The sequence below is a fragment of the Danio aesculapii genome, chromosome 3 (genome assembly GCF_903798145.1).
Source record: "Danio aesculapii chromosome 3, fDanAes4.1, whole genome shotgun sequence".
Classification (NCBI taxonomy): domain Eukaryota; kingdom Metazoa; phylum Chordata; class Actinopteri; order Cypriniformes; family Danionidae; genus Danio; species Danio aesculapii.
In genome coordinates, this window is record NC_079437.1 from 61,990,964 (window position 1) to 62,099,237 (window position 108,274).

The 108,274-nt window shown below is 37.2% G+C and overlaps 1 protein-coding gene across 1 annotated transcript; it reads left to right on the plus strand.

Moving 5' to 3' along the window:
* Window positions 1–5,508: 5,508 nt before the first annotated feature.
* Window positions 5,509–99,483, plus strand: LOC130221807 (retinoic acid-induced protein 1). Its single transcript, XM_056454403.1, is given in 6 exon segments — window positions 5,509–5,605; window positions 86,169–90,974; window positions 90,977–91,887; window positions 92,066–92,159; window positions 93,226–93,275; window positions 98,038–99,483. Coding segments are annotated over 5 exon segments (5,853 nt in total). The 5' UTR covers window positions 5,509–5,605; window positions 86,169–86,185; the 3' UTR covers window positions 98,047–99,483.
* Window positions 99,484–108,274: the final 8,791 nt, after the last annotated feature.

Sequence of the window (108,274 nt, forward strand, 5' to 3'; positions counted from 1 at the left end):
TGATGAATTGAACAGGATATTTTTAAATTCTAAATAAAATATCATAACTTATTAAATATTAGATAGATAATATTTAACATTATCTAGTGATTATTACAGTTATTTTATTGCTTATTTTTGAATTCTGTCATCAAAAAGAAAGAAAGTCAGTGATTGTGTGAATAAGTGTGTTATTGTAGATGGGAAATGCGCATGTAAAATATCAGTCTTGCGTCTTCAAGGTCGCACAGCGGCGCATGATGTCTGGAGAGAAATAAAATCCCAAATCAATGGCTTTACCCCGCCAGCCGCTGACGGTAAACGTGAAGAGAAATACTGTCTGAAATGCTGCAATCCAGCCCTTCAATATACGACCGGCGTGTTTAATGGGGTTTTGTTGCATTTATGATGTGGATGAAGCTGAAATGAAGGTTGTTCTGGATTCCTGATTTGAAGACAGAATAAAGAGCTGGACTTGCAATTACAGGCAGAAAGCTTTTCAGTGTGCTCAGTGCCTTATTTTTATTCATGGCACAATCTCTGACCCACACACACACACACACACACACACACTCTTTTTATCTTGTCAGTGAGGACACACACGCACACGCAGACGATCATAGTCACTGGCACAAGCCTATATGCGGTCAGTTTAGTCTCAAAAATAACACGTTTGCAAAGTAAAAGTCCCACATGCACAGTACAGTTCACATTCACAAAATATAATTCGTAAATTCAGAACACAATTGCAGAATTCAAAAGTAAAACGCTTTAAAAATTGTGTAAATTAAGTGGATTAGTGTATTTACGAATTGTGTTTGAATTGACGAATTGGATTTGCATAATTAATAATTGGATTTGCATATTTATTAGTTGTGTTTGAATTTATGAACTAGATTAGCATATTTACTCATTGGATTTGCATATTTACTAATTGTTTAGAGTTTATCATTTGAATTTGTGTATTTACGAATTGTGTGTTGTGTTTTATGAATTGGATTTGCGTATTTATCAATTGCGTTTTGAATTTAGGAATTGGATTTGTGGATTTATGAATTGTGTTTTGAATTGACAAATTAAATTAGCATATTTGTGAATTGTTTTGAATTTACACAATTGGATTTGTGTATTTATGAGTTGTATTTGCATGTTTAATCATTGTTTTGCCTTTATGAATTGGATTTGAATATTTTCTAATTTGATTTAGATATTTATAAATTGTGTTTGAATTTACGAATTGGATTTACATATTTATGAATTGTGTTTGAATTTATTCATTGAATTTGCATATTTACAAATTGAATTTGCATATTTATAAATTGTGTTTGACTTTAAGAATTGGATTTGCATATTTACTATTTGTTTTGATTTTATCAATTAGTTTTATGTATTTATAAATTTACGAATTAAATTTGCATATTTATGAATTGTTTTGAGTTTACTAATAGGATTTACGTATATACAAGTTGTGTTTTGCATTTTATGAATTGGATTTGCTCATAAATTGCATTTTGAATTTAGGAATTTGATTGTTTCATTTATGAATTGTGTTTTGAATTGACATAAAATTAGCATATATTACAAATTGGATTTCCAAATTTATGAATTGTGTTTGAATTTATTAATTGGATTTGCATATTAGTTGATTTGCATATTTTTAAATTGTGTTTGAATTTATTAATTGGATTTGCATACTAATTCTTTTGAATTTATCATTTGGATTTATGAATTGTTTTGAATTTATGAATTAAATTTGCATATTTATAAATTGTTTTGAATTTACACAATTGGATTTGTGTATTCATGAGTTGTTTTGAATTGACGAATTGATTTTGCATATTTATTAATAGTTTTGCATTTACGAGTTGGTATTGCGTATTTACAAATTGGATTTGTACATTTATGAATTGTGTTGGTTTGAGCCTCGGCTGGATCAGTTGGCATTTCTGTGTGGAGTTTGCATGTTCTCCCTGTGTTGGCGTGGGTTTCCTCCGGCTGCTCCGGTTTCCCTCACAAGTCCAAAGACATGCGGTACAGGTGAATTGGGTAAGCTAAAATTGTCCGTAGTGTATGTGTGTGAATAAGTGTATATGGATGTTTCCCATTGATGGGTTGCAGTTGGAAGGGCATCCGATGCGTAAAGCATGTGCTGGATAAGTTGGCGGTTCATTCCGCTGTGGTGACCCCTGATTAATAAAGGGACTAAGCCAAAAAGAAAATTAATGATTGAATGAATTGTGTTTGAATTGACGAATTGAATTTGCATGTTTACTAATTGTGCTTGAATTTAACATTTGGATTTGAGTATTTATGTATTGTGTTGTGAATTGACACATTAAATTAGCATATTTATGATTTATTTTGAAATTACAAATTGGATTTGTGTATTTATGAATTATATTTTGAATTCAGAAATTAGATTTGCATATTTATGAATTGTGTTTTGAGTTTACAAATTGTATATGCATATTTACGAATTGGATTTGTATATTTAAGAATTGTTTCGAATTTACCAATTGGATTTGCATATTTATGAATTGTGTTTTGTATTTAATTAATTTTATTAGTGTGTTTATGAGAATAAGAATTGTATATTGAAATGTGAATTTTGCATGTATGAATTTTATTTTTGAACCATATTATTTTTGAGACTGATCTGACTCCACACGGGCCTCTGCATCATTAAATCTGTCCAGCCTCCGTGTTTCTCTCCAGAGGAAAAAACAAGTCTCTTGTGCGTCTTTAGAGCATCAAATGGGTCTCAGATGTCTGTCCTAAAATGCCTTATTAGTAAAAATAGACCCAAATGACATGTATTTGTTTAGACTACAGAGATACACTCTTAGATATAAATGTGTGAGAGCTGGTACATTCATAAACAGTACACAATTGAACCTAAAGGCTCTGTATTGGTACATATTACAACAGCAACAACAACATTTATTAATAAAACACATTTAAACACAATGATAAGTGATCCAGAATGCCGTACAATGTACAAACAGATCTAGGCAACTACAAACACACAGTACAAAACAGCTAAAGAGTAAAGTCTATGCTTTTATTATACTAACTATATATGTTGGACTCTTATTTTGAAAACAGGACAGGACAAAGAGCTCTGTTTAAATATATATATTTTCTAAATTAATGTGTATATTGTGAAATCTGCTGTGCATGTTTGTAATAAGGCAGCACACACACATGTAGACTGCTGAATATAAGTGTTTGATTCACATTTATGCATGGTGTCATATCACTCAGCTCTTACTGTCATTTCTCTTAAACAAACAGATGCCAATAAACACATCCGTTTACTCACAGGTGGATATTAATTGCTGCTTGTGTTATTATGTTAAAAGCAGTGTTATTATCAGATTACCTTATAAGAAACATATAATCACGCTGAAGTGCTTGTGTTGACATTTAAAACTGCAAAATAATTCTTGTTTACTTATTTTGCTACTGCTAATCGGATGCAGGTGATGTGGGGGAGGGGCATTCTCACTCTATAGATCATTTTATTGGGCAAAAATAAACAGCTTAAGCCTTGTTTGCCCACAATGTTTCCTAGTGACATTACAACGACGATCATTTTTCCGTTAGTTGTAAGTTTATCTAAGCTTTTATTATACTTACTATATATATGCGGGACTCTTATTTTGAAAATGGGACTTGCTTTAAGGAGTAGTAAAGCAGTAGTTTTGTGAAGCAAGCCACAATGCATGATCACAAAGCATCATGTTTACAGCTCATCAGAACGCAAAATGCTGGATATACAGATTATAAAATGATTTCCTGACTATAGCTCAATTGATTGGGCAAAAACTTTGCATATGCATGAGTGCAGGATGAGTCATCAGGGTTTGTTGTAGATTTAAATGATTAAATTGCCTTAAACTCACTTCACAGTGGTCTCCGGTTGTCTTCATGCAATCTCGATGCTGTCTTGGAAAAATATATATGTATATAAAAGGTCTCAGTTGTGATTTTGTATGATTGATTATCCTATGGCATCCAATTGGATGCAGGTGATGTGGGGGAGGGGCTTTCTCACACTACAGCTCATTTGATTGGGCAAAAAAAATATCTTAAGCCAGGTTTGGCCACAATGTTTGCTAGTGAGATTACAACAATGATCCTTTTCCCTTAATATTAAGTATATCTAAGCTTTTATTATAAATATGAGACTCTTATTTTGAAAATGGGATAAGCTTTAGTACCTTATAAGCCACATAAAATTACTTTTTGGGTGCTTTTTTGCTTGTGTTGACATTTGAAACTGTAAAAACCATCTTGTTTACTTGATTTTTATGCATGTGACACGTGGGGGAGGGGCATTCTCACACTATAGCTCATTTCATTGGGCAAAAAATAATGCATATGCATGAGTGCAGGATGAGTCATCAGGGCCAGTTGTAGATTTAAAATATGAAATAGCCTAAAAGTCTCTTCACACTGGGGTCTCCATTTATCTTCAATGCACTCTCTGTGCTGTCTAGGAAAGAAAAGTAATCGTTGAAATATTCAAAAGGTCTCATTTGTGGTTTTCTTTCTTTCCTATCACATCTAATTGGATGCAGGTGATGTGGGGGAGGGGCCTTCTCACAATATAGCTCATTTTATTGGACAAAAAAACAGCTCAAGCTGTGTTTGGCCTCAGTGTTTCTTAGTGAGATTACAACAATAATCGTTTCCCTTAACTTTAAGTGTGTCTATCATATTTGTGGGACTCTTATTTTGAAAACGGGACAGGCTTTAGCAACATAAAATTACTTTAAAGCACCTCTTTTTTAATTGTGTTGATATTTGAAACTGCTAAAACCGTCTTGTTTACTTGTTTTGCTATTTTTATGCAGGTGACAGGTGGGGGAGGGGCATCCTCACACTATAGCTCATTTGATTGGGCAAAGAAATTGCATATGCATGAGTGCAGGATGAGTCATCGGGGCCTGTTTAGATTTAAAATATGAAATAGTTTAGGGAAAAAATTATTGAAATATTCAAAAGGTCTCATTTGTGATTTTTTTCTATCCTATGGCTCTCTCTTTTCATCAAAAAAAGTGAACTCTTTTAACTCGCGCCTCGTCGATCCGCACCACACACACACACACACACACACACACTGCGCTCTGATGAGAGATTGCTAACCTGTGAGACAGCCTTTGAAGCTGACATATCTCACATATCTCCCCTCCATCTCTCTCTCTCTCTCTCTCTCTCTCTCTCTCTGTCTCTCTCTCTTTCTCTCTCTTCCAGCTTGAGCAGGTGGTCTCCAATCGACTCCCCCCTCCGCAAAAATCAGCATTCGCACACATATGCATTGGGGTCTGCAAACCCACCCTGAGCTAATTCCATTATACATTCAGTCTGGAAGTAAGACAGGACTGCCCTCTAATTGCTTTCTTATCCCCCTGAGCCCCCTTTTTCTCCTCCAAACAGCACCTCAGCCCCCGCCCCGATGCGAACATGGCAGCAAAGGGAAGGAGGAAAGTGAAATAGAGAGAGAGAGAGCGAGAGAGAGAGAGACGTGTCTGCCTGCCTACCACTGACCGGGAATATCTGCCATTTTCCGCGTTGCAGGAGGCTCCAGAGCACCGGGATCCAGGCACAGGCACCGCCGCAGGTACAGGCGCATGTTTCTCCGCATTTAAGGGGCTTAATGTCGGTGCGCACGCGGGGATGGATGGATGGATAGATGGATGGATGAATGCAGGGACTCTAGAGCAGCATGCACGGGGACAGGGGGGCGTGTTGGATAACAGGCTGCCCATGTGTATATTATTTTACCCTTGCACCCAGAGCCTGATCTGAAATCAGTTCGCGTGCTTTTCCCCCTAATATTGCGATGTAAATTAAAGCGCTGATCTCAGATCTGTAGCAACAGATACGTTCTGCTTTTACTAAAGTCGCGTGCTTTACTTTCTGTTTAGCATGAGCTCATACCGTTTAAAAGAAAATAGAAGACGTTCCAAATGGAGAACGTTCGAAAAATGATGTCATAGAAGCCTTTCAAAGGGCAGTTCCAAAATAGAAGCCTTTTTTGAAAATTGTATTCGTTTATTTAAAGGTTCGATCGATATCAAATGTGGTTATTTATTTATTTATTTATTTATTTATTTATTATAATTACTATTCATTCAAAGAGAATATTTTACCTTTGATAAATATTAAGGTCGCTCGTGGGTACGCAGATATAAATATTTGCGCTATATTTGGATTGAAAACAAGACGAAACTTGCGTGTTTGTATCATGCTGTATTATTCATATGCGCAGTGTGTGTGTGTGTGTGTGTGTGTGTGTGTGTGGATGAAAGCGTGTTTATGTGACGTTACACGAGGGAAAACGTTGTGATTCGGAGACACATTCCAGAAAGCCTCGCTCCGCCACAGCTGTATATATAAATGCCAAATCTCAGAGATGATGCCGTTCTCTTGTGTTTCTGAATTAAGCGCGCGGTATGCATATGATTCTTGTTATGATCTCGATTTTAGTCCCATCGCTCGGTCTGCTTGTCAAATATGTGCTGTGTGTGGATGTCATGCAGAATCGCGCGTTTGCCAGACTCGCCATGCGTACTGTGTTTATGTTGGAGACGCATTATGCACATGCGGTGTGTGTGTGCGCGCGCGTGTGTTGCGTCTTATGTGGCTACATGTTATACAATGATGATGAATTTGTGAATGAAATATTTTGGAATGCATCAAGCTGGTAGGTTTGTTTACATGCATTTGGAGGGAATGCATCGTGTTTATTGTGTACGTGTGAGTGTGTGTGTGTTATTTTGCATGCAGCTTGCCCTTGATCATGAAACACAGGGTAAGACAGAGCTCTAACCTATTAAACGCTGCACTGAGACTGCAGTGTCACAGCTGACTGATATTGATGCTCTGGACAGCCCTCTCCGCAAGAATCCATTTAGAGACGTGTGTGTGTGTGCGTGCGTGCGAGTGCGTGTGCGCGTGTGTGCGTGTGTGTGTGTGTGTGTGTGTGTGTGTGTGTGTGTGTGAATGTGTGCGTGTGCGCAGAGGGAGTGTGACTGACAGGCAGATCTCTCTCTCTCTCTCTCTCTCTCTCTCTCTCTCTCTCTCTCTCTCTCTCTCTCTCTCTCTCTCTCTCTCTCTCTCTCTGTGTGTGTGTGTGTGTGTGTGTGTGTGTGCTGGCATGTGTGAGACGGACAGATACGGATTGGTGAGGGGAGAATGAAGGCGGGGGAGAAAAAAAAAGGAGGGATGTGATGAATATGTGAGTGAATTAGAGGGAAGGAAAGAGGAATGAAGATGATACCAACATCTGCAATACGATAGTAGACCCATCTAACAGAAGAAGATGAATATAATATGTATAAATATATATATATATATATATATATATAGAGAGAGAGAGAGAGAGAGAGAGAGAGAGTGTGTGTATATGCAATGGTATTTCCAAGGTTAAGAGCAACACTCTGTATGTAAAACAAAACAAGACATCAGCAGACCTGATCAAGTGTCTCACACACACACACACACACACACACACACACACACACACACACTAGCAGGGGCCGAGCAATATGAGTTGTATTATGGTAAAACATTTTTCATTCATTCATTCGTTTTCTTTTTGGCTTAGTCCCTTTATTAATCCGGGGTCGCCACAGCGGAATGAACCGCCAACTTATCCAGCACATGTTTTACGCAGCCCTTCCAGTTGCAACCCATCACTGGGAAAATGTCAACATTTCTCTTAAGATTAATATTTATTTAACTAATATCAGACTAAATCAGCTGCAAATGCTGCCTAGGGTACAATTGTAAATAAAAACAGGCATATTGTTTGTATTATGTTGATTTATTGTATTCTTTAGGATGTGTTGGCCAAATTGTGCATTGATTATAAATATATAAATTCAGCAATACTCACTAAGATTCTGTTTCTGATTTAATAACTAAATAATAAAAGTGTTATGGCATTTAATAAAAAGAGAAAATCTCACTCAAAAAAAGAAAGAAAACCTGCATTAAACAATTAATCAGTCAATAAGTATTTTTTTATTAATTCTTTATATTTATTTTTATTAAATGTGTCTGTTTATGTTGTGTTAAGCATGTATGTGTAATGTGTACTTGTTAAACATTAAATTAAAAAAAACAATTTGTAAATAAAGCTGCATAAATATGTTAATAAATACATCTTATTTAAATCAAATGTGACTAAATCTTTCTTTGGTGCCATATATGTAAATATATCAGTCATTCATTTTCTTTTCGGCTTAGTCCCTTTATTAATCTGAGGTCGCCACAGTAGAATGAACCGCCAACTTATCCATATATTTTACACAGCGAATGCCCTTCCAGTCCAGCTGCAACCCATCACTGGGAAACATCCACACACACTCATTCACACATACACACACTACAGACAATTTAGCTTAACCAATTCACCTGTACCACATGGGGAAACTCACGCGAACACGAGGAGAACATGCAAACTTCACACAGAAATGCCAACTGACTAAGCCGAGGCTCAAACCAGTAACCTTCTTACTGTGAGGCGAACATGCTAGCCACTGCGCCACCATGTGTATATATATATATGTTTTAAAAGTAATACATATAACAAATAAAGGCCATAAAACTAAGTTTATCTTTTGATTTGCCTCATCAAATTGTAAATCAAAGGTCAGATTATAATAAATTAATGACAAATAACAAGCCTGCCTATAAACTCCAAAACTAAAACTAGCTTTATAATGGCTCTGAAATCTGATTGGCCAAGCCAAAGCTCCTTTAGAATCAGTATACCGATTCACATCAACTGAATGCCTAAAGTGACAGCTTGTGTGGTTACAAGGACAACTTGAAATTTAAAAAAGTACATTACGGAGGTGCCTAATTTCGTTATTTGGAAATGAATTGGATCATTGTTAGATGGACATTGCTAACAAAAATAGAGGAAGATTGACGAATTGACAAAAGCAGGCCAGAAACAAGACATGCACTGATAGCCCCGCCCTAAAGGACTGATAGCTCCACCCTAAATAATTGGTAGCCCTGCCTTAAATGATTGATAGTCCCACCCTAAAGCACTAATAGCTCTGCCCTAAAGCACTGATAGTCCCGCCCTAAAGCTCTAATAGCTCCGCCCTAAAGCACTGATAGTCCCGCCCTAAAGCTCTAATAGCTCCGCCCTAAAGCACTGACAGTCCTATCCTAAAGCACTAATAGCTCTGCCCTAAAGCACTGATAGTCCCGCCCTAAAACACTAGTAGCTCCACCTTAAAGCACTGATAGTCCCGCCCTAAAACACTGATAGTTCCGCCCTAAAACACTAGTAGCTCCACCCTAAGGCACTGATAGTTCCGCCTTAAAGCACTGATAGCTCTGCCCTAAAGGACTGAAAGCTCTGACCTAATTGATTGATAACCCCACCCTAAAAGACTGACAGATTGCACCTCCTCCTTAACACTGATAATGCCACCCTAAAGGTCTAATAGACCCACCCTAAATGACTGATAGCCCTGCCCTAAAGCACTGATAGTTCCAAACTAAAGGACTCATAGCTCCACCCCTAAATCACTGATAGGCCTGCCTTAAAAACTAATAGCTCCACCCTAAAGCACTGACGGCCCCTTCCTAAAAGTCTGATAGCTCCGCCCTAAATAATTGGTAGCCCTGCCTTAAATGATTGATAGTCCCGCCCTAAAGCACTGATAGCTTTGCCCTTAAGCACTGATAGTCCCGCCCTAAAGCTCTAATAGCTCCGCCCTAAAGCACTGATAGTCCCGCCTTAAAGCACTGATAGCTCTGCCCTAAAGGACTGAAAGCTCTGACCTAATTGATTATTAGCCCCGCCCTAAAACACTGACAGATCGCCCCCTCCTTAACACTGATAATGCCGCCCTAAAGGTCTAATAGACCCACCCTAAATGACTGATAGTCCTGCCCTAAAGCACTGATAGTTCCACCCTAAAGGACTCATAGCTCCACCCCTTAATCACTGCTAGCCCTGCCCTAAATACTAATAGCTCCACCCTAAAGCACGGCCCCTTCCTAAAAGTCTGAGAGTTCCACCCTAAATGACTGATAGTCCCGCCCTAAAGGACTAATAACTCCACCCTAAATCCATTCCATGTGACCATTCCAAGTAACTACTATTAGCATGTACAAATAAGAACAGTACGTTATGATTTCATGCCCTCTCCATAACAGCACCATCATCTTGACTTGCGTATAGCGCACGTCACACACTTTCTATTTTTGCATATTTTCTCACACACATGTAAATAGCACAACGCTCTCCTCCATTCACATTATAACCACATCTGACACCTTTCCCCCATCACACCACCTTATGTATATACCCTCAGCATTATATTATATTTTGTCAGCGACTACAAGGGAATGTAGCGTACGGGCTGATGCAATCCACTGAAACTGTCACGCACCTGAGGGTCAGGAGAACAACCATGAAAACACAAGCAGAAACCATCAGAATGCACTGCAAAAATGCTTTTCTTAGAGTATTTTGTCTTGTTTCTAGTCCAAATATCTAAAAATTATTAAATCAAGAAGCATTTTACCCACAAATAGTCTTGTTTTCAGACATATTGAGTCAAAATTAAGTGAGATTTCCCTTAAAACAAGCAGAAAAACAAAACTTGAATCTTGATTTAGGAATATTTGCACTAGAAACAAGACAGAAACCAACACATTTTTTGGTGATTGGAATTAAATAAGATGGAGGAAGGGGGAAAAATAGACATGCATCTGAGGTGAAGATAGAGAAAATGAAGCCCCTCCCCCATTGGCTGTGTTGTAGGTGCGAGAATCTCGAACAAAAATCCGGCACGGCTCAAGAACAGATCCATAAGGTCAGGACAGGGCGAGAGGAGGAATTATTTATCTCCAGATGCTGCTGTCTCTGCGGCACTGCGCTCAGCACTCCTGCTCCCACAGAAATGAATGAACGGAGGAAAGAAATAAACAACCGACTGGACGGGCAGAGGGGTCAGATGTGGAGATCCACAGCATGCGGACGTCTCGCGAATGCACTTGATTCAGACGCATTAATGCACAACTGCAAAATAGCCCGTTTAACTCTTTAACCGCCATTGGGGAGATAATGCAGTAATTAAGAGAATATAATTAAAATATGGTAGGAATGTAAAAGAAACGTAAAATAAACTTATGGTAAATTACTGTATTACTATAACACGTCCGTTAAAATATTACTCGTCAATTAAGAATATAGTTTAAAAATATGGCAGGAATGAAAAAGAAATATAAAAAGAAATGTACGGTAAATTACTGTATTACTGTAACTCGTCACTTAAGAGAATATAATTACAAATATGGCAGAAATGTAAAAGAAACGTAAAAAAACACATGTACGGTAAATTACTGTAACTTGTCAATTAAGAGAATAGAGTTTAAAAATATGGCAGGAATGTAAAAGAAACGTAAAAAGAAATAAACAGTAAATTACTGTATTACTGTAACTCATCAATTAAGAGATAACTCGTCAATTAAGAGAATGTAATAAAAAATATGATAGGAATGTAAAAGAAACGTAAAAGGAAATGTACGGTAAATTACTGTATAACTATAACTCGTCCGTTAAAATATAACTCGTCAATTAAGAATAGAATTTAAAAATATGGTAGGAATGTAAAAGAAACGTAAAAAGAAATGTACGGTAAATTACTGTAAATTAAGAGATAAGTCAATTAAGAGAATATAATTACAAATATGTCAGAAATGTAAAAGAAACGTAAAAAAACACATGTACGGTAAATTACTGTAACTTGTCAATTAAGAGAATAGAGTTTAAAAATATGGCAGGAATGTAAAAGAAACGTAAAAAGAAATAAACAGTAAATTACTGTATTACTGTAACTCATCAATTAAGAGATAACTCGTCAATTAAGAGAATGTAATAAAAAATATGATAGGAATGTAAAAGAAACGTAAAAAGAAATGTACTGTAAATTACTGTATTACTGTAACCCGTCAATTAAGAGATAACAAGTCAATTAAAAGAATATAATAAAAAATATGGTAGAAATGTAAAAGAAATGTAAAAGGAAATGTACGGTAAATTACTGTATTACTGTAACTCATCAATTAAGAGTTAAGTCAATTAAGAGAATATATATAAAATATGGTAGGAATGTAAAAGAAACGTAAAAAGAAATTTACTGTAAATTACTGTATTACTATAACTCATCCGTTAAAATATAACTCGTCAATTAAGAATATAGTTTAAAAATATGGTAGGAATGTAAAAGAAACGTAAAAAATTGAACGGTAAATTTCTGTAACTTGTCAATGAAGAAAATATACTTTAAAAATATGGCAGGAATGTAAAAGAAACGTAACTTAAATTTACGGTAAATTACTGTATTACTGTATCTCGACGATTAAAAGACTATGTTTTCACGATATTGATGTGTTTTTACGGCCTGCTGTGTTTTAGGTACACAGAAAAATACATAAAAATTACAGAAATAAAACGGCAGCTGTGCTTATTAGAATTTAACTGTTAAAAATATTGCAGGAAGTGGAGGAGATAACTTAATTAAGAGACAATGCTTTCACACGTTTTCACGAGTTCATATTGACGAGTTTTATGGCAATTCATATTTTAGGTACACTGTAAAACAAACATAAAATTTACAATAAACTAATGACAACTGAGACAATTAAGAGAGAAAAATTAAAAATGCGGTAGGGATGTTAAATTGAGGCAATAACTCATCAAATAAGAGACAAGGCTTTGTTTTTACAGCAATTTGTATTTTAGGTACACTGTAAAAAAATACACAACATTTATAGCAAACAAATGAAAACAATAAGGAGAATATAGTTTAAAAATATGGTAGAAATGTAAAAGAAACGTAAAAAGAAATGTACGGTATATTACTGTATTACTGTAACTCGTCAATTAGGAGATAACAAGTCAATTAAGAGAATATAATAAAAAAATATGGTAGGAATGTAAAAGAAACGTAAAAAGAAATGTACGGTAAATTACTGTATTACTGTAACTCGTCAATTAAGAGATAACAAGTCAATTAAGAGAATATAATTAAAAATATTGTAGAAATGCAAAAGAAATGTAAAAAAAAAATTCCGGTATATTACTGTATTACTGTAACTCGTCAATTAAGAGATAAGTCAATAACGAGAATATAATTTTAAAATATTGTAGGAAAGTAAAAGGAACACAAAAATTGAGTAAATTACTGTATTTTGTCAATCAAGAGATAAATTGTCAATTAAGAGACAACGCTTTCACAATATTGACCAGTTTTTACAGTAATTCATAGGTTCACTGTAAAAAAATATGTCAAGTTTACAGTAAACAAATTTAATTGTTTAATCTTTCCACCGGCTTGCTTATGTTTTTATCTTGCCTTACCTCAGCAAACTGATCTACCCCATACAATACATACATGTGTGTGTGGACAGTTTGTATGTATATGTGGGGGGTCGGCACTGGTATTATATACCAGTAAAACTATAAAACAATCAAACTGTATTCTTTTTTTATTGAAGAATTATCCCTTAATTGACGATTATATACAATATTCATTCATTTTCTTTTCGACTTAGTCCATTTATTAATCTGGGGTCATCACAGCGGAATGAACCGCCAATTATATTTAATATACAATACATTTTGAAAGTGCACTACTATTAAAAATGCTATTGTCATCATTTTGTCAGAAATGTTATATTTTTTAAACCTACCTGCATTCACCAGTGGTGATAAAGCAAGAACACATGAAGACAGAATAAAGCGCTTACTTTAGTTAGAAATGAAAGCAGAGGCTTGCTTCTTTATTGAGAGATATATATATATGATATAAGCGCATATATTCCTAGCAGAAAACTTTCCGAGGGCCATCATATTTAGGTGAAAATCATCCAAAGAAAGTGTCTTAATAACATAATGCATTTTTGTCAAGCGAATCACAAGCGGATGATGCTAATCAACGGTGCAATGTGTAGGATTGAGGAATCCATTTTGGTTTCGTGCTAAATAAATTCCCTCTCTCTGTAGTATCAGTGTGTGTTAAAGTGTGCATGTGTGTGTTTATGTAAGCCGAATGCGTGTTTTTAATGGGCTCACAGCCTGTTGTTTGTGTGTGTGTTTATGCCGCTGATTTCCACGTGTGTCTGCATACACATCTGCGTGCATTCAGGAGTGTGTGTGTGTGTGTGTGTGACGCATGGCGTTGGTGGTTGAAATGGTTTGGATGTCATCCAGCTCAGCGGAAGGTCATCTAGCGTTTCTCCAAATAGATCCAGCCTTCATTTCCACTCCAGAGCCGCTGTATTTACCAGTCCAGTGGCCCAGAACGCCAGTCCACACACACATGCGCACACAAACACTGCTCACACACCTTCACACTGCAAATAATGCTTTTCTTACATAGTTTTTGTCTTGTTTTTAGTCCAACTGTCTAAAAACACGTAAATCAAGAAGCATTTTCTAGACAAGCAACACATATTGCTTCATTACTGCTTCATATGGATTTATTAATCATTCTTACTGCTCAATCAACGCAAACTATCATCGTTTATTAAAGACACAAACCCCAGCCGCACCTTCAGCACACCTCCTAATTCCTGCAGCACCAGTGTCATAAGTGGTGGATCTGTGGTGGATCTAGATATTCTTCAAGACACTAGTATTCAGCTTAAAGTCACATTTAAAGGCTTGACTAGGTTAATTAGGGTGAAGTCAGGGTAATTTAGGGCAGCGGGCGTCACGGTGACACAGTGGGTAGCACTATCATCTCACAGCAAGAAGGTTGCTGGTTTGAGCCTCAGCTTGGTCAGTGTGTGTTTCTGTGTGGAGTTTGCATGTTCTCCCAGTGTTGGCGTGAGTTTCCTCCGGCTGCTCGGGTATCCCCCACAGTCCAAACACATGCGCTATAGGGGAATTGGGTAAATTAAATTGTCCTTAGTGTATGAGTGTGTACGCAAGAGTGTGTGGGTGTTTCCCAGTGTTGGGTTGCAGCTGGAGGGGCATCCGCTGTGTAAAACATATGCTGGAATGGTTGGCGGTTCATTCCGCTGTGGCGACTTTAATAAAGGGACTAAGCCAAAAAGAAAATGAATGAATGGATATATATATATATATATGGTAAAGCAGAAAGCTGCAGGTTGAAGCCCCCACAGAGTCGCACCCAAAAGCATTTGCATGTGATTTATTTGCGTCCCAATTCTGACTGTATGTGATCCTCCATACCACGTCCCCTCAGGAGAGAGCAGCTGCACAGGCACATTTACCACCAAGCATCAGCACATATCTCTGCCTACTAGAGACAAACACTATCAAGGCCACTTAACAGGTAGCTGCACGGTGGCTGCAAGGGGGATTGTGTGGAATTTGAACGAAATGCTTTTTTTATGTAGAGTTTTTGTCTCGTTTCTAGTACAAATATCTACAAATATATCAAGGAGTATTTTCTAGACATGCAAAAACATTCTTGTTTTCGTGATTCTCTCACCGCATTGGCTGATTAAGGAAAGTTAGGGGAAATTTAGGCAGATTTAAGGAAAAAACTCACTTAATTTCTACTCATTATTTCTGAAAACAAGACAAAATGCTTCTTGATTTTAGAATGTTGCGATATTTGGACAGTAAACAAGACATAAATATCTAAGTAAAGCATTTTTGCAGTGTGAGAGCAGGGTGTGCTTTTTTTTAACCACAATCTTATTTTTAGCACCAACAAATCGTATGTTTTTTTGTTGTTGTTGTTTGTTTTAAGAATAAAATATGCGAGATTAAATTGTGTAAATTTATGATTGTACCATTGTTTGAATATCATTTATCTTTTCCTTAGTTAGCGAAGCTTAAAGTTCAGTATTTAACCTGCACATTCAGCACATACTATCAGAGACATCACGTAAGACCAGCCTTGTGTTTTTAAGACTTTATTCCAGTTGTGATCATTCGTTATGTGTAAATTGTATTAAATAATGCTCATTAATCGCACTTATACCTGTTCCGTAGTGATAAAATACACTCTGTTCTGTTTTCCTGAATTAAACTGTATTATTTTGAGAAGCAACAAGAGCTAATTTGGCATTGTATCTACTGTCAAGTCTGAATTTGAATAATAATTGTAGACGTGTGTCTGTGATCCTGAATTAATTCATACAATAACCCTATATATGTATATGTATATATATATATATATATATATATATATATATATATATATATATATATATATATATTATTATTATTATTATTATTATTATTATTATTATTATATATATATATATATATATGACAGAATATATGATGCTAAATCTTTAATCTTTAAGACCTTTTCACAAAAAGATATTTAGACTAAACACAGTGCTTGGAATAAGTGTTTAAAACATGAAAACGATACAATATTTGATTCTTGTCCAGAAAATGCTTCTTGATTTAAGAGTTTTTTGATATTTAGACTAGAAACAAGACGTAAACTCTAAGTAGGAAAAGCATTTGTTGCAGTGTATATCATTTAGTATTATTTTGAGGATGTTTGCATTTGTTTTACTCAAAAGCGACACACTAGATCTGCACCGTGATGAATCGGACATCTCAGAACCTGCAATGGAAGGATATTTACAGTTAAATTCTGCACTTATTATCTGATCTGTTCATGCCAAGGGATGATGCGTCAATGCCAAAATGAATTGCGGTGCTATTTTTCCCCCTGCTCTCTATGCTGACGTGTTTTCAACATGGCAACCACACTGTTTCCATCTACAGCACCGTCACAACACCAAAAATACACAATTAAAAGCTTCACAAGTGCTTTACTGCAGGCGTAAAAACAACATGAGGATGAGAGAAAAATATCAAGCTGATGGTGGATTTTCCATGGTAACCCAGCTTCAGCGTAACTACCATATCAGTGATCAAAACATTTCACTGATTTTACTTACTCATTTTTCAGTGCACTTAAACAGATAACACAACTGAATCACATGTGAAGTACCTGTTCACTTCTTTTATATGGATATGTTATTTAATATTCAGTAATCAATGTTGAAACGTAATAAGCGCCAACATGGGTTCAATTTATCCGCTATTTAAAATGCTTAGTCATGTTTACAGTGAATTAATCATGCTGGCAACATGTTTATCATGTGTTAAACATGGCTTTAATGTCATAACTATGTTAAAACATGCTAAACATGTTAGAGAAGTGCTGCAAACATGCCACATCAAGCACTCAACATGGTAGCAATATGCTAACATCATGTTAAATGATTATAAAAACATGTAGCAACAGCTAAACAGCATTAGCAATGTGTTTGTGTACCAAAAAACATGCTAATTCATTTTAACAGTTTTATTCGTGCCAGCAACAGTATGTGTCAAATATGGTTATGCGATAATTGTTAAAATATGCTAAACATGCCAGATCAAGCAATAAGCCTGGTTGAAACATCCTAATTTGTGCTAACATCATGTTAAATCGTTGAAATAAACATGTAGCAAAAGCTAAAATGCATTAGCCATGTATTCATGTAAAAAATTTAAGTCATGTTAACTGTGTTAATTCATGCTAGCAACATGTTTATCATGTGATAAACATGGCTTTAATGTCATAACTATGTTAAAACATGCTAAGCATGTTAGAGAAGTGCTGCAAACATGCCAGATCAAGCACTAAACATGGTAGCAATATGCTAATTCATGCTAACATCATGTTAAATAACTGTAAAACATGTAGCAACAGCTAAACTGCATTAGCCATGTGTTTATGTACAAAAACATGCTAATTCATGTTAACAGTGTTTATTCATGCCAGCAACAGTATCATGTGTTAAATATGGTTATTCGATAATTGTTAAAATATGCTAAACATGCCAGATCAAACAGTAAGATGAAACATGTTAATGTATGCTAACATCATGTTAAATCATTATAAAAACATGCAGCAAAAGCTAAAATGCATTAGCCATGTGTTCATGTAAAAAAATCGAAGTCATGGTAACTGTGCTAATTCATGCTAGCAACACGTTCATCATGTGTTTAATGTAATAATTATGTTAAAACATGCAAACATTCATTAACTTAACATGGTAGCAATATGCTAATTCATTCTAACATCATGTTTTAAACATGCAGAAACAACTAAAATGCATTAGCCATGTGGTTTTGGTTGTTTAGTTTAGTTGGTTTTTGTTGTGTTAAGCAGTTAGCAGTGTTAGGTCATGCTAGAGACATGTTTACTGTGTATTAAATATTATTATAATGTGATAACCATGTAAAAATGCTAAGCAAAATGTGTTAACATGTTTTAAACATGCCAGTTCAAGTGTTAAACATGGTTGCAATATGGTAATTCATACTAATAACATATTCAAATATATTTAAAACATATTACCCAACTAGTTATTGGTTCCAACTTGTTAACCATGTTCTATAACACATTAGTAACATGGCACCAACATGCTAATTTAGGCTACTAGCATGTTAAAACATGTTAGCATGTTAGTATAGTATCTGAAAGCATTGCATAGTTCAAAAATCTATCTAAATAATACAAAAATCCTTTTGCTTTTTTCAATAAGAAGCGTTTAGTCCTTGAACATGTTAATAAAGTAAAATTGTTGTTGTTGTTGTTGTTGTTGTTGTTGTTGTTTGCATCATGCTGGATTTCAGAGACGATTTTGATTGTTTTTATCTAGACATATCCATGACTTTTTTTCTGTAGACAATGCAAAACTAATATTGCTGAAGGGGGCTAATAATATTGACCTTAAAATGGCTTAAAAACAAATAAAAACTGCTTTTATTCTAGCTGAAATAAAACAAATAAGACTTTCTCCAGAAGAACAAATATTAGAGGAAATACTGTGAGAAATTCCTCAATCTGTTCAACATCATTTGGGAAATATTTGAAAAACAAAACAAAAAAAAATCACAGGATCGAGGGTAAATAATGTTGACTACTATTGAACTGTAGTTATGAAGGATAGTTTGCACGGCACTTTTAAACTTTTGCGTGTGTGAATGCGGTGGCCAGCAGGACACAATGCCCTCAGCTCTTCACCACTGGCAAAGACAATAGGCTCCAATGATAATGACGCAGGCCTGATGCTGGCACACGCTACAGCAAAACACAGCAGAGAGAGAGAGAGAGACAGAGAGAGCACTGCAGATGAAGAGTCGCCCAACCCACCTCCTGCTCATCTGTGGCAAGCCATTTTAACATTTACTTAAAAAAAAAAAAGCATAGCGTGGAAAGGAAAGGAGGGGAAGCCGTGTTTCAACTCTAAAAACATAGCAACAGCAAAAAATAAGCACTAAACATGGTTGCAACATGCTAACATCGTGTTAAACCATTGTAGAAAAATGTAGCAATAGCTAAAGTACATTAGCCATGTGTTCATGTACAAAACATGTTAATTCTTGTAACAGTGTTTATTCATGGCAACAACATGTTTATCATGTGCTAAACATGGCCATGTGATTACTGTCTGTTAAAGCATGCTAAACAAGTTACCAGATCAAACAAAGGTGATTGCTACATGCTAATTCATGCAGGCATTCTGTTGGACCCTTCTGAAAATGTGTGGCAGTAGCTAAAATGTATTAACCATGTGATCATCAGTGTTAATTCATGCTAGCAACATTTTTTATTATGCATTAAACATAGTACATCATTGTAAAAACATGTAGCAAAAGCTAAAATGCGTTAGCCATCTGTTCATGTAACAAAACATGCTAATTAATTAATGCTAGCAACATGTTTATCATGTGTTAAATATGGTAATGTGATAATAACTGTATGTTAAAACATGCGATGCAAGTCACAAGATCAAGCACTAAACATGGTTGCAACATGCTAATTCATGCAAACACCATGTTAAGTACTTGTAAAAACATGTAGCAACAGCTAAAACGCATTAGCCATGTATTCATGTGACACAAACTTGCTAAACAGTGTTAATTCATGCTAGCGGCATGTTTATCGTGCGTTTAATATGGTTATAATGTAATATCTAAGTTAAAACATATCAAACATGTTAGAAAAATGTAGCAAACATGTCAGATCAAGCACTAAACATGGATGCAACATGCTAAAATCATGTTAAATCATTGTAAAAACATGTATCAACAGCTGAAATGCATTATCCATGTATTCATGTGACACAAACTTGTTAATTCATGTTAACAGTGTTAATTCATGCTAGCAACATGTTTATCATGTGTTTAATATGGTTAAAATGTAATAACTATGTTAAAACATGCTAAACATGTTAGATAAATGTTGTGAACATGCCAGTTCAAGAACTAAACGTGAATGCAACATGCTAATTCTAATATTAATTCATTGTAAAAACACGTAGCAACAGCTAAACTGCATTAGCCATGTGTTCGTGTAACAAAAACATGCTAATTCATGTTAACACTGATAATTCATGTGTGTTAAACAGGTTTATAACGTATTAAAACATGCTAAGCATGTTATTAAAATCCTGTAAACACCAGTTCAAAAACGAAACATGGTAATTCATGCTAAAATTATGTTAAATCGTTGTAGCAGCAGCTAAAATGCATTAGCCACATGTTCATGTACCAAAAAACATGCTAATTCATGCTAACATCATGTTAATTCATTGTAAAAACACATAGCAACAGTTAAACTGCATTAGCCATGTGTTCATGTAACAAAAACATGCTAATTTATGTTAACAGTGATAATTTATGTGTGTTAAACATGGTCATAACATATTAAAACATGCTAAACATGTTAATAAAATCCTGTAAACGCCAGTTCAAAAACTAAACATGCTAATTCATACTAAAATCATGTTAAATCATTGTAGCATCAGCTAAAATGCATTAGCCACGTGTTCGTGTACCAAAGAACATGCTAATTTATGCTAAATACCAGTGTATAACAAATACATATTAACGTAAATACACTAATAAATAAGTACTAGTATAATTAATACTTATGTCGACCTAATGTCTAATAACTACAGAACTAGCTTTTAATTAAATCTACAATATAATTAGGCCTATTAGCGCCATGATAATAGGTATGTGTGAGTTTTATAGATTAAATGCTAACACAGCTTGCCATACTCTGCGTGACTGACGCACGCGTCTGCGGCTCCGTCTGTGTGTGTGTGTGTGTGTATTTGTGTGCGTAATTATGAGCGTGTGTAGGCTGTAGTGTCTGCATCGCCTGGGAAGGCCCATCAGAGCGGACGGCACAAAAGCTGGAGTGACAGAAACACACCCCTCCTCCAGAGAAACACACACACGCACACACACAGGCCACACCGCAGACTGATGCACACTACTTCCATTATTAATGTCAGTCATACTCCGGACACACTTCAGTTTTAGTCTGTCTGGACTCTCACACACACAGACAGAGAGAGAGAGAGAGAGACAGACATGCAAACAGAGCTATTCATTCTCTCTGGACTGTAAACACACGTGTCCTGCTACAGGCAATCATGTTTGAGCACTGCACTGCACAGACACACACACACACACACTGTCCCTGTGCCTTCCTAAAGAGAAGCTGGATGTGCTCCAATATTGCACCGATCAAACTATTCACACTACTTATGCAGCATACGCAGATATGTTGTGCAGGAATAGAGTTTGGGATTCGAAATATGCAAATATCACCTACTATACTAGCATACTGTGAACTGCATACTAACATACTACTCACACTATTCCTGAAGCATGCATATTGTATCTTATAACCAAAATAACCTGCTGTTTGTGTAAGGTTTTTTTCCAGAATCGCATGCTACAAAATATGTAGTATGCAGCAGAGTATGTATACTATTCTTACATATTGTGAATTGTATACTAACACACTACTCAGACTATTCCTGAAGCATGCATATTTACCTCATAACCAAAAAGACATGCTGTTGTTGTCTGTCTTTTTTTAGAATTGCATACTACAAAATATGTAGTAAGCAGCAAAGTACACATACTATACTAACATGCTGCTCATACTATTCCTGCAATATGCATATTGAACCTCATAACCAAAACGACCTGTTTTTGTCAGGGTTTTTTTTTCAGAATCACATACTATAAAATATGTAGTATGCAGCAGAGTACACAAACTATACTAACATGGTGTGAATGTTTACTAACATACTACTCACACTATTCCTGAAGACTGCATTTTGTACTAAAATAATCTGCTGTTTTTGTCTGTTTGTTTTCAGAATTGCATACTACAAAATATTGAATAGACATACTATACAAACATATTGTGAATTGCATACTAACATACTGTTTATGCTATGTCTGAAGTATGCATATTGCACCTCATAATCAAAATAACTTGATGTTTTTTTTCAGGGTTTTTTTTCCAGAATCACATACTTCAAAATATGTAGTATGCAGCAGAGTACACTACTATACTAACATATTGTGAATTGCATACTAACATACTACTCAGACAATTCCTGCAAAATGCATGTTAGACCCCATAACCAAAACGACCTGTTTTTGTCAGGGGGTTTTTTCAGAATCACATACTACAAAATATGTAGTATGCCGTAAAGTACGCATACCATACTAACACAGTGTGAATGCTTACTAACATACTACTCACACTATTCCTTGTACCAAAATGTTCTGCTGTTTTTGTCTGTTTGTTTTCAGAATTGCATACTACAAAATATTGAATACACATACTATACTAACATACTGTGAATTGCATACTAACATACTACTCACACTATTCCTGAAGCATGCATATTGCACCTCATAACCAAAATAACCTTGTTTTTTTCAGGGGTTTTTTTTCGAAATTGCATGCTATAAAATATGTAGTATGCAGCAGAGTACACATGCTATACTAACATACTGTGAATGTTTACTAACATACTACTCACGCTATACCTGAAGTATGCATTTTGCACCTCATAACCAAAATGGCCAGTTGTTTTTGTCAGGGTTTTTTTTTTTCTTTTTCCAGAATTGCATGCTATAAAATATGTAGTATGCAGCAGAGTACACATACTATACTAACATACTGTGAATGTTTACTAACATACTACTCACATTATTCCTGAAGCATATTGCATCTCATAACCAAAATAAATTAATGTTTTTGTCAGGGTTTTTTTCCAGAATCACATACTACAAAATATGTAGTATACAGCAGAGTACATATACTATAGTAACATATTGTGAATTGCATACTAACATTCTACTCACACTATTCCTGCAAAATGCATGTTACACCTCATAACCAAAATGACCTGTTTTTGTCAGGGTTTTTTTCAGAATCACATACTACAAAATATGCAGTATGCCATGGAGTATGCATACTACACTAACATAGTGTGAATGCTTACTAAGATACTACTCACACTATTTCTTTGTACCAAAATGTTCTGCTGTTTTTGTCTGTTTGTTTTCAGAATTGCATACTACAAAATATTAAATACACATACTATACTAACATACTGTGAATTGCATACTAACATGCTACTCACACTATTTCTGCAGTATGCATGTTGTACCCAATGGGAGTTTGTGTGCATGGAACACTAAAATGACCTTCTGTTTTTTGTCAGGTATTATTTTTTAAGAAATGCATGCTATCAGGACACCACTATGAAGTATGGAAATTGAATGTTTTTCTACTAAAAAGTCTAGTATACAACAGAGTACACTGCATAATATTTAATATAATGTCCTAACATTCTACTTACACTATTTTTGTATTGTGCTGCTCCTATTTTTGTAATGTGAATGCCATACTAACATACGGTGAATCGCATACTAACATACTACTCACACTATTTCTGTAGTATGCATGTTGTATCAAATGGGAGTTAGTGTGCATGGAATACCAAAATGATCTGTTTTTGTCAGATATTATTTTTCAGAATTGCATACTAACATAATATTACTAAGTCCAGTATGCAGTATGTATATTGTATATGAATTGAGCTAGTATGGGTGGGATTTAAAAATAAACAGTCCCCTCATACAAATATCTAGTGTACAATAGAGCACACTAAAGTTTCTTTAAATTATATCTTAAGATACTACATTTCTTACAATACTACTATTTCTAATGTGAATGTCATACTAGCATACTACTAACATTGTGATGTTAATACCATACTAACATACTGTGAACTGCATACTAACACACTACTCACGCTATGTCTGCTGCATGCCGTGTGTGTCTTTTGTATGCATGGAATAAAAATATGACCTTGTGTATTTATCAGGAGTTTAAGTGGAATACAGCTTAGTACACAGTCGCTATTTTTCAGTAATTGCATACTAACAAAATTCTGCTGTTATTTCTGCAGTCGTATGTTCTGCATGATGCATGGGATACAAAAATACAAGCTACTACTTTTCCCTAAAAATATCTAGTATACAGTAGAGCATACAATTAATGTTTAAAATAATAACATACTACTAACACAAATTTTGCAGTATGTAGTATGGATACAAGAAGGGAATTTGTATACATTTAATACAAGCTAACTTACTATATTTGCCAGATTTTGTAGAATTAAGAGAGCGCACTATGGCTAGCTAACATACTAACATGCTACTCAAACTAATATGTGTGTATTTATACATATATATATATATATAGTGCATGAGAAGAATTTTAAAATTGGAGAAACTAAATATACTTCCTTATTTGATCAAATGTGTAGTATGCAGTAGTGCACACTGCTGCTATCTTTGTGATGTAAATACCATACTAACATACTGTGAACTGCATACTAACATAATACTCAAACAATATCTGAAGCATGTAATATATATAATGCGCCCGATGGCAGTGTATGTGTACTAAAATACTAACATACTAAAATATTAAAAAGATACTAATTTGTATGCAGCATGCATTTATTGTGCATGAAGGAAACTTGTATGCATGGGATACTAAAACAAGCATACTAACTACTACTCACACTACTTGTATGTGTATATTGTGCATGTAAAGTGTTTGGAAATTTACAAAACTCAAATGTCCAAGTATACAACAGTGCACTTACTATACTAACTTACTGGGAAATGCATACTAGCATACTACTCACGCCACTTACATGCAGTATGTATATTGTACCTGATGGGAAGTGCATCAATGACCAAAAATGACTACAACAGTTGTCATGAATGTGTGTAGTAGACAACAGAGCACATTGTGAATGTTTTCAGAATTGCATACTAAAAATAAAACTACTAAGTATGCAGTGTGTATATATTGTGCATGGAGGTACTTGAATGCTTAGGATAACAAAAAAGCTTCCTACTTTTTTCTCTAGTATACAACAGAACAAGCTGCATAAATTATTACAATAGTATACTAACTAATAGTGTACTAGGCACTCTATTTCTGCAGTATGTAGTATGTCAATTGTGCACAAGGTAGTTTGTATACAAGGAATAGCAAAATAACTTACTAAATTTGCCTAAATGTGTACTATAGATTAAAAAAGAGCACACTACATGTATTGTGAGAATAGCATACTAACTACTACTCACACTACTTGTGTAGTATGTGTATATTGTGCATTAAAAGGGTTTGGAAATTGGAAAACCCAAATATCCAAGTATACAAAAGTGCACATCCTATACTAACATACTGTGAATTGCATACTAACACACTACTCACGCAATTTATGAAGCATGCAGTATGTATAATACACCTGATGGAAATGTGCATCAATTACCAAAAATTACCACAACATTTGTCAGGAATCTGTGTAGTACACAACAGAGCACATTGTCAAGAATTGCATACTAAAATTAAACTACTAAGCATGCAGTATGTATATATTGTGTGTTGGAAAAAATGTAATGCTTGAGATAACCAAACAAGATTCTCTCTCTACAACAGAGCAAACTGCATACATTATTAGAATAGTATACTAACTAATTGTGTACTATTCACTCTATTTCTGGAGCATGCAGTATGTCAATTGCGCACAAAGTTTAGTTTGTATACAAGGATTAGCAAAATAACATACTAAATTTCCCTAAATGTGTATAAATGTGAAATTTTAAAAAAGAGCACGCTACATCTGTTGTGAGAATAGCATACTAACTACTACTCACACTATTTGTGCAGTATATGTATATTGTGCATGAAATTGGTTTGGAAATTGTAAAACCCAAATGTTCTTGTATGCAGCAGCGCATCTTATCGATGGGAATAGTATACTAACATACTGTGAATTGCATACTAACATACTACTCACACCTTTAATGAAGCATGCAGTATGTATAAGAGTGTGCCTCAAATACCAAAAATAACCACAACAGTTATCAGGAAGCTGTGTAGTACACAACAGAGAAGATTGTCAATATTTCCAGAATCACATACTAAAAGGATACTACTAAGTATGGTGTATGTATATTTGCTCCATGGGATACCAAAACAGGCTTATTTTATGATGAGAATACTAAACTAACACACTGTGCAAACTAACAAACTACTCACACGTTCTACAAAGTATGCAGTATGTATGTTGTACCGTATGGGATTGTGCATGAAATATCATAAAGTAACTACACCGATGTAGTACACAACAGAGCACATTGTCCATATTTTCAGAATTGCATACTAAAATAAAACTACTAAGTATGTAGTATGTATAAATTGTGCATGAAGGGAACTTAAATGCATGGCATACCAAAACCAGCTTCTAACTTACTACTCACACTATTTCCACTGTTGCATACTAACATACAGTAATACTAACAAGCATGCAGAATGTACTGCATATATAGTGCATGAAGGGAACTGTGCATGAGATACTAAAACAGACTACTACTTTTTTCCAAAATGTATTCTATACTAACAGAGCACACTGCATTATTTATTAGAATAGTATACTTACACAACAGTGTTATCATATATATATATGTTTGAATAAGAAAATATCATACTATTTTCACTGTTTCTGCAGTATGAAAACAGTTTGTGATGCTAACACTGTACTAACATGCTGTGAATTGCATACTAACATACTATTCACATTGTTCTTGCAGCATGCAGTATATATAGTGTGCATGAAAAACATACTAACATACTATAAATATAACAGAATATTTTGGATAAAGTGAGTACTACTAGATACTGTATTAAGTATAGAAGTTGTATATTTGTTCCCTAAAAAATCTAGTACACAAGAGAGCACACTGCAAAATGTTTAAAATAGTGTCCTTACTTACTACTTACACTATTTTTGCATTGTGCAAAAAAAAACACACAGCTGCTATATTTGTATTGTGAATACCATACAAACATACTGTGAATTGCATACTAACATACTACTCACACTATTACTATAGTATGCATGTTGTACCAAATAGGAGTTAGTGTGCATGGGCACTAAAATAACCTTTTTTTAGACAGGTATTATTTTTATAAGTGCATACTAACATAATAATACTAAATATGTATGTAGTGCATTTAAATTCTGCATGAGTTTATTTTCTTTCGGAATTGCATACTAGCATACTATAAATATTTTTTGCATGGAGTATGCATGGAATACTAATAAAAACCTTATACATTTGTCAAAATATGTTACATTACAGATCACACAATGTAAAGATGCTTAGAATACCATGCTAGCATACTTCTAACACTGTTTCTGTAGTATGCAGTGTACATTTAGAATGGTGGAAACTTAATACTTAACTTGACTTAATACTAATTTACTAAATTATTTTTGTAGTATACAATTGAGCACACTACAGCTATAGTAGGCAGTATACAGTGTGACTATTGTGCATGAAATGGAGTGTGTACTGCAAATATCAAGTACAATAGGTAGTATACAACATTGTTTGTGATGTAGAATGGGTAGTATACAACATTGCACACTACATGAAAACATTGCAGTCCACATAAATGTTTAGAATCACATTACATGTTATTTAAATTATTAGTATGCAGTATGTATAGTTTACAAACCAAGTTTGTATAGATTCAATGAAACTAAGTAAACTTTGATTAGACTGTGCAAAGTTAAAGGGGTTAGATTACTATATCAGGGTACTACTTGCATTATTTCTTGCATACTGTGCATGCAGTTTGAATGCATTGAATACTAACATCACTTATACTAACATACTAACTAATACTAACCTACATTTGCCAGAAGATCTAGTATAAAAAATAGCACATTACATAAATCTTTAGAGTAGCTTGCTAGCATACTAACACTACTATTTCAGCAGTATGTTTACTGCGAACAAAGTGAGTTAGTATGCATGCAATACATAACAAAACATACTAACATGCTTCTGCAGTCTGCAGTATGTATAGTGTGAATGAAGTATTCATATAAGACAGAACAGAACATTTTGACTATACTCAATTGCATACTAACATATTCATACTATTTCTGCAGACTGCATCAAGTTTAATGTGCATGAAGTGAACTAGTATGCATCCTTATATTGTTGCTGATAAGTTTTGCTAACATACTAACTCATACTAATGTGATTTCTAAAGTATGCAAAGACTGATTTAAATTCATCAAATATTGAATGTTATCACGTTGTGCACACTGTGACTATTCTTGGAAGTTGCATACTAATATAAGACACCAATTATTACGCAGTATATACTTAAATGGAGATTGAATTTGTGAAAAATATGAGATATTTAAAAAAAACACACACTGTGATTATTTAGAATTGCATACTAGCATACTACTCAGGCCATAGCTGATGTTTGCAGTAGGAATATTGTGCATGAATAGTTTTAATAAGTACAATGTGACAGTTGCCTACTACATTTGTCAAATATTTGTGTAGTATACAACAGATTTAAATTGCATACTAAATTGCATACTAACATACTACTAAATGTGATGTTTGCAGTATGAATATAAAGTATGAATAGTTTCAATACTTCAAATGCAACAATTTCCAACTATATTTGCCAAATATTTGTGTAGTATACAACAGATTTAAATTGCATACTAAATTGCATACTAACATACTACTAAATGTGATGTTTGCAGTATGAATATTGAGTATAAATAGGTTTCATACATGAAACGCAAAAAATGCCTACTACATTTGCCAAATATTTGTGTAGTATACAACAGATTTAAATTGCATACTAAATTGCATACTAACATACTACTGTCTGTGATGTTTGCAGTATGAATATAAAGTATGAATAGTTTCAATACTTCAAATGCAACAATTTCCAACTATATTTGCCAAATATTTGTGTAGTATACAACAGATTTAAATTGCATACTAAATTGCATACTAACATACTACTAAATGTAACGTTTGCAGTATGAATATTGAGTATGAATAGGTTTAATACATGAAACGCAAAAAAAGCCTACTACATTTGCCACATGTTTGTATAGCACACAACAGATTTAAATTGCATACTAAATGGCATACTAACATAAGGCTCCAATAATATCTGCAGTGTGTTTGTTGTGTGTGGAATACCCTAATCCCCTCCTACACGTACACTACAGCACACTGTGCACACTAATTTTATAATTGCCCACTAGCACACTACACATACTGTGTGTGACTTGCATATGAATGGAGTTTAAACGAGTGTGACTATTCTTGTCTGTGTTTGCATACTAACATCTGATTCAAGTATTTCTCATTTGTGTGCATGGAATACTTAAACATTCAATTAATATGGAGCCACACACATTCATTTTATTTTGTAAACGTGGTATTTTTGACACCGATCTGACTCCATATTATTAAATATGACAGGTATCCGTGTAGTATACAGTACTGAATACTAAGCTAACGACTGCATACTAAGATGCTATATTCATGCATCAAATCTAAGATGGCAGACTTCTCAGTTAATTAAAGACGCAACAGAAACAGCATACAGCTATTAGACATTTGAAAGCCTACTATGAATAACAGCAGTACACTAGTGTTCGATTCTAGACACAACCATAGACGAGCAAGAACAGCGGCAGACGGGCATGTTGGAGGTAGAGACAGTGATTAATCGCAGCATCTATCGCTGTCTCATGCACACACACACACACATGCACGCACACACACACACACACTTTTGTTCATACACTGGGCAATTTAAAGAGATGCACACACATGCACACGCAGACAGACAAATACACACACACACTCATAGAGAAGCTTGTTTACTTGTGAACATGCACATAAACATCTTCATTTTAAGCACGCACACACACATTCATACACTGGGCAATTTCAAGAGATGCACACATGCATGCACACACACACACAGACAGCGGACAGATAGATTTGGCCTCAACAACATGAAAGCATGGATCCATCCTGCCTTGTATCAGCGGTTCAGGCTGCTGGTGGTGGTGTAATGGTGTGGGGGAGATTTTCTTTGGGTCCATTAGTACCAATTGAGCATGGTGTCAACACCACAGCCTACCTGAGTATTGTTGCTGACCATGTCCATCCCTTTATGAGCACAGTGTCTCCATCTTCTGATGGCTACTTCCAGCAGGATAACACACCATGTCATAAAGCGTGTATCATCTCAGACTGGTTTCTTGAACATGACAATGAGTTTACTGTACTCAAATGGCCTCCACAGTCACCAGAGCTCAATCCAATAGAGCACCTTTGGGATGTGGTGGAACAGGAGATTGGCATCATGGATGTGCAGCCGACAAATCTGCAGCAACTGTGTGATGCTATCATGTCAATATGGAGCAAAATCTCTGAGGAATATTTCCAGTAGCTTGTTGAATCTCTGACACCAACGATTGAGGCGGTTCTGAAGGCAAAAGGGGGTCCAACCCGGTACTAGTCAGGTGTACCTAATAAAGTGGCCGGTGAGTGTACTGAGTGTGTGTGTGTGTGTGTGTGTGCTTTGTGTTGCATCGTTTTATTTCTGCTCTTCACTGAGCTTCAGCGCGGTCAACGTGAGCTCGCCAGCCTCCGAGCAATTTAACACAACCAAGGAGAATCTGTCAGATGTGTGTGTGTGTGTGTGTGTGTGTGTGTGTGTGTGTGTGTGTGTGTGTGTGTGTGTGTGTGTGTGTGTGTGTGTGTGTGTGTGACCGACAAACACACGCGCACACAGTATTCCAGCAGAAAACAGCACCTCTGCTTTTCCTCCACGTCTGTCTCTTTTCCATCTTCTCTTTCACCCTCTGCTTCTCCTTTTGTTTCCGTCTCCCTCTTTTCCCTCCTTCATCTCATTTTCCCCCTGTTTCTGTCTATTTTTGCAATAACAATTTCTCTCACGTTCTCGTCTCTCGCTCTCTCCATCACCCTGTGTGTGGCAAGCCGCTTTAACACAAAATGTTCCCGCTCTAAGAGGCGGTTCACGTAGAATGCAACGCTTTCTGCTCTTCTGTTGTATTTTAAAGGGCTCTTATTATGCAAAATCAACGTTTGTAAGCCGTTTGAGTGTAGTATAGTGTGTCCACAGTCATACTGCAGTGATAGAAACACACGTCTCTTTTTCAAAAGTTTCCCGATGTCAAAATAGGATCCAAATCCCAGTGATAGTGAGACCTGCAGCAACGCGATGTAGGACTGCCGTTTTCCCCGCCCACCGAATTGATTGACTGGAGTGTATTATGGTGTCTCCACAGTAACACATATAATCATGTGCACAGGACAGGATTTGCAAAGAAACTGGGATTAAAAGATCTGTTCAGCTCTCTGTGATCAGCCGCAGCTGGAGAATGAGCTTCACACATCTAACACATAAAGAAAAGCTTGTGAAATCGCTGTAATTCACAATCGCTGGAATCAGCACATCTGCATAGACTGATTTCATACGGCCGCCGTTTTAAAAGCGAATTGTTGTGTACCTGGCTGTTCAACTTAATTTGTTTGTTTAAATTCAACCCAAATTAATTATTTACAACCACTTAACCTAAAAAAATTAGCAAATCCAAAGAATCATCTGTGAATTATTTTCTTTAGTGTAGCTACTGACCAGTCTCAACCCTGCTTAGCTTCAGTGAGTAACCGCTCTTGGGCATGGTAACAGCATTTGTGTTTTGACTCATCATTTCAGAAAGACTTGAATAAACTCCACCACAAATTCACCACATAACCTTAATGTGGTATATTTTGACTGATAAACTGCTTCATCTGTGTCTGTCACTGACTGCTGTTTATCTGACATAGTGCAGGAGAAACACACACTCATGTGGGAACAGTGGGCGGGGAGAACCAGCTCATTTGCATTTAAAGGCACATGGAATAAAAATAGCTACAAATTCCTCTCACCCCAAATTCCAATCCAGGCTCATTATGGATACGTACCCCTGTATACATTTCTGGAGAGCAGCAAATATGTCCCAGGAGGTGTGTTTTTTGCAGTTTGTGTTTTCGCGAATGCACCAGAGACCCCTATTTACGCTTTTTCAGATCTCAAATTTTCCTTGAGAGTGTTATTTGCTCCTGCTGTTCTCGCATAAATCCACTAGAGGTCGATCTCGACTGACTGACCGACTGATGTACCGAAACCCCTACCCACCCCCTTCCCTAAACTCATCTGACAGTGTTTTCAAAAGCAATCTAATGAAAGAAAAGCCCTCGTGGCTGCCTGATTTCTACCACATTTTCAGATCTTACCACATTCTTACACTGTTATTTACTTAATTATTTTACTTTTTGGCTTTTGTTTTTGGCTTACCTGCTTTCTGGGACTGTTCTTTGCCAGACCTAAACCCTGTTGTCACGGTCAACTTCGCTCTGCATCTCAAATCCCTCGACAAACACAACAAGCCACTGGACAATCTGGTAACTGCGGAAAAGCCGCCCATATGGAGATAAGCGGTCAGTTGGTAGCACGAAAATGAACGGCAACATACCACCTCGTAATGTTCGTTTTAAAGACGAAATGCAGCCATACGTACCTCTGGCTACATAATTCGCGATCTCCAGAAATGTATATAAGGCTACGTTTTCAGAATGAGCCTGTGTTTGCCAAATTCACAAAGTACACATTGTATAATAAATGATCTGATGGCTATTTTGAGCTGAAACTTTGCAGATGCATTCTGGAGACACCAAAGACTCACACTTGATGGATGTGTGTGAGTTGCATTTGCATCTTGCATCTTTTAAAGCACATATTTAAGTGTTTTTTTAGTCTCTGTGTGAACTTTAGAAGCACACGGTGACATTGACATTGTTTGTTTGGCACTTTATTTTAAAGACACAGTGAGTTTCTGGTTGTTTTAAATCACAATTCATGCCATTAACAAACCATTAACTAAGACTTTTATCTCAATAAACTACTAATTAGATGCTTATTAATATAAGGTAGTAGATGGGTTTAGGTATGGGTAGGATTAGGGATGCAGAATAAGATTTTTATAGCTAATAACATACAGATAATATCTTAATAATAGGCAGATAATTAGCCAGTAGTAAATAGCATGAATTGTGACAAACTAATGTGTTTAAATCCAATAATGATGAGTAACTTTGGGAACATTTTAGGCTAAAGTGGCTTTCCATATGTGTCTGTCTTCTTCTTCTCTCTGATTCATTCCTGTCCTCCTCCTGCTCCTGTCACCATCTCTCTGCTCTAAATGTGGCTCTGAAACCCTATCAGGCCATCATTTATTCTGGGTTATGCAGAGAAACATACGCTGGTCTCAGATCAGAGCTGGAGGACGGGAACAGAGAACCACTGCAGCTCCAAACAGCAAAAACACTGATGCTTTCTGCAAAAACAAAACTAACACAGTAGATTTATGTGACTAGACAGTATAGTATAGTATAGTATAGTATAGTATAGTATAGTATAGTATAGTATAGTATAGTATAGTATAGTATAGTAAAGCATAGTATAATGCAGTATAATGTAGTGTAGTATCACTATAGTATTATTAAAGAACAGTATAGTATAGTATAGTATAGTATAGTATAGTATAGTATAGTATAGTATAGTATAGTATAGTATAGTATAGTATAATGCAGTATAATGTAGTGTAGTATCACTATAGTATTATTAAAGAACAGCATAGTATAGTATAGTATAGTATAGTATAGTATAGTATAGTATAGTATAGTATAGTATAGTGCTGTATAATGTAGTGTAGTATCACCATAGTATTATTAAAGAACAGCGTAGTATAGTATAGTATAGTATAGTATAATGCTGTATAATGCGGTGTAGTATCACTATAGTATTATTAAAGAACAGCGTAGTATAGTATAGTATAGTATAGTATAGTATAGTATAGTATAGTATAGTATAGTATAGTATAGTATAGTATAGTATAATGCTGTATAATGCGGTGTAGTATCACTATAGTATTATTAAAGAACAGCGTAGTATAGTATAGTATAGTATAGTATAGTATAGTATAGTATAGTATAGTATAGTATAGTATAGTATAGTATAGTATAGTATAGTATAGTAAAGCATAGTATAGTATAGTATAGTATAGTATAGTATAGTATAGTATAGTATAATGCTGTATAATGCGGTGTAGTATCACTATAGTATTATTAAAGAACAGCGTAGTATAGTATAGTATAGTATAGTATAGTATAGTATAGTATAGTATAGTATAGTATAGTATAATGCTGTATAATGCGGTGTAGTATCACTATAGTATTATTAAAGAACAGCGTAGTATAGTATAGTATAGTATAGTATAGTATAGTATAGTATAGTATAGTATAGTATAGTATAATGTAGCATAGTATTACTATAGTATTGGTATAGTATAGTATAGTATAATATAGTATAGTATAGTGCTGTATAATGTAGTCTAGTATCACCATAGTATTATTAAAGAACAGCGTAGTATAGTATAGTATAGTATAATGTAGCATAGTATTACAATATAGTATTGGTATAGTATAGTATAGTATAGTATAGTATAGTATAGTATAGTATAGTATAGTATAGTATAGTAAAATGCTGTATAATGTGGTGTAGTATCACTATAGTATTATTAAAGAACAGCGTAGTATAGTATAGTATAGTATAGTATAGTATAGTATAGTATAGTATAGTATAGTATAGTATAGTATAATGTAGCATAGTATTACTATAGTATTAGTATAGTATAGTATAGTATAGTATAGTATAGTATAGTATAGTATAGTATAGTATAGTATAGTATAGTATAATGCTGTATAATGTGGTGTAGTATCACTATAGTATTATTAAAGAACAGCGTAGTATAGTATAGTATAGTATAGTATAATGTAGCATAGTATTACTATAGTATTGGTATAGTATAGTATAGTATAGTATAGTATAGTATAATGCTGTATAATGTGGTGTAGTATCACTATAGTATTATTAAAGAACATATAGTGTAGTATTTTTTTCTTTTTATATTATATCATTTATTTAGATTTAAAAAATGATAACAACTTTATTTAAAATATAAGATAAATATGAAATGTACATTATTTCACGGATCTGGCATGTTACCAGAGGAGGGAGAGGTGTCGGTCGAAAGTGAAGGGGGGGGGGTATGATGTGGGGGTGGGGGGATATAAATTGAAAAGCGGTGAGGGGGGGTGTCGCGGATGAAATTTAAGGTCGGGGGGAGGAGGCAAATGGCGGAAGAAAAAGCCGTGTGAGGAGGGGGATCGGTAAAATGAGGTGCCGGATCAAATTTCAGAGGTGCCAGATCCGGCTTGTTCCGGTACAAATTAAGCCCTGTGTATATATATATATATATATATATTTATGTTTGTATATATATATATATATATATTTATGTTTGTCATTTTTGTTTAATGTAACAGTAACCCTGAACAAGAACCAGAATAACCGTCCGATATTGAAATGTGCTTTGTATTGTAGATGAGCAGGTAGAAATACAGCAGAGGATGGGGTACCTGGTGGCTTCATTATGCTAACAAAAAACCCTTTAAGAATGTGTGTGTGCGTGTGCGTGTGTGCGTGTGTGTGTGTGTGTGTGTGCGTGCGTGCGTGCGTGCGTGCGTGCGTGCGTGCGTGCGTGCGTGCGTGTGTGTGTGTGTGTGTGTAAAAGAGAGAGACGGCTCAATCTCAATGCTCTCATTAGGATTTGAGGATTTTGCGCTTCATTATTCTCTGACTTTGTCTTTAATTATGTCATTTAAGAGCAGCGGTGTCTGACATTAGCATGCGGCTCCACACACTGCTCTCTCTCAGGCTCATCAGCCGCTCAAACAGCACAAAACAAAGGATGGAGTCATTTTCAGGTCTCACTCTGTCCTTCAGCGGCTGCGGCTCATGGCCATTAGCCTTCTGTCCTCTTCTTTTTCATATCAGACATTCACAGATACAACACACCAACACTTTTACGCAGCGGAGGACACATTTTAACAAATTAGCACATTTAAAGCATACTAAAGTCAATCTGCACATTTTTAAAGCATACTAAAGACAATTACCACTTTTTAAAGCATACTACAGTCCATTTAGACTTTTTTAAGGCATACTAAAGTCAGTTTAGACTTTTTAAGGCATACTAAAGTCAGTTTAGATTTTTTAAGACATACTAAAGTCAGTTTAGACTTTTTAGGGCATACTAAAGTCAGTTTAGATTTTTTTTAAGCATACTAAAGTCAGTTTAGACTTTTTAGGACATACTAAAGTCAGTTTAGACTTTTTAAGGCATACTAAAGTCAGTTTAGATTTTTTAAGACATACTAAAGTCAGTTTAGACTTTTTAGGGCATACTAAAGTCAGTTTAGACTTTTTTAAGCATACTAAAGTCAGTTTAGACTTTTTAGGACATACTAAAGTCAGTTTAGACTTTTTAAGGCATACTAAAGTCAGTTTAGACTTTTTAAGGCATACTAAAGTCAGTTTAGATTTTTTAAGGCATACTAAAGTCAGTTTAGACTTTTTAAGGCATACTAAAGTCAGTTTAGATTTTTTAAGACATACTAAAGTCAGTTTAGACTTTTTAAGGCATACTAAAGTCAGTTTAGACTTTTTAAGGCATACTAAAGTCAGTTTAGATTTTTTAAGGCATACTAAAGTCAGTTTAGACTTTTTAAGGCATACTAAAGTCAGTTTAGACTTTTTAAGGCATACTAAAGTCAGTTTAGATTTTTTAAGACATACTAAAGTCAGTTTAGACTTTTTAAGGCATACTAAAGTCAGTTTAGACTTTTTAAGACATACTAAAGTCAGTTTAGACTTTTTAAGGCATACTAAAGTCAGTTTAGATTTTTTTATGGCATACTAAAGTCAGTTTAGACTTTTACGAGATACTAAAGTCGATTTAGACTTTGTAAGGGATAGTAAAGAAAATGTTGACTTTTTAAGGCATTTATACTCTTTAGAGCATACTAAAGTTGATTTAGACTTTTTAAGCTATACTAAAGTCAGTTTAGACTTTTTAAGCTATACTAAAGTCAGTTTAGACTTTTTAAGACATACTAAAGTCAGTTTAGACTTTTTAAGGCATACTAAAGTCAGTTTAGACTTTAAGCTATACTAAAGTCAGTTTAGACTTTTTAAGGCATACTAAAGTCAGTTTAGACTTTTTAAGGCATACTAAAGTCAGTTTAGACTTTTTAAGGCATACTAAAGTCAGTTTAGACTTTTTAAGACATACTAAAGTCAGTTTAGACTTTTTAAGACATACTAAAGTCAGTTTAGACTTTTTAAGGCATACTAAAGTCAGTTTAGACTTTTTAAGGCAATTTTAAGGCAGTTTTAAGATAAAGTCAATTTAGACCTTTTACGACATACTAAAGTCGATTTAGACTTTGTAAGGGATAGTAAAGAAAATGTTGACTTTTTAAGGCATTTATACTCTTTAGAGCATACTAAAGTGATTTTATACTTTTTAAGGCATACTAAAGGGTTCTTCTTTTCTGCAAGAGTGTCAACGTGTGCATCGATTTTTATCTAATTTCTGCTTTTCCACCAGCGTATAGCAGCATGTGTGTTTGTGTAATGTAACCTCTCTGAGTGTTGAGGCAGGTCAGAAACAGATTTAGTATTCAGGAGGAGATCCAGTGCGTCAGTGGAGATGACAGTGTGATGGCGCTGATATCAGGCTTATTAGAGCGAGTGTTTGTGTTTAAACTTCTCCTCCTCTGCTGGAGCAAAAGCTAATTACTGCAGCCCTACTGCACTGCACACACACACAGAGAGAGAGAGAGAGAGAGAGAGAGAGAGAGAGAGAGAGAGATACTTACCAATATAATGCAAAAATTAAACCAAATATGAAAAATAATAATCTGTCAATGTGGTAAACGTGGTAAAATTAAGAACTCAATTAATTTTGGCATATTAAAGTATGTATCGCTTTTGCTATTTTAAGGAACAGAAAAACAGTTGGTGCCCCAGGCTCATAGTCTAAAAGTGTTGTGCTTATTCTCTTAATGAGTTATGGGTGTGTTTTTTGGGCTTAATGTGCTTTAAACCAATCAGAGTCTCATCTCCCATTCCCTTTAAGATCTAGTTGGGGTTGTATCATGTGACATGTGTCATAACAAGTTAATCGCTACAAAAAAAAACTAGAAGCTTCACTAACAAGGAAACTTGCACATGTACGAGGTTATACACAATCTACAGAGCCAGCCAGATTCACCAAAGCCCCCTGAGTTGATGAAGGCATGGGAAGAGGTAGCCGATTTATATTTTTAAAACCTTTTACATTTGAATTCTTTAATTTTTCAAATGGTATTGAAAGATATTGCTGTGCTGCTGCCCACCCCTTGTGTGTAAAAGCAATGTGTATGCTCACGTCTTTAACGGAGGACGCTGGACAAGGGAGTTTTCACTTTATACTTTTTAGGGCATACTAAAGTCAATTTAGACTTTTTAAAGCATACTAAACTGAATTTAGACTTTTTAGGGCATATTAAAGTGATTTTATACTTTTTAGGGGACACTAAAGTCAATTTATACTTATTAGGGCATACTAAATAGAATTTATACTTTTTAGGGCATACTAAAGACAATTTATACTTTTTTAGGGCATACTAAAGTCAAGGTAGACTTTTTAGGGCATACTAAAGTCAATTTAGACTTTTTAGGGCATACTAAAGTCAAGTTAGACTTTTTAGGGCATACTAAAATCAACTGACACTTTTTAGGGCATACTAAAGTCAATTTAGACTTTTTAGGGCATACTAAACTGAATTTAGACTTTTTAGGGCATACTAAAGTCAAGTTAGACTTTTTAGGGCATACTAAAGTCAATTTAGACTTTTTAGGGCATACTAAAGTCAGTTTAGACTTTTTAAGGCATACTAAAGTAAATTTAGACTTTTTAGGGCATACTACAGTGAATTTATACTTTTTAGGGCATACTAAAGTCAAGTTAGACTTTTTAGGGCATACTAAAATCAACTGACACTTTTTAGGGCATACTAAAGTCAATTTAGACTTTTTAGGGCATACTAAACTGAATTTAGACTTTTTAGGGCATACTAAAGTTAAGTTAGACTTTTTAGGGCATACTAAAGTCAGTTTATACTTTTTAGGGCATACTAAAATCAACTGACACTTTTTAGGGCATACTAAAGTAAATTTATACTTTTTAGGGCATACTAAAGTCAAGTTAGACTTTTTAGGGCATACTAAAATCAACTGACACTTTTTAGGGCATACTAAAGTTAAGTTAGACTTTTTAGGGCATACTAAACTGAATCTAGACTTTTTAGGGCATACTAAAGTAAATTTATACTTTTTAGGGCATACTAAAGTCAAGTTAGACTTTTTAGGGCATACTAAAGTGAATTTATACTTTTTAGGGCATACTAAAAGTCATGTTATACTTTTTAGGGCATACTAAAGTCAATTTATACTTTTTAGGGCATACTAAAAGTCATGTTATACTTTTTAGGGCATACTAAAGTCAATTTAGATTTTTTAGGGCATACTAAAGTTAGTTTAGACTTTTTAAGGTGTGTACACTTTTTAGGGTATACTTAAGTGAATTTAGACTTTTAGGGCATACTTAAGGAAACTGAGATATTTTAGGGCATACTAAAGTCAACTGAGAATTTTTAGGCCATACCTAAGTCAACTAACACTTTTTAGGGCATACTTAAGTATATTTTGAATATTTAGGGCATACTAAAGTCAACTGACACTTTTTAGGGCATACTAAAGTCAACTAACACTTTTTAGGGCATACTAAAGTCAACTAACACTTTTTAGGGCATACTAAAGTATATATTTATACTTTTTAAGACAAAAAATCTTAGTGAAAAAAGCCTATTTTGCAGTGTGTGAACGGAGTAAAAATAGTAGATTACATAAAATGCCAGTCAGTAAATACAATAATACATTAATTATATGTCAAAGACAACAGAAGTGATTTAGAAATTACATTTAAAGATACACAGTCCCACTGAGCATCCTTGTATGTGTAATAAGCAACATGTTTGCTCATTTGGGATTCCCCTGAGGGAACAAGTGAAGGAAAGTTTGTGAGTGCGTGTCTAGAAGTGTAGTGGAACGCAGCCTAGATAGGAATAAATCTTTCTAGTGCACATGTGTGGAGTGCTTGTGTGCTGCTTTCATTTAGCACAGAGCTGGAATTGGCATGCATAGCGCTGAAGCTGCATCGAATGTGCAAATCTCAAAGTAGCACCTGCAAAATCTGGCTACCTGTGCAGACTCGGTTGCACAAATGCTAGCTAATAACGCTAACCTGATGCTTAGATTATTAATGAGGCTAGCCTTGCCAGGGGGCGCGCAGAGGAGACTGAGAATATATCCTCAGTCATAAGAGTGATGTGCAGCTTATTGACTTCTGCTTTATTGCTTTTCAGCGCTCCTTCAGATATTACAGACAGAGAGACAGACAGAGAGAGAGAGAGATTTTGATTTTACAAACACTTTTATAACATAAATTGGAGAAGTTGTAAGAGGGGTGACACAGTGGCGCAGTGGGTAGCACAGTCGCCTCACAGCAAGAAGGTCACTGGTTCAAGCCCCAGCTGGGTCAGTTGGCATCCCTGTGTTCGTATGGGTTTCCTCCGGGTGCTCCAGTTTCCCACATAGTCCAAAGGCATGCAGTACAGGTGTCTGAATGTGCATGGGTGTTTCCTAGTACTGGAAGCATCTGCTGTGTAAAACATGTGCTGGATAAGTTGGCGGTTCATTCCACTGTGGTGACTCCTGATGAATAAAGGGACTAAGCCAAAGGAAAAACAGGATGACTATGCTAATTAGTACTAATTATTTATTTTGCCAATTTGAAAACAATCATAGACTAAACAGAAATAAATGGATTGACTCAGTAGCAGTAACTGTACTTCAGCTGATGTGATGAGAATATCTTTAATATTGAAATACAATAATCAACATTGCATGAATAAACAAAATTACGAAATACTGTGAGAAATTCCTGAATCTGTTCAACATTATTTGGGAAATATCTGATATTCAAAGGAGGGTGAATAATTCTGACTTTAACTGTATATAGAGAGAGAAGGAGAGAGAGAGAAACACACAGACACACACAGGGAAGATGTGTCCGTGTGCTGTGTATGGATGCATTGATAAGGATTATGAGATCAGCAGAACTGGTGCTGAATCTCCAATCACATCTTCTTTTTTCTTCCTGTTTTTTCCTCCAACCTCGTTTGTCCTTGTGCATGTCATAAAACATCCCTTTCATCATGCTCAAACTTTGGTAACACTTATTAACTCCTGGCTTGTTACTGTTACTAACTGATCATTAGCACTTATAAAGTACCATCTTATTCTAGACTGAAAAAAATCATTTAAAGATGATTCCTTGAATTTACTAAATTTTTTGAAGTTAAGCGGTAGGAAACAATTTATTCGGGCTGAATTTAAACAAACGGATTAAGTTGAACATTACTCAATTTAATTTGTTTAAATTCAACCAAATTAAATTGTTTGCAACAGTTTTGCAGACATCATTTTTTTCAGTGTACATCCTTTATCCTACCTAATACCTAAACCCAACTTTCACCAAGCTAACTCTTAATAAGCAGCTAATTAGTGGTTTATTAAGCTAGTGGTGAAAGTTAATGGTTTGTGAATACCCTGAACTGAGGTGTTACCAAATTTTGCTGAGCGATCTATACTGTTAGATGAATACGGGTTTAGTAGAATAAGATCATGCTTACTTTGCGTGTACTGTCTCTTTAAGAGTGATGTGTGTGGACCACTTGTAAAATTATGCCTGAGGTCATGCTTGAGATCAAAAATGTGAGCTATCCCTTTAAACACACGTTTCTTAAAGGGACAGTTCACTCAAAAATGAAACTTCTGTCATCATATACTCACTCTTTATACTCTATACTCTTTCTTAAGAGTAAATCGTGAGCAAATTGTTGTTTTTGGGTGAGATATGCCTTTAAATATCTCAAAAACACTTTTGTCAGCAGCTTTATCAGCAAACACGTGAAGGGACACATAATATGAGGAAGAGGAAACTATTCATTTGTTTATTTATTCATTTATTCATTCATTTTTTTGTGTGTACTGTCTCTTTAAGACAGTGCTTATTGTGGTCCGCTTGTAAAATTATGCCTGAGGTATTTATGAATGATTTCAACATTTTCTTTTTAGTTTATAAGCGCTGTAATTTATGCTTGAGACGGTCACACCATAGGACAGTTCGAGATTTAGTTTAAAATAGTGCGCTATCCCTTTAAACGCATGTTTCTTAAAGCGACACTTCACATTTTTATGTCTTATGGCGTGACCTACTTAAAGGGACAGTTCACCCATAAATTAAACTTCTGTCATCATTTACCCACTCTTTATACTCTTTTTGAAGAGTAAATCCTGATTAAAGTGTTGTTTTTGGGTGGAATATCCCTTTAAATATCTGCAAACACTTTTTTCAGAAACTTTACAGCAGCTTTAACAGCAAAAACAGGTAGGGAAGCACAATACGAGGGAGAGGAAACTATTTATTTATTTATTCGTTTATTCATTAATTTTTTTGTGTACTGTCTCTTTAAGACAGTGCTGATTGTGGTCCGCTTGTAAAATTATGCCTGAGGTATTTATGAATGATTTCAGCATTGTCTCTTTAGTTTATGAGCGCTGTAATTTATGCTTGAGACAGTCACACTATAGGACAGTTCGAGATTTGGTTAAAAAAAGTGCGCTATCCCTTTAAACGCATGTTTCTTAAAGTGACACTTCACATTTTTGAGCCAAATCTCAAAAACTGTCCTATAATTCTATCATATACTCTTTATACTCTATATTTTTATTATTTATTTATTTATTTATTCATTGATTTTTTGTGTGTGTACTGTCTCTTTAAGACAGTGATGATTGTGGTCCGCTTGTAAAATTATTCCTGAGGTATTTATGAATGATTTCAGCATTTTCTTTTTAGTTTATAAGCGCTGTAATTTATGCTTGAGACAGTCACACTATAGGACAGTTTGGAGATTTAGTTTTAAATAGTGCGCTATCCCTTTAAACGCATGTTTCTTAAAGCGACACTTCACATGTTTGAGCCAAATCTCAAAAACCGTCCTATGGTGTGACATACTTAAAGGGACAGTTCACCCAAAAATTAAACTTCTGTCATCATTTACCCACTCTTTATACTCTTTTTGAAGAGTAAATCCTGATTAAAGTGTTGTTTTTGGGTGGAATATCCCTTTAAATATCTGCAAACACATTTTTCAGAAACTTTACAGCAGCTTTAACAGCAAAAACAAGAAGGGAAGCACCATACGAAGGAGAGGAATTTATTTATTCATTATTTTTTTTGTGTACTGTCTCTTTAAGACAGTGATGATTGTGGTCCGCTTGTAAAATTATGCCTGAGGTATTTATGAATGATTTCAGCATTGTCTCTTTAGTTTATAAGCGCTGTCATTTATGCTTGAGACAGTAAATAAGAGTAAATAGTGAACAAATAAATATATTAATGTATTTGTATGCTTTAGAAGAGTCAGAAATGTACATACAAGGGAAGGGAAGTACAATATAAAGGAGAGTAAATTATTATTATTATTATTTTTTTCCATGTTTGTGTGTACTGTCTCTTTAAGGCAGTGATGTTTGTGCTGTATCTCCCTCTCCGTCCTCTCCTCTGGCTTTCCTTGAGCTCCGAGTGCTCTCTAATGTCTTCATGTCCATTATAAGGCAGGTCTGTGTGTGCACCAGATCAAAACCGCCTCCATTTCCCAGCCGAAAACAGCAGAGAATTAGCGCTAGTTTGCTGCTGATGGACGTATTAAAGCCGCCGTTTACTGCCACACCCTCAGTCTGTGTCTTACGGGCTCGATCTGTGCCTTTTGTATCCTGAAGAAATAATATCCAGTTGATGGTTTTCAATCATGTGTGGAGACCTGCAGGGCGAATGAGCCGTAATGGAGGAGATCTCTATAGAAACGCTGCAAAAACCGCTCACATTTCAATCAGTTTCAAGCTATTAATGTTGGTATCAGCTGAATAAAACAGAGATATGATCATGAACCGTACGTTGTGGGCACTTGTGATGCATATTCTGCGGTATTTCATTCATTTAAAACGCTCATAGGTCTGTCAGAGCTGTAATTCAGTGATGTTTACATTTATCTTGTGGTATTTCCTCAGAGATTCAGTCATTATTGATGGTGCTATAGGTAGTAAGTGTCTGCTTTTATAGTTGTTTTTGCTTAGATTAATACTTGCTGGTTGGGGAAATCGTATTCCTTCGCTTCCGCTGTTTATGCTTTGACTTTGTATTTCAGTTTATACCAGGGGTCTCAAACTCCCGGCCCGTCCTCCTCCTCCCTCCGGCCCACGTCAAAAATATAGCAAGATTCAGCCCACCAAAACATGTTGTTTCTGGACCACTATCATTGTTGTGGCGTCTAGCCACTTGTGGTTATGACCCGCCACCTTGTCGACATTTAAAGTCCTGCATTCAGATTAGCTTTACTTTCATTTTCTCTCAGTGTGCGGTCGAGACATGCGTTTTAATTCTGTGGCTGATGTAAACGTTAACGTATACGTCCGCAAGTGCTCTACTTTTGTAAATATTCAAGGGTCGTTTCATTCTTATCCAACACAGGCTCATTCTGAAAACGTAGCCCTATATACGTTTCTGGAGATCGTGAATTATGTAGCCAGAGGTACGTATGGCTGCATTTCAATTTTTAAACGAATGCTACGAACGCTACGCCATTCCTTTTCGCGCTTACCATCTGACCGCTTACTTCCATATGGACGGCTTTCCTGCTGTAACCAGTTTGTCCCGTTAGCTCGCCATGTACGTCGGCGGATTTGAGACGCAAAGAGGAGCTGACCACGATGATGGGGTTCGAGTGTGGTGAAGAACGGTTCCAGAAAGCAGGTAAGACAAAAAATAAAAGGGAACAAATCTAATAAAGAAGTAAATAACAGGGTGAGGATGTGGTGAAATCTGAAAACGTGGTAAAAATTAGACGAGGGCTTTTCTGAAATCATTTTGAAACGTGTTGGTTGAGTTTAGGGAAGTGGGCGGATCAATCAATAAAATTGGTTGGGTTTAGGGAAGGAGGAGGGTGGGTCAGTCGATCGGTTAGTCAGTCAGTCGACAGCAGCCTCTGGTGGGTTTTCGTGAGAACAGCAGGCACGAATGGCACTCGTGAGAGAAATCTGAGATCTCAAAAAGCGTACACAGCGCCCTCTGGTGGATTTTCGAAAAACAAAAACTGCAGAAAAACGCACCCCCGGGATGTATTTCGCGGCTTCCAGAAAATGTATACAGGGGTGCGTTTTCAGAATGAGCCTGGGTTGTTGTTATCAGTTTGTGTTTTGTTGTACAGACTCTTCTTCATGGCTTACATGTAAGCTGGTGGTCAAACAAATATGATCAATTTGCTAATATTTATGTTAATGTTAATGTTTTAGCATGTTTTCTTCTATTGATATGTGTTCTTTTACTTGTTTTCTCTTAAAGCACTTTGTGACTCAATGTCTGGGAAAGGTGCTATATAAATAAACCTTTACTCACTTATTTGATTCACATAGTCTCATTTAATAGATTTTCCTCAAATGCTTATTAAGATTTGCAGTAAAACTATGGACATTAGTAAAATGCTAGTTGAATTGAACTTTTATTTGAGTAAATGTGAATATGTTCATGCTTTCTCCCTCTTTGTTGTAGTTTTACAAAATAAAAATAAAGATTTATTAAAATAAATCATGTGAACAAAGAATTTAGGTAAGCTCTTCATATATCACCCTTAATATAAGCTAAAATATCAGACTGATAAGAGATGGCCGCAATTTTATTGGACTCGCAATGATTGGAAACAGAATGAAGAGATATAGTGTTATAGTCCAACTGCATTACTTATTATACAATGATTAGAGAGATCCTCTTCGAGACAGGACATTCTGTGTGAAATGTGCACAAACTGTATACTAAAATGAAAGAGAAACACAAGTTTATTAATTTATTAATATTTAGAATTGAACTTGCTCAGAAAACAGTTGCTGTCAAACATTGTTTACTTCCCTGTGAAGAGACTGATCGAACAGGCCTGTTGATGGAAGGTTTTCCAAGAAATGTCAGGATCCCTTGTACAAGTATTTTGTAAAATACAGACTACAGTATTTTATTTTGGGACACGTTGTGGCTGCTGTATTTTTTTGTTGTTTATTTTGACACATGTTAAAGAGAGGTATTTGGTATTTTATTTTCAAATGCATTTCAATGCATGACACATATACACACAGAGAGAGACACACACACACACATATATATATATATATAATTTTAATGTTAATTTAATATTGTATAATTTAAAGTGTGGGGTGACGCAGTGGCGCAGTAGGTAGTGCTGTCGCCTCACAGCAAGAAGGTCACTGGTTCGAGCCTCGGTCGGGTCAGTTGGTGTTTCTGTGTGGAGTTTGCATGTTATCCCTTCGTTCGTGTGGGTTTCCTCTGGGTGCTCCGGTTTCCCCCACAGTTCAAACACATGCGCTATAGGGGAATTGGGTAGGCTAAACTGTCCGTAGTGTATGTGTGTGTGAATAAGTGTGTATGTGTTTCCCAGTGATGGGTTGCGGCTGGAAGGGCATCCGCTACATAAAACAAATGCTGGATGAGTTGGCGGTTCATTCCACTGTGGCGACCCCGGATTAGTAAAGGGACTAAGCCGAAAAGAAAATGAATGAATGAATGAATTTAAAGTATGTTGATTGGTTGATGTACAAATAAAGATTTTCTTGATCGTTTTGTATTGAAATATATGGAGGGAGAAATATATTTTCAAACATTTATCGATTTTTTATTATTTATTAATATTTATTCATTATATTTTTTTATATAATTTAAGGCTGCACGGTGGCATGTTCTCCCAGTGTTGCTGTGGGTTTCCTCCGGGTGCTCCGGTTTCCCCCACAGTCCAAACACATGCAGTACAGGTGAATTGGGAAGGCTAAATTGTCCAGTGTATGAGCGTGAATGTGTGTGTATGGGTGTTTCCCAGGGATGGGTTGCAGCTGGAAGGGCATCCACTGTGTGAAACATATGCTGGAATAGTTGGCGGTTCATTCCGCTGTGGTGACCCCTGAATAATAAAGGGACTAAGTCGAAAAAAAAATTAATGAATGAATGAATATATAATTTATATATAAAACATACTTAGTTTTATAAATTGTCTATATATTTTTATTATTACAGTATGATTTGTGCATTGTAATATACTGTGTATATATTTTTTATTTATTTATTTATTTTACTGCATGGTAAAGTTGAGAAGGCAGCATGTTTATGGAATAACCCTTAGTGAGTTTTATTTGCTGCATCAATTTGATCAAATGACGACATGTGTTTTGCTGCTGATGTTGTTCTCCTGCTTTCCCTCTGATAAATCAGTGACATTGGCCTTGAAACCTCTTATTGTCTTGCCTCTAGGACAGGCAGCGCAAAATGAGCTCGCCGGTTGCCATGGTAACCTCCCTGGAGACGGAGCGCGCTTGTTTATCTCTGGCCAGTGTGTGTGTGTGTGTGTGTGTGCGCGCGTGTGCTCCAGCTAGAGGGAGCGATTAAACAACACACACATCTCGCTGCCGCTGCTGAGAAAAAAACGCGTCAATTTTCTAAGCGCATCAACCTGCGTTCATTCTGTGAACATCAAAATAAGCTGCATTAAAGGGCCAGTTCACTCAAAAATGACAACTGACTCACTGTTTACTCTCTTTCAGGTGCTTTTAAACCACTACCCTGCACTAAAATGTCCTGTTTCTAGTCCAAACATCTGAAAAAATGAAATCAAGAGGCATTTTTAAATCTAGACAAGCATGAAATATTGTGTTTTCAGACTCAAAATTAAGAGACTTTTTCCTTAAAACAAGCTAAATTATCTGACAATGGATAAGCAGAATAATCTTATGTCAGAAGAAGGAACTCGGTTATTTACTTGACCCATTGGGGGATCATTTTACTTGTTTTAAGGAAGAAGTCTCTAAATTTTGACTCATCATTTCTGAAAAAAACACAATACTTTAATAAAGGAAGAAAAGCATCTTTTTTGCATTGGACACTACCTGAAAAACGTCTTGTAGCCTATTTAAGTTTTAGAATTTTTAGAGTTTGAAAAAAATCACAAAGAAGATATTTTGAAGAATGTTGGAAACACTTCAATTTGTTTTTTCATACTACAGAAGTCAATGGTTACCAGTTTTTAGCATTCATCAAAATATCTTTTTATTAGTTTCTTTCTTCCCTTAAACACAAAGGAAGATAATTTGAAGAATGTTGAAAACTGGTAACCATTGATTTCCTTTTGGAGTTTTTTCCTGCTAAGGAAGTCAATGGTTACCAAAAGAGCACATGTCACTCCGCTACTCACCTGTTTGCACTGGCTGCCAGTTGCTGCTCACATCAAATTCAAAGCTCTGATGTTTGCTTACAAAGCGACCTCTGGCTTTGCTCCTTCGTATCTGCTCTCACTTCTGCAGATATATGTGCCCTCCAGAAACTTGCGTTCTGTGAATGAACGTCGCCTCGTGGTTCCATCCCTAAAAGGGAAGAAATCACTTTCCCGAACTCTCGCATTCAATCTGCCCAGTTGGTGGAATGAACTCCCTAACTACATCAGAACAGACTTTACACACCTGAAACTTGCCTACAGCACTTGTTCACTGCTGCTCTTATAGTTGTGTAAATTGCTCCTCATTTGTAAGTCGCTCTGGATAAAAGCATCTGATAAATGACTAAATGTAAATGTAAATGTAAATTTTCAGCTTTCTTTTTAAAATATCTTTTTATTAGTTCATTTCTTCCCTTAAACACAAAGGAAGATAATTTGAAGAATGTTGGAAACTGGTAACCATTGATTTCCTTTTGGCGTTTTTTTCTGCAAAGGAAGTCAATGGTTACCAATTTTCAGCTTTCTTTAAAATATCTTTTTATTAGTTTCTTTCTTCTGTTAAACACACAGAAAGAAGGTACTTTGAAGAATGCTGAAAACCATTGACTTCCATAGTAGGACAAACCAAATACAATGGAAATCAGTGGTTACAGGTTTTCAACATTCTTCAAAATATCTTTTTTTTTTTTGTATTTAACAGAAGAAAGGTTTGAAACAAGTAAACCATGACAGAATCTTCATTTTTTAAAGGTGAACTACCCCTTTAAAGATAACCAGGGCCACAGGCTGAAAATTAAGGCATAATTAAAGAAATAATGAGCCAAAATGAAGTGTTTTTCCTGATAATAATCAAAATAATCTGACAATGAGGTAAGCAGAATAATCGTATGTCAAAAAACGAGATTATTTTACTCACCCCATGCATTGACAGATTATTGTACTAGTTTTAAGGTAAATATTAAAAACAAGACAATATTTCCTGCTTGTCTAGAAAATGCTTCTTGATTTAAGTAAAAAATCAAACAAATGAACGAAAAATCACAAAAAAGAAGATATTTTGAGAAATGCTGAAAACCTCTAACTATTTTAGCAAAACAAACTCAATGGAAGTCAATGGTTACAGGTTTTTAACATTCCTCAAAATATCTCCTTTTGTGTTTAACAGAAGAAAGACTCCCAGAACAGGTAAAGTGCGAGTAAATGATGCTAATTTTCCTGTTTTGTGTGAACTGCCCCTTTAAAGATAACCAGGGCGACAGGGCTGTCAACACCGCGCATGATTCAGCTAGCGCATGCGCATGCAAACGCTGACGTACGTAGCCAAAAATAAGCGTGGTATAAAAGCAGGATCTGAGATGACCGCAGTCACAGCTCCTGTCTGCAGCAGATATACATGTCAGATGTCAGAGACTGTAAGAAACAGGCTTGAATAACCACAAACCCCAGACCTTTCTGAAGATCTTCAGCCTCCAAAGACACGCAGAGTTTTTCTTATCGCGTAGAGATAATCACGAGGAGATGAAAGAATTTCATTTTGCCACAGATGGGAAGGAAAATGCCTTTGATATGAATGTTTTATGTATGAGCTCTCCTGCTGTTTAGCCTGGATTTCTTTCGGTGCTGGAAAATCAGAATGCGTTGTATATAATAGCTGGGAAGTGTATGGAGCCAAATCAGTCTCAAAAATAATGCATTTACAAGATAAAAGTCATACGTGCACAGCACAATTCATAAATAAAAACACAGATTGTAAATTCAAAACACAATCTATAAATACACAAAGTCAATTCGAAAATTAAAAATACACAAACACTATTCGAAAAAATGAAAACACAATTCATAAAAACACAAATATAATAAATATGGGCAAATATTTATGCTTTTTACTAGTGAACTCAACAAATTGTGTTTTGAATTTATGAATCTGATTTTGTAAATGTGAACTGTGCTGTGCATGAATGACTTTTATTTTGTAAATGTGAATTGTGCTGTGCATGAATGACTTTTATTTTGTAAATGTGAGCTGTGCTGTGGATGCATGACTTTTATTTTGTAAATGGGAACTGTGCTGTGCATGATTGACTTTTATTTTGTAAATGTAAACTGTGCTGTGCATGAATGACTTTTATTTTGTAAATGTAAACCGTGCTGTGCATTATTGACTTTTATTTTGTAAATGTGAACTGTGCTGTGCATGAATGACTTTTATTTTGTAAATGTGTTATTTCTGAGACAGATCTGACTCCATAGGAAAGCAGCACATCACAGACCTAAAGCAGTGTAAAGAAATGCCCTTCTGTTTCCTTCTGTCCCCGTTTTATTTCTTCACAGAAGTACCTGTGAGGTTAGCATCAGAGTGACCCTCCTAAAAATAACCGTCTTTCTGCACGGCAGGTCCTCCCATAGGAACAATAGAGCTGTCCTAATTCATACACACCTCTGTACACACACACACACACACACACACGCACACACACACTCCACATGAGGGACACAGCAAAATAATCTTGTTTTAGCTTTGAAGCCTGTGCTTGTGAAGTCCCGCCTCCTAGTGCAGTAGCCAATCGTTGATCGATATAGACTGTCGATTCTCTGGGGGAGGGGCTTAGGCTAGATGTGTGTTTTTAGGACAGTTTCTGCAGCTTCTGATTTCATGATGACAGTAAATAATATTAGACTAGATATTCTTCAAGACACTAGTATTCAGCTTAAAGTGTCATTTAAAGGCTTAACTAGGGTAATTAGGGTAAAGTTAGGGTAATTAGGCAAGTCATTGTATAACAGTGGTTTATTCTGGAGACAATCCAACACTAATATTGCTGAAGGGGCTAATAATATTGACCATAAAATGGCTTTAAAACTATTAAAAACTGCTTTTATTCTAGCTGAAATAAAACAAATAAGACTTTCTCCAGAAGAACAAATATTAGAGGAAATACTGTGAAAAATTCCTTGCTCCCTATTCAAACAGAATGGCCAAAGGTGTTTCAAAGATGGCTGCAGAGTGAAATGACTTGTCTTAAAGGGGTAAAGTCATGATCGGATATGCCAGCACAATCTCACGGCAATTCGTAACTTTTTGATTTAGTGGCTGATTCGTATGAATTCGTGCAATCTAATTCGTACAATTTAGTACGATTTGCTCATCCCCCAATGACGGTTGGGTTTAGGGGTGGGGTTAGGTGCCACGCCTCCTTTTTAAAATCGTATAATTTCGTACGACTGAACTCGTACGAATTCGTACGAATTAGCCACTAAACTGACAAAATGTAAAATACTTAAGTGTTCTCGTGAGATCAGGCTGGATATGCGGCCGGTCGGAGGTGCGACATGCGCATTAATAAAGCAGCATTTTTTTATGGCACTGTATAACAATAATTAACATTTTTACAGTACTGTGATGGTCGTGTTCAGGGTTAGGGTGGGGGTAGACGTTAATAAAATACAATACATGGGAAATTTTATAAATAATAGAAATAATTCCGTCCGCAAACATATCCGATCTAGCAACAACTGTCTTTGGTATAAATCTGCCTGGTTTATTTCAGTCTCTAATAAATATATTAAAGGCTATATTTCTATGACACTGTATTACACTACTAACTAGCCTGTCTTACGCCCAACACCACTAAACTTTATTTTCACCCGGGTCACGGCACCAATTTAAGAACCTCCAGTTCTACTTCTACTACTCTGAGAATATCCTGAAGGCTTTAGCCTCTAGTGTCAGTCAGTAATGCCTCCAACCCAGGCTCATTCTGAAAACGTTCCTCTACAGACAATTCTGGAGACCACGAAATATGTCCCGGCGGCACGTTTTTCTGCAGTTTGGGTTTTCGCGAATCCACTAGAGGCTACTGGGTATGCTTTCTGAGATCTCAAATTTCTCTCACGTCTCATTCGCACCTGCTGTTCTCGCCTAAAACCACCAGAGGCCGCTGTCGACTGACTGATGATTCGATCGACTGACCCACCCTCCTCCTTCCCTAAACCCAACCAATTTTATTGAAAGACCCGCCCACCTACTTCCCTAAACCAAACCAGCACATTTCAAAAGCAATCCGGAAACAGAAAAAACCCTCGTCTGATGTTTTTTTACCACATTTTCACCCTGTTATTTACTTATTTTATTTTTTCCCTACCTGCTTTCTGGAACTGTTCTTCACCGGACTCGAACCCCATCGTCGTGATCAACTCCTCTCTCCGTCTCAAGTCCACTGACGTACATGGTGAGCTAATGGGACAAACTGGTTGCAGGTGGAATGCCATTCATAACCCCGTAGCGTTCATTTTAAAAATGAAATGCAGCCATACGTACCTCTTGCTGCATAATTCGTGGTCTCCAGAAACGTCTGTAGGGCTGCGTTTTCAGAATGAGCCTGTGTTGAATGCATCTCTTGGGGCCAGGGGAGTAAGGGTTAACTTTAATTAAACACCTCCTAATAGTTGGCCTTCATTTCAACCTCCATCCGTGTCATGGCACCAACTTTACTCCTTCAGTTATACATGCATATCACCCAGAGTACACTGGGAAAAACACTTTTCTTAGCATTTTATAGTCAAGCAGAAAATATTGTCTTGTTTTCAGAAATAATGAAAAAATTAAGTGAGTTAATATGAATAATGTGAATGAGATAATCTGCCAATGGGGTAAACAAAATTATCTTGTTTTTCCTATTGACATGAGAGTTTTGTTTACCCTATTAGCAGATTATTCTGCCTGTTTTAAAGAAAAACTCACTTACTTTTGACTCATTATTTCTGAAAACAACACAATATATTTTGCTTGCATAGAAAATGCTGTTTGATTTAAGAATTGTTCGATTTTTGGACTAGAAACAAGACCAAAAAAAACCTGTGCTACAAGAATACTCTAGCACAGGGGTGGGCAAACTCGGTCCTGGGGGGCCGGTGTCCTGCCCAGTTTAGCTCCAGCTCTGATTAAACACACGTGCTTATAGATAATTAGTGATCTTGGAGACATTGATTAGCATGTTCAGGTGTGTTTGATTAGAGTTGAAGCTAAACTGTGCAGGACACCGGCCCTCCAGGACCGAGTTTGCCCACCCCTGCTCTAGCAGCATGTGTGTATGATGAGTTTCAGAAAAAAGACATTTCTGTAATAAGCAGGGGCGCCCCCAAGGGGTGGCAAGGGGGGCCACCCCAATATGATTTTGCTGATATTATTAATTGAAATGTACTTGGGTAAATTCACTATTCTCTAAATTCAATAAACAAATAAATAAATAAATAAATAAATAAATAAATAAATAAATAAATAAATGAATAAATTAATAGATAATTAAATAAATAAATACATAAATAAATACATAAATAAATAAATGAATAAATAAATAAATAAATAAATACGTACGTAAATAAATAAATAAATAAATAAATAAATAAATACATGAATAAATACATAAACAAATAAATAAATAAATAAATAAATAAATAAATACATAAATAAATACATAAATAAATAAATAAATAAATAAATAAATAAATAAATAAATACATAAATAAATAAATAAATAAATAAATAAATAAATAAATAAATAAATACATACATGAATAAATACATCCATAAATAAATACATAAATAAATAAATAAATAAATAAATAAATAAATAAATAAATAAATAAATAAATACACATAAGACTGTATTTTTTTGCTTGTCTAGAAAATTCTTCTTGATTTAAGACTTTTCAGATATTCAGACTCAAAACAAGCATTTTCTTACAGTGCACCCTACATTTAACTATCATGGTACACGGTAAAAAATATCTGTTAATGAACGCTTTCTGTATTTTGTGATTCACAAGTGTTTATTTGTGGTGGTGAATTGCATTATGGGATGTCGATCTCTGCTCTGTCCACTTTTAATATTGAAAATTCAACTCTGCAGTTTAACAAAGTGACTTTTACTGACATTTCAGTCATCTTAAATATAATATCTAGTGAAATAAGTGTGTAAAATAGCAGAAAATGTGCTGCAGTTTATTACAAGGTGTGTGTAGTGTAATATACAACACCAACTCAGACGATACAGCACTGTAAACTACTACACGATCATAAAATTAAAAACATTTAGAAGCTGAAATAACTAATAAATAAAAACAGGATTCACAATATACAGAAAACTGCTAATTTAATGATAGTTTTACAATGTAGTTATCAGCCCAGTGGCCACATCAATGAACAGAAATGATGCCAGTAACAGACCATTTAATAGTGTCCAGCACACTGGTCAGCGTGGCATCTCCACGCCAGGTGGGCAATTCACTGCAGACGCCACATGATGTATCAGCCCAGCTAAAGTGGGCAAATCTGGCAGCATCTCCAGCCTCGGAGCACAGGCGGTGTGGTCGCGGAGCCAGAGACGCATCAGTATTACACGCTTCCTTGGTTCATCCCCACGGACGCGGGCCACTAATTGCACAAACTGTGCCAGCGCAGATGAGAAGTGATTTGGCGCTGATGGGACGGGCTAACACAGACAGGCTGGAGGTAAAGGAAGAAACTCAATGAGCTTGAGGGCAGAGGGAGAGAGACAGCAACCCACCAGCACTGAAAATATGATTTCCTAGCAACAGTTTTTGACTTGTTTCTAGTCCAAATATCTAAAAATTCTTAAATCAAGAGGCATTTTCTAGACAAGCGAATAATATTGTCTTGTTTTCAGAAATAAGTTCAAACTAAGTGAGTTTTTCTTTAAAACAAGCAATTGGGCTGAGCAAAATAATCTTGTTTTCGCTTTGAGAATAGGAATATTTTGCGTACCCCATTGTTAGAGTGGCCCCTACTGTATTAATGGTCTTGGCACTGGAGTGCACAACATCAGGTGTTTTTTTGGGGGGGTGGTAGAGTATTTGTCTCGTTTCTAAATGTTTTCAATATTTTGTTCATCCATTTTTGTTTCCACTTTTTGTTGCCTGGCAACCACTGTATTAATGGTCTTGGTGCTGGAGTGCATGACGTCGGGTGCTGTTTCTGCACACAGCTGACAGAATTTCTGTAAGTAGTAGGTCATCCTGTTTTGTGAATACTGCGAATTTCTACAAACTATTAATTTAACCTTTCATTAATATATATTTAGGCAAGTAGGCAACATTGAAGGCAGAATGGACAGGTGGAGCTATTAGTCATTCAGGACGGGGCTATCAGTCATTTAGGGAGGAGCTATTAGTCCGTTAGAGTGGAGCTATCAATCATTTAGGGTGGGGTAAACCGCCACCCACCAACCATGTGCCTTACACTGCAAAAAAAATTATAGTATGTGTCTTGTTTCTAGTCCAAATATCTCAAGATTCTTAAATCAAGAAGCATTTTCTAGACAAGCAGAAAAAATGATCTTGTTTTCAGAAATATTTTTTAATTAAGTGAGTTTTTCTTTAAAACAAGTAAATGGGGTACGCTAAATATCTTTGTTTTTGCTTTGAGAATAAGAATATTTTGCTTACGCCATTTTTATTACCAGGCAATCACTGTGTCAATGGTCTTGGTGCCGGAGCGCATGACATCAGGTGCTTTTTTCCAGGTGTTTTTGTCTTGAAATTCTTAAATCAAGAAGCATTTTTTAGACAAAAAAAACATATTGTATTGTTTTCAGAAATAAGTTAAAATTAAGTGTTTTTTTCTGTAAAACAAAGCTAAATAATTAGCGAAAGGGATACGCTTAATATCTTTGTTTTTTCTTTGAGAATAATTTTGTTACTAGAAAAACTCTGCATTAGTGGTCTTGGTACTGGAGCGCATGACATCAGGAGCTTTTTCTGTGCACAGATGACATAATCTCTTTGTAAGTAGTAGGTTCTTCAAACTACAAACTATTAACTTAACACTTCATCAGGATATATTTTAGACAAGTAGGCAAAATTGAAGGCAGGATGGATAGGGTGGAGCTATAAGTCATTTAGGATGGGTCTGTCAGTCATTTAGGGTGGAGCTATGAATACTTTTAGGGTGGAGCTATCAGTCGTTTAGGGCAGGTCTATCAGTCGTTTAGGGTGGAGCTATCAGTCTTTTAGGTCGGGGCTATCAGTCATTTAGTGTGGAGCTATGAGTACTTTAGGGTGGAGCTATCAGTCGTTTAGGGTGGAGCTATCAGTCATTTAGTGTGGAGCTAAGAGTACTTTAGGGTGGAGCTATCAGTCGTTTAGGGTGGAGCTATCAGTCATTTAGTGTGGAGCTATGAGTACTTTAGGGTGGAGCTATCAGTCATTTAGGGTGGAGCTATCAGTCGTTTAGGGTGGAGCTAGCAGTCATTTAGGGTGAAGCTATCAGTCATTTAGGGTGGAGCTATCAGTCATTTTGGAGGGCTATAACTAATTTAGGGTGGAGCTATCAGTTATTATGGGTGGAGCTATCAGTTATTATGGGTGGAGCTATCAGTCATTTAGGGTGGGGCTATCAGTCATTAAGTTGAAGCTATCAGTCATTTAGGGTGGAGCTATCAGTCATTTAGGGTGGGGCTATCAGTCATTAAGTTGGAGCTATCAGTCATTTAGGGTGGAGCTATCAGAGCATGTCTAATTTCTAGCCTGCTTTCATCCATTGGTGAGTTTTCCTCCATTTAGTTAGCAACACCCACCTTACAACAATTCAATCAATTCGCAAAGGACAAAATCATGCATCAACCCAACATTCTGTTCAGGACCATTTCAATCTAATGCATATCATGACATGAGAAAAAAGAAGAATCTCATCTTCCACTCCATGTCCACTTTAATTTGTAAATACTAAACCAGAAGAAAGAATGATAATGGATCAAGCGGGTTTGAGGGGGCAGTGGACAGATCGGCGGGTGAAACTGGGAGAAGTGAGATTATTTAAGATTAAACAACACTGCATGCACCTCTCCGTGTGTAATTGTCGAAGAGGAGAGAACGTTGGACGTTACGGTAGACAGGGGAGCCTTGCAGCAAATGAAGCCCGAACTTTGTGTTGCAGACTAGCTATAGCAGGGGCATTAACAGCACTGGCACAGTGCTGCTGAGATTCCTGAGTACTTGCATTAGTGCCAATGAATATGTAAATAAGATAATTCAGCAGGGGTGGCTCACTGGTCAACACTGTGGCCTCACAGCAAGAAGGCAGCGTTTCTGTGTGGAGTTTGCATGTTCTCCCCGTGTTGGCATGGGTTTCCTCCAGGTGCTCCGGTTTCCCCCACAGTCCAAACACATACGCTATAGGGGAATTGATCAACTAAATAGGCTGTAGTGTATGAATGTGTATGGGTGTTTCCCAGTACTGGGTTGCAGCTGGAAGGGCATTCACTTGGTGAAACATATACTGGAATAGCGACCTCTAAAATGGAGACTAAGCTGAAGGAAAATGATTGAATGATTTAAAGATTATCACTGTTGATTTAACCCTTGTGTATTATTCAAACTGACTCCCCTTTGGTTATGTTGGGGGCTGTTTTTGCCCTCATTGACTTCCATTATAATCACATTTTTAGATTGCAGAGCCATGACAGCATATAATCATGCATGCTTGATTGTTGCTGGTTTTCTCTGTTGTTTTCAGTGTGAAGGCTCCGTCGAGTAACTACTAATGATTGTGTTTGTGATCAAAACTGACCGGAACTACCTGCGCATTAAACGATTTTAGTGCACACCTTCCACCTTCCAATCAGAATCAAGAATTCCAACAGCCCAACAGCCCAAAGCATTTTGACATGATTTCAGCGCTGATACCCATTTGTTTTCATGCAGACCAACCAGTGTGCATGTCTGAGCTGGGGGAGGGGACGTATTCCTGCTGCATTACCCCAAAAAAAAGCCTTTTCTTACTTCATTTTTGTCTTGTTTCTAGTCCAAAAATCTAAAAACTCTTAAATCAAGAAGCATTTTCTCGACAAGCACAACATATAGCCTTGTTTTACTTAATAATGAGCCATAATTAGTTTTTCTTTTAAAATCATCTGCCAATGGGGTAAGAAACATAATGTTGTCAAAAGGAAAATAAGATTATTCTGCTGACCCCACTGGCGGATTATTTAGCTTGTTTTAAGGAAAAACTCACCTCATTTTGGCTCATTATTAATTAAAACAAGACAATATGTCTACAAGTTTGGCAATATTTGAAATTGTCTGGAAAATTGCATCTTGATTTAAGATTATTTGTATTTTTTTAATATATTTGGACTAGAAACAAGACACAAAATCTAAATTAAAAAACATTTGTTTTCTGAAATCGCCCCCTATACCCTTAATAGTGCACTAATTTTATGGAGCAGCCATTTCTAGTGAATCCATAATGGACGATATAAAGTGCACTCAATCAATCCCACAATGCACATGCACTATTTCCTTTTGCTTGTCTATAAAATGATTTAGAAACAAGACAAAAAATCTAAGGAAGGCATTTATTGCAGTGTGTAGGTGTAGTGGCCGCGTCTGTAGGGGAGAAGCTGCAGCTTCAGAGCGAATCAATGCGTTTGAACTGAGGGATTGCATTGGAGAGCCACCACACACACACACACACACACACACACGCATGCTGTCAGCCCGGCGCTCCCTCTCTCCCTTCACTGTCACCACCTTTCTTTCATGCAGACAGAAGCGAGAAAGAGAGAATTTTAATGGAGGTCTCATCCGAGGTGTTCAGCTGTGGTCAGAGAGATAGACGGAGACTCCTGTGACAACCGATCAAGAAGCTTTGTGTCTTGTTTCTAGTCCAAATATCTAAAAATTCTTAAATCAAGAAGCATTTTCTAGACAAGTAACACATGTTGTGTTGTTTTCAGCAATAATGAGTCAAAATTAAGTGAGATTTTTATTAAGACAAGCTAAATAATCTGCTATTGGGGGAAGCAGGAGATTTTAAAGTGAAAACGGGAATCTGCTCACCTCATTGGTGGATTATTTAGCTTGTTTTAATGAAAAATCATTTAATTTTGCCACATTATTTCTGAAAACAACACAACATGTGTTGCTTGTCTAGAAAATGCTTCTTGATTTCAGAATGTTTGTATATTTGGACTAGAAACAAGACACAACCTCATTTTTTGCAGTGTCCGTGTATTCTCAATGGAGGAATGCATATCACTTTTGCGCACCAGTCCTTTCTTTCACCTCATATGTATGCAAATCAAGCATCCCAATGCAAACAGACAGGCAGGGGAGAAGGAGGAGGAGGAGGGGGCTTCCAATCGGTTATTCATGACGCACACTACGGAGTGCACTTGAACGCACGGGTGAATGGAAATCCTGCTGCAGTTGTGCGCCGCCGATGATCGCTGGAGCTGCTGTTAGGGCTGAGAAACATGACAAAGAGTAACCTCACATCACGACAGGCTGTGTCTGAAATCGCTTCATATACCCTTCCAAATCTAGCCATATTGATGTTGTCAGCTCGCATTGCTAGTTTCGCGGTGAACAGTTCATCTCTGCATGTCATTAAGAACAAAAATAATAGTGTGCTCCTGTAATCTTGAATGTAAATCTGAAAATGCACTTCCTGTTTGTTTTTGGTTGAATGCTTAGATTAGGTCTGTCTGAGGTATTGGGCGTGGCTAACATACTTAACCACGCCCCCTCCAGCTGTCAGTTTTGACATTGCTATGACAACAAACAGAAATGGTGAGGAGGAGGAGGAGTCTGTTAGGTTGTAATAACTCTCCTCCTTTTCCACGTCTTTCTGAATGAAATCCCTACTTTACTACATCCCAGAATTCTGGCCCAGATTTGGCATAAAGCTGGCATTCATCCAGCACTAGCACACAGCAAGTTTGGCAGAGGTGGCACACAAGACATTGGCCAGATATCAACTGTAGTATTTGGTCCAGATGTTAAAAATTGATGTGTGGGTCACGTACATTTGACCCACATTTAAATCTAAATTAATTCTCATTCTACCAATCAGGTCACTTCGAGAAAAAACACGCCAATAACATGTCCAAAGCCCAATGCCTCATGGGTTTATCAATTTCATTGCAGTCGGGACACACCAACACATCCGGCCCAGATCAGGCCCGTTTAGTTATTAGCTTGACTGACACTCGGCCCAGATATGGTCCATGTTTGACGCTAATCTGGAAGGCTGACTTGGTCCAGTCATGTAGCGTGAATCACTGCGGCATGTGGGCCAAGCAAATGCTGATTGTGTGGACCAGAGCTGGGCCAGAGAAATTTTGCTATGTGTGATCTTAGATTATTTTCAACACATTTCTGATCATAACAGTGTTAATAACTCATCTCTAATAACTGATTTCATGATGACAGCACATAATATTAGACTAGATATTCTTCAAGACACTAGTATTCAGCTTAAAGTGACATTTAAAGGCTTCACTAGGGTAATTAGGGTAAAGTTAGGGTAATTAGGCAAGTCATTGTATAACAGTGGTTTATTCAGGAGACAATCCAACACTAATATTGCTGAAGGGGCTAATAATATTGACCTTAAAATGGCTTTAAAACAATTAAAAACTGCTTTTATTCTAGCTGAAATAAAATAAATAAGACTTTCTCCAGAAGAATAAATATTAGAGGAAATACTGTGAGAAATTCCTGAATCTGTTCAACATCATCTGGGAAATATATAAAAAATTCACAGGAGGGCGAATAATTCTGACTTATCTCTGATTTTGACCACACACACTCCACACCCTTAGCTCACACACACTCGCCGCATTTGGTTCTCCCAATGCACTTTCCGTCCCGAAGATCGCTTACATTGATCTTTCAGACGGAAAGAGAAGTCTCAAATGCTGGCGTGTCGAGGGATTGTTTTCTTTGAGACAGACTTCATCAATAACACTGCTACAAAGGCACACAGTGACATTACTGGCCTGAAATGCTATATGCCGTGCTGCGTTCAATAAAGGCACAGTCATTTATTTCTCCCTGTGAGGCACGCCACTTTCTGCTTTTTCGCTCACAGTTCTAATGCTAATTTTAAAGTGTTTGCTAGTTACTTTATATTCAAGATCTGAGGTGACCTATCTGCTTTAGCTTTCAGTATGGAAATAAATGTGACTTAAAATTGTCTTCAAACTCACATTGGGAGCATTTGACACTGAACAAAGCCCATAATCAGTACCTGAGGCTATCATAGTCGTGACGATGCAGAAATAGAAACTCAATAAAGGCACACTCATTTATTTTTCCCTGTGAGGCACGCCACTTTTCGTTTTTTCGCTCACAGTTCTAATGCTAATTTTTAAAGTGTCTGCTAGTTATTTTATTTTCAAGATCTGAGGTAAAATATCTGCTTTGGCTTTCAGTATGACGATAAATGTGACGTAAAATGGTCTTTGAACTCACATTGGGAGCATTTAACACTGAACGAAGCCCATAATCAGTACCTGAGGCTATCATAGTTGCGACGTTGCAGAAATAGAAACTCAATAGGGGCATTTATTTTTCCCTGTGAGGCACGCCACTTTAAACTACTTTGGTCACAGTTCTAATGCTAATTTTCAAGGTGTCTGCTAGTTATTTTATTTTCAAGATCCGAGGTAAACTATCTGCTTTAGCTTTCAGTATGACGATAAATGTGACGTAAAACGGTCTTTGAACTCACATTGGGAGCATTTAACACTGAATAAAGCCCATAATCAGTACCTGAGGCGAGCACAGTCGTGACGTTGCAGTAATAGAAACTCAATAAAGGCACAGTCATTTATTTTTCTTCCTGTCAGACACTCCACTTTTCGCTTTTCTGGTCACAGTTCTAATGCTAATTTTCAAAAGTTGCTGCTAGTTACTTCATTTTCAAGAGTCGATGTAAACTATCTGCTTTAGCTTTATATCCGGCATTAAATGTGACGTAAAACGGTCTTTAAACTCACATTGGGAGCATTTAACACTGAATAAAGCCCATAATCAGTACCTGAGGCGAGCATAGTCATGACGATGCAGAAATAGAAACTCAATAAGGGAACACATGCTCATTGTTAATATATACCCGTATACATTTCTGGAGAGCACGAATTATGCAGCCAGACAATTTTCTTTAAAACGAACGCCACAGGGTGGTATGATGGCATCGTCAGTTTCTGTTTCTTTTCACGCTCCCAGCTGACCTCTTACCTCCGTGTGGAGGCTTTCCTCCTGTTACTAGTTTGCGCAGTGGCTCACTTCATACATCGGTGAACTTGAGATGCAGAGAGGAGTTGACTATGATGATGGGGTTCAAGTCCAGTGAAGAACGGTTCTAGAAAGCAGGTAAAACAAAAGGCAAAAAGTAAAATAACCAAGTAAAAACCAGAGTGAGAACGTGGGAAGATCTGAAAAGGTGGTGAAAATCAGGTGAGGGTTTAGGGAAGGCGTGGGTGAGGGTTTCGGTCGGTCAGTCAACAGCAGCCTCTGGTGGATTTACGCGAGAACAACAGGCACGAATGGCACTCGTGAGAGAAATTTGAGATCTGAAAAATCATACACACCTCTGGTGGATTGGCGAAAACATAACCTGCAAAAAAGCGTACGTCCTGGGACGTATTTCGCACTCTCCAGAAATGTATACAGGGGTATGTATCCATAATGAGCCTGGGTTGGCCTTATTGTAAAGTGTTACCCTTTGTTTTAACAATTAAGCATATTAAAGCTAATAAAAACATCGCTTTTCTAATTTCCCATGCAGGTATTTTACATCAGCTCATGCTTCACTCAAAAATGGACTACTCGATTAAAACGAGTTATTATTTTTGCTCCGTTCTTCAGCTTTGGCTAATTGATGAAGTGAAACGGTGGCAGTGTCGCTCTCTCCCAGCTGATATCTGGCTCTCCCTTCACGCATCTTCTCTTTCAGACTCATATCTCTGCACCGCACCCTGGCTCTGTCCTATTTCGGCTCCACCTTAACTACAGATTAACCTTTCTACCCTGAAGCGGGAAACACACGCTGGTACTGACCTTGAGACGACACTGTGCTTTCAGGAGCTGCCAGACAAAGGCTGCGATTTAAACAACTCAGTCAGCGGCATATCTAGACACCGTTTCTGTGTAGGGCTGCACCATATTGGAAACATTTGCCATTGCATTATTTTTTTTCTTTGCACTATATATTGTGATATAAATACGATTACACATAGAGCTATTTAAGTCATCTTGTGTAAAGTCTTTACTTTAGATTGGTTGGGATGATTTGGTAGGGGAGTGAAATATAAATATATTGAATGTACTTTATTATATGGACATAATAAACCAACTACAGTCATAAATAAACACAATGGAGCTAATATTAAAGTGTAATCAACAGTGCTTTATGGTTTTCTTGGGAGAGTCTAACAGTAATCGTGTACAGTAATGTAATAAATGTGAAATAACTTATTAATATAAATAAATTAATCTTCATTAAACTTCTTTAAATGCTTTAAACTCTCTAAAATTAGTGGATGCGTACCTCTGTATACATTTCAGGAGAGCATGAATTATATAGCCAGAGGTACATATGGCTGCATTTCCGCAATGCCAGTTTGCCCAGTGGCTCACCACGTATGTCGGCAGACTTGAGACATAGAGAGGAGTTGAATGCAATGATAAGGTTCGAGTCCAGCAATTAACAGTTCCAGAAAGTGGGTAAGACAAAAACAAAAGGCAAAAAAAAAGCAATTAAACATCGGGGTGAGAACATGGTAAGTTCTGAAAACGTGGTAAAAATCAGGCGGCCGCGAGGGCTTTTATTTTCTAGATTACTTTTGAAAACACTATTGGTTGGGTTTAGGGAAAGGGGGTGGTTGGGTGGATCAGTCGCTCGGTCAGTCGACAGCGGCCTCTGGTGGATTTACGCGAGAACAGCAGGCGCGAATGGCACTCGCGAGAGAAATTTGAGATCTGAAAAAGCGTACACAGCGGCGGATTCGCGAAAAACAAAAACTGCCAAAAAACATACCTCCTGAGACCTATTTCACGTTCTCCAGAAATGTATACAGGGGTACATATCAATAATGAGCCTGGGTTGAAAATTTAAACTCTTTAAAAAGCTCACAGTCAACAGGCTTTAAAAACACATCCAGATGAAAAACTTTCAATCTATTATGGTTCAATTCTGCAGTGTCTCCACAATTGTGCTGTGTGTTGACCTGTGGATTCTGGTCATCTATAACTCAACATTGCATATCTTGCGATGTGACTATTGTGGACACACACATTGCGAAATTGATGCTGAAACAGTACATTGTGCAGCCCTATTTCTGTGCAAATCACATATCAAGACTCTACACTGCGAAATAAAATGATTCTTAAATCCAGAACCATTTTCTAGACAAGCAAAAACATGGAAGTCAGTGGATACCAGTTTTCAGCATTCTCCAAAATATCTTCTTTGGTGTACAACAGACATAAGAGACTCATAAAAGTTTGGAATCAATTGAATAAGATGGGTTTTTTTCTCTTGTTTCTAGTCCAAATGTCTAAAAACTCTTAAAACGAGAAGCATTTTCTAGACGAGCTTTAAATTTTTCCCTTAAAACAAGCTAAATAATGTTGTGTCAAAGGGATAAACTAGATTATTTTGCATAACACCATTGTCAGATTATTTTGCTTGTTTTAAGGATAAACCCATTTAATTTTGACTCATTATTTCTGAAAACAGGACAATAGTTTCTGCTTGTCAGGAAAAAGCTTCTTTATTTAAGAATTTTGAGATATTTGGACTAGAAACAACATAAAAATATTAGTAAAAAAAGCCTTTTTATTTGTTACTTAGAGCCCAATTCAGAGACTAATTGTTTCTCAGGGGACGTACAGGATTTTCCAACACAATCTCATGGCAATTCGTAACTTTTTGATTTAGTGGCTAATTCGTACGAATTCGTACAATCTAATTCGTACAATTTAGTACGATTTGCTCATCCGCCAATGACGGTTGGGATTAGGGGTGGGGTTAGGTGCCACGCCTCTTTTTTAAAATCGTACAATTTTGTACGACTGAACTCGTACGAATTAGCCACTAAACTGACAAAACGTAAAATACTTACGTTTTTTCGTGAGATCAGGCTGGATTTTCACCATTTACAACTCTATCAAGCAATCCAACACTGTGTTTTACTCCCACAACCCACATGAAAAGCCCTGATATTAGCTATTATACTTAATATGAGTAGGGTTTTTTAAATCATTCATTTATTTGATAATATTAAAATAAACAGCTAAAACATGTTTAATTAATTCTAATTCAAGCTTAAAAACCGTGTGGAGGTGCAAACATTGAGCCTTTAAAACACTGTGAATGAGTGTAAATGTAATATGCAGATATTCTGATTGGCTGTTCTCATTTTCATCACTCATCTCGACTCCGCCCACTAGTGTTTATTTTCAGCTCTGGGTTCAGCTTCCAGCCAATAGCAGAACAGCAGCTACTGGGGAGGTGGGGTTAAAGATAGTAAGGCCTCATCTGACTGGTCAAATAAACAACCAAGGCATAAAATAAATGTAATTTATTACACATGAATGTCACAATTATTCACCCTCCTGTGATTTTATTTGTATTTTTTTAATTAAATATTTCCCAAATGATGTTGAGCTCCAGATTCAGGAATTTCTCACAGTATTTCCTCTAATATTTGTTCTTCTGGAGAAAGTCTTATTTGTTTTATTTCAGCTAGAATAAAAGCAGTTTTTAATAGTTTTAAAACCATTTTAAGGTCAATATTATTAGCCCCCTTCAGCAATATTACTGTTGGATTGTCTCCAGAATAAACCACTGTTATACAATGACTTGCCTAATTACCCTAACTTTACCCTAATTACCCTAGTGAAGCCTTTAAATGTCACTTTAAGCTGAATACTAGTGTCTTGAAGAATATCTAGTCTAATATTATGTGCTGTCATCATGAAATCAGTGATTAGAGATGAGTTATTAACACTATTATGATTAGAAATGTGCTGAAAACATCTGCTCTCCATTAAACAGAAATTGGGTTGAAAAATATACAAGGGGGTTAATAATTCTGACTTCAAATGTATATTGCATATGCTATTATCACTATAATTTTCATGCCTAATAGCTGTGCATCTCTTTTTATTTGCTATATAAGCTTGTGTGACTCCAGAAAGGTGCCCTTGGTTTGATGTTCGCTCTCTCTCCAGTCTTATCAAGCGTCCTGATGATACCTGAGGAATGAGCAGGGGAATTTTCTGGCTCTGACAATCCAGATGGGCTGACGCTAAAAGCCTCTCTTTCAGCAATCCACTGACAGTGTGGATGAAATCAGAGCGGGCTGAAGGGGAAAACTGCAGCCAAAATGGGAATGAGATGGTGAAAAAAGAGGAAGAGGTGGATGAAGGAATGGGGGATCGCTTTTCACACTGCAACTTAGACTTTTTGACTTGTTTCTAGCCCAAATATCTAAAAATACTTAAATCAAGAAGCATTTTCTAGACAAGCATTAAATATTGTCCTTTTTTCAGCAATAATGAGTCAAAATTAAGTGAGTTCCACCTTAAAAACAAGCTAAATAATCTGACAATGAGGTAAGAAAAGTACAGTCTTTTCCTTTTAACGTAAGACTTCACTTACCCCAGTTGCTTTAAGAACAAACTCATCTAATTTTGACTCATTATTCCTGAAAAACAAGACGATATTTTTGCTAATCTAGAAAATATTTAGGAATTTTGAGATATTTGAACTAGAAATAAGACAAAAAAAATCAAAGTAAGCAAAGCTTGTGTTTGCTCTGGGACAAGGCTTGCAAGGTCTTCCAATATCCTGCATTGTTTTGCTTCCTTTAGACCCTAATGTCGAGCGCCTCCACACGCCTCTGTGTTCAGCATATTATGCACACATCCACGCAAAAACATGCTCTTTGACAGAGTTTTTCAGCGGTGGGCGGCGGGAGAGAGGATTTGCTCTTTGAAAAGTGTCCACTGATTCGATTGCACTGTCAGGAACGCTTTCTCTGATGCTCGGAGAGTCCGCGGCTTTGAGAATAAGGTCTAAGACAAAGAGAGACGCGGTGGATTTTGGCATATTTATTTCCTGTTCTCTTTCATGCTTTTCTTTTCTGCCTCTCTTGGTCCTGCACAATATATCGTTTCAGTATCACTGATTCACACTTGTTTCTAGCCCAAATATCTAAAACTTCTTAAATCAAGAAGCGTTTCCTAGTCAAGCATATATTGAGTCAAAATTGAGGGAGTTTTTCCTTCAAACAAGCCAAATTACAGTGATGTGAAGGAATTTTGGCTCACTCATCTCAGCTGAATTGTTGTAATTCAGTCACTTTGGAGCATTTTTTAGATTTTGAACTGCCTTTTTAAGGTCGTTCTATGGAATCTCAATAGGATTTAGTTCAGGACTTTGACTAGGCCACTCCACTTTCTTAATTTTGACACATTAACTTGATGCAGGATCACACTGGGGTTACAGTTGACCAGTAGCCACAGTTAAAAAACAAAATATGATTTTTAGTTACGCTTTAGTAAAGCGCTTAAAGCCCTCACACAATTGTAAAGCACTTTAGGTGTATTTCACTGCACAATAAATGCGCAATATAAATGTGCATTACTTTGCAACGACTCCACCAAATGTTATCATTTACATATATATATATAAATGACAGGTATACATACATATGATTAATATCACACGAGTAACAGTGTGATTTGGCTGTATATCAGCTCTGGTGGAAGGCGTGCGTCGGCTAGAGGCCACAGGCCGAGTGCTTTAGTGTCCCACCAGTGCTGATATACAGCCATATTGCAGTGCTACGATTGTGATATTGTGTTTATACAACAGTTTGACGGCATAATCGTGTATATAAAAAAGAAAATCAGACACGGAGAGTCTAAAAATCCTTTCGTATGAGGAACTACTTTCTTCCGCCGTTCATTCACATCTGCTAACCGCTGCTACTTCACCAATGTCACTGTAGACCTTGTGTTTGAATGATTCTCTAGCTCACATTTTAAGATTATAAGGCTGAACGGCATGCAATGAAATTTCCCGGTTGCACTCAGAACACAATAATTAACCCCGAAAAGGCCAAAGCAAAGCAAACACTAGCAGATTACCGTGGTATAAAGACAGCACTACAACATACAAAAGAGAGAGATCGACTGAGAGTGTCACTCACCTGTTTCATAATGATTTGATCAGCTGTAGTTAGAGAATACGCTGAGTTTTTCTCCTTATGGTATGACAGGCTGAAGGGCGCAGACATGCTGAATCTCTAAACTTATAAATATTTAAAATAAGCACTTTATATATATATATATATATATATATATATATATATATATATATATATATATATATATATATATATATATATATATATATATATTATATATAACTATGTATAAACTGCATAGTTGCAATCAAAACAATTACATTCTCGCCTAAAAATAACCTCAGAGGTACATGATGTTGTCCAACAGCTGCAATATTTGTCAAACTGTAGTGAGTTTATTGATCTGCTGTTTCTCTATGTGGGCGGAGTAATACACAAGAGTGAGGAGGCTGTGCGAGTGCTGTTATTGCAGAATATCACATGTCTATCAGCCAATCACATTCAAGAACCAATATATTTGTATAAATATATGATATATCACTTCACTTCAATATACGATGGTGTTATTTTACATTTGATTATTCAGTTTGTGCACCTGAAGACTCACAGAAAACTGTAAAGCACTGTTTATTTTATTTGCATTTTCGCTCTACAGTATTTCTCAATGCTTCTGATTGGTTTATTATTTTTTATGCAGATACACTGCCTTACAAAGTCATCTCAGTCAATCTGAAATGATCATGTATTTTTAAATGCATTTATTCAAGTCATCTGGTGAAATTACACTTAATATCGCAACATATATCAATGAAAAATAAAATATTTCATGTTCCACACTGCAAAAAAAGGCTTTCTTTCTTCATTTTTGTCTCGTTTCTAGTCCAAATATCTACACATTCTTAAATCAAGAAGCATTTTCAAGACAAGCACAACATATAGAAACAATGAGTCAAAATTAAGTGCATTTTTGGCTTAAAACAATCAACATAACGCTCCATTGTCAGATTATTTAGCCTGTTTTAAGAAAAACCTCATTAATTTTGTCTCATTAATTCTGAAAATAAGACAATATTTGTTGCTTATCCAAAAAAAATGCTTCTTAAGTTAAGAATTTTAGATATTTGTACCAGAAACAAAAGAAAACCTCTAAGCATTTCCTGCAGTGCGATATCATTGAGACCTGGTCCAGGAGCAGGCATGTGCATGTGCGTGTGTGTGCATGTGTGTGTGGCTCTCAGCCAAGCCAGTAGAGGGCTGTGGGATGAGTCCGGACTCTTTGTTCTTTGTTGATGAAAGTAAAAGCAGCATTGCATCTCAGCCTGACATCAGGGCACTGATTATATTAAACCCAGACCCAAATTACTCCAGTCGCAGCCTAATTAAACTTTAATCTCCCAATACCACGCAAATCACCTGCGAACGTAATTGAGCGAAGAGCTGCGGTCTGAACAGGGCCGTGTTTGTGACTGCTGAAGCTGAAGGGATGCAGGGATAGACTGAAGGTCAAGTCCTCCTACTGGGAAAATCTCTCTTTTTTTTTGCTCTCCTTTTTTTTTTTTGGAGCGGGTAGAGGACAGCGGTGTCCGTGTTGCTTTGGAAAATGGAGCATTCAGACTCCCAACCTTTTTACAAGATGGTAATAATGTGTTTAATGTCCTTAATTGCTTGAATTTTCTTAAATGTATGTATATTTATAAAGCTACGCTGCAAAAATGCTTGAGTTTTTGTCTTGTTTTTACATTTCTGGATTGAATTTCTTAACTCCTAATGTCACTAGTTCATTCATTCATTCATTCATTCATTTTCTTTTCGACTTATTCCCTTTATTGATCTGGGGTCGCCACAGCGGAATGAACCACCAACTTATCCAGCACATGTTTTACGCAGCGGATGCCCTTCCAGCTGCAACCCATCACTGGGAAACACCCACACACTTCCATTCACACTCATACACTATGGACACTTTAGCTTACAAAAACTCCCATTGGCGCATGTGTTTGGACCATACCTGTCAACATTGGGAAGTGAAAATAAGGGATATGCCAGGGGCGATCTTAGGATTTTCATTTTAGGGGGGCTCAGCTCCTGAGGTAAAAAAAATAAAAAAATAAATATATACTTATATATATATTTATATATATATATATATATACATATATATACACATATATATATATATATAAGCTTAATATTACATTTATAAGTACACTGAAAAAAGTGTTGCATGCAAAACTGTTGCAAACTATTTATTTGTGTTGAATTTAAACAAACAAATTAAATGTAATAATGTTCAACTTAATTTGTTTGTTTTAATTCAGCCCAAATAAATTGTTTACAACCACTTAACGTAAAAAAATTGAGTAAATCCAAGGAATCATCTTTGAATATTTTTTTTCAGTGTAGTAATTTAATAGTAAGAAATTAATAAAAGTTAAAATGTTTAAGATGGTAGGGTTCGACACACCTGTTTACCGTAGTAAAAAACACTTTCTATATTCAAGTACATTTCCATAATAAATAAATAAAACTGCCCCTTTTCTAATTAACAGCAAATTTAAATATATATATTTTAAACCTACAGGTTAATTCACCTATTTCATCTGATCTGAATCACAATAATAAATACGAGTTTTTTAAATACAAGACAACACGTGATGTTTCTATCTCCGTCAGTGACTCAGCTTAAATGAGTACATTCACTAAGTGGTGCCGTCACTGTTTTTAATCCTTCCTGTGCGAGACTGTATGGTATAGTTCATGCCACATGCACTGACACAAAGCGTGTTTAATATTGGGAGTTAATTTGGAAATTAAAAGAGCGAAATTTTCGATAAGAGCTACTTTTTCAAGGAAACAGCTGTGATTATGAGGTGAGCACTGATGGAAACCCGATGACTCCTCCATGACATTGGGGTACAAGTGATACAAGTGTCTCTACAGCAAAGATAATAAGGGATTCCCCCAACACCCCCCGCCCCGGCTAAAAATCCCCGAATTACTAAAGATGTTCATTTTGGATCTGTTTCATTGTAAATAAACAGTTAAATGGTCAGTATTGTGTTTAATTATTATTATTTACAAAGGAAAAAATAAATAGTGTACATTAGCAGCAAATACATTAGCAAACAGTTCAGCTTATTAAAGTTAATAGCCATTATAATGAAGTAGATTCAAGCTATCAAGTCTCATGAGCCGTTTGTTCACTGTATAACTCATTAAATTTCATTTCATTAAATAACAGGCGTCACTTTAAAAATGCACAGATCTGACGTTATAATGAAAGCTTTCCATTGCTTTGCTGACTTTTGATGCTCATTTAGGACGAAATTAGATGTGTTTGAATAAAACCCCACCATGATGGACATCTTTAGATATTATTATTGTTAATTATGTGTATATGTCTGTTCAAACACACACCTAAAACCCAGACTCCGCTTCAAATCGCGTGTACAGAATCCGTTTGGGAAACAGCGTCTATTGATCACTATGGAGCACGTCAGCTGACAGTCACGCACCGCTATATGACTGTTTTGAGGATTGCAATTGAAGGGGAGACGGCACCTGAAATGAAAAGGAAAGGGAATCACGCCATAAACAAAGCAAAAGCACAGAACAGACTCACATTTAAGAGCGAGGGGCGGCCCCTGGTGGTTCGGCGGTATGGGTTGTGTATAGGGAGTCTCGGCTCTTTAATGTTTATTTGGCACTATTCAGAGAAAGACGGAAAATATAGGAGAAATACGTGAGAAATACCTTTATGGGATGATATCGGGATAGAACTGTAAAATACGGGAGAATCCCGAGGAAAATGGGAGGGTTGACAGGTATAGTTTGGACTGTGGGGGAAATCAGATCACCCGGAGCAAACCCACGCTAACCACGCTAATCGTGTGGGTTTGGCTCTATATTTGAATATATTTGAGGGCAGCACGGTGGCTCAGTGGTTAGCACTGTTGCCTCACAGCAAGAAAGTCTCTGGTTCGAGCCTCAGCTGGGTCAGTTGGTGTTTCTGTGTGGAGTTTGCATGTTCTCCCCGTGTTGACGTAGGTTTCCTCCACAGTCCAAACACATGCGCTATAGGGGAATTGATGAACTAAACTGGCTGAAGTTTATATTATTTCTGAAAACAACACAATATGTTGTGCTTGCCTAGCAAAAGCTTCTTGATTTAAGAAGTTTTAGATATTTGAACTAGAAACAAGACAACAAATCTAAGTAAGGAAAGCATTTTTGCAGTGTATTCACCTGTACTGGGCAATTTGACTTGTGTCTGCACACACACACACACACACACACACACACACACACTGACAGCTCAGAGCATCCGCACACCAAAGCGTGAAAGCAAATGATGCCGTCGGCCTGCTCAGTCTCTCACCAGAAGGCGCAAACAGCCGTGCCTGAGAAAAAAAAGAAAGAAAAGAAAGCAGCTTAACATCACACACACTGGAGGATCAGGGCTGCAGCTAGGGCGTGGAGCAGATGCAGATGCAGAAACTAATGCAAACACTGCCAGCAGACACCGCCACACGCAATATGACGATGCATATATACAGTTCAAATCAAAATGATTACCAAATGATGTTGAACAGATTCAGGAATTTCTCACAGTATTTCCTCTAATATTTGTTCTTCTGGAGAAAGTCTTATTTGTTTTATTTTGGCTAGAATAAAAGCAGTTTTTAATAGTTTTAAAGCCATTTTAAGCTCAATATTATTAGCCCCTTCAGCAATATTAGTGTTGGATTGTCTCCAGAATAAACCACTGTTATACAATGACTTGCCTAATTACACTAACTTTACCCTAATTACCCTAGTTAAGCCTTTAGATGTCACTGTAAGCTGAATACTAGTGTCTTGAAGAATATCTAGTCTAATATTATGTGCTGTCATCATGAAATCAGTTATTAGAGATGAGTTATTAACTCTATTATGATTAGAAATGTGCTGAAAACATCTGCTCACCCTTAAACAGAAAGTGGAGAAAAGAATTTAGAGGCTAAACAATACGAATAAATCAAGGGCTAAAGGTATTGCACATGATAGAGTCTAACCAACTGGGTTATATGAATGTCTACATTTACATTTAGTCATTCAGCACATGCTTTCATCCATAGCGACTTACAATTGAGGAGGCATTCAGCGATTCAGCATGAAGAGGCAATACACACAACAAGTGCTGATTATACGGAGGAACTGTTGAACTGAGAGAAGGGTGAATGTCATGGGCATTGCTAGGCCTATTTTCTGCTGTAGCCCCCCTTAAACTTCTGCGATTAGCTCATGAACTGTACACTAAATTATCATCTCAGTCCGCTTTAAATTTAATATGAAAACAGCGGAAGAATTCGGCTCCTTACCGTCTTTTGTTTTTCATTTGATGAGCGAACCACAGCTGTGCAGAGTGAGAGAACAAGGTGTGTGTTTATTGATAGATTACGATAGTACTTAGGCCTATAATATCTGCTTATTTGCAGTTCTTTGCTATAGAGACACTTGTCTCACTTGTACCCCAATGTCATGGAGGAGCCATCGGGTTTCCATCGGTGCTAACCTCATAATCACAGCTGTTTCCTCGAAAAAGCAGCTCTTATCGAACATTTCTCTATCAATCTATTTGAGGCTTGGAGGTCTGAATCTAGTGTGGTCTGAAACGTGTGGGTCTGCAGCTGGATATTGTAGTAAAATCTTGCTCTGCTGACGCCCTCTCCTGCACACACAGACCTGCCCAGGAATATCAATCAGCTCCTGTGCCCCAATTTATAGCCGCTCTCTCTTTTTAATGTCGAGTCGCTGCTCCCCTGATGCTCTGTGCTGGGTTACATGCGCACACACATACAGGCTTGATGCTTGTTGCCACGGTAGCGGAGGCTGTCGTTCTCTGCATTCGAAAACTGAGAGATGTTATTGTGCCGCATCAGCAGCCGCCATTTATGTTTCTGTAGAGTACGCCAGCGAGCAGATTAAAGGGCACCTATAGTGCAAACATCACTCTTATAAGGGGTTTAGTGTGTGTATCTCCAGCCTCTGATGCTCAACATGAATTAATTGTGTTTGTTCTAATCAGACTTGATGAATGAAACTCTTTGATTGACATTCTCCCTGTGTATGTTTCATCAGAGGAGGAAAGCCCTGCCCACTAGTGCCCATCTCTCCCTCATTAGCATAAACAGCAGCCCTGAGTGAGAAGCAGCCGTCTGTCCATTAGCCATTAGGGTGTTTGAGCTGCTGAAGATATTAGCCTCTTTCCCACAGTGATTCCAGTAAATATCTGGAAAATTACCAGAACGACTTTACTGGTAAATTCAAGAAAGTGCTGTCCGCACAGGGAAGGACGTTCTGGAATATTTCTGGAAAAGACCATTCACACATCCATTGTAAAATACCAGTAAACTCTGACATCATCAACCAGAAGTGAGCTCTAAACGGATGCGCTTGTATCTGTAAATATAGGAGGGGTCGGGCTTTAGTTGATGGTTTCACGTTTATTTAAAGCTTGAGCATTCATGCAGCTGCTTTGTCCCAGAGACATCCAAAGGCAAAAGCGCTAACACATTTGACTACATTACAAATTCTGTAGATGCAGGGCTTAATTTGTGCCAGAACTAACCAGATCCGGAGCCAGCTCCTCTACAATGTGATCCGGCACCTCATTTTACCAATCCCCCTCCACACACAGCTCTGTACTTTCTTTCGCGACTCTACAACCATCTTTAGTTTCGTCTGCAACCTGCACCATACCCACCCCAACTGTTTAATTTCGCCTGCGAAACCCCCGCCACCTGTCCGTCTCATTAATTTTATTTGCCTAACCCCCCCCTCTTCACTTTTGTTTACGAAACACCTGCACCCCTGATCGTACCATTCATCCGCGAACCATCAGGCCCCCGCTCTTTAATTTCATTTGCTAAAAACCCCGCCCCCTGCTCTTCACTTTCGTCTGCGAAAAACCTGCCCCCCTGTTCGTAACTTTTGTCGGCGAACCCCCCACCCCCCGCTCTTTAATATAATTAGCTAAAAAACCCTGCCACCCGCTCATCAATTTCGTCCGCGAAACATCTGCCCCCCTGTTCGTAACTTTCCTACACGAACCCCCCACCCCCAGCTCTTTAATTTCATTTGCTAAAAACCCCGCCCCCCGCTCTTCACTTTCACTTTCATGACTTGTTTGGTGTAATATAATGTAAGCTATACCTCTTTGTGAAATATGTAGAAAAAATGACATATTTACATTATTCAAAATCAATCTGCCTATTGGACCATGGGAGCCGCCATTGTTTTTGATGATGTATTTTGATGCTCTGCCTCTAGAACTCTCTAATGTAAAGCAACATAAATGTCGATATATAAAAATAATCAGAACCAGAGATTTATTTGCCAAATGTGCAGAAGGTTTCACTATTGTTGTGATTTGCAGGGGCTTATGGTACATACTGTACATACATATCGACACAAAGGGACAGAAAGACATTTAAAATAAGTGGAAATAAAGTAAGCAATAAATATGTGAAGATTATTTATAAACTAATTTCGAGAGGATCACGTGCTTATGATTGCTAGCGGCTGGATCCGCATTATCCAATTCTCAATGCACCAATCAGACGACTCCTAAGCTACTACAAATACCCTGGGTTACGTACCACCGCTATCTTCGTTTTGAAGAAACCCCCCATCCACCCCTACTCCTCCTCCTTCCTAGATGGGTGGCCCAGTGGTTGCCTCACAGCAAGAATGTCTCTGCTTTTAGGCTTTACCAAACCAGCAGACGTTTCTGTGTGGAGTTTGCACTTTCTCCCCGTGCTCACGTGGGTTTCCCCCGGGTTCCCCGGTTTCCTCTCACCGTCCAAAAACATGCATCTTAAGTTAATTGACTAATCCAAATCGCCATCATAGACGTGCTCCTAGTAACTAGTTATCTCCTAAGAGCGATGACTGTCTGTTCATTAGCTACTACAGCAGAGGAGTTCTCCAGATCCACCTGAGCTCAAACTCCCCTCTCACCTTGAAAACGGGAGGGAGCCCCGGGCTCGAGGATCTGATGAGCTCAGGGCTCTCTCCAGGGACATGATGCCAAACAAGCTTATAATCAATCATCAGCTCAGTGTAAACTCTTGAATTATAGACCGTTTCAATGTGGTGATGGCATTGGCTCATGAACATTTCCTGCTTGTCATCAAACTATTTCATAACTGTATCATTATTTCTGAAAATAAGACAATATGTTGTGTTTGTCTAGAAAATGCTTTTTTGATTTAGGTATTTTTAGTCATTTTGACCACAGATAAGACAATAAAGTAAGAAAAGCCTCCTTCGCAGTGTAAATATACACATGTTTTGGTCATCTGGCCCACTGATAATCATTTTTAATACTCATGATTACAACTGTGACCAAAATAATAATGCTTATGATTGTTCCCATGCTCGAGGAGCCCTAGCTTACAGACGACCATTCTTGTGTAAACATACCCCGCAATCTTATTTAATTTATATTCAGGTATTAAGGAGTTCTAGCCCTAATTTACCTGCTCATGCTCCCGCACACACACACAGCAGTAAAAATGCATCCCAGGCGGAGGGCTCTCACCGTGCCGTAACCAGCACAGAACAGCTCTTAATTCAGACCCTAAGGTGTGATGCTGCGGACACACACACACACACCGCTGGCACAGATGAAACAGGCACCAGGCTCTCACTGCAGGTTTGCTGTTTCTCTCCCCTCTGTGTCACCATGGCAACGGCAGCAGGTCTCCGCATATAAAGGGCACTCGCTAGGGCTGCACAATACTGGGGAAATATGTGATATTGAGATAACGATATTCCTTACGGTATAGAATTAAAGGCTGTTTTTATTAGCTACACTGCACAGACTCATTTTCAGAAATAATGAGTCATAAATAAGTTTTCCTTAAAACAAGCAAATCGGACTTATATATGAAATTAGACTACGTGTTAGCTATCGTAAGGGGTTTTATGTTTTAGTAGATGAGAATATGGATATTGTTAATAATGTTTTAAAGGAAATAAAGGCCCTATGTGTTCCATTTACATATATTTAAATTAATATGGAAAATGAATGCATGATTTTACCAAAACTAATATTAGATTTAAAAAAAAAAAACATGTATGTGCTTGTAAAACAATCTAATTTACATTTTTTAAAAATCTATATAAACTAACCTGCGCATTATTCAGACACTAGATGGCGCTAAACAGTCAAAAACACAAAGCTGACAGAAACAGCTGATGGAGTATACACTAACCTGCACATTATTCAGACACTAGATGGAGACAAACAGTCAAAAACACAAAGCTGACAGAAACAGCTGATGGAGTATACACTAACCTGCGCATTATTCAGACACTAGATGGCGCCAAACAGTCAAAAACACAAAGCTGACAGAAACAGCTGATGGAGTATACACTAACCTGCGCATTATTCAGACACTAGATGGAGACAAACAGTCTAAAACACAAAGCTGACATTTTCGTAGCACAGATGAGGTTTGCATTGAGCTTGTGAACTACCTTTTGACTAAAGAAAACCAGAAAACTTGCATTTCTGTGTTCAGGTCTTACAGGAAGCAGATTAAATTCGGTCCTCAAATTCAGTTCATGCCCTGCTCAGAAATTGAATCGACCCCCAAGGCCTGACCTTCACTCCCACCTCCTTCTCTTCTTCCCTGGCATCCTCTGTCCTGACTCGATGTTTGCTCTGGTTAAAAACAAGCTCCTTATGTGCAGATGCTTTCAATCTCATAACTAAGCTGTTTTATGAAGGATTCTGGATCTGCCAGAGAGCTGGATTACTGGTTTATTATTTCTCAGATCGGCTTGAGAGTGTTCCTTCACCTTTATTCTGTGAAACTTGGGATATATATTAATATAGAGCTTGACTGTGCTCCAGGTGAAACTACAGCTGTGCTATAAGCAACATTAGATCATCATATATATATATATATAGGGTGTCACGGTGACGCAGTGGTTAGCACGATCACCACACAGTAAGAAGGTCGCTGGTTCAAGTCCCGGCTGAGCCAGTTGGTGTTTCTGTGTGGAGTTTGCATGTTCTCGCAGTGTTGGCGTGGGTTTCCTCTGGGTGCTCTGGTTTCCCCCACAGTCCAAACACATGCGCTATAGGGGAACTGATCAACTAAACTGAGTGTATGTGTGTGTGAATGAGTGTGTATGGGTGTTTCCCATTACACGGTTGGGGCTGGAAAGGCATCCGCTGTGTAAAACATATGCTAAAGTGGTTGGCGGTTCATTCCACTGTGGCGACCTCTGATAAATAAGGGACTAAGCTGAAGGAAAATGAATGAATGTTTTATCTGGAATAATCTGTTACTAATTAAATCAACATGTGCCCCAATTCACCTCAGTTTGTAAGGAAAAGTATTCTGAAGCATCAAGAAATATAAGCTGAAATGAATGGGTGTCTATGGGGACCCCTGCTGGATATGTGTCAAAATCGCAATTTCTTTTTATAACAGTAAATCTAAACTTTTTTTTCTCTAACCTGGCAGTATTTTATTCCTAAAATATGAACCAATATCTAGAAACCTTTTATAATAAATTTAAGTCAGAATTGTTGTGATTTTTTAAAGTAAAACAACATTTTTTATAAGCCATATTGTGGCGTAGTTGTTTGTTTTGCAAAGTAAATTAATTATTTTTTTAAAATATAAAAAATATCCACACAAACACTGCAAATTTGAGAAGGCAATGTAAGAACTAATATATAGTTTATCATGTATATTTCCCTATGCCATTGGTCTGTATATGTTTGGGGTCAGGAGGACCCCAAGGAACCTAACTGTAATTTTTTTTCCTGGGCCGTTTTAGGGTTAAATTGAAATAACAAAGATGTAAATACAATTGTAATGTATTATATTGTCACATTTTTGCTTTATCTCAATCACAAAATAAATACTTTCCAGTAATAATTACAGTTCATTATAACATATTATAATATAATATATTGCTGTATACACAGTTCTCAGTATAAATGAAAGGCTGAGTCCCTTTTTTATCAGAGGTCGCCACAGAGGAATGAACCGCCAACTATTCCAGCATATGTTTTATGCAGTGGATGCCCTTCCAGCTGCAACCCAGTACTGGGAAACACCCATACACACTCATTCTCTCACACACACACACACACACACTCATACACTACGACCAATTTAGTTCATCAATCCCCCTATAGCGCATGTGTTTGGACTTGTGGGGGAAACCGGAGCACCCGGAGGAAACCCACACCAACACTGGGAGAACATGCAAACTCCACACAGAAACGCCAACTGACCCAGCTGGGACTCGAACCAGCGACCTTCTTGCTGTGATAGACAGAATGAAAACAGCTGTGATAGACCATATGTTATTCTATTAAACAAACAGCTTTATTAAACAGGGTTCAAATATGAGTTTGGTCACCAAACATCTTTAGGAATAGAAAGATAACATATATATATATATATATAAATTAGAAGATTTCAACTAAATGGTCATTTTTTTATGTTTCTCTTGATTTTTCCTGTTTGTTCAGACTTGATTTAATATTTTCCCCCAACATATTAATGTATGTGTGCAAATTATTGGACTGTTGCTTCGATTTAATAGAAAGTTTAGCTCATTTAACATGTCTCTCAGTGTATTTCTGTATATTTTAGGCATTTCTGAGACTACTCCACATGTCTTAATTTGATTTCTGACTACGATTATGACTTTATTCAGATTAATGTCATCAGAAATCTCTGTTTACATGGTGAACTCTTAATCAGAGTATTGTCTTAATCATATTAAAATCTGAGTATTGGAGTCCATATAAAGGTACAGCTGAAGTCAGAATTATTCGCACTACTGTGAATTTCCTTTAATCAGATATTCCCCAAATGATGTTGAACAGATTCAGGAATTTCTCACAGTATTTCCTCTAATATTCTTTAATTATTTCCTCCATTCTGAATTCGACTGTACATGTATATGTTTAGCATATGAGATTTTTGTCATATCGTCCAGCATTAGCCATAGTTTTAGACTGATTCTTCATTTGGGCCAGTTCATGCTAGTATAATCATGGTAAGTTCTATATACTACGGGTATCTTTGTCATTATTTGGTACCCAGGAGACAAATTCTGCTCTCTCAGCAGACCTAGAAAACTTACTGTACCTTTTAGACCCTATACTCTCAACAGATCTGTGTCAGCAACAAACCCTCACACAAGTCTTTAATCAGCCGGACACTGTGGGTCTGTCCTGCAGAATGTTTCCAATGTTTCCTCATCAATGATTACATAAATAACTAATTTAACCCTTGTGTACTGCTCAGATGGACTCCCCTCTGGTTATGTTGGTGTCTGTTTTCCCCCCCATTGACTGCCATTATAATCACATTTATTGATTGCAAAGCCAGGACAGCATATCCTCATGCATTCTTGATTGCTGCTGGGTTTCCCTGTTGGGATTAAGAGGGACAGTGTGTCATTTCTACTGTTGATCATCAGTTCGCAGCTTTAACCCTTTAGATCGGCCTGTGCTGAAGAGTTTCTGGCTTTTACATAGAGTAAAACAGCAGATTATAGTGTGTGTGCAGAAATACACTTACTGTGTTTACCGTGTTCTGAGAGATGAGGGGACTACTTAGAGTTTCCCAGACAAATCAAGGTAAGTGTGCAAGATCTCTCTCTCACACACACACACACTATACTTCATATTAAAGCCAAAAATTAAGCCAAATGATCAACAGTAAAAAACGGCATGATTATATGCTGTCATGGCTCTGCAGTCTAAAAATGTGATTATAATGGAAGTCAATGGGGCAAAAACAGCCCCCAACATCACCAAAGGGGAGTCAATTTGAGTGTACTGTTGAGTTTTTGAAAATTTTTAGACACAAAATGGTGCCAAAGAGTCAAAAACACAAAGCTGACAGAAACAGCTGATGGAGTATACACTAACCTGCACATTATTCAGACACTAGATGGAGACAAACAGTCTAAAACACAAAGCTGACAGAATGAAAACAGCTGATGGAGTATACACTAACCTGCACATTATTCAGACACTAGATGGCACCAAACAGTCAAAAACATCCTCAAATCCTCCAGATTTACCCAAAATATGTGTCAAAATATGATTTGCCACCAAAAATCATTTCATTTGCAGAGAAAAAGTTGTGACCAAATTAAGCGTCAAAATCCCCCCAGAGTGGATGAAAACGACCCAACATTTGAGATAGATAACGTATGCGTATTAATCCACCACACACTGCAGTGTTACGTGTATAGGAAGACAAGATCAATCGTGTCACTTGCTCAGTTTGTCCTTTCCGCCACACACTGTATGCATTTTTAAAGGCTGGAAGCATAGATGCAGAGTTAGTCCTATTTGGGTCACTGTGTAAACAAGCAGAGCAGCAAACAAGCAGAACTGAAGCAGCAGAGGATGGAGAATCTCCTGGGAGGCTGCAAAAGTGGGAACTGCGTTGCTCTTGGGCCTGATGTCTTCAGACGGAGCGCTATGAGATGAATAATGTGTGTGTGTGATGGGACTGGGCGGCCATCCCTCGACAGGCCTACAGCACTGGAGTGGAGGAATAACACACACTGCAAAAACACACTCTTCTTGTTTCTAGTCCAAATATCTAAAGATTCTTAAATCAAGAAGCATTTTCTAGACAACATCGTCTTGTTTTTGGAAATAAGGAGTCAAAATGAAGTTAGTTTTATTTAAAAGAAGCTAAATAATCTGCCAAAGGGCTAAAGTGGATTAATCCTATGTCTAAAGGAAAAACTTGAGTATTTTGCTTGCTGTATTGGCAGATTATTAGATTGTTTTAAGCAAAAACTCAATTAATTTTGACATTATTTTCTAAAAACAAGACAATATTTTGTGCTTGTCTATAAAATGCTGCTTGGTTTAAGAGTTTCTAGATATTTGGACTAGAAATAAGACAAAAACTGTAAGTAAAAACCACATTTCTTTGCAGTGAACAGGATTTTAAATATAAAACCTAGTCATTTAGTAATATAATACCAAGTACAATGTGTAATTTCACCATGAGATTGAATCAATTAGTGATTTCACAGCATTATCTACTGAAATTCTCATAACCGCAATGAGTCCATCTATGTCTGAATCCTGAAATGTGCTTAATGTTGTAGTTTAAGCATATTAACGTGAATATTTTAAAATAAAAAACTAAATAATTGTGCTAATAGATTATTTAACATGACAGAACAAACCATTTCCTGAATATTCCTGTATAATAATAATGGAGAAATGCTGTGTCCATGGCTGAAGTCCTCATCCTGCGCAACTCTTTTGGAAACGATGTTGAAAAAGGTGGTAAACGTTCAGTAAAATGATTTATAATAATGTAGACACATGCTCCAGACTCTGTTTAGAGTAACTGAAAGGAAAAAATTATCATGTTTAGACATTTTTAACTTAGACAGGTGACACGGTGGCCCATGGGTCAGTTGGCGTTTCTGTGTGGAGTTTGCATGTTCTCCCCGTGTTGGCGTGGGTTTCCTCCGGGTGCTCCGGTTTCACCTACAGTCCAAACACATGCGCTATAGACCATTTTGAGGGATGTAAACAATATCAATGGTCCTAATGTATTTCCTGCTTTACATTTTTATTGATCATAGCTTCCGAGAATCCCAAAAGAGCTTCATATTGATAAATAACGACAGCGGTTTAAACGTTATGATTGAATTCACTTTAGTTTCAGGTATGAAATAATTTGGCATTTGCCAATGGCATCACCACATTGAAATGGTCAATAGGTGAATTGATGAACTAAACTGGCCGTAGTGTATGAGTGTGTGAATGAGTGTGTATGGGTGTTTCCCAGTAGTTGGTTGCAGCTGGAAAGGCATATGCTGTGTAAGCGACCCACGATGAATAAAGGGACTAAGCTGACGAAAAATGAATGAATGAATGAATGAATTTAGACAAAACCGGCTCTTCATGAGAATCACCCAGCTATGACGTCATCCTAATAATAATAAATGTAATCACAGGTACAAACGTACAAGCGTACATTACTAGATGCATTAAAACGCAACAATGATTGACTGAGGATGCAGTAAAGGTGTGCATGTTTATAGTGCTCAATGTGATGTGACTTCAGGAATGATTGAGGATGTGTACATTCTGAATGTAGGACTGTAAAATAATCCCTAAGTTAGCGGTTTTCAGTGTTTTGTGGCTGATGTTTTCATTTATTTCTGTTTTAGAATTGTATTATGGGATCTTGATCTTTCTTACAGTACCTTTTAACCTTGAAAAGTGTGTAAAAAGTGAACATTTTTAATAGATTGCAGCAGGGGGGTAGATTTAGGGTGGACGGAGGGGACGTGTCCCCACCAATATCCACCGACCATTAAAATGTCCCCACCAATAATTGAATCCACTTAAAATAAAAACAATCGCGCTGTCAACATTACCTAGACACGCAGAAAGGGTTAAATGACGCTCTCTCCTCGAGTCCTCCCGCCCCCAACACACATATGGACATTTTGATTGGCTGTGCCTTTCCCTGCTGTCATGTGAGGGGGTGTGGCTGCGTTTAGACACAAGCAGCGTCAGATGCAGTGGATTGTTTTTTCCATGTATGAGTAAGGTGTGTTGGGTGACACACACAAGTGAGGATGGCGGCAGCAAAAAAAAGGTAGTCATAAGGTTTTCAAGGAAAAGTGTAAGTCACATAAACTCAAGTTCGCTACTGAATGAGTCCATCATGGTAATGCCGGTAATGCTCGTGTTTCCCCCCCATTTTAACGCACAGTCTATCATTATAGCTGACTGATGTAGTCTGTGCACAATGTGTCCTGAAAACTAGCTGCAGAATAAACAGCGACATGTAAAAGTATATGACCCCTGCCAGTTCTCCTGATCACTCAGAGTAGCATGTGCAATTTTTGTTGAAACAATATGTGTATAGGCATAATACCTACTGATATATGAGACATGTTTCATTTGCACTATGGCTAAAATTAAACGGAAGTCTTTATTAAACTCTCTCTTTATCAGTTCATGAACATTATTTTAACATTACACTCTCAGGCCTGTAGCCAGCTTATTGAAAGGGGATCTTATTTTTGTTTTCTGAAAAACTGAACTTTAATTATGAGGTATGAATATTGCATTTTAGTGACATTTGAAGAACTCATTTTTGCTGGGTTATCCTGTCAGATGGTTATCAGAACCACACTTTTTGATGTACCTAAAATATTTACAACCATTTTGTCAAACTGCTTAGCATAGTAATTTACTATAATAAGTGTTTATTTACAAATGTGCATTTAAAGTGTACGGTTTATATTACGGTTTTATAACTAATGAAAATTTAGATTAAAGAAATATGAAAAGAAGCTTATTTTTAAAATACAAATGTATTATCATCCAGCCTGATCTCACGAGAAAATGTAAGTATTTTACGTTTTGTTAGTTTAGTGGCTAATTTAGTCGTACGAGTTCAGTCGTACGAAATTGTACGATTTTAAAAAAGAGGCGTGGCACCTAACCCCACCCCTAAACCCAACCGTCATTGGGGGATGAGCAAATCGTACTAAATTGTACGAATTAGATCGTACGAATTCATACGAATTAGCCACTAAAGCTAAAAGTTGCGAATTGCCGTGAGATTGTGTTGTATCATCTATCATTAAACATTTTTTTTAGAAATCTGTTCAAACGTGTTTTAAATTAAACAAGTGCCAGCACATTCCTCAGTCAGAATTTGGCCATTTGAAAAATAAAAATTAAAAATTACAAATATTAATAATCCAACTTTAGGTCTTTCAAACCACCTGGACCAGACTGCGGGCCTGACTATTTATTTAACTTAATAAATTGTGTAAAGAGAAGATGAATTAATAATGTATTTTAATAGCATATTATAGCATATAATAGCATACATTTTAATAATTAATAGCAGCATATATATATATATATCCTTTGGGGATGGGAGGGGGGTTGTTTCATTCACCCGTCCCCACCAATGTCAAGTGCAAACCTACGCCCTTGGATTGCAGTGCTGTATTGTTTGGGTTGGTGTTGTATATTATACTAAACCACCAGTACATTTTCTGTTATTTTACTATATATTATATATTATTATTATTATAATTTTAATTATTATATATATTATGATATATATATTATTATTATTATTATTATATACTATATATTATTTCTTATACATTATATTATTCCAAACGACTAACATGTCAATTAAAGAGTTGAATTTCCAACATCGAAAGTCGACAGAGCAGAGGTCGACATCCCATAATGCTGAAAGCATAATGCTGAAAGCAGTGTAGCAATGAATTCAAATGAACTGAATGATCACTGATAAGAAAAATGGAAAGCCACTAAGCACAGCCTCTCTCTCTCTCTCTCTCTCTCTCTCTCTCTCTCTCTTTGTTTTGTTTTTCTCTTCCTCTTCACATAGAGCCCCTATCTGGAGTCATGCAGTCCTTCAGAGAGCGGAGTGGTTTCCATAGCAACCAGCACTGCTACCAGCAGGAACCCCAAGATTTACCGCGCCTCGAGAGCTACAGACATCATTACAGCCAGTCCAGACAGGGCTACGAGCCACACGCTTTAGCTTCTGCAGGGATGTCAACAGCGGGATCTAAAGACTGTTACGGGCAGCAGAACTATCCTGTCTACACCAGCGCCACACAGACTAAAAAACCATACAGAGGAGGCAAAACTCCAAACCAGCATCTGCAGGCGGGCTACAGTAACCACATGGGCACCGGATACACGGCCCAGTATATAAGCGAAGGTCACCTGCAGCAGAAATGGGATGAGTCGGCTCAGATGACCCAGTTTGAGCAGGACATGGTGGGTCGTCTAGAGTCTGGGTCATCGCAGTACCTAGAGCAGAACATGCTTGCTATCTCTCAAAGTCAGTGCCATCTCCCCTCCCAGTCCTCCGCCCCAGTCTACACCAGTCCGCATCAGCAGGGAATCCCACCCAACCCGGCGCCATCTCCTTTAATGTACCCACAAGGCCACATGCATTTCCCTCAGCACTCGCAAACCTCTTCTTCACCTTCATCGGCTTATATGGAGAAATGTAATACAGTGTCACATGGCTACAAAGGCTACGGGATACCACCTAATGCCCAGTATGGAAGACAACTGAGCAATCACAGCAGCCTAAAACCGAGTGGATATAGACCTCAGAATAATTACGGTTACCAGCAAACTCCCCCGAGGTCTGCATTTGAGCAGGGCTCCCTGCAGGGCATGTCTGGTACACAGGAGAATCTTCAGAAATTCCAGCACTACAATCAGACCCAGCAAAACTACTGCATAACTGATATCTCTGTAAGGTCGCCGGAACAATACTATCAGACCTGCAGTCCTAGTTCCAGTCATTCACCGGCGAGGTCTGTGGGAAGATCTCCCTCGTACAATTCTACACCATCACCCTTAATGGCGAATGCTGAATCCTTCCAGTATGGCCAGCCTCCCATCAACCCTGGGGCTTCATCATCTGCAGGTTTGCAAAATGAGCAAAATATGCTGATGCCCCCTCATACCCACTCATCGTCCAGCGTGAACCAGTCCCAGAGCTTTTCTGGCTCAATGAAAGAACGATTCTCAGAGAAGCTCTTGACCAACCCCAGTTTGTGGAGCCTCAATGCCCTAACTTCTCAGGTTGAAAACATCTCCAACAATGTCCAGCAGCTGCTGCTGTCTGAAGCTCTGATGGCGAGCAAAAAGACCAGCAAACGAAACCATCCTAAAAAGGGAGAAGATTACAGAGGTCAACTGAAAGGTATGGATGAGTCTTGTCCTGAAAATCAACAAGGTCCTTCTCCATCTGATGCTTACAGCATTCCCAGGTCCATGACAGCCGAACTGCAGGAGGGAGGATACTCCAGCAGCACTGAGGACCAGATGGAAAGAAATTACTATTATTTTGGTCAGGAAAAGGGTCAAGGACACACCCAGACACACTCCCGTCTCAGCCTTGACACAGTGTCCACATGCTCCTTAAACTCGGCTGACGATGTCTCCGTTAGGTCAGGAGACTCAGTTCGAAGTCTCCAGAGCGTAGCCTCGGAGGATAATCTTAACTGTGACCCCAGAGTACAGAGAGCACTGTCTGAGGAGGAGCCCAATAGCTCTCTCTGCTGCATTAGAGATGAGAGGTCTCCCATCGGCATAACAGCTCCAAGTCCTATGAAACAAGAGAGTAATTCACCACCAGACATAAAACGTTCAGAGAGCACTCAAAAGGAGAACTTTGAGGAGTCAGCATGGACCGAGAGGATGGCTGATGAAGACAAAACTGAACAAAGCAAGCCGTCTGCGGAGCATGATTGCAAAGGGGAGGTCACTGAAAAGCAAGAGAAGTGGCTGGAGGATGAGAAAGGTCCTTCTCTTTTTCAGAAAATAAATAAAACCGTGTTGGAGGAAGGTTACTCCTATGAAACGGAAGAGAATATCTACCAAGGGCTACAAAACAAATATGACTCTGAGAAAGAAAGCACGACGGAGATAGACTGTTTTGCTGAACTCAGTCACAAATGTGATGAAGACACAGAAATAAAGACAGAGCATTTCAAATCAGAGCCACAAACCAGTGTTGAAATGCCAATGGAAGACTCTCCCAGCAATTCAGGCACTGAACTGTGTTTGCCAGAGAAAGAAGAACATTCAAGCGGTGAGAATTCAGTGGAGACCCCAGCATCCACTCTTGAGGGACCTACGGACACCCTTGAGGAGCAGACTTCTGTCCTCTCTCATACGTCCACTGAGGTGAGAGATGAAAAGGATTCAATTCTGACAAGCTCAGACGAGGTTATAAATAATAAAACAGAATCACAAGAGTCTTTTGCAGACGTCTGTGGCACATATGAGGAGACGGAAAACACGCAACAAGTAAACACAGAAGCTGCAGAAAGCTTTGCACAGGACACACCACACAGCGAGAGCGAAAGGAGGTCAGTCATATGTGACATTGCACCTCAGACTCACACTGCCAAGAGTGGCTTCTCAGCTCTCAATGAGAAAACAACACCTTTGGCTCAGGCAAGGGATCATCACATCGATCGTAGTGATGCAAAGGTGCTGGAGCCTGACTCTCCTCAGTTGCCAGGCAAGTCGATACTGCACTCTGCACCATCTTGGGCTGACACTCCACCCTCTCCCAAGAAAGGGGATGAGGATATGGAGCCAGAAATAAGCTGTCCCAGCGCGGTGACTCCCTCAGCCAAACCAGAGCCTTTTGCGCCATCTTCACATACAAGAATGTTTGGTAAGAAACATGTGCGGGGCAGGAGGAGACCAATGAACTCAACTGCAGGAATAAGAAGGCAGCTAAGTATAGAAGAAGACACTGTTTCACCTTCTGCTCAAAATCCTAACATACCTTCAAGCAAAAGCACCCTTATTGTTGATCAGATGGAAACTGCCCATCAGAATATTAGTAGTCAAACACCAAAACTTGTTATGGAGAGTTTACCATCGCGGATGTGCACTCGCTCCTACGGTTCACAAAGTAGCCAAAAGGTCTCCCCTCATGACAGAAGGAAACCAGGTCCAAAGCCTGCTCCGAAATCAAGTTCAAAAATAGCTGTCAAGCCAGGTCCAAAATCGAATCCAAAACCTGCACCAAAGCATAGTCCAAAATCAAATACAAAACCTGGTTCAAAATCAGTTCCTAAATCTGAGGTCATGCCTAGTGTAAAACCTGGCCCCAAACCAAGTTTAAAATCCACAGGGTCCAAAGAAAGTCCAAAGCCTTGTCCTAAATCTGGTCCAAAATCTGCCACTAAATCCGGTCCAAAATCTGCTTCTAAACTCGCCTCAAAGCCTGTGGCTGTGCCAGGAGAAACACTTGCTCCAAAGTCAAATCAAAAGACAGCAGAGTCTAAGCCAATTGTGGCATCAGTAGCTAAAGGCCCAGGTCGACCGAAAGGAATCAGTAAGAACAAACAGATTAAGATTAAACAAGATGAAAATGTTTATACAGCTACAGAACATACCAAGGACACACACTGTACTCATGAACTGAATTTGCAAGATGTGACCACTGAATTAGCTTTGGACACAATTGTTGGTGTTGTGGATACCACTAAAGATATAACTGTGGCTCCCACTTTGGAGTGTACGCTAGATAGCAGCTGTATAAAATCGTTAGCGAGAGAGCAAAAGTCTATGGTGTTAAGATCACGGAAGCAAACAAAAGATAAACTGACTGAAGAAAAAGAACAAAAAAATGACAAATCAATGAAGACACCTTCAGCAATGGTCACACACTCCTCAGAAATACAGGATGTTACTGTGGATCAGTCGTGTGAGACTGAACCTTCAAATCTCGAATTACCCAAGCAGAAGGATGTCTCCACAGATTCACTTCAACAACCAGATGAAGAGGTGGTTTCCGTCAAGCGAAAATGCAGTTTATCAACCTCAGAACCCAAAAGGAGGAAGAAAGGAAGGCAAGATGAAGTAAAGGCACAGGATTCTCCATTAGATATAGTCCACATTCCAAAGGGAAAGCGAAAGAGAGGACAACATTTGCTCGTAGAATCAGTAAGCACCACTTTAACTACTGATAACCTTCCCACTGATGACATCAGTGACACGCCATCTGTACCTCCTCAGTGTCCCACTAAAACCAAATATTTGCCTCCTCGGAAAGGCAGGGGACTTAAATATGAGGCAATGGTTCAGAAAATAACATCCCCAGGGTCCAAAAAGCAACCTGTAAATAACCAACCAGACATTGTACTAGAAGAATCTACGTTAAAACCAGTGCCGCAGGTACCAGATCAAAAGGAGACAGCGAACGCCCCTGAGATGCCTCAGACGGAGGGTGAAAGCACAGTAAGTACACAAGAACCCGAAAACACAGAAATACAAACGCCAAGGAAGAAGAGGAGAAAGTGGGCCGCTGTAGAGAGCAGCGATGCTCCAGATGTAAGCCTGGATGCTGGGAGTCTCGTTATCAACACTCCGAGACTAGCTAAACAGAGAGCTATTAAAAACAACCACGAGATGCATCTGAAGCAGCGAAAGAAGAGAAGAAAAGGCACTGAACCACAAGAAAACATCCCCATAGTGGAGCAACAGGAGCCTAAACAGACTGATATCTTGCCTACATCTCCACCTTCCATAATCCCGCCAGAAACATTTGAACAGACTCAGTGTAATGAGCCACCAAAGGAATTAGGCGTACCAGTGATAAAACCCAAACGCGGCAGGCGGCCGTCACTTAAAAAGAAACAAGAGGAACTCTCAAAGAGTCAAAAGAAGATGAAAATGTAATCGAGAAGAAAAAAAAGCCTGGGCCCCAAAAAAAATGTGTGGATGCCTTAAAAGTTGTAGTGAAGAGACCTAGGATCAAGACTAAATGCATCAATGAACTGTCTCCAACAGTAAAGGGGACATTATCAGACTTACACCCAGATCTAAGTGACGGAAAATCCTCTTTCAGACCATACGTGCATATCGACAGCTCTGTGGACGTCGCATCTTTATGCACTATCGTCAACAGGCCTGAAGAAGAGCAGATGATCGGTCAGGCAAGAACAAAGAGTGAACCTAAAATCAAAAATCAAGTTGCAAAGACAGTGTCCAACTCTTCAGTAATGCTCCAGGGTCCCTTAGTTAACATTAGCCTAACTGACAGATGTCTAACGTGCTGTTTATGTGGAAAGCCAGCAAATTACCGAGAGCTTGGGGACTTGTGCGGCCCCTATTATCCTGAGGACTGCATACCACGAAAAACACTGTCATCAACACACAGGAGTGATTTCAGGCAAAACAGCAACTGTGCCAATGAGACGGAGGTTAGTAGTATTGTAAAAAGCACACAGAGTGAGTGTGAGCAGGACATCCAACAGGAAAAGCCAAACGAAGGGCATTCGAGGAGGGGCAAAAGGGCAATTCGGGAACGGTCGAGAACCAGGCCGACTTTGCGAATGAGGTTTAAAAGGCTGCTGATTTTGCAGAGCAGACTTAGTGGAGCGTCTCCCCCTGCTGGTGTGGAGGGCATTGAAACCAGTCTGCAGAGATTACAGATGGAGGCTGAGGAAAAAGAGCATTGGGCTCATGAAGCGTGTGCTGTCTGGACCACGGGCATAATCCTGGTAGCAGATAAACTCTTTGGACTGACCGAGGCTGTTCAGAAAGCTGCACATGCTGTAAGTCTTTACTTTACACTTGGTCACACTTCATTTTAATACACAATTCATGCTAACAAACCATCAACTGACACTTTTAACTCAATCAACTACTAATTACACTGTAAAATATATAGTTATCATATAGAAAAGAGTCAGTACTTTGGAGAAGCTCCTCAGGATCTCTGTCTGATCACAGAAATGCTCCAGATGCCAAGGTGAAGGAGCCTCCGTCTGCTGCAGCTGGAAGAGCTGTACTCAAAGCTACCACTATATCTGCGCCAAAGAGACGGGTAAGAGTTCTGCTACATGTTTGTGTACATTTAAGGTCAATCTAAAAGACTCCACCACTGAAGCTGTAAGAACCAAGCAGGTTAAGCCTAGTTCACACTACAGGACATTAAACATTGGTAGATCTATGTGCTGTTGATTTTGTGTCATTAAATCGCTGTGGTGTCTCTCACTATGCAACGTAAATGGTCCACAAGAGGGCGTCAAACACTACACGATCTGAAAACAGATCCCAACAGCTCTGTTCTGCCCCCAAAACACAGCCGATTAAATGAGCGGAGCTAGCAGAGTAAGCTGAACACTATTGGCTGCTTGACGATGATGCGTCAGCCAATGATTTTCCCAGCCCGATATGTCAACAAGTTCGTTAACTAAAGTTAGTTAAAATACTGTAGTGTGAACCATGCATTAGACATGCATATATATATGAACATGAACCTGGAAATGTCTTTAACTCGCTACTACGGTTCACAAAGTAGCCCAAAGGTCTCCCCTCATAATCCGAACCGTGCCCAGGCGTGTTTCCCAGTTCGTTTGACAAGTGTGAGTGCTCCGAACCGTGCCCAGGCATGTTTCCCAGTTCGTTTGACAAGTGTGAGTGCTCCAAATCATGCTCAGGCATGTTCAGGTGTGCAAGAGCGTGGTTCAGTTGGGCATGGCGCGGGATGCTTGTAGTGTGAGTGCAAAGCACACCTGAGCCCGAAACTGAAGACGTAACGTCAGGGACTGTTTTAGGGACTGTTTCATATGGGTTTATTAACCATTCTTACTTTTCAATCAACACGAACTGTCATAGATTAAAGACACAAACCCCCCGGTGCATGACATCTGCACCTTCAGCTAACCTCCTAATACCTGAAGCACGAGGACTTTTATGATAATAATGATGAGTGTCAAAAGTTCTGGATATGTTCCAGAACATATCCATAGTTTTTAGACTTAATCTACAGAAGAACAGCATTTACTGCAGTGTATTCACTGTGTTTTGTGATATCAACAATATATTGAACTGTCATATATCATTCTAGCATTCATTCTCTCCACTTTCTTCATTGAATCTCTTTCCAGGCTGCACGTTTGAAGAAGAAACCTTCTCTATTCGGTGTCCGAAACACAAGGTAAGCGGGTGAATCAGGTTTGCATGCAGAGAAGGACATCTCTGATCTAAAAGACATTCCCATTATACCATGAACTTCAGTGTCCTTGGAATAATGCCGTACAACAGCGAGGAGTGAGACTCAAAAAAAGAGGAGTGGAAGCATAAAGAATAAGATACTTATAGGAAAGAAGTTCTGCCTGATGATTATTGCTCACTGGGGAACAGCCAGATTTTTTACTCAAGGTTTTGTTTCATGCACTGTAAAAAATATGTTTCTTACATCGGGATATATACAGGAATCAGAGTGACATTCAATACCTTACCATACTCTTTTCATACATTTTAAAACCTCATTGTCACTTTTGGTTTTAACCGGTAACCATGGCGACATTTTAACTTTAGTATACTTTAGTATATTTACTGAATACTAACTAGTAAGAAACTAATCCTCTATTAAAAAAGGATTAATATACTGAATAAAATGCTAATCCAGCAGGGGGCGCCTATAACAGCAGGAATAACATTGTTTCCTTGGTTACAGCTGTAAACAAATCAGTGTGACGTCAAATCTTGCAGGATTATATCGTTTTCATAAAATACACATTATCCTGATATTCGCAGATTACATGCACACAAAAAGCCCCGCCCCCTACTCAATATTCAGTTTTAGTTGACGCTTCAACTACAATATTCTTAGCCACGCCCCTCTTACTGTTAGTTTGCTATGAGGAAATGATGCATAAAAAGAAAGCTCCGCCCCCTACTCAATATTCTGTTTTAGTTTGACGCTTCAACTACAATATTCTTAGCCACGCCCCTCTTACTGTTAGTTGGCTATGAGGGAATGATAAGCAAAAGAAAGCCCCGCCCCCTACTCAATATTCAGTTTTAGTTTGATTCTTCAACTACAATATTCTTAGCCACGCCCCTCCTACTGCTAGTTTGCTATGAGGGAATGATAAGCAAAAGAAAGCCCCGCCCCATACTCAATATTCAGTTATAGTTTGACACTTCAACTACAATTTTCTTAGCCACGCCCCTCTTATTGTTAGTTTGCTATGAGGAAATGATGCAAAAAAGGAAAGCTCCGCCCCCTACTTAATATTCAGTTTTAGTTTGACGCTTCAACTACAATATTCTTAGCCACGCCCCTCTTACTGTTAGTTTGCTAAGAGGGAATGATGCATAAAAATAAAGCCCCGCCCCTACTCAATATTCAGTTTATTTTGACGCTTCAGCCACAATACTCTTAGCCACGCCCCTCTCTTAATAATATGTTTTACTCATCTAGAAAATGCTTCTTGATTGAATAATTTTCAGATATTTGGGTTAGAAGACAAGAGCAGCATATTTTCCAGCCGAGGACAGAGTTCAGCAGCAGCGAGCGCACATCAGCAGGGGGATCTGAGGGCTTTGGGTCTCTGGGATGCCAATTTGCTGCTTTAATGAAAGCGAGCGGTAGAGAAAACACCCCCGTCCAGCTCTCACAGGAAATCTCCTCCTCCTCTTCCTCTTCCTCTTCTTCTTCTCCTCTGTGCTCATGCATCAGTGTTTCAGTTCCTGTGGCTTGAGAACAGAGCTGTAGGTCAGAGCTGTTGCTAGATGAGATATGGTTGCGGCCAGAAGTTAACGAGTTTATTAAGACTAGTAATGTTATTAGTTTATTGCTATAATGTTATTAGTTTATTAAGTATAACGTTTATTAAGGTCAACCCCAACGCTAAATCTTACATTTTTAAAGTTAAAATGTGTGTGTATCTGCAGCTGTACCCCTTCTAGACTTTACCGTAGGTCAGGCTGAAGGGGCGGTGCAGGGCTTTGCTTTCCCTGCTCTTGCATGAAAAACACTGGATTTCCATTTCCTGAAGGAATACACGTTCTGCCCAGGCAACAAAAGAAAAGGGTTTTTAAAGTCAGCATGAAACGAAGCTAAGTTTTTCCTTTTTTCCCCATATGCTTGAAGTACATCCACTTGAAACGGTTTCTGAAATGAGGAAAAGGCCTGATTTTGTCCTTTGGGAATTAATTGGATCGCTTGAAGATCAAAATGGAGGAAGATTTGAATGGCGGTTACTGCCCACTAAAATCACCGTCGACACTTTCTACTGCAGAATGTTTTCAGATGAAGATGAGAAGAGTTAATGTTAATGTTGTGTCATAATCTTGTGAAATTACATTCACACCGATAGCCCCGCCCTAAAAGTCTAATAGCCCCACCCTAAGGTCTGATAACTCTGCCCTAAAGAACTAACAGCTCCTCCCTGAATTACTGATACCCTCGCCCTAAAGTACAGATAACTCCGCCCTAAAATACTGATTACCCCGCCCTAAAGGATTAATAGTCCCGCAAAGGACTAATTGGCTCCCCAAATGGCTGATAGCCCCGCCCTAAAGTACAGATAGCTCCGCCCTAAAATACTGATAGCCCCGCCCTAAAGGACTGATAGTCACCCAAAGGACTAATAGCCACTCCAAATGGCTGATAGCCCCGCCCTAAAGTACAGACAGCTCCGCCCTAAAATACTGATAGCCCCGCCCTAAAGGACTGATAGTCCCCCAAAGGACTAATAGCCACTCCAAATGGCTGATAGCCACGCCCTAAAGTACAGACAGCTCCGCCCTAAAAATACTTATATCCCCGCCCTAAAGGACTGATAGCTCCGCCCTAAAATTACTGATATCGCCGCCCTAAAGGACTGATAGCTTCACCCTAAAGGACTGGTAGCTCCGTCTGGAATTACTGATAGCTCCGCCCTAAAGAACTGTTAGCCCCACCCTAGAGGACTGATAGTCCCCCATAAGACAGATAACCCCGCCCCTAATCACTGATAGCCCCGCCCTAAATGACAGATAACCCCGTCCATAACACTGATAGCCCTGTCCCAACTAAATAGCCCAGCCCAAAAAGAATGATAGCTCCACCCTAAAAAATTACTGATACCCCCGCCCTTAAGTACAGATAACTCCGCCCTAAAAAACTGATAACCCTGCCCTAAAGGACTGATAGTCCCCAAATGACCGATAACCCCGCCTCTAAGCACTGATTGCCCTGCCCTAAATGACTGACAACCCCGCCCCTAACACTAATAGTCCTGCCCCAAATGATCAGCCCCACCCTAACTGACCGATAGCTCCACCCAAAATATTCATTTGTCTACAGCTGTGACTGCATCAATAAGAGATGCCTCTTAAAGGGACAGTTCACCCAAAACTGAACACTCTGTTCTCATTTACTCAAACTAGTGTTAAACCTGATTGAGTTTCTTCTTTCTGTCAAAGATATACTGTAGAATGCTGGAGAGATCAGCCAAAGACTTCCATGGTAGAAAAAAAATATATATATATTAAATACTGTGGAAGTCAATGGTTACAGGTTTCCAACATTCCTCAAAATATCTTCTTCAGCGTTCAAACGAAGAAAGACACTCATATAGGTTTGAAACAAGAAGTAGATGTAAGCAGGTGTAAGCAGATGCGGTTTCTCCTCCAGTGCTTATTGTGAAAGCAGACGGTTTGAAGAATGTCAATGCAGCCGCAGCAAGCAGAGAAACGGCAGAGGGATGATGGAGAGAGAGAGAAGCTGATGATCAGAGATGAAGAGCAGAGGATTAGTTCAGAGATCAGAGGGAGAGAGCGAGAGTGTGTATGTGTGTGTGAGAGAGAGAGAGAGAGAGAGAGAGAGAGAGAAGCGGAGGAGGAGAAATGCATAAAACAAGAATAGCAGCATCCATAGCAGCGCAATTAGGAAACACTCCTGCGGTGTGTTTCAGAGAGAGCTGTAGATCATGACCACAACACACACACATATATGATTATACTGCTGACCCCAGTTCAGCTGCAAAAAGACAACTACAAAATACAGTGTTGTTTTCAGGAAATAAGTCCAAATTAAGTGAGTTTTTCACTAAAACAAGCAAAATAATCTTGTTCTTGCTCTGAAATAAGATCATTTAGCTCGTTTTAAGGACTTTAATTTTACTCATTATTGCTGAAAACAACACAATGTTTGTTGCTTGTCTAGAAAATGCTTCTTGATTTAAGAATTTCTAGATATTTAGACTAGAAACAAGACTAAAACTCTAAGCTAAAAACCTGTTTTTGCAGTGTATTATTATTTTCACGTGATTAATTCATACCATAGTGTACTTCCGCTAACTCACTCGTCGATATAGACCTTGTGTACACGCGTGAATGAGTCGGACTTTCTAGAATGTTTAGAAGTGCGTGTTATGTCCAGGCCTTGTTTATATAGTACAAACACACACACAAAACATTTAAAGGACGTTAATAGTTACTCTGACAACCTTAAAAGCGATAATCATGTTTGTTTGTGTGGATAATCGATGCTAATGGTGCTCTGCTAACAGGCTCAGGTCTTCCTCTTTATTACTGACTCACAGCGGCCTCTGCTGGACAACATAAGAACAACCGCTGGTTAGATTATAATATTACACTTTAAATATGTAAACATAAACACTCCGTCAGGCTTTAGGGTGACATCAAATGTGGTTTAATCTATTACTCTTCATACTTAAACAAAAACATTTGGGGTTTTCCCCCTCTGATGACACGTACAAAGGGAGAATGTCTATCAAAGTGCTTCCTTCATCAAGTCTGATTATAATAATATAATACACACCGCTGACACACAACTGGGTTTAAACCCTGCATAAAAGTCATTTATTATCAATAGGTGCCCTTTAAAATGTTCAATACTTTAAAAATAAAATGTATTATTGTTATTAAATGTATTATATTATTCAAATGCCTGTGTTTTCCAGGACATGTAATATATAAACACGGGCAGGACATGAAGATTGGAGGATTTCAGCAGAAGAATTAAGGAGGACCAGTGTCTGCATGTGTGCTGCCCGAACAACTGGAGCTTCAGTGGAAGCACAAACACACACTGTAGCAATACACACACACACACAAACACACACACACACACTGAAAAAAAGGGGAAAGATGCTTCTGTTCTGATCCGAATGTGCCATTCCTCCATCCAACACACTGAAGATGTCATGCAACTCACTGGATGTATTTCAATGGACACTTACATGTTACAAAGAAGAAGAAAAAATAATGATAATAATAAAATAAACTGTATGGTGTGCTTTACAGGTCTAAATATTCTGATCTCATGACGAAATAATGAACAAAAAAAAGAAGATATAAATGCATTATTTTAATATACCGCTATACGCCGAGATGTAGGCTTGTTTTCATGTGCATCTGAAGATAAAGCAGATGAAGCACCGCGCATCTGGAGGAGGGGAAATATCCTGCGTTCATGTTGTGTGTGTAAGCATTTAGGGATGGGGTTTTTTTTTCTGCGGAAATCAACATTTTTGGGTTGATTTACTCCGGCGTATGCGTTATAACATTGAGGAAATGTGACCCTCGACCAAAAAAAACAGTCTTAAAGGCACAGTACACCACCAAAACAATAACAATTCCCTCACTAAGAATTGATTCCCTTTCATTTCCTTTAAGTTGCCTGGTATATTTATCGAAATTATCACTTTGATTACAAAAATCATTCCAATATTACATAAATATTGTGTTCTATGAGGACATTTTGTACATTTCCAATCATAAACTTCATTTTTGATTAATAATCTGCGCCTAAGAACCGAATTTTAAAGCTGATTTTCTCTATATCTAGATTTTCAGCACCCTCAGATTTCCAAATCCTCATATCTCAGCCATATAATAACAACATACATCAATGTTTAGCTCATTCATTTGGCTTTCATAAATCTTAATGTAACGAATAAATGAAAATCGACTTTCTTTTCTCGGTTTAGGGTCATAATTTAACTGGAATAGCGATTTTTAAATGAACATTGTCAAATCTGAATTGTCAGACCAAACTATGACTTGATTTGTAATATGTTTTCAAGCATTAGGGGCTGTTCACATATCACATCTTAAACTGACTGACAAACCCTTGCAGTAGCTCTGATACAGCTTTCATTTATGGAGAAAACGAAGACGCGCCGCAGTGTTTGTGGGATCTATAATTGTCTCTATGCTCGGAGTGTGTCGAAAAACATCAGGTGATCCATCCAGCGATTCCTTGACGTTCATTGAACAGTATTGGCAGTGTCATATAATCCGAATCCATTCAGTTAAATAGACAGAAACATATGTTCATGTTGAGGAACACAGAAAAATGACTATTGAAATACAATACGTTAAAAATCCTGTTGCAGAACATGAAAAAATGACTATTGAAATACAATACGTTAAAAATCCTGTTGCAAAACATGAAAAAATGACTATTGAAATACTTTAAAAGTAGGTTAAAAATCGTGTTGAGGAAGACGGAAAAATTAGTTTAGAAATACTTTATATTAAAAGCAGGCTAAAATTCATGTTGACACCCAAAATAATTCTTTGGGGAACACGAAAAAAACCGACTATTGAATTAAAACGCGTTAAAATTAGGTTAAAAATTGTATTGAAAAACAAAAACTTAAAATAAAATACATAAAAAAAATAGTATAGGAACACAAAAAATTACAACTGAAATACAACACGCTAAAAAGTAAGTTAAAATCGTGTTGATTAATACAAAAAAAATGACTATTGAAATACAATACGATAAAATCGTGTTGAGGAACAGAAAAATTACTATTGAAATACAATACAATAAAAGTAGATTAAAAATCAAGTTGCGGAACATATTTGTGCTGAGGAACATGAAAATATTACTATTAAAATACAGTAGAAATACGTAGGTTTAAATTCACGCTGAGAAACACAAAAATAATCACTATTGAAATACAAGATGTTAAAATCATGTTGAGGAAGACTAAAAAAGGGGAAATTTGTGTCTTTAAACACAAATCGATGGATACATCTTTGTGAGTATATAACAATCTTGCGTGAGTTGGAAGTATTTCTGAAAGTTTGTGTTTGTATGGCGCGTCAGGAGATACGAAAGACACTTCCAATTGACATATAACAGGTTCAAAATTGCGTTGAGAAACACAAAAAAATGACAATTGAAATACAATACATTAAAAGTAGGTTTAAAATCGTGTTGAGGAACATTGAGGAAAAAATGACTATTGAAATAAAACGCATTAAAAATTTGGAAAAAAAACTGTTGAAGAACAAAAAATTATTATTAAAATAAAATACGTTAAAAATCGTGTTTGACGAACACAAAAATGAAAACAACAACAATCGTGTTGAGAAATACGAAAAACTACTATTGAAATACAATATGTAAAAAGTAGATTAAAATCGTGAGGAACATGAAACAATTACACAAAAATTGAAATATGTTAAATATCGTGTTGAGGAACACAAAAATTACTTGAAATATGTTACAACACATTAAATATAAGTTAAAAATCTAAATGGTGTTGAGGAACATGATAAATAACTATTGAAATACATTAAAAATCAAGTTGACGAACATGAAAAAATGACTATTGAATTACAATATGTTAAAAATTGTTTTTTTTGGGGGGGGGATGCAAAAAAATATAGAAATACGATACATTAAAAATATTTTTTGGGTAAAGCAAAAAAATGGCTATTTAAAAACAATACGTTAAAAATCATTTTTGGGGAACACAAAAAAATACTATTGAAATACAATACGTTCAAAATGAGGTTAAAATCGCATTGAAGAACACAAAAGATTACTATTAAAATAACATTTGTAAAAAATCGTGTTTGAGTAACAAAAAAAAATACAACTGAAATACGATACGTAAAAAGTCGCCAATAGCCTAGAGGTTAGTGAGTCGACACATAGCACAGAGGTGCTTGTGGCGACCTGAGCTCGATTCCCGGCTCGAGGTCCTTTGCCGATCGTTCCCCTATCTCTGCTCCCCACACTTTCCTGTCTCTAATCTCCACTCTCCTATCAATAAAGGTTGAAACCCCTATAAAAAAAATTATGTAAAAAGTCGTGAGGAAAAGGAAAAAATTACTATTGAAATTGAATTACGTTAAAAGGAGATAAAAAAAATTGTTTTGACAAACAAAAAAAACGTTTAATACGTTAAAATTAGGTTAAAAACGTTGAGGAACACACAAAAAAATGACTTGAAATACAATACGTTAAAAATAGGTTAAAATAGTGTTGAGGAACAGAAAAAACTATAAAATACGTTAAAAATCATGTTTGATGAAAACCAATAAATGACTATTGAAATACAATATGTTAAAAATGTAGTTTAGGAACACATAAAATGACACGCTAATAAAATACGATTCGTTAAAGTAGGTTAAAAATCACGCTGAGGAATAGGAAAACAAGGTCTATTGAAATGCAATACGTTAAAACTCATGTTGAGGAACAATAAAAATAGTAAATGTGTGTCTGTGAAGACGAATCTATAAATACAATCTCAAAACTATACAACAAACTTAGTAACGAACTTAGTGCGCACAAAAGACATGATATGTGAACGACCCCTTTACTTTCCCCTCACGTTTCTTATATGGGAAATGTGCAGCTTGAACATACTTATAAATATCTCAAATGAATAAACGAAGGGTTTGGATCAACACGCGAGTAAATCAAGTCAAACATGGTCATTTTTGCTTGAACTCTGAGCCTCAGCGGCGTGAAGACATCCCCATGAACGGATTCTTGTTTGTTTTTGTGAAGTGATGCTGAAGCGACGTGAACGGTTACAGCGAGAGCTCATTTATTCAGAAACGTGTACGTGACCAACATATTAGAGGCTTCACTCCAGCGCAGTATTACAGGTAAGAGCGCAGCATATAGAGACCACCGACTCATCACCGTATTATTTGATTCCTGAACTCTAAGTACTCGTGTATATAAAGTCTTTGATGCTGTTTAAATGTAAGATGTGATGTACTATTATAATTGTGTATAGTATTTCTTAGAGATGTTTATTTTCTATAAAAACAAATATGTTATTGCTTACAAAAGTTATTAAAACAACCACTTGAAAGGACTTTGTGGATGGCAGAGCTTCTCTTTCTCAAATATAATGCTGTTGTTTTGGTATGTAATCGAGTGCTATTATCTTAAAGATGTGTGTGTGTGTGTGTGTGTGTGTGTGTGTGTTTCGCAGTCAGCGGTCTGCACAAACACATCTACACCTGCTTGCTTTCTTGACACCTTCATTTGCTCTGCTGGAGGCCTCAGCAAGCTAAACACAAACCTATTTTAATCCTATCATAGACCTGACGCAGTAAGGCGCAAGACGTGTTTGGCGTGATTTGTTGCTATTTTCAGACCAGCGCAACTGTAATTTCCCTGTTTTGCGTCACGTTGTTTAAATAGCGAATCCATCTGCACCACTCTGTGGACTCATGGGTGTGCTGGTCTATAAAGGAGGTGTGTTAAGGTGCATTGTTGGAGCGTTGCTATTCTGAGGAGCTGATATAGACTGCACCATTGACCGACTAAACGCTGCTGTAAATCCAGCAGAGTGCTTTAATTATGCATCTATGCAGGTCCAAACACTTACACACTGCTTGATACACACAGATGAACAGGAACACACAAATATCTTTACAGATGAAAACAATTAAAGGATTAAAATGATCCAGAAATTATGATTTTCTACATCAATAGAAACACCACTGCCTCCATGCCTTCTTCACCTCGGGGGGCTTTTTCAGTTTATTCATGATAATCTGCATCTGTATAATGTTATTATGATCAGCAGTATTATTGATTATCTGCAGATTTATATCTGTTTTAATAAACACAAGTGTAGATTTGTCCACCTGTGGGGTTTTGGAGACGTCTGCATCACTATATGGGGCATCAGAACAGGACGTGTGTTTGGATATAACTCAGTGTTTTGACCACACTTCATTATTATTGTTCATTTATTCCTCTGCTGGAGATTAGAACTGAATTTAGAAATAGTTTTGAAGCAAATCTTTGCTTTTAACAAACTAAATTAAATATGTGGGCTAATGGATGTGTTCAGTGGAGTGAGTTTCCACCGTTTCCTCACTCCACCAAAGTAAAGGAGTAAAGAGTGAAAATAAAGTAAAGAGAAAGTAAAGAGGCTGAATGGAGGAGGCTCGTTCTTTATCCTCGCGCTGCAGATGCTCTGTTTAACTGTTTTCTCACTAGTGAAGCGTTCAGTTTTACCACTTACAGTCCGCCGTGTAAATAGCAAATGCACCATAGAGCGACGAAACTGACTCTTAAAGGGAATTAGAGACGAGACTCTGATTGGTTTAATGCACGTTATGCTCAAAACACATTCAGAACTCATTAAGAGAATAAGCACAACCCTGTTAGACCATGATATAGTTTGTAAAGCCATATGTTCTGTCTTTCAGTAGATGTATATTATATGAGAGTCTTGCTTTGTTTACCAAATAAGTGGATCTAATTGGATTTGCATTGTAAACACTAAATAAAAGTTAAAAGGTATTGTTTTTTTACTTCATATATGAAGTTTTTAGTTATAATACTCCGCATAAATCCACTGATTTTTATCAAATTCTGCACAGAAATAGCTAAATAACGTCTGCAGATTCAGTCTGGCTCTAGTTATGAGTTATAAACCACAGCAAAAATATACTTCTGTCTAAAACATTATCGTTTTTTATGAAAGATGGTACTTTTGTCTGCGCTCTCCCCTACACTACACTGGAAAAATGGCCGTGATTTCAACAGTAAAAAAAACAGTAAAATTGTTACAGTAAAAATCCATAACCTGCTCAATAGTGTTTCCTTAATATATACGGAGAATAACTGTAAATTGACTAGAATTCCCTGCATGGCACGGCACTTTTTATGCTTTTTATTGACATTACTCTGGATCTTTTTAGCTGTTTCCCCATCAGTGATGTACATTAGAGATTTATGTTACATCTAATGTCGATAAACAGTGTTTATTTACTTTAATTTTATGCGTATTACCATACTGGTGTACCAGAAGCTCTGAGTTTTGAGAACTCGCTCTTTAAGATCTCAAAGCTCAGGGCTTCTGGTAGTACCTAGAATAGCAAAGTCCACTAAAGGAGGTCGAGCCTTCTCATTTATGGCTCCTAAACTCTGGAATAGCCTTCCTGATAACGTGCGAGGCTCAGACACACTCTCACAGTTCAACACTAGATTAAAGACCTATCTGTTCAGTAAAGCATACACTCACTGCATCACATAGCGGTCTGATACATGAATGTGCTCCACGCATCTCGTTTATATACACTATGAACAGCAGCTACGCTAATTATTCTCTTCATTCTCTATTTCCACCTGGGGATACTCATCCCGAGGCCCTCGGAGACTATGTAGCACCACTGACTCGATCCAAGACCAGCGACGAGACGATCCCAAGGTTTCCATAATCCTGGACCAGGCCGTATCCTGAGAAGCTGCTGTGGTGGTCATGGAGGAGTGGAGAGCGTGACACTGATTCCTGTGACCCTCCAGGAACAGATGAGTCTTCGCTGAGGTCCAGCGTTCTCCAGCACTGAGACTGCAGCTCTGCACAAGACGTTTGGCCAGAGGAGAAATGGTCGTGCCCAACTGAGTCTGGTTTCTCTCCAGGTTTAATTCTTCACTTTCGCCAATTGGTGACGTTTTTCCCTCTCCGCTGTCGCCACTGGCTTGCATGATTCTGGATCTGTAGAGCTGCGCATCGATGGATTTGCTCTTCAGTGTTTGGACTCTCAGCTGGACTCCACAGCTGCCGTTTTTTAACGTAAATTTTACGGATATATTTTTACAGTGCAGCTTAGTCGACTATATAAGTTAGAGAATCCAGTAAAGTTTCTATGGTAAACAGTAAATGCTGCTAATAGACCAAGTGCATAATTAAAATCAGCAGACACAGAACGGAGGATTTCATTACAAAAACCTTTTATTTACAAGCTTCAGAATAAATGGAACAGAAGACAACAGGATATACTGCCAGTTTAAACAGCTCGTCTTTGAGACTCGATCACAAGCACTACAGAAAGTTCAGCATCGAGTAATAATAATGAATGTCTGACGGTGTTACTGCTGAGAAAATAATGAACAACGGCTAATCAGGAGCTCGTATAACTTACATGACGGCGACGAGAGATCAAAAACTGCTGCTTTCTCTCCCTGACAGGGAGATCCTCGAATCTTTGGATAAATACAGACGTGACGGCTGATGTCTTTGCTCAATACTTCATTAACATTCGGTGCAGACCACAACATTTGGATTTAGCGAACTCTCCAAACGGAAGACTTTAATATACGGCAAAACCCCGGCTGGAAATACGGATTGGATTTCATTGGCAAACGGTGGGCTTGTTTTCATATAAATGTATATTCATCTGTCTGTAGTTACATAGTGCAAATGGACACAAGCCCGCTCCTCATCATCATCATCATCAAACCGCGCGTTGTTTTCCTTCTTCAAAATCAATGAAACCGGGCCAAAATGGCGGAAGCGCGGCAACAAAACGTGCCATCAGCAGCTCTTCAAATACATCAGGTCAGAAATCATAAATATTTAAAGTATATACAAAGAAAGAACTTTTATAAAGCCTTTAAGTCCTCAAATCAACATGAAGAACACTAGAGATGATAACCCAGCAAGCATTCTGTGTGTGTGTGTGTGTATCCTTAATAAATGTCTTGGCTAAAACAGTGCTGAATAATCTAGCCTGAAAATCTACGTGACGTCTAACAATAGTCTATAATAGAAAAGAATGAACACATGAAGTCTGATTTATTTGATATTGTTTATCTGCACGATGTATTTTACATCTTCTAGATCTGAGACCGTCTTTAAAAGGTCTATTAAATGAACTTTCTCAACTTTAAACATCTATTGAACGTCCAAAATGGATATCTAATAGATGTTTGCAGATGAGAAAACGCTCTAATATGCCTTTCAGACCATGTATTCTGTCTAAATATGCCTCTTTTAAACACAAACACCAAATAGATGAGTGCACGATGTGCGATTGTTAGACGTCTATTAGAGATTTTCAATGACAGTCCAAATTTAGCCTGCTTTTAGCTCATTTAAATTGCATATAACATTTCCATGCATTTGGGTTTTTAAAATAAACTTCAGTATAATCAATTTTTGATCTCTTCGATTATAAATACTCATATTCTCAAAATGCAATTCAGCTCATAGTAAAAAATGACACGTGTTGTGTTTGAACAGTAAGAACGTGGTTAAAATATGACTAGCTAAAAATGAGGAACAAGCTAGATCTGCATATGAACATATAAATGTGGTTATTATGCATTTAAATCATCACATTCAGCTTATTGGAACGATAACGCAAATCTTTAATTAAGCAAAAATGATATATTGAAAGTTCATTACCTCCAAACGGATGGAAATTTTATACGCAAAATCACAAAAGTCTAAGTATTTCTGAGTGCTGCGAGGAGAAATGAAGTGTTTTTCCCTCTATTTTCATGTTATTTCTCTGAAAAACGTGCTCAAATGGCAAGACTTTTTAACATTCAACCTATAAACTCCACTAGTATCTATTATCCTGCTGCTAGTGCTAATGTTTAGCTGCTAGTGTCTTTTCCATTATGTACCAAAGAGTGCACATTCATTCATTCATTTTAAAAGACACTAACGCTTTTTCATTAGATACAAGACCTCACTTATTAGATATAGGTTAGATTTATTACATACTAGTACTTATTAATTAGATATACCACTACTTTCAGTAGTGAATAGTAAATAATTTAACTTTTAGTCATTGGTTTTTATGGCGATCAGTGGGATACTATTCAGTTTTGACAGTTTAGTATGGCTGTCAATTGTTCCTAATATTATATATATATATATTAGGGGTTTCATGATACTGGAATATGGTAGCGATCGGTTCTGAAGTTTTAAAAACATCCATTTCCCGCTAACGATTGGGCGCTGTGGACCTCATTCTTAAACAGCGCTGATTTGCCATTGAGTTTACATGCTCAACAGAAATGACTGTGATTGGCCGAGAAGTTCATCGGTTCACCGAATATATATATATATATATATATATATATATATATATATATATATATATATATATATATATATATATATATATATATATATATATATATATATATATATATATATTAGGGTTGTCACGATACTGGAATTCGATACCAATCAGTACTGAAATTGTAAAAAATTTCACCGAACTCACCGCTGTTTACCAAGTATAACCACAGATACAGGGGCACTGGAGCGTTTCAAAGTCACGTTGATCAGCTGGTTTGTCTATAAGCTGACATACAAGTGATCGGCTGATGAATCGCGGCTTTGAAACGCTCCAGTGCCCCTGTATCTGTGGTTATACTTGGTAAACAGCGGTGAGTTCGGTGAAATTTTTTACAATTTCAGTACTAATTGGTATCGAATTCCAGTATCGTGACAACCCTAATATATATATATACATTTATATAAATATATATATATATATATATATATATATATATATATATATATATATATATATATATATATTAGATAGAAGCAGATATTCATTACATACTAGTTTGTTTTAAAGACACTAGTATTTCCTAAATGGACACTAGTTTTAATTATATTAAAATTACATATAAATTAATTATATACCAGTAATCATTTAAATACTAGCACTTTTTAAATTATTAGTAACAAATCTTCAATAGTCAGTGCATTTGTGTTGCTGCCTTTTGAATAATCAGAACTGTACTCATTAGTTAGCAATTGTACTAGTAAAATACACAAATATACTTAATATAGTATATAATAAACGTGTACTTGTACTGAGATGTTTTTAAAAATGTTATTATAACATAAATAATAAACACTGCCTGCTAATGGACACATGCTAGTATTTAAAGTCATAGTTCACCCAAAATATGAGCAGAAACTCAGGTTTTAAAGCAAGTGAAGGATGATTTTGGGGTGAACTGATGCTTTATGGAAAACATACACGCTAAGAAAATAAGTTGGAGCAGCAGAGTGAGAATAAACACTAGTAGAGGATGTTAAATGTTGAAGAGTTTGCCATAGTGTAGAGTAAAGCTGATCTCTACAGTGTGTGTGTGTGTGTGTG